The sequence below is a fragment of the Carica papaya genome, chromosome 7 (assembly GCF_054855325.1).
Source record: "Carica papaya isolate Zhongbai chromosome 7, ASM5485532v1, whole genome shotgun sequence".
NCBI lineage: Eukaryota > Viridiplantae > Streptophyta > Magnoliopsida > Brassicales > Caricaceae > Carica > Carica papaya.
The window spans coordinates 12,390,004-12,534,182 of NC_142315.1; the positions used below are offsets into that span (position 1 = coordinate 12,390,004).

Here is a 144,179-nt window from a genome sequence, read left to right on the forward strand (position 1 = left end):
ACTGAATATTATTTAGATTTAGAAAAAACTTATGTTGTATCATCATTTAGACGGAATGTGATTTCTATTTCTGTATTAGACAAATTTGGTTATTCTTATTTTTTTAGAAATAGAATATATGTTTTTATTATAATTCCAATATGGTTTGTACTGATTCTTTATCAATTCATGCTGATCTTTATTTGTTATATACAATTACTTCTTATAATGAATCCTTGTGTGTGGGTACAAGAGCTGTCAAATGTAAATGAACATATGAGAATTCTAACTCATTGCGGCACAAGAGATTAGGTCATATCTCCAAAGGAAGAATAGAGAGACTTGTGTCGAATGAAATTTTTTATCCCCTTGATTTTACATATTTTGATAGATGTGTTAGTTACATCGAGGGAAAATATACAAAACATCAGGAGATTGGGTGCCAATAGGGCTATGGACGTATTAGAGCTAATTCATACAGATATTTGTGGGTCATTCCCTACGGCTTCTTGGTATGGTCAACAATATTTCATAATGTTCATAGATGATTATTCTAGATATCGCTACCTTTATCTCATTCATAAAAAATCACAATCCCTATATATGTTCAAAAGTTTTAAAGTAGAAGTTGAGAAATAATTCAATAAAAGAATTAATGCTGCTAGATCTAACTGTGGTAGTGAATACTATGGTAGATATGATGGATCAGGTGACCAACGTCCACGATCTTTTATTATATTCCTAAAGGAGTATGGTATCATCTCACAATACACCATGCTGGATTTGCCTAGCATGAATGGTATTGCTAAAAGACGAAACAGAACACTTAAGGATATGATGAGTAGTATGATTAGTCATTATACCTTACTTGAATCACTCTGGGGAGAAGTATTAAAGGCCACAACATATTTATTTAACAAAGTTCCAACTAAAGCAACTACAAATTATTAAAATGTACTACACCTATATGAGAGTGTGCACGTGAAAGACCTTAGGTAGTAGTTCCATTGTGAGTGGATCCGTAATCATGGAGTTTGTTCCAATATACTCTATTGATATTTACTTACTCTGAACTCTTTCTTTAACAATATGAAACCTGATATTTATATGTTTTAACTTCATCGAACTCCTATTATATTGAAATACACAACTACAAACTAATTATCATAAAATATCTTTAATGGTCTTTCTATGCCATCAACAATACACAATCCATTGATGCAACCATATTCCATGCTTGGACACTTCATAACAAGGTACAAACTTTACTGCCATAATGGAAGAGGCTATGAGTGTTTGCTTAGCACTTTTTCAGAAAATGGCTCCCCCAGCAAACAAGTTAGTTTCAATTGGAATTTTATACCATAAATGCTTTTACGATATAAATGTGTCACAAGTTTCATATTTTGAATTTGGTTTATGAACTTTATAATTAATTTTAGTCATAATGTTTTTGTTTTTGTTATATTTTATCTTTGAGTTTTCTTGCAGTTGATCTCATAAAAGTTAAGGTATGACCAGTTAGAAATAGACATGCTTGGGTTACACTACATGTAATTTCCATACTACACATCTATGCTTGATCAATGTCATTTATTTATATTTATAATACCCTAAATTTAATCTAAATGAAATTAAAATTTTTTTTATAAATATATTTCTTAATTTTTCAATTTTAAATTTTAATTTAGAGTAAAAAAGGAAGTAAAATTGATGGATGATGAAATTGAAAGCAATTTTGGGGAAATTTGGTAAAAATTTGGGTTCTTGATGTATTTTTTAAAGAAAAATCGAAAATCAGGAGTCAAAATGCAATTTAAAAAAAATTATCACGTAGGATGTCCGGTTAGCAATCTCAACGAACCAGGATGCACCACGTGGCAACAGGCACTAACGCACGAATGACCTGGATGCGCTCCTCCCAAATGCGATCAAAGAGCCAGATTCAAACGCGATCAAATGATCCAGATTAGATCGCGATGGATGGCCCAAATTAGATCGCGATGAACGGTTAAGATTCACTCTCTATTTAATCGCGATCGGACGATCCAGATCAAACGCAATGGACGGTCCAGATCAAAAGCGGACGGATATAAATAACTCTCATTTGCACCAAACCTTAACCCTAGCCGCAGAACCCCTCACCAGAGAAGAAGACCTGGCCGCCGGCAAGGAGCCGCCGCCGCACCGGGACACTTTTCGACCGCCAAAAAAGGTAAAAACTTTTTTTTTCTCGAAATTCAATTTTAAGCTCACCCAAGACTAAATCAAAGCAAAAAGACCGTCCAATAGGCCGAAAAGTGCCAGCAAAGCCCGGCAGTGCCGCCGCTGGAGATTTCACAAAACACCTCCGATGAAGCCCTTTCCGATTTCCGTTCTGTGTAATTTTTTCATCGTTATGATCACTGTGTCCTTTTTTACAGGTTGACCGGAACAAAACACCCAACCGCAATGTGAGTCAGAGGAGCCGCCGCACTAGAGAGACCCGCCGCCGGTGAGTTTCGATTTTTTATATTTTTTCATCCAACTGAGGCCTTTTAACGTCTTTTCTAGCAAAGATCGATGTAAAATCAGCCTAAAACAGCCAACCTAAGGCAAATCACCGTCACCGGAGCACGGCAGAGCCACCGTGCTGGAATTTTAAAATTGGTCAAGTGGGCTCTGGGACTGATTTTGGGTTTGTTTGGGACATTTTTAGGTACTATTAGCGCATTTTAATTTCCGAATAAAATTTTAAGGAACCTGGGAATCGCCCGTAGGCGTAGTCGAACAGTTTAGCTTTTCGGACATCAAATCGAGTAAGGATCCCTCACCCTATTCCCTATCATAGAATTGAAGTCTAAATAAATAATAATATGGTATTTGTGCAAATTAAATAAATGTGCATAATTAATTACGGATTGCTAATGGAGCCCGAACCGAAAACTATTCTCTGTTAATTTCTGTTGATTTATTTTACAGTCTAAAAGCATGATGATATCTGGTTTATCAATTTTATTGTTTGAATGCATGAATTGATACCTTACGTTACTATTGTTTGATTGAAAATTTGATATATAATTGCATTCCCTCATGCATGTTTGTTTGCTTATGTGATCATAGTTGATTTGGAAAATTGAGACTAAAGAAAAACAGAAAAGTTATGTGATTAAATAAACAGATAGAACGGCAGCCTTAGTAGATATCTTAGAAGATGATGGACGGACCGAGCACATAGGGAACCCTACTGTGAACGTTGTCTCATACCGGACGGATGGAGACTTAATAATTTGGTGCTCATACCGGACGTGGTATGGGGGATGGTCCGCTTCACCCTCATACCATACGGGGTATTGAGGTTTAATAATTTGGCGCTCATACCGGACGGGGTATGGGGACGGCCTATAATTGAGATTGTTAAAGGAAAGGGGTCACCTATTTTTGGTAGAAAGGGAGACGGGATGTTGAGGTTATGTATTGATTACAGAAGTCTGAACAGAGTCATAATTAAAAACAAGTATCCCTTCCCCAAAATTGATGACCTATTTAATCAGTTACAGGGTTCTCAAGTTTTCTCCAAAATAGACCTGCGTTAAGGTTACCATCAAGTAAGAATCAGGGCCGAAGATATCCCCAAGACAGCCTTTCGAACCAAGTACGGGCACTATGAGTTCATGCCTTTTAGACTAACCAACACTCAAGCCATCTTCATAGACTTGATGAACAGGGTTTTAAGACAATTCCTAGATTAGTTTGTTATTGTATTCATTGATAACATTTTGGTTTATTCAAAAAGTAGAGAGGAACACGCTCACCATTTGACTCAAGTTTTGCAGGTTCTTAGAGAAAAAAAGTTGTATGCAAAGTTAAGTAAGTGTGGGTTCTGCCTTGAACAGACTACCTTTCTGGGACACATCATATCAAATGATGGAGTGTCAATGAACTCTGAAAATGTTAAAGCAGTGCTCGATTGGAAAAAATTGACAACAGTTAAGGAGATCTGTAGTTTCTTGGGAATGGCGTGTTATTACTGTAGGTTTGTGGAAGAATATTCTAGTCTAGCTGCTCCTCTAACTCAGCTCACGAAGAAGAATGTCAAGTTTGAGTGGAACGAGAACTGTAAAAGAAGTTTTTCAGAACTAAAGAAGCGGCTGACTACCACACCTGTGATGGCCTTGCTGAGCGGATCGGGTGGATATATAGTTTACAGTGATGCCTCCTACTTAGGTATGGGTTGTGTGTTAATGCAGCACGAGAAGGTCATAGCCTATGGGTCCAGACAGTTGAAAAGTCATGAGAAAAACTATCCCACCCACGAGAGCTTGCTGCAATCATACACATTTTGAAAACTTGGCGCCATTATCTATATGGGGAGACCTTTCAAATCTATACCGATCACAAGAGTTTGAAACACATATTCACTCAGAAGGATCTCAACATGCATCAGAGAAAGTTGATAGAACTTCTCAAAAACTATGATTGCAACATCTTGTATCACTCGGGTAACGGCAATGTGGTAGCCGACGCACTCAGTAAGAAAAGTGCGAGTACATTAGCCCAATTGATGGTTTCATAATACAGGCATATAGGAGTTGCACAACAGGTACGACTTCAGAACCTGAGGAGAGTCACATGTTTGGACTATCTAGCTATTCAGCCTTAGTTAATTCAGAGAATAAGGGAATCTCAGTCTGCCGACTCCACTCTAGCAGCCCTCAAGAAAGATGTAGAACAGGGAGCTAACTCAAAATTTTGAATCTCCACCTATGGGTTGCTCATATTCCAAAATAGTATGTATGTTCTAGGTGACAGTGAGTTAAAAAATGATATTATATGGAGGCCCATAGCACAAAGTTTGTCATGCGTCCCGGAAGCACTAAGATGTACCAAAGTATGCGACCCCGATTTTGGTGGAACGAGATGAAAAAAGATATAACTAACTTTGTTTCTAAGTGTTTAGTAAATCAGCAGGTCAAGGCAGAGCACCAATGCCCAAGTGGGCTACTTCAGCCGTTACTAATCCCAGAATGGAAGTGGGAACATATCACCATGGACTTCATAATAAGATTACCTAAGGCACACTCAGGACATGATACCATCTGAGTAATTGTTGACCAGCTTACCAAGTTTTTCCACTACTTGGCCATCAAGATGACCGATCCTTTAGACAAGTCAGCAAGAATGTATATCCGAGAAATAGTCAGACTACATGGCGTGCCAGTGACAGTAGTGTCCGACAAGGACACTAGGTTCGCTTCTCGATTTTGGTTTAGCTTTCATCAAGCCATGGAAACAAAGTTGTCCTTAGTACTGCATTCCGCCCTCAGACCGATGGACAGTCATAAAGGACAATGCACACACTTGAGGATATACTCCGAACTTATGTTCTTGACTCCGCAGGCCATTAGGATGACCATCTACCTCTGATAGACTTTGCCTACAACAACAGCTACCAAGCGAGTATTGGCATGGCTCCGTATGAGGCGTTACATGGGAGCCCATGCAGATCACCGATTTGTTGGGAATAAGTAGGCGATAGAAAACTGTTCGGCCCAGATCTAATAGAGGATACTACATTCAAAATAGTTAAGATCAGGAAGAACATTCAGATGGCTCAGAGCAGGCAAAAGAGCTATACAAACTCCCGGAGGAGGGATTTAGAATTTGAGAAAGGCGATCGGGTGTTCCTCAAGGTCACTCCCTTCAAGGGAATCAATAGGTTCGGCAAGAGGGGAAAACTGAATCCCTAATTTATTGGACCATTTGAAATCTTAGACAGAATTGGTACCGCCACCTATAGACTGACACTGCCTCCAAAACTTTTCAGGGTCCATAATGTGTTTCATGTGTCTATATTACGCAAGTACAACCCGGACCCCTCTCACGTCTTGGTCCACAAGCCTCTTTTGCTTCAGGAGGATCAATCCTACAAAGAAGTACCGGTCGGCATTGTGGACCGAAAGAGCAGATTACTCTGCAATCAGCAAATTTCCTTTGTTAAGGTCTTATGGCAGAATCACATATCGAGAGAGGCCACATGAGAGCTAGAATCAGACTTCAGAGCCAAATATCCCCAGTTGTTTGATTGAGAATAAGAGAGACAAATTTGAGGGACCAAATTTCTTTTAAGAGGGGGAGAGTTGTAATACCCTAAATTTAATTTTAATATAATTTAAGAATTTTTTTATAAATATAATTTCTTAATCTTTTAATTTTTAATTTTAATTTAGATTTAAAAAGGAAGTAAAATTAATGGAGAATGAAATTGAAAGCAATTTTAGGAAAAATGGGTAAAAATTTGGGTTCTTAAGGTATTTTTAAAAGAAAAATCATAAATCAGGGGTCAAAATACAATTTAGAAAAAAAAATTGTTAGATACGATGCCCGGTCAGCAGTCTCGATGAACCAGGACACGCCACGTGAAAAACGAGTGCTGACACGATGCCATGCGGGGAGCCACGCGAGTGATCCGCATGCCCTCGATTGAATGACCCAAGTACGTTCCCGCGTGTACGGACGGCCTGGATGCGCTCCCTCCCAAATGCGATCGAACAGCTGAATTCAAACGCGATCAGACGATCCAGATTAGATCGCAATGGACGACCCAGATTCACTCCCTATATAATCGCGATCGGACAGTTCAGATCAAACGCGATGGACGGTCCAGATCAAACGTGATGGACGGTCCAGATTAAAAGCGGACGGATATAAATAACTCTCATTCACACCAAACCCTAACCCTAACCGCCAGAACCCCTCGCCATAGAAGAAGACCTGGCCACCGAGAAGGAGCCGCAGCCACCCGCCACTGCATTAGAACTCTTTTCGACTGCCAAAAAAGGTAAAAACTTTTTTTTTTGCTCGAAATTCAATTTTAAGCTCATCCATGGCTAAATCGTAAAAAAAAGACTGGCCAGTTGGTTGAAAAATGCCAACAAAGCCTGGCGGCCCCACCGCGAGGTATTTCACAAAATGCCTCTGATAAGGCCCTTCCTGATTCCTGTTATGTGTAAATTTTTTACTGTTCTCATCACCATATCCTTCTCTATAGGTTGACCAGAGCAAAACACCCAACCACAATGTGAGCCGAAGGAGTCGCCGCACCGGATATCCCCGCCGCCGGTGAGTTTTAATTTTTTGTATTTTTTGGGCCAACCGAGACCCTTTAACTTATTTGCTCATAGGGATCGACGCAAAATCAACCGAAAACAGCCGACCCAAGGAGGACCGCTACCGTGCCAAATTTTCAAAATTAGCTAAGTGGGCCTCAAGACTAATTTTGGATTTGTTTGGGATATTTATAAGTACTATTAGCGCGTTTTAATTTTTGAATAAAATTTTAGGGAACCCGAGAATCGCCCGTAGGCGCAGTTGAATAGTTTAGCTTTTCGGGCATCAAATCGAGTAAGAATCTCTCACCATATTTCCTATCATAGAATTGAAGTATAAATAAATAATAATATGGTATTTGTGCAAATTAAATAAATGTGCATAATTAATTACGGATTGCTAATAGAGCCCGAACCAAAAATTGTTCTCTATTAATTTCTGTTAATTTATTTTACAGTCTAAAAGTATGATGGTATCTGGTTTATTAATTTTATGATTTGAATGCATGAATAGCAACCTTACGTGACTACTATTTGATTGAAAAATTGATATATGATTGCATTCTCTAATGCATGTTTGTTTGCTTATGTGATTATAGTTGATTTGAAAAATAGAGACTAAAGGAAAACCAAAAAGTTGTGTGATTAAATAAACATATGGAATGACAGCCTTACTAGATATCCTGAGAGATAGTGGACAGACCGGATATATAAAGAACCGATCGTGAACGTTGTCTCATACTGAACGGGGTATGGAGATGTGAAAATTTGGAGCTCATACCGGACGGGGTATGGGGACGGCCCACTTCACCCTCATATTGGACGGAGTATTGAGATTTAATAATTTGGTGTTCATACCAGACGGGGTATGGGGACGGCCCGTAATTGAGATTGTTAAAGTAAAGGGGTCACGTGTAGCGGGGACATCCCTATGAACCCCCATGGATACTAGTAGGCTGATGAAAAGGTGATAATTATTGTTTGGTTATTTGATGATGTTTATAGATTTATGATATGTGCTATGTTGCTGATCCTATATGAAATTAATATCCGTATGATATTATTATCTGCATAGGTTGTTTTCATAAATTCCACTGCGGTAAGTGAACGGTAAATGATTTTATGATTGATAAATGAATTTACTAAATTTAGTGCTCCATTAGTTATTTTTATTTTTATACCCACCTTTATTTCTATGTCGGCCATATAGTGTGATATCCTTACCGAGCTAGTGTAACTCATTCCTTATTTAACTATTTCAGATCAAGAAGACCAGGTTACAGAGCCCAATCCGCAAGAAGATTATGAGTAGATGCTAGATATTTTCTCTTTTCTGTTTATTTCCTTATTTCTTGTGTTTTTTTCGAAAGGGTGAATTCCGTAATGTTGTTTTGTACTTTTAAGTTATTGTGTAAGGAATGTAAACCTTAACCCTTTTATTTCGCTTCCGCACTTAAGTTATTATCTATTTCCTTTGGGTATTTTTAAGGCCTTTACAATATATATACATGACCATTTATGGGTTTAGTTATGACAGATATAGCGAAGCCCGCTTTGATCCTATGTTAATGTGATCAATGGACCAGATTGTTTAGGGATGTATTCAAGTAATGATAACAAAATTCTGAGTACTCATAAAGTTATTAAATGCACAATTATGAGGTAACACATATAACCCAAGTAGGAGATTGTTGGGTTTTGACTTTACCGTGTGGGAGTTGTGTAAATTATTATGCATCAAAAGCTATCAAATTAATTGGGTCTAGTTAGAAGTGATCCGATATGGTTAAGGGTATATTGAGACTTAATACATCAAATTAAAGTATGAGGTTTATTTTATGTGTATAGACTAAATCTGTAATTCTTAATTTTGTGATGGGACAAATTAGAAATATAAAAAATTAACAGGCAGGCTTTGCCTATAAATAGGCGATTATTGTCACCAAATTACATGTAATATTTTTCTATTCTGATATCACATCAACAGAAATATAGAGAGTGTGAAAACTCAAAAGACTATGTGCTAATTTGAAAGATCTATCACAAGACGTGCAGATTTATTCCACTAAGGATTTAAGTACGCTTCCGTATTTATTCTCTTTGATTCAGTACGAGATTTGTTTACAGTTTTATTTTCAGATCTAGTTTGATTTAATTGTAACACGAATTGGAAAAAGTTTATAGGTGTATATTTTGCATATAAATGATTGCTTAGCCAAGTTTTTTGCATTTATTTATGCGACAACAAACATAAGCTCTACAAGACGTATGAAATCGAACTACTTTTAATTAAAACTTGGATTTAGTTTTGACTTTTAACAAAAAAATAAAACCAAAAATTAAAAGCATGTACTTTTGAAATTTCAAATGTATCATAGATAGATTGCAACGGCCCCAGAAATTCAAAAAGAAATACATATTATAATCTGAGTACGGAAGCGAAATAAAAGATTAAGATTAATATCCCTTACACAATAACTTAAAAGTACCAAACAATATCACAGAATAAGTTCTCTAAAAGAAATACGAGAAATAAGAAAAATAAAGGAAACTATAAGGTATCTAGCATCTACTCGCCGTCTTCTTGTGGATTGGGCTCAGAAACCAGGTCCTCCTGATCTGAAATGGTTAAATAAGGAATGAGCTACACTAGTCCAGTAAGGACATCACACTAATCACGTCACAGAAGCAAAGGTTGGTAGAAAATTAAAACAACCAATGAAGCAGTAGATTTAAACAAATTCATTTATCAATAATCAAACAATTTACCGTCCACTTACCGCAGTGAGATTTATAAAAACAGCCTTTGGAAACAATAACATTATAAATACCATGAATTCATATATAATCTGTAACATGGCACATATCATACTTTTATATTCAAATCATCAAACAACAATTGTCTCTTTTTATCAGCTTACTAATATCCATAGGGATCCATAGAGGTCTCCGCTACATGTGAACCATTCCCCTTAACAAACTTAATTCCAGAGCCGTCGTCCGGTATGAGCACCAAAACAATAAACCTCAATACCCCGTCCAGTATGAGGGTGAAGCTAGCCGTCCCTATACCCCGTCCGGTATGAGGGTGAAGCTAGCCGTCCCCATACCCCGTCCGGTATGAGACAACGTCTATGGTAGGGTTCTCTATGAACCCGGTCCGTCCACCATCTCCCAGGATATCTAATGAGGCTGTCATCTTATCCACTTATCAAATCTCATCCCATTACTATTTGTCCTTAGTCTCCGTTACCAACTCAAACATGAATACATACACAAGTAACGTGCATCCAACAAAGCAAGCATATCTTAGATTCCCAAAATCAAACAGTAGTGAAGTAAGTAGTGAAACATGCATTCAAAATCATAGAATAAATAAACCATAAATTATAATGCATTTAAACTGTAAAATAAATCAAACAAGAATTGACAAAGAAATATATCCGGTTCGAGCTCAATTAGCAACCGTAATTAATTATGCATATCTAATTTAATTTGTACAAAATACAGTATTATCATTTATTCAGACTTCAATTCCATAATAGGAAATAGGGTGAGGGGTCCTTACTTGATTTGACACCGAAAACTAGATTTTCACTGCGCCTACGGGCGGTCCTTGGATTCCCTGATTTTTTTTCTTGGGAACTGAAACGCACTTACGGTACCTATACATGTCCCAAATAACTCAAAAATCAGACCCAGGGCCTACTCAGCCAATTTCAGAATTCTGGCATGGTGGCTCCGCCGTGCTTCGGCAACGACGCCGACACTCGCGGCGGCGATCCACCTTGGGTTGGCTATTTTCGGCCATTTTCGGCCGAATTCAGCCAAACTTGCATAGGTTCTTATGAGAAAACACACTTAGGACCCTCGGTGGGCCGAAAAAATACAAAAAACTAAAACTTACCAGCGGTGGGCCTCTCTAGTGCGGTAGCTCCTCCGGTTTACGTCGCGGTTGGGTATTTTGCTCAGGTCAACCTGTAAAGGAGGAAACGGTGATCACAATGGTGGAAAAATCACATCGAACGGGAATCGAAAAGGGCCTCATCGGAGGCAAAAATCGAGATACCCCGCGACGGCACCGCTGAGTTTCGGCGGCATTTTTCGGGCAGTTGGCCGGTGCTTTCACTCCGATTTGATCATAGGTGGGTTTAGAATCAAATTCTGAGCAAATGGTAGAATTTTTACCTTGTTTGGCGGCTGGAAATTGCTCCAGTACGGCAGTGGGTGGCAGCAATCGGCTCCCCGGCGGCTGGGCTGTCTTCTCTGACGAGGGGCTTTGGCGGTTAGGGTTAGGGTTTGGGTGCGGATAATGTTATTTATACCCATCCGCTTTTGATCTCAGTCGTCCATCACTTTTAATCTGGACCGTCCGATCGCGATTAAATAGGAAATGAATCTGCACCGTTCATCACGATTCAATCTGGGCTGTCCGTGCGCGCTTTCGATCTTGGTCGTCCGTGCGCGCGGGAACGGATCTCAGCTGTTCAATCGAGCGCACGCGGATCGTCCACGTGGCTCCCCTCTGCGTGGCCTTCCGCGTCAGCGTCTCTGCCACCTGGCGTGTCCTGGTTGGCCGAGGCTGCTGACCGAGCAGCTGACGTGGCACAATTTTTTTAAATTGTGTTTTGACCCCCGGTTTCTAATTTTTCTTTCAAAAATACCCTCAGAACCCAAATTTTCACCATTTTTTCCCAAAGTTGTTTTCAATTAAATCTCTAAATAATTTTTATCTATTATTATTATTATTATTATTATTATTTCTATTAAAATAAATTAAACTAAATTAAATTCAATATAAAATTACATAAATAATAATTATATTCATACAATAATAATTAATAAAAAGAAAAAAAAAGGTTGGGTGTTACATAGATGAATAATTTCATGATATATTTACTAATTTTATATTTAGTAATTTATTAATTTTTTGTTTCAAAAATAAGAATATAATAACAAATTTATGAACAAAATACTAATTTACTCTTTAAATTTTGACATTTGTTACAATTTGATTTGTAACTTTTTTTCATTATAATTTGATTTTTAACATTTTCTATTGGTTTTACATGTCTAGTTTCTTTCTATTTCCTAATAGAAAAAACTAAATTGATTACATTAAGTTTGGATGTCTTAAAAAAAAAAAACTCAAAAAAATGAATTTAATTAATATTAAAAATAGACTTAATATTGTTATTAATTTATTAATTTAATTAATTAGTAAAAATCATTATTCTAAATATTTAAACTATTTAAATATAACATAACTATTTTAACATTTTCTGTTAGAAAATGTAAGTACAAAACAAAAAGTTTAAAAGACCAAATTGTAACAAAAAATATATATATATAAGGGACCAAATGGTATTAAGTGTCAAACTTCAGCAGCTAAATTAGTAATTTTTTCTAATTTTATTGTTAAAAATTTTATATTTATTGTAAATTCTGTTAACTAATTTTTATTTCAAAAATTAAAAATAATAATTTAAAATTAATAGTTTTATTGAATAAATTGAAATAACTATTTTACAAATAGTCGACAAGTTTTGAAGAAAAATATTATGATACTATTTAAATAATTTTAGTATGTAATATTTAAAAATTTTTGGTAATTATTTTTGTTTCAATATTGATTGCAAATTTTATAAAATAATTAATCAAATAAAATATCACCGTTTACATTTACATTATTTTTAATTCAATCATTTGTGTAATAATTATTTAATATTTTTTTCTTTTTGTATAAAAATAAAACCATGCAAACATTAAACTAAATATTCAACATAATTGTAACTTATTACAAACGACGTCGCACTTAACATACTGCACTCATCGTGAGCTCAACTACAATTCCTCCACAATAATAACACCAGAAACTAATCAATTATTAGAGAAAAAAAGTGAACGGAAACCAACCATAATCCTAAACCTAAACAATGACCATAACATGAAACTAATAAACTAAGACGAAATTATTAAAGTAGTTCAATTTAATCAACCAGTCCCACCAAGAACAGCCTTGAGTTTCTTGACCTGCGCATCATCAAGGAAAGTGGTTTTTTCAATTAAGTCAGAAGGCAAATCGTTGGCGAACAGTGCAAAGTCCAGGATCTGCAGACCGGGAGTTGAACTACTGAAGGAGACGAAAGCAGTCGCAAAAGACTTTCCTGAATTGACTTGAAAATGCAGTAAGCCTTGAGGGAACACCATGATATCTCCCTTGTATAGGGTTTTAAGATAGACTGTGTTTGCAGATGAAATGAATCCAGCGCATATTACTCCTTCCACGACAACAAGCACTTCTGATCCACCTGGGTGCGTGTGCATTGGCACTACTCCTCCTGCGGCTAAATCTAAACGAGCCATGGAGATCCCAAGCCCGTTCACACCTGGAAACTGAGCCGCGAATGCTGGAGTCACCGCGGCTTTGATAAGGTTTGAGGTGTTTCCGGCCTTTCCGAGGTAGAAAGCAAAGTCATTTTCCGTGACCTTGGCTGGGTTCTTGCAAGAGAAGCCAGCAGGGCTCTGTGGACCTGACAAGTCGGCTACGCAGAAGTCTTGGACGGCACCAAAGGAGGTGGAAATGAGGAGTGAAGAGATGAAGAAGAAGATAGGGAGAATCATCTTCGCCAATCACCACCTCTGGTCGTCACTCTAATTTCTCACTGCATGCTCTTTTAGACCATTTGTATATATAGACCGGGAAGGTGAGGATATTTTTTGGCATATTCACGTGCACCTAATATAATTCAGAAATTCAATTACCTCTCCACAAGTTCAGGAATTTTTTCAGTAAAAATTTATATATATTCATACAGTATATTGTACATAAACTGTAACACAATTTACAGCCTGACTTGGAGTTAATAGATGTCAAGCTGTTATGGATGTCGTCAAGTAATCTTCTTAGATTTTCTCCAGAAAATGACAAGAGTTCTCTTTCGCTTTTTCTTTTTCATTGTCTTTCTTGGTGAATGCGCTCTCTCTCTCTCTTTTGAGTACGGAACGTCTTTCTAGAATCTGGAAAGGTCATTGCTAATCATTTGACTTAATAATAATGTTGTTTTCTGAGTATTCTTTCATTATCATTTTAACGTCTGCAGCTTCAAGTTATATTCTTTGATTGGGTGGAGGAAAATGGCCGTTCATAACTTCTCTGAATCATTAAATAAATATTAATGAAGGAATGATTGTTAGCTAAGGATTTTTCACATGTTGCAATCACATTGATGTCTAGGCCATATTAACTTTTAGAGTCAGCATCAAATTTAAGATGAAGCTCTTGGGACATGCATGCACCTTGTGTGTGTTTTCTTTAGGAGGTGGACTGTGTTATTTACTTAATTAGGTATGAATTTTCACCAAAAAAAATCAACTAATAATTAATAAGGAGGATATTTCTGGATCAATAGGTTAAAGAAAATGAGGAGATGAGTCCAAAAAACAAATACTGTAATGAAAAGAATGAGAGAAGGGGGTCCATGTGCATATGGGCGGTAGAAGACATATTTGACAGCTAGAAGAACCTCTGCAACTCTTCTGAATCACTCCTTATCTCCAATCACGGAAAGAATGAGTGGCCACTGAGAGTTCCCTATCTCCAAAGGTATTTACAATAGGCTCAGAAAGGCCAAAAAGTTCGTCTCCCCTTCAAAATATCTTCGCCGCCCGTGCAACAAATTAAATTCTTCTACAGTAAATTCTTTTATGTACATATGTATATATAAATTTTTAATATGAAATAAGCTAAACTTACCTCATTAATTGAGCTCAACTCAAACTTAGGCTAATAACATGAGTTGTCCAATTCATGGGTTTCCATGTTAGTCTTTGCTAAATGTAGTATATGTTGGAGTTTTTTTTCTTAGTGAAGAAAATTTAAATTTTCATAAACTTTACTAGCTCAAAATTAATAAATAAAAATATTTTTAAATATGTTTATATCAAATTCAAATTTTTTAAAAATAATTTACCATAATCTAGAAGATAAAATATTAATCAAATATTCTAAAAAATAAATTAATATTAATAAAATAATATTTTAAAAAATAAAAATATTCTAAATCTAATTAAAGATAAATCCAATATATATTTAAACCAATAAAGAAAATAATTTATAATTTCTACATTAATCTTCAACACTCTCTCTTAATGTAAAAATTATAATCATCAAATTTGTAACGGCCCCGGAAATTAAAAAGAAATGTATATATTTATTCTCAGTGCGGAAGCGAAATAAAATAGATTATAATTAACATCTCTTACACAATAATCAAAACGTATTAAAAATATGAAAGGATAAACTAACTAAAAAAAATATTATGAATGAATACTATAAGAAAAACAGATAAATCTTTAGGCTTCTACTCGCCGTCTTCCTACGGAACGGACTCGGGAACCAAGTCCTCCTGATCTGAAATGGTTAAGTAAGGAATGAGCTACACTAGCCCAGTAAAGATGTCACACTATCTCACTGTCATAGAAGTAAAGGTTAGTAGAAAACAAAAACGACTAATGGAGCATAATTTATAACAAATTCATTTATCAATAATAAAACCATTTACTGTCCACTTACCTCGGCGAGATTCATAAAAACAACTTATGAAAACAATAACATTATAAACATCATAAGACCATGCACACTCTGTAACATAACACATATCATACTTTTGTATTTCAATTATCAAGCAACAAATTTCCTCTTTTATCAGCCTACTAGTATCCATGGGGATCCATAGGGGTCCCCGCTATACGTGAATCATTCATTTTAACAACTTAATTACAAGTCTGTCCCCATACCCTGTCCGGTATGGGCGTCAAAATGATAAACCTCAATACCCCGTCAGGTATAAGGGTGAAGTGGGTCGTCCCTATACCCCGTCTGGTATTAGTGCCAAAACATTTAAAGTCTCCATACCCCGTCCGGTATGAGAGACAACGTTCTCGGAACCCTATGGACTCGGTCCGTCCACCATCTCCCAGGATATCTAGTGAGGCTGTCGACTTATCCATTTATCAATTCGCATACCTTTTCTATTCTTTTCTTAGTTTTATGTTTCTCACATAATCGTGAATATTTAAACCAGTAACGAGCATCCAACAATGCAAGCATATCATCAGATTCACAAATCAAGATAAAATGAAGTAAATAGTGATTCATACATTCAAAATCATAGGATAAATAAATCAGATACCATAATGCATTTACAACTGTAAAATAACTAAAACAACAACTGACCAAAAATATATCAGATCCGGGCTCCATTAGCAACCTTAATTAATTATACATATCTAGTTATTCACAAAATACTGTTTTATCATTTATTAACCTTTAATGTCGTGATAGAAAATAGGGTGAGTGATCCTTACTTGTTTCGGAGTCTGAAATCGGGTTCTCACTACGCCTATGAGCAGTCCCTAGATTCTCTGAATTTTTTTTTTGAAAACTGAAACACACTTCCAGTACCTGCACATGTCCCCAAAAAATTCTCAAATCAGACCCAAGACCTATTCGGCCAATTTCGAAATTCCAACATAGTGGCTCTGCTGTGCTCCGGCGATGGTGTCGCCGCAAGCGGCGGCAATCTACCTCGGGTTGGTCATTTTCGGCCGTTTTCAGCCGAATTCAGCCAAACTTGCATTGGTTCCTGTGATAAAACCCCCTAGGGCCCTCGGTGAGCAAAAAAATCCAGAAAATTGAGACTTACTGGCGGCGGAGCTCTCGGGTGCGGCGACTCCTCCGGCGCAAGTCGTGGTTTGGTATTTTGCTCCGGTTAACCTGTAGAGAAAAGGACGGTGGTCATAGTGGTGTAAAAATTACATCGAACGGGAATCGGGAAGGGCCTCATCGGAGGCAAAAACTGAGAAAATCTGCGGCAGCGCCGCTGGGCTTCGGTAGTGTTTTTCGGCCAATTGGCCGGTGGTTTGGCTCCGATTCGGCCACAGGTGGGTTCAACATCGAAAACTGAGCCAATAAGAGAAATTTTACCTCGTTTGGCGGCCAGAAGGTGCTCCGGTGCAGCGGCGGGTGGCGACGGTCAGTTTCTCCGGTGGCTGGGTTGTCTTCTCTGGCGAGGGTTCTTGTGGCTAAGGTTAGGGGTTGGGTGTGGTTGAGATTATTTATAACATTTCTCTTTTAATCTGAGCCGTCCATCGCGATTTAATCTGAACCGTCCGATCGCGATTAAATTAGAAATAAATCTGGATCGTCCGTGTGTGATCAAATCCGGGTCGTCCACACGCGTGCAATCTGGGCCGTCCGTGCGCACGTTTGATCTGGGTCGTCCATGCGCACAGGAATGGATCTCAGCCATCCGATCGCGCGCACGCGGATCGCCTAAGTGGCTCGTTCCGCGTGGCCTTCCCGCGTCTGTGATTCTGCCACGTGACGTGTCTTGGTTGGCCGGAGCTGCTGACCGGGCTGCTGACGTGGTGTAATTTTTTTAAATTGTGTTTTGACCCCCGTTTTCGATTTTCTTTTTAAAAATGCCCCCAAAATCTAAATTTTCACCCCTTTTTCTCAAAATCATTTTCAATTAAATCCAAAAAATAATTTTACCCCTTTTTATCATTATTATTATTTTTATCTCTATTTAATTATATTAAATTAAATTAAAACCATATAATTATTAATTAATAAATTAATTATTAAGATAAAATAAAATCAAAATAATTCCAATAATAATAAAAATAAAAAAAATTTGGGGTGTTATAACTCTCCCCCCCCTTAAAGAAATTTAGTCCCCTAAATTTGCCTCTTACTCTTGGTCGAACAAATAGGGATACTGGGCTCTAAAGTCTGATTCTAGCTCCCAGGTAGCCTCCCTTGGCATGTGATTCTGCCGCACAACCTTTACAAATGATATTTTCCGGTTGCAGAGTATTCTGCTCTTTCGGTCCGTGATGAGCCAAGCCATGAGAGGGGTCCAGGTTGTACTTGCGTAACATGGATACATGGAACACATTGTGGACCATGGAGAGCTCTGGTGGCAGTGCCAGTCTGTAGGCGGCAGTACTAATCCTGTCTAAGACTTCAAAATGTCTAATAAATCGGGGGTTCAGTTTCCCCCTCCTGTCGAACCTACTAATTTTCTTAAAAGGAGTGACCTTAAGAAACACCCGGTCGCCCAACTCAAACGCTAAATCTCTCCTCTGGGTGTCCGCATAACTCTTCTGCCTGCTCTGAGCCGTCTGAATGTTCTTTCTGATTTTAACTATTTTAGACGTGGTCTCCTCCACCAACTCCGGGTCGAACAATTTTCTGTCGCCCACTTCTTCCCAACAAATCGGCGATCTGCATGGGCGCCCATATAACGCCTCATACGGAGCCATGCCAATACTCGCTTGGTAGCTATTGTTGTAGGCAAATTCTATCAGAGGTAGATGGTCGTCCCAATGGCCCCCAGAGTCAAGGACACAAGCTCGAAGCATATCCTCAAGTGTACAGATTGTCCTTTCTGATTGTCCATCAATCTGAGGATGGAAGACAGTACTGAGAGACAACTTTGTTCCCATGGCCTGCTGAAAGCTACTCCAAAATCGAGAAGTGAACCTGGGGTCTATGTCGGATATCACTGTCACTGGAACTCCATACAATCTGACTATTTTCTGGATATACATCCTTGCCAGCTTGTCCAAAGGATCGGTCATCTTGATGGCTAGGAAGTGGGAAGACTCGGTAAGCCAATCAACAATTACTCAGATGGCGTCATGTCCCGAACATGCTTTGGGTAATCCCGTTACGAAGTCCATGGTGATATGTTCCCACTTCTACTCTGGGATAGGTAAAGGCTGAAGTAACCCGCCTGGGCGTTGATGCTCTGCCTTGACCTTCTGACATACTAAGTATTTAGATACAAAGTAAGCTATGTCCCTCTTCATCCCATTCCACCAAAACTGGAGTCGCATGCTTTGGTACATTTTGGTGCTTCCGGGATGCATGACAAACTTCGAGCTATAGGACTCTATCATGATGTCTCTCTTTAACTCACTGTTGTCTGGGACACACAACCTGTCCTGGAACCGGAGTAACCCATCGGCAGAGACTCAGAATTCTGAGCTCACTCCCTGTTCTGCATCATTCTTCCGGGCTACTAGGGCGGGGTCGACTGATTGGGTTTTCCTTATTCTCTGTATTAACTCGGGCTGGACGGTCAGACGGCCCAAACATGTGACTCTCTTCAGGTATTGAAGCTGAACCTGTTGTGTGGCCCCAATTTGCCTACGTTCTGAAACCATCAAATGGGCTAAGATACATGCACTTTTCCTGCTGAGAGCATCTGCCACCACGTTACCCTTACTCGAATGATACAAGATCTCACAATCATAGTCTTTAAGGAGTTCCATCCACCTTCTCTGACGCATGTTGAGATCGTTTTAAGTGAATACGTGTTTCAAACTCTTATGATCGATATAGATCAGAAAGGTCTCTCCGTATAAATAATGGCACCAGATTTTCAAGTCGTGTATGATTGCGATAAGTTCCAAGTCATAGGTGGGGTAATTCTTCTCATGATTCTTTAACTGTCTAAAACCATAGGCTATGACCTTTCCATACTGCATCAGGACACAACTTAGGCCTAGATAGGAGGCATCACTATAAACTGTATATCTCCCGATCCACTCGGTAAAGCCAGCACGGTTGCAGTGGTCAGCAACTCCTTTAATTCTGAAAAACTTCTCTCACAGTCCTCATTCTACTCAAACTTGGCATTCTTCTTTGTGAGTCAGGTTAGGGGAGCCGGTAGACTAGAGAATCTTTCGGCGAACCTGCGGTAATAACATGTCATTCCCAAGAAGCTACGGATTTTCTTAACTAATATCAACTTCTCCCAGCCAAGTACTGCTTCAACCTTTTCGGGATTTACTGATACTCCTTTCTTCGATATGATGTGTCCTAGGAAGGCGGTCTGCTCAAGTCAGAATCCACACTTACTCAACTTTGCATATAGCTTCTTTTTTCTGAGGACCTACAAAACTTGGACTAGATGGTGAGCATGCTCTTCTCTGCTTTTTGAGTTGACCAAGATGTCATCGATGAATAGAATAATAAATTGATCCAAGAATTCTCTGAAGACCCTGTTCATCATATCCATAAAGATGGTCGGGGCGTTGGTTAGCCCAAATGGCATGACCAGGAACTCATAGTGTTCGTACCTAGTTCGAAAGGTCGTTTTGGGGATGTCTTCTGTTCTTATTTTCATCTGATGGTAACCTAATCGCAGGTCTATTTTGGAGAAGACCTGCGCACCCTGCAGCTGATCGAAGAGGTCATCAATTCTGAGAATGGGATATTTGTTCTTGATTGTGACCTTATTCAATCATCTGTAATCAATATACAATCTCAACGTTCCATCTCCCTTTTTGACAAAAGTGACTCCAGCACCCCAACGAGACACACTGTGTCTAATAAAACCAATGTCTTGCAATTCAGTAATCTATTTCCTCAGCTCTTCCATCTCAACGCGGCTCATGTGGTAAGGAGCAACTGAAATGGGCTAGGTGTCTGGTTGTAGGTCTATAGTGAACTCAACTTCTCTGTCCACTGGCAGTTCGGGTAGTTTATCCAGAAACACATCTGAAAAGTCTTGGACTACCAGAATCTCTTGGATACAAATTTCCTTCTTGGACTTACCTAGTTAGAGAAAATAACAAGGTTAAAGTACTTGAAAATTAAGGAAACTTGCTATCAAGGAATAAGTACCAAATGATTTTATTAATTTGTAAATGGCTCCTCATTAGGAGGATTAAATACAACCTTCTTGTTAAAGCAATCTATAGTGGCGTGATACGCCGCTAGCCAATCCGTCCCTAAAATTACATCAAAATCCCCTATGTCTAACCATATTAGGTCTACACTCAGTTTTCTATTTGCTATCTCCACAGGACAAGCCCTATAAACAACTTCCCCTAATAGTGTTTCACCCCCAGCAGTAGACACAAATAATATTGAATCAAGTTTATCAGGTGATACATTAAGTTTAGATGCAAAAATATGTGAAACAAATGAATGCGATGCACTAGTGTCAAATAAAATATTAGCAATATGGTTACAGATAGTGCACATACCCTGTACCACGTCCGGGTCGTCATCGGCATTCTGCTGTGTAAGGTTGTAAACCCTGCCCTGAAAAGGAGATCTTCCTTGGTTCTGGTTCCTCGGGCACTCTCTCGCATAGTGCTGCGCACTACCACATATGCGATAGGTGTTGTTGAGGCGATAGCATGGTTGATCCCCGTGATCCCTGTCGCAGTGCTAACAGATCTTGCCACGTGCTGTCCCTGGAGCCTGAGGGGGAGCCTGGATCGCCAGTCTGGGTCTCTTATTTTATTGGACAGGCGCAGTAGGTGCTGGTCTGCAGGGTGGAGCTGAGGGTCTGTGACTCCCTGCTGACTGAGAAAGGGTGTTGAAACTCATCTCCACGATCTGCGCCTTTGCTAGAACAGCTGAATATGTCTTGAGCTCTAGTACCAATAAGTGCTGCTTGATCTCTAGGCGGAGACCCCACTGGAACCTCCTACCCTTCCTGCCTTCATCTATCAATGTCTCAGGGGAGTATCGGCCTAACTCTAGGAACTTACAAGCATATTCCGATACCATCATGTTTTCCTAGACCAGCTGGACAAACTCCATCTCCTTTAGATGTCGGATGTGCTCGGGGAGGTACTCCGCATGAAAAGCTGCTAAGAACTGCTCTCAAGTGACTGGTGTAGGCAGGGTGGTCTGCTTGAGCTCCCACCAACGACTTGCTTCCCCCACCAGTATGTAGGAAACAAGGGTAACCCTCTACTCGGGAACTACTCCTAATGTCTTGAAGGCCTTCTCTATCTCCGCCAACCAGTACTGGACATCTTCGAAAGAGGACTCCCCTGCAAAAGTGAAAGGATTCAGTCTCCTGTACCTCTCTACGTAGCCCGGGTCAATCAGGGAAGGAGCTAGGTCCCGTGGAAGAGGGATTGGGTCGGGCTGAGGATAGACTGGGGGCCCTGTGGTGGCACCTGCTAATATAATGGGGGTACTGGATTGTACTGTGGCGGTGTCGAGCAGTACTGTGGCTGGGGTACCGGATTATACTGCGGAGGTGGTGCCGGGGGGTACTGTGGAGGAGCAGGCTCGTGCCGGGGTGGCTCAGGATCCGCTCGCTATAGCGGTGGCTCAACCTGTGGTAGTGGGAGAGGGTTGGGTAACTCCCTTCTCTCCTCTCGGCCTTGCTGGGCAGCAATGATCCTTTCTGGCATCTCAAATATTCTGTCCACATTTTTTCGAAGCAAATCATTCCAGGCTGCTCGGTTTAGTGGGGGTCTTCCTCTCCTCATCTCCCTGTACCTGCATTTCACAATGAATGGTTGAGTAACGATTAATCGGTTGGTATTTCTCTAAATATTATTGTGTAAGGGACAAGTTCGAGGAACGCGGCTCTGATACCAACTGTAACGGCCCCGGAAATTAAAAGAAAATGTATATATTTATTCTCAGTACGGAAGCGAAATAAAATAGATTATGATTAACATCCCTTACACAATAATCAAAACGTATTGAAGATATGAAAGGATAAACTAACTAAAGAAAATACTATGAATGAATACTATAAGGAAAACAAATAAATGTTTAGGCTTCTACTCACCGTCTTCCTGCAGAACGGGCTCGGGAACCAAGTTCTCCTGATCTAAAATGGTTAAGTAAGGAATGAGCTGCCCAGTAAAAATGTCATACTATCTCACTGTCACAGAAGTAAAGGTTGGTAGAAAATAAAAATGACCAATGGAACATAATTTATAACAAATTCATTTATCAATAATAAAACTCTTTACTGTCCACTTACCTCGGTGAGATTCATGAAAACAACTTATGAAAACAATAACATTATAAACATCATAAGATCATGCACACTCTGTAACATAACACATATTATACTTTTGTATTTCAATCATCAGACAACAAATTTCCTCTTTTATCAGCCTACTAGTATCTATGGGGATCCATATGGGTCCCCGCTACACGTGAACCATTCACTTTAACAACTTAATTTCAGGGCCGTCCCCATACCCCCGTCCAGTATGGGCGCCAAAACGATAAACCTTAATACTCCGTCTGGTATTAGGGTGAAGGGGGCTGTCCCCATACCCCATCCGGTATGAGCGCCAAAATATTTAAAGTCTTCATACCCCGTCCGGTATGAGAGACAACATTCCCGGTAGAGTTTTCTATGGACCCGGTCCGTCCACCATCTCCCAGGATATCTAGTGAGACTGTCGACTTATCCATTTATCAATTCTCATACATTTTCTATTCTTTTCTTAGTTTTCTATTTCTCACATAATCGTGAATATTTAAACTAGTAACAAGCATCCAACAATGCAAGCATATCATCAGATTCACAAAATCAAGCCATAATGAAGTAAACAGTGATTCATGCATTCAAAACCATAGGATAAATAAATCAGATACCATAATGCACTTACAATTGTAAAATTCCTAAAACAGTAACTGACCGAAAATATATCAGATTCAGGCTCCATTAGCAATCTTAATTAATTATACATATCTAGTAATTCATAAAATACCATTTTATCATTTATTAAGCTTTAATGTCGTGATAAGAAATAGGGTGAGTGATCCTTATTTGTTTCGGAGTCTGAAATCAGATTCTCACTACGCCTACGGGCAGTCCCTAAATTTACTGAATTTTTCTCCGGAAACTGAAACACACTTCCGGTACCTGCACATGTCCCCAAAAAACCCCCAAATCATACCCAGGGCCTATTCGGCCAATTTTGAAATTCCGGCACGGTGGCTCCGCCATGCTCGAGTGACAGTGCCGCCGTTTGCAGTGGCGATACGCCTCGAGTTGTCCGTTTTCGGCCGTTTTCGGCTGAATTCGGCCAAATTTGCATTGGTTCCTGTGATAAAACACCCCTAAGGCCCTCGGTGGGCCAAAAAAATCCAGAAAACCGAGACTTACCGGCGGTGAAGCTCTCGGGTACGACGGCTCTTCCAGCGCAAGTCGCGGTTTAGTATTTTATTCCGGTCAACCTGTAGAGAAAAGGAAGGTGATCATAGTGGTCTAAAAATTACATCGAACAAAAATCGGGAAGGGCCTCATCGGAGATAAAAATCGACGAAACCCGCGGCGGCGCCGCTGGGCTTCGGCGGTGTTTATCAGCCAATTGACTGGTGGTTTGGCTCCGATTTGGCCACAGATGGGTTCAACATCGAAAACCGAGCTAAGGGAAGAAATTTTACCTCGTTTGGCGGCCGGAAGGTGCTCCGGTGCGGCGATGGGTGGCGGTGGTCGGTTCCTCCGGTGGCTAGGTTGTCTTCTCCGGCGAGGGTTCTGACAGCTAAGGTTTGGGGTTGGGTGTGGATAAGATTATTTATAATCTTCCCCTTTTAACCTAAGCCGTCCATCACGATTTAATCTAGACCGTCCGATCGCGATTAAATTAGAAATAAATCTGGACCGTCCATCGCGGTGCAATATGGGCCGTCCGTGCGTGATCAAATCTGGGCCGTCTGTGCGCACGGGAATGGATCTCAGCCGTCCAATCGCGCGCACGCGGATCACCCACGTGGCTCGTTCCGCGTGGCCTTCCTGCATCAACGTTTCTACTACGTGGCGTGTCCTAGTTGGCCGGAGCTGCTGACTGGGCTGCTGACGTGGCACAATTTTTTTAAATTGTATTTTGACCCCCGGTTTTCGATTTTCTTTTCAAAAATACCCTCAAAATCCAAATTTTCACCATTTTTTTCCAAAATCATTTTTAATTAAATCTAAAAAATAATTTTACCCCTTTTATCATTATTATTATTTTTATCTCTATTTAATTAAATTAAATTAAATTAAAACCATATAATTATTAATTAATAAATTAATTATTAAGATAAAATAAAATCAAAATAATTCCAATAATAATAAAAATAAAAAAAAAAATTGGGGTGTTACAAAATTTGTCTCCTTAGAAAACCTCTCTCAAATATGTATTGTTTTATATTTTGAAACATTTCTTTTCAATTGTTGATACATTTATCACTAATCTCCGATTATTAATGCACTTCTCATCAATATTCAATTATTTGATGCACTTTTTATCAAAATCTTTTAAAGCACTTCTCATCAAAATCTTTTAAAGTACTTGTACTCAATTTTCAAAAAAAAAAATATTCTTCTTCTTCAAAGCAACATTTACTTGCTCAATTTTCAACCTACATTTTTTTTTGTATATATCTAATTTTTTTACAATAAAAATATTTTGATTTATTTAAGCCAACAGTTTTTTTCATTATAATTATTTTTCTTGCATATTCTGCATGATGGAAATTTTTTTTTTTAATATTGATGAAGATTGTTTGATGTTTGGACAATGAAGACTTCCTCAATTATTTTTTTATTTATCATTGCTCTTTTTTTCTCTACAGCTTATAAAATATTAATTAATTCTACAACAGTAATTTTTAAGAGATCTTTAGAATTTTCAAGTTATGAAATCTTTTATTCAAACTTTTCTAATAAGTTCACAAGAATTTTTTCAACAATTCTACTATCGGAAAACTCTTCACCAAATAATCTAATTTTGCTAACAATTGTCATAAACTTGTTAACATACTCTTTGATTCCTTCTAATTTCTTCTTCAATTGATTTTTAAATTCTCTCTTAAGATTCAAAACTTGCATAAACTTGGTTTGGTCATTGCATCAATACTCAGTTTTAAGCAAATTTTATATCTCTTTTGAAATTTTATAAATCATGATATTAGTAAAAATCACTTCATAAACTGAAAAATACAAGCAAGTTTTTACTTTGTACTTCTTGAATTTTTCTTCATTATGACTATTTAATTGAATTGTAGTTAAATGAGATGGCAATAGTGGGAGTTCACATCATTTTCAACTACATATCACAAATCAAAGGATTGTATATATATTTATATTTTAACAGTTCATAATTGATCAATTTTTTCCTGTGAAAATGAGAGGTGAAATCAAAGAAAAAAATGTTTAACATCATATTTGATGTATGGAACTCATTTATTTTTTTATATATATATTTTTCTCACATATTCATGACCAAAAAAGCTCTTATATCACTTGTTGAGATTTTTCTTGGTGAAAAAAACTTAAATTTTTATTGACTTCAATTACTTGAAATTAACAATTAAAAGTATTTTTAAATATGCTTACATCGAATTTAAATTTTCTAAAAATAATCTATTACAATTTAAAAGATAAAATATTAATTAAATTTTCTAAAAGATAAATTCTCATTAATGGCATAATATTTAAAAAATAAACATGTTCTAAATCTAATTAAAATTAAATCGAATTTGAATTTAAACTAATAAATAAAATAAATTACAATTTTACATTAATTTTCAATAGTATATGTAGTTAGAATAAATAAATTATTCACTAGAAATTAATAATATGGTAGTAAAGTTGCAATTAACTAACTATCTTCTAATTATATAGTTATTATTTGAATATGTTCTGATTAAAAGGTTGTGATATTACTAATATATATTATTAGTTATATTATTATTAATATGCGTGTGTCACTTATAATTTATCAAATATTTATTTTTTAAAATTTGAATGTATACTAATACTCATGATATCGTCTGATAATCATCTAAATTACTTAAAGAATTTTTAGCTTTTCCTAATTGAATATACATAAAAATTTATAAAATAATGTAAATATTTATGAGGTGTTTAGCATAATTAACATGAAACAATTTAATTATGTGTAAAATTAATTACAATATAGTATGTGTAATTTTAGTAATTAAAATAATAATAAGAAATTTTATCAATCAATCACGTAATAATATATATTTCAAATTAATATATAGATAAACAAATTTAATAAATAAGGCTGTTACAATTATTACTAACCTATTTTACAGTTTTTTTAAAAAACTAATAATACAACTACTGCTGCTGATTCAAAGCCAAATATTGTTATGTAAAGTTAATCAGATTGCACATGTATGCCAATAATAACACATGCATACATGTTAAGCAATTCATTCTGTGTCCCCCCCCCCCCCCCCCCCCCCCCAATAATTTTGATTATTTGCATATTCAAGCAATAGTCTGTGTCATGCCAGATTCTTATGCATACTTGTCCGAGAAAAGAAGTGTGGGGGTGACTACCAGCAGTTAAAAAAGTTCTGTAACTGGTAAAGATAATTTTAATTTGTAATGTTGATGGGACTTTGTCTTGTTTCTACAGATGAGTGTGTTGGAAAAATTTAAAAGATAAACTAACTCCAAGTAATACTTTGTTGGATATAGAAGGAGAGACTAATAGAAAACTCATATTTTTTTGTTCATGGTTAGTGCAAAAAAAAAAAATCTTCAAATGTATGAATATATATAGAAATTATATAATTCTTAAAATTCTAAATGTATGTTTAAGTCTAATTCGTGGTATTCAGTTCATCCTTTTACCATTTTCAATTGATTATAACCCAAACAAATACCCGCCATTCACAATCTTATGGTCTCTCTCTTATGTATATGCATATACACAAATGAAAAAATGATATTTTCTGTTGGTATACATCTCTATGATGTTTTCACTGCTTTTCTGCAGATTTTGGTGAACATTGCCAGTGAAATATTAATGGATAAATCTTGAAGATGACCATTTACGATGTTCAGAGTCCTATATAAACTTTTCCTTAAATTGTAATGCAGAATGCTGTTAGAAATTCATAAAAATGAAAATGTATGTATTTATGTGTGTATACATGTTTATAGATGTCTGAAAGTGAAATGCATGTATACACGGGTTTTCCTCGACGCCTCTGCTACCAGTAGATGTGCGACTGTCTTGATGTCTGCAGCGGAATAGACCCGAACTGAAAGCCCAAAAATCCAAAGCGAATTCCCATATTTCTTATAGTGACTAATTATATGTTCACGATTGTGAGTAAAAGTGCAATGGCCTTACAAGTGAAATTAGTTAGTACAAGCAAAATTGTGATCTTGATCCGTAACCCTTAGCTATGAAACTTCCTAGTAGTTATAATTATACTATAATAATGATTTGTCAACTAAATATTAAAATAAGTCTCCGTCACTTACTGAACGCGAGAGTAAACAGGGGTGGATCATCGCTCAAGGAAAAAGATTCAAGAGTGACAACCAAAGGCAACAAAATAGTTATCGTGTTTATAGATAACATTAGTACACTCATTGCTAAGAAGAACAAATGGCTAATGAAGAGGTTTGGGGATGGATATGGCAAGTTGACTTCTGGTAGTGGGTGGAAGAGGAACGGAGAGAAGGGTCGACAAGGAATCTTCAATGGAGTAATGGGTGTTTGATAGGGAAAATACAATGGGTTTGCCTCTGGAGATGTACTATGAAATGGTGAGTTTAGATCAGAAATTCAAATCTACAGGGTTTCTTAATGTAAAGAGGAAATGTTGGGCTTGAATCTTGTGGCCATGCAATGAAAACAAGATACGAATACAGGAAAGCTCAAGTGATATGAAAAGTATGGCTCATAGAGCTGTTGAAAAGGAGTGTGGAGGAAGGATATGAAACTGAAGAATAGAGAAAAGGAGGAGGGTAGTTGAAGGGGAAGAGGGAGCTGATAATTTATGAAGAAGAAAGAGCATCCTCTCTCCTGAAACCTCGGTTAGACTCGGAACCAACACATTCTGAAATGATCTACCAGAGGTTGAATCTCTAAAATTTGAAGTACCCTTCTTTTTAAAATTATTAAAAAGCTTCCATAAAATGACCACTTAAATCTATTTGCCAAAAAAATTGTGTTTTTCGAAGGCAAATCCATAGTTTTAAGTTTTAATTAGCTATGTTTCAATAAATTAATCATCTTTTATGAAATTCATTTGAAAATATTGTAACTTTTTTTTTTTTTTTTTGGGTTTGACTAAGAACATGGTATTTCAGTTTTGCAATAATAAATAAAAATAAAATAGTTTATCAACAAGTTTTTTATTAAATGATTTACTACTCTTCTCTAGAAAAATTCTGTGGATTTAAATAGAACTGTACATATTTATATATCATCTATATTATAATAAAATATATATATTATTTAATTAATAATATATAAAATTATGGCTATAAGATAACTTATAAGAGGTATAATTATATATTTTTTTTTCTAGTAAATTTTAACTAGATTAAAAACAGAAAACTGGAATTAAATCAAAATAAAAAATGGGTTATAATGGTTCAACAGAGAAATTCTATTGATTTGTCTACTTCTTCTCTTCAAAGGTACTCTAATCTTTTATAAAATATATTTATTTATCCTAACATGCCTTTAGTTCTCATTTAATTTTCATTTAGTCTTACTATGTATATATATATATATATATATTTATATTTAAATTACTTCAACTCTCTCCTTGATTCTAGGAATTGAATTTCTAGCGTCATGAAATTCAAGAACCAAGTGATAGTAATTAGGACATTCAATACTATAATGAAAAATCTTAAAATAAAAATCAACTATGAAATGAAAATTGAACCTAAAGAACCATTACTATAATTTGTTTGATGACATTGAGGAAGCTTTCCTCCGAGGAATGTATGATGGGATGAACCTGGACGGGAATATAATAACTTTGCCATATGCGTTAAGAATCTAGAACTTCAGAGACTTGAAGCAACATTTTGGACTTTGCAATATAAAGATGCAACCTGTTTAATCCTCTCAGTTAATAATTTTTACATTTGACAATTTGGACAATGCGGCAAAACACAAAATTTAATGACACGGGTGAATCAAACTCTCAACTATAGCATAGCAGTAACAGCGACTCAGAACACTTCATTCTTCTATAGTAGGATTCTCAACAATTGGTTACATTCAAATAATCAACTTCTATGGCAAAATTTTATATATAGATAACATTCAAAATTTCAAATCACAGGCGGGATTGGGGTACCTGATTCCTTCTCTCTTTTCCTAGAAAAGGATAGTCTGTGTAGCCAAGGACAGGATCTTGGGTGTAAAATGTCTTCCTGTCATACTTAGTTAAAGGTGCATTCACCTTAAATCTGAAGACCAAGTCAGGGTTTGATATAAAAAGGCGACCAAATGATACAAGATCAGCATCACCTTCTGCCACAGCTTGGATTCCTAGTTCCCTAGTGAACCCACCGCTAGACATAAAAGTTCCCTGGTAAGCTCTTCTCAAGGCCCTCACTAGCTGAGCCTCTTCTTCTTCACTTCCATGTACACCAGCTTCTGTTTGGCCATAAGCATGGTAACGAGGCTGAGTCACATGGAGATAACAAAGTTTTGAGCCCAGTTCTTGCTGTATTTTGTTAAGTCTATCAACCACAGCCAAGCCTAGGTGGAGTGGATCAGAGGCTGTGGCATCAAGGTGATCAATTGCAGGTGAAATTCTTACAGCAACTCGATCAGTCCCGATGGCTGCTGCAACAGCTTGAACAACCTCCACTAAAAATCTGCACCTATTTGAAATTGGTCCACCATACTTGTCTGTCCGGTCATTGATCCCATCCTTTAAGAATTGGTCAATAAGATAGCCATGCGCCGCATGGATCTCAATTCCATCAAAGCCTAGAAATCATACGAAAGTCATTGGCTAATTTAGTACGATGGCACACATGAAATGTTCACAAATCAGGTTAGTAAAAACTTATTTCTGGGTCTAAAGTATGATAAGTGCGTGCATTAACTTGCAACAGAATTCACTATTTAAGTTTATACGGTTTATTTAGGTTGTTATTGACTTATAAACTATTCCACTGTATCAGAAGGTTTAACCAATCAGTAGCATAATTTGGACCAGACTACAAACAAGACAAGACAAGACAAGAGATTTACAAAAGTAACATAACAGTACAGAAACACAATTTCATTTGGAAAACAAGCTCTCATTTGGATAATATTAATTTCAAAAAGCTGCCAAGAAAATCCTATTGAAACTCTAAACACTTCTCAAGTCTATGGTTTCCTCTTTTAACCCACTGGATCTTTCAACAACTTTACACAAATATACGTAGTTATTCTAATAGGTACATCTCCTGCCAACTCCAAGTCAGACTCATCTTTCTCCCAAGTCCCAATTACATGCGATGGATGGCTCAAGTCCATTAGTACATGCACTGGCATGACAGATTGAGATTCATATCTTGCACTGTCATGACTATCATAACCTTCAATACCTTTATACCATGAAGATATTACCTAGGAAATAGCTGCAAAGAGGCATAATCATTGTCACTAATGTTTTGCCATGTCACTATGAGCCAAAAGACAATCCCAGGTGCAGATAGCAGCTATGGTTTCATCTCTATAGACCATTTTTGCAACTAGTTTTCTGATGCATATAATAGCCAGTCTCCTTTGAATGGAAATTCAAGCAGACAATCCTTGACAATAGACTCAGCTTTAGTTAATATATAACTTAATCTACATGAGAAATACACGCCAATGCTAATTAAGAAACTAACTGAAGCCGAGATAGTTGATCTAACCTGCTCGAATGGCATTGATGGCTGCCTGGCGATAATGCTGGACCACCTCTGAGACTTCAGAGGTTTCCAAAGCTCGAGGATTTGGATACTTGCCATGGGATCCATCTGGCAACAGAATTCTCCACCTTCCTGATATTGGTTTATTGGTGGATGATATAGGCGCTCCTCCATCCGGTTGATAAACTATTTCATTCATCAGATTAACCCATTAAAATAACATCAATATTTATTAAACTTAGAATTGTAAATTTTATTAACCATATCAGCATAATAAACTACAAATAGTATTTTCTGTTTCTGAGCGAGGCATTACCTGGGTGAGATGCGCGGCCAACGTGCCACAGTTGACAGAAAAAGATGCTTCCTTTGGCGTGGACGGCATTCACCACTTTCTTCCATGCCTCTAATTGTTCCTCGGTGTAAATACCAGGCACATGAGGGAACCTATTCCAACCAGTAACAACATCAGAAACAATTTGTCACGATGTGCCACTCCAGCCAAAACTACCAACAAAGTTCCAAAGTGATACATAGTATCAAAAGTATGTAAAATAATATTATCTTTTATGACTAGAAGTATGGGATCTTTCATAATTTTTTTAATGTCGAATTAACACATTAGCCCATGCCAATTCAGGAAGATCCAGATCCAAAATCTGGAGTAACAAAGCAAACAACCAATCGGCAGCTTTCTAGGCGTAAAGAGATGAGGCGGCCAGCCGAACCCAAAAATAGCCACCTATTTTTATTTTTCTCAACTAGGAAACCAATATACAGTATAAGGATAACTATTCAAAGCCCTTGAAAATAATTGAAATAACAAAATTACCCGGCGGCTGTTGAGGAGATTTTAGTGCCCTCGCTGATGAGGAAGCCACCAGGAGTTGACCTCTGTGTATAGTACTCCGCAAGAGCTGGCCCTGGAATTCCATTCAACGCTCTGCATCTCGTCATTGGCGCCAACACCACCCTGCCACAAACACCCCTCCAAACTATAATTAGCTAGGAAAACGGGGCCAAATTCATCGAAAGTGCAAACACAAATCATATAATTTCCGCAGTTACAAACTGATACTTTTTAAAATTAAAAAAAAAAAAAAAAAATCGATCGACTCGCAGGGATTTCTCACGGGCTTTTCAAAATCCGAGGAACTCGCAGCAAAACATGAAGAAAAAGGGATCATGGAATCCGATACCAAAAAGCAAAGCACTGAAACACGGGCAAGTTAATAATCTATTGACTGACCTGTGTGAGAGGTGGAACTTGCCCATCTCGTAAGGGGAAAGTAGGGTGGTAGATTCACGCGATGTAGAAGCTTCCGCCATCGCTGCTGCTGACTGTTCGGGTGTTAAAGATTTGGTATCGGGAGAAAGGAGAAGAATACGGAGAGAAACTTTAAGATCGTAATGGAGGGTGATGCAGGGAGTACGTGTTAATAATATTGGTGGGATTCCGGCACTTTACATTGGTGGTGGTCCCAGTGGACGGTCGAGATGTGATCAGGTACAATCTGGTACCTGCACACTGCAATGACTGAGCAGTCAACAGTCCGGTTAAGATTGGTGGCCGGTGAAATGGACTGATTGGTCCGGCATGGGTTTCACGTGCGCATATTCGTTTGAAACGTTTTTCAGCCGCATTGGTTGTTGTGTTGGGGTTGGATTGGTATAATCTTGGTCATAGTCCTTATTTAATTTTGAATCTTTTTTTTATATAAATAAATAAAAATATTTAAGAAAATTGATGTGAATCATTAATTGCTAAATAATTGTGTGGTTGGTTATCCTTTTTTTTAAAATTAATTAATTAATTAGCGATAATGACTGAACTTTGTTTTCTAAATCATAAAATCCACCGTTTGGTGCGTGTCCATTCAAGGTGGATGGATATGAAATTCGCTTTCCTACATATCAATGCATTTCCTAAACACACAACAAAATATGTTTTCTCATTATAACTGGAGGGAAAAGAATCACCCTTAATTATAAGAAAGATTTTTAATCTTTTTTTACTTTTATTTCAATTTCCAAAAAACTTCCACAACCAAGACAATAAATTTTGCTGGCTATTCCAAATTCAAATTTTAGTGACTGTTTCAAAATTTGTATTTAATTATTTAAAAAAATATATATTATAGTAGATTTATATTACAACATTTATTGCATTTATTAAACTTTTTAATTATTAAATCACAATATTTAAGACAAACTTTCCATCAAGCCACACTCACACGGATTATTATTATTTTAATCACTTTCATTTACCTTAATTAATTAATTACTTAACCCATTCTCTCTCTCTCTTCCTTGGAATAGACGCACGTCTCTTCTTCCTTCTTTTTCCTTCAACACACCTTCTTCCTTCGTCAAACTTACGGCCAAAATTAGGTGAAAGGAACCAAAGAGAGTTTTACAAGGTTTTAGATTTTAGAATTTTTGTACAAGTTTTTGAGAAAGAGGTAGAAGAAAAGAATGAATCTTCAGGGAATGTGAAGTTTTTTTGACAGAGAAAGATCTTTTCTCATTGTTTTTTTACAGGAAGCAGAGAGCGGTTTGGAGCAGTAAGCGTAGAATTCAAAGAAGAAGAGCACAAGGAAGGAAGCTCTGGCTCGAATCCAGGTTAGATAAGTGTCATTTTTAAGCTTATTCTGTTTGGGTTCTTGTTATTTTGCGTATTGTACAAAGCTTATTCATAAGTATCAATCCCACTCACAGTTTGCAACCGTAGTTAGTCTCGTGAAAATGCTTCTTATGGGGGACGTTGTTTGAGGAAAGTGAGACTCTTAATGCTGATATAGCTTATAGGCTCTCCGCTGATTCCATACTTTAATAATATAATATTATGCAAGATTATGTCTTGCTGGAATCATGGTTTTTCTTTAATGGGGAAATGGGTTTTGGACGTATACTACAAAATTGAAGGATGACAGCATGCTGTCTATTAAGCATTACTTATTTCAATTTAAGAGATAACATAAGATATGTTTAAACATAATGATAACTTAATGGTTTAAATCATAAAATTTAGGCTCTTTACAGCTTTTCTTATTAGTTTGTAGCTTGTCCTAGTTTGTTCATAAAATATTTTTGACTTTATACAAATATGGATACAATAAGAATTTAACACATGCGAACTATTTAAAGAATAAAGAAGTCAAAAAAGACCATTAATGTCGTCCAAGTGTGTGGTCATAATTTAGAATGAATGTATAGGATTATTTTGGTCATCTTTTATATAATTATATTATGTTCACATTTTTTTAGATTATTTAATACTATATTTACTTAGGTCATTTAATAGTATATTCCGCTGAGTCATTTAATACAATATTTTCCTATATCATTTAATACTATATTTGTTTTCCTAGATCATTTAGTACCATGTTCCACTATGTCATTTAATATTATGTTTTCCTATATCATTTAAATTATATTCATATTTCTGTAGGTCATTTAATTATGATCATTTTGCAGAATCTAGGTGTTTCAACTTATAAATATCTCATTTACAATATAATATGATACACTTCGATTATTAAAAAAATTCCATTGTCCTCGTTAGAACTTTGACAAGTGAGAATTCTTATTCTTTTTGTTGCATCAAGAATCGAATTAACTTATCAAGTTATCTTGTTGTATTTATTCATTCTTGTTTTTTTTTTATCTCAATCACCCAAGTTCTCAATTACAGGTTAGTTGTGGATTTGGTATAGAGGATTTATTTAAAGTTCTAAGTTATCTATGCTAAATATATATGTGGGATTCTGGATGTAATCTTTGATCCTCGAGTTCCGCATTAGAGTGGAAACCTTTTAAGATATGAAATTATTGATACATTAGTAAGTCAAAATGAAATTCTCTGGAGATGCAAATGGATAGAAACTAAAGTTTGGTAAGAAGTACAAAAATATATTATTATTTCATATGAGTGAGCAAGATTGACAAAAGAATCATTTATATGCCAAAAGATTACTTATCTGTAGATCAACAAAATGCTTACCTAGATATTAAATCAAATTTAAAAAGCCTAATTGAATGTTGATATAGCCTAATTCACATTTATCATGAGTTTATTACTTGCCTCATTCTTAATTTTATTATTATTTTCTCATGTAAAGATTCGCTAAAATTGTTATTACTTTGATTGTTTTTTATAGCTCTCAAAGTTTGAGATATTCTTTAATGTAATATTGTATTGCCTTTAATATTATATAATACTTATATTTCAAGTTTCTCATATTAATCAATGGATAAAAGTTGGATATATCTCCTCTCAAGAATAAGTAAGGAAGATATATTAGGAATTGCCAGTTTTCTTAATTTTACTTTTGACAAAAGCATCTAAAGTAACAAAATTAGATACTAAAATATAGTTTATATCAACTGACTTTGCACACAAAGGAATAAGCTTCAATTATGTAATATGCAAAGTCCTTTCTAGAAGTTACACTCAATGGAGATTTCACATGGAGATTTTAAATGAATCTACCTCAGGTGATGGAACCATTGAGTTCCACAAGAGTTTGACCCATGATATCCATGGGTTATTACATGATAGTTTTTCGATGCACATAGTAGAAGATGATGAAAAATTTAATAGCAATGATGTTAATACATAATTTAAAGATGAACTTCAAGACAACATGCAAGAGATGAGAATGGTAAACAATATAGAGATGGAATTACTTACACCTTGTATCATCTCATGAAAGATTTCTAACAAAAATTATGTCCAAATTGTAAAAAATGTACTAAGTTATCTTTTATTGTGCATTTATATTATTTAAAAATATATCAACGGATGGAGTAATAAATTATTTTTTTTTTATGTTATTAGAGTTAGAAGAAGACACATTACTTGAGAAAAACTTGTTAGTAGAAGCATACTATGAAGTGAAGAAGCTCATGAGAGGGCTAGATTTATCGCAGGAAAATATCCATGTATGTTCCAATGATAGTATATTATTTTAGAAAGAAAGTAAAAAAATTATGGTAATTGTTTTGCGTGTCATGCATTTAGGTTAAGAAAATGTGGAAATGAGAATGATGAACACTATTTCTCTAACTTTTAACAAAGAGAAACAAAAACCTATAAAGGTCTTGGATTGATTTCCTTTAAACTCGAGGATTCAAAAATTATTTTTTTCGTTAAGGACAACTTATTTTATGAAATGACACAAAGAAAGTTGTATAAAGGATGGATTTTTAAGGTACCTTGCATATTCTAAGGCTCGAAAAAAAATTTCATATTAAATATTATGGTTTCTTTCTTTACCCTCGTAGTATTTGCTTAGGGTTAGCTACTGATGGATTTAATCGATTCAAGACTATGAATGTCATTCATAACAAATGATTTGTGATACTAATATCAAATAATTTACCTCCATGGCTATGTATGAATACTTAATTTTATATTATCATTACTTATTCTTAACTTAAAAAGGTTCAGGTAATAAGTTAAATGTATATATACAACCTTTAATTGATGAATTAGATATGATATTGTAGGAGAAATAGATTTAAAAATACTTGAATGAGGATAATAATGCTTGAAAAAGGGTGACAAAGGCTAGGTAGGGGTTATTGGGGAGGGGGGGTGATGACTAGGGAGTTAGGGAGATCATTTAGGTTAGGGTTATTGAAGAGTATTTAGGCGAGAAGTTAGTTTCTTCATTAGTGTATCACTTGGAAGGTGGGTGAAGGGAATAAGATTCTCCTTTGGCATGATACTTGGTTGGGAGACAGTAGCTTGAAAGATCAATTCCAACATGTTTCTGCCATTGCCCAAGCAAAGAACATGATGATTATGGATGCTTATGAGGGTGATGACACTAGAAGGGAGTAGATGGTTAATGAGAGTAAAAATCTCAATAATTAGGAGCTAGAGGAATATGAAGCCTTTTTAAAACTCCTAACTACTGTTCAATTGAACCAGGAAGGGGGTAAGCTTGTTTGGAAACTTAATAAAAATGGCTCCTTCACGGCGAAATCTTTGTACAATCACTTAATGAATATAGGTGTGATGGAGGGGCTACTTTTTTCTACCAATCAGGTGTGTAAAACACCACTCTAGAATAATAATAATAATTATTATTTGCTTAGTAAGTAGGCATAGAATCTATTATGGGTATCGATAAGTTGATGAGCTTGAGTAAAAGAGGAAAAGTAGGTGTGGTGGAGGGGCTAGTCTTGATGGTATTAGAAAAGACAACTATGAAGGAGGGAAGGTATCTTGAGTGAAGAGGAAAGTGTGCATTCGTGGATGATAGACACGTGTTCAACAAACAAGCAAACAACTTTACCTTTATGATGAGGCCAATATTGGTCTTGGTGGGTTTAGAGAAGATAATTGTGAAGGAGGGAAGTTAGCTTGAGTGAAGGAAGGAAGTGCTCATTCATGATGACAAGCACGTGCGTTCAACAAGCCAAGTTTGACTTTTGGTATTAAGGTTACTTGGAGAAAAGGAAATAGGTTCAGTTATGAAAAAGATGATGTTTGTGCAAATAATAGTTATTAGTAAAGAGAAGAATATTAAAACAAATTCGTTGACCTGGATGATGATATGTTTCTGATGTTGCATTCATATCAATAAATTTAAATAAGATGATACATTACTTGACACATAATTGACACATCAGCGGTTCTCCCAAGTGGCATTAGCTCGATTTAATAGAGAGAGAGAACTTTAATTGGTTTTTACAAAAGTACAAGGAAAACTTAGAATAAAAAATAGTTTATAAAAAATTTTAAATATTTTTGAATTGTACATGAATAATTTTGTTTATTCAATGGGTCCATTTATTAAATTAGTTATATATTTTTTAGATGTATATATAAGAAACAATCTACATATATTTAAATTAATAAAAAAAATTACATGTATATAATTAATTAATTAATAATTAATAATGTGAGCATACAAAAGATGTACCTACTTTCAATTTGACCCCCTACCTCTCTCCTTCTCACTCTCTAATAATGATGCACGTGGAAGGATTCAGATAAAAATCACTAATTAGAATATTGTTATTCGATGAATTAATAATAATAAAATAATTTATTAAAGTGTATACGTCTAATCTCAAAAATCCAATAAATTATTAGAATAAAAATAATAATAATAATGATCAGGTCATCTTTTAATCTTCAATTAATTCTTTAATACTAATCATTAATAATTTAATGCTAAGTTAATCCCAAAAGACTGCATTATTCTTATGCTTTCATATATTTTATAGTTACTTGATGCTTTGAATTAATACAAAAAATACGAAGTGACGATTCCTTTTTTCTCCATATTGATGTATACGTCAACTTACCAGAGTAATTCATATTCCATACATACATACATATATATATATATATTTATATATATTAGAGAGAGAGAGAGCCACACACACACTATCGTATTTGCCATACTACACTAGAATTATTGGAGAGCTTTTCAATTTTAATGGTCTTTCATCTTTTTGATTTATACACCGTATCAACATAAAAATATATTTTGTACCATAAATTTATACTTTAACTTATATTTAAATCACTCACTATGATTTTAAAAAATTTATTTAAAAATTTTAATATTAAAAAGTTAATATTTACTTCAAATAATTTTATGGAAGGAAATCAAATTTAAAAATCAAATTTCATGAAATTTACCAACAATCTCACTAAACCTTCCGTCCATGACCAAGCTTTAAAACTCATAAAAATTTCAAATAAATTTTATAAACATAATTAATTTATGCCAAATGCACAGTTGGTTAAAAAAATTCTTTTATTGGACATCCTCACAACGTACATGCCTCTTGTGTAACACTCAAAACTTTTTATTTTATTTTATTTTAATTTTTATTGAATTTTTATTTAATTTTAATAATTAATTTATAAAGTTTTAATTTCATTTAATAGAAATAAAAATAATAATAATAATAAAATGTAGTAAAATTATTTTTAAGATTTAATTAAAATTAATTTTGAAAAAAAATAGTGAAAATTTATATTCTGTGGGTGTTTTTGAAAAGAAAATAAAAAATCAGAAATCAAAACGCAATTTAGCAAAATAGCGTACGGACAGCCTAAATTCGATCACGCACGGATGGCTCAGATCGCATCGCGATGGAGTGTCTAGATTTATTTTCAATTTAATCGCGATTGGACGACCCAAATTAAATCGTGATGGACGGCTCATATTAAAAAGGAGAAGTTATAAATAATCGTATCCACACCCAACCCCAAACCCTATCCGCTAGAACCCTCGCCGGAGAAGACGACCCAGCCACCGGAGGAACTGGCTGCCACCACCCGCAGCCGCACCGGAGGATTTTTCGGCTGCCAAACAAGGTAAAATTTCTCCATTTTGCTCGTTTTTCGATGCTGAACCTCCCTGTGGCCAAATTGGAGCCAAAACACCGGCCAATTGGCCGAAAAACACCGTCGAAGTCCAGCGGCGCCGCTGTGGGTTTCCTCAGTTTTTGCCTCCGATGAGGTCCTTTCCGGTTTTCGTTCGATGTAATTTTTATACCACTGTGACCACCGTCCTTTTCTCTACAGGTTGACCGGAGTAAAATACCAAATCGCGACTCGCGCAGGAGGAGCCACTGCACTCGAGAGCTCTACCGCTAGTAAGTCTCAGTTTTCTGTAATTTTTTGGGCCCACAGAGGGCCCTAAGGGTGTTTTATCTCAAGAACCAATGCAAATTTGACCAAATTCGGCAAAAAACAGCCGAAAATGGCCAACCCGAGGCGGATTGCCGCCATGGGTGGCGGTGCTATTGCCAGAGCACGACGGAGCCGCCGTGCCGGAATTCTGAAATGGCCGAAAAGGCCCTGGGTTTGATTTGGAGTTTTTTGGGGACATGTACAGGTACCGAAAGTGTGTTTCAGTTTTCGAAAAAAAAATACAGGGAATCTAGGGACTGCCCGTATGCACAGTGAGAACCCGATTTCAGACTCCGAAACAAGTAATGATCCCTCATCCTATTTCCTATCACGACATTAAAGCTTAATAAATGATAAAACGGTATTTTATGAATTAATAGATATGTATAATTAATTAAGACTGCTAATGGAGCCCAAATATGATGTATTTTTTGGTCAGGTGTTGTTTGATTTATTTTACAGTTTTGAATGCAGTATGGTGCATGATGTGTTTATTCTATAGTTTCGTATGCATGAATCACGGTTTCATTTATTATGGTTTGAATTATTGTGAAGCCGATGTTGTGTTGCCTTATTTGGTGTCCATTACTGGTTTACGTATTTATGTTTGATTGGATAATTAAGATTAAGAAAATTAGAAAAATATATGTGAACTGATAAATGGATAATGTCGAAAGCCTAACTAGATATCCTGGGAGATGGTGGACGGACCGAGTCCATAGGGAACCCTACCAGGAACGTGGTCTCTCATATTGGACGGGATATGGAGACTTTATGTGTTTTGGCGCTCATACCGGACGGGGTATGGGGACGACCCATTTCACCTTGATACCGGATGGGGTATTGAGGTTTATGGTTCTGGTATCCATACCGGACGGGGTATGGGGACGGCCCTGGAATTAAGTTATTAATGTGAATGGTTCACGTGTAGCGGGGACCCCCTATGGATCCCCATGGATACTAGTAGGCTGATAAAAGAGAAAATTTGTTGTTTGATGATTGAAATACAAAAGCATGATATGTGTTATATTATAGAGTGTGCATGATCTTATGATGTTTATGATGTTATTGTTTCTCATAAGTTATTTTCATAAATCTCACCGAGATAAGTGGACAGTAAAGGTTTTTATTATTGATAAATGAGTTTGTTATAAATTATGTTCCATTGGTCGTTTTTGTTTTCTACCAACATTTACTTTTTGTGACAGTGAGATAGTGTGATGTCTCTACTGGTCTAGTGTAACTCATTCCTTACTTAACCATTTCAGATCAGGAAGACTTGGTTCCCGAGCCCGTCCCGCAGGAAGACAGCGAGTAGATGTCTAAAGATTTCATAGTTTTATTTATAACATTCATCTCTAGTATTTACTTTATTTAGTTTATTCTTTCATACGTTTAGTACGTTTGGATTACTGTGTAAGGGTTATTAATCAAAATTTTTATTCCACTTCCGCACTCAGAATTTTTCTTATATATACATTTTCCTTTAAAATTCCGGAGTCGTTACATCTTGAGTTCTTTATAGTCTTGTTTAAAAATATTATCAATTTACCTCAATGCAACAATAAATTAATTACATACTCCAAGCAACACAACTCATCTCAACAATTATCTTAAACGTTTCTAAACGTGTAGGCACTTTAACATGCAACTTAACTAAAGTTTTATTTTCGGCATCTTTCGAATTTGATTTTTATATTTTAAAATTATTTTTGTAGTTAATAAAAGAAAAAATTAATGTTGAAATTTACTTTTAGTATGTTTAAATATAAAAACTATAATTTATAGTTTTTAAAAAATAATTTTATATATAAAAACTATAATTTATAGTTTTTAAAAAATAATTTTATCTTTTAATAAAAATTTTGTGTTTGAAATCTTAAAAGTTGTTTTCACAAACAAACAACTTCTACTTCCTTAAAATAACAATAATTTTTACAATTATTTCTAACATAGACCAAATAAAATTTGGCTAAAAATATTTGTAATGAATAACTATTTTAATAGCATTTTTAGATTATATAGAACAAGATACAATATAATTAAAAATGATCATTAAGTGTCTGTTTATACATATTTCTAATTTATTTTCTATTGTTAAAAAAAACCATAAATATGATCAAGAAATAAAAAATAAATAAATATTTTTCACGTAAAATTATAAGTTACTATTGACTTATGATAAATATGAAATAAAAAATTAAAAATATAAATTTTTGACAAATGCATGTGAATTGTATTTTCTTATATTTATTATATTTCTTTAATAAATAAATTTAATATCTTTATTAAATTAGTCTCTCATCCTAAACTAATGTTATTGTCCAAATGTAGTTAAAATCCAATTAATGAAAATAAGAACACATGAGTTGAGACTCTTTTACTCTCTCTCTCTCTCTCTCTCTCTCTCTCTCTCTCTCTCTCTCTCTCTCTCTCTCTTTCTTTGAAGTGTGGAACCCATGTTAAACCTTTGAGAGTATATGTGAACTAGATAAAGTTTGAGAGTACTTGTAATACCTGGGGCCGGAATTTAGTTCAGGATTAATTTTAAAATTTTTTAAAAAATGTACGAAAATATAATTTTAAAATTAATAAATTTTTATTTAATGTAAAATTAAAAAAAAAATAGGTTGAGGATGAAATTGAAAATAATTTTAGAAAAATGGGTGAAAATTTTAGTTCGGATGGTGTTTTTGAAAGAAAAATCAGAAATTGGAGTTCAAAACGCAATTAAAGAAATTGTGCCACGTAGGACCGCCTAATCAGCAGCCCCGACGAATGGGAGCGTGCTGTGTGGTAAGGCACGTTGACTCGGTGCCACGTGGGAGGTCATGCTGGCGATCCACGTGCCCCGCGATCGGATAACCCAGAAGCGTTCCCGCGTGCATGGACTGTCCGGATTCATTCCCTCATCAGGCGTGATCAGACGGTCGTGATTAGACGTGATGAACGGTCTAATTCGTTCTCTTTTTAAACGCAATCGTACAGTCGAGATCAAATCGTGATGAATGGTCCATATTTATTTCATTTTTAAATGCGATCGGATGGTCGAGATCAAACGCGATGAATGACCCAAATTAAAGCGAAGCGGGTATAAATATCTCATATCACACTGAACTAAAATTCTATCCGCCAGTCTCTCGCTGGAGAAGAAGAACTAGTCATCAGAAAAAGGAGCCGATGGCCACCTGCTGTTGTGCCTCCGACTGCCCAAAAAGGTAAAAATTCTCTTATCCGCTTGAAATTTGATTCTGAACACTTCTATGGCCAAATCAGAGTAAAAAGAACGGTGGATTAGCCAAAAATCGTGCAAAGCCTCGCGGTACTGCCGCGGGTAAAATTCGAAACTGCCTCAAATGAGCCCCTTTCTGTTTCCCGTTTTGTGCGATTTTTCCACCATTGTGTTCATCATTTTGTTTTCTACAGGTTGATCGAAGCAAAACGCCCAGCCGCTAAGGTGAGCCAGCGGAGCCGCCATACTGAAAAATTTCGTCGCCGTTAGGTTTTCATTTTTTGACTTTTTTCAACCAAACGAGGCCCCCTAACGTGTTTTCTCGCAGAAATGAGTATAAAATTGGCTAAAAACAGTCAGGCTGAGGCAAACCGCTACCGCAGACGGTAGTGCTGTCACTAGAGCATGGTAGTGCTGTCGTGCTAGAATTCTAAAATTGATCGAAAAAGGTTTTTAACACCGATTTTGAGTTTTTTGGGGTATTTTTAGGTATGTAAAACGTGTTTTAATCTCCGTAGAAAAATTCAGGAAATCTGGAGACCGCTAGTAGCCGCAGTAGAAAGTTCGATATTTTGAACATTATTCATGTAAGAATCCCTCACCTTATTCTCTGTTATAGAATTGAACCTTAATAATTAATAATATAGTATTTTGTGTAATTTAGAAAACTTTGAGAATAATTACAGTTTACTAATGGAGTTGAAACTGGTTAGTCATTTATTTATTGTCTTATGTAACTGATTATTGAATTTATAACTTTAAATATATGATGATATACTGGAATGGTTGAATGATTCAGTTGTGCTTCCTTGATATATATATTGTTTGTCTTGCGTAATTTACGGTTGATTTGTGAAATTAGAAATTAATATGCAAACAGAAAATTGATTGATCACGTGAATTAATGAATAGTAGTCTTACTAGATATTTTAGGAGATGGTGGACGAATCATTTACATAGGGAACCATACTGTGAATATTGTCTCATACCGGATGAAGTATCGAGAAATAGTATTTTTGGCACTCATACCAGACGGGGTATGGAAACGACCCGATTCACCTACATACTGGACTAGGTATTGAGGGATGATATTTTTTACGCTCATACTGGACAGGGTATGAGGACGATCAATTAGTTGACAATGTTGAATATTGGTTCACGTGTAGTGATACATACTTATAGATCCCTAAGGATACTAGTAGGTAAATAAAAACAGAAAGTGGTTGTTATTGCTCACTTGAAAATGAAATTGGAATATTATTTGAATTATTGTATCTCTATCAATCGATTTTAGAAATCTCGCAACAGTAAATATATGCAATAAATGATTTTTTCCTTATAATAAATGAATTTACTTAAATCAAGAGTTTCATTAGTTGTTTTTATGATTTTTGCTAACTTTTAATTTCTGTGTTAGTGAGTAGTATGATATTCTTATTAGGATAGTGTAGCTCACCATTTCATTGACTATTTCATATCAAGAGGAACAAGATCCAAATTCCGATCAACAAAAGGGTTGTGAATAAGTTTACCACCCGGACTTCCTTCAAAAGTTAGTGAAGGTCGTCGTATAATGCTCAGCATATTGTCTTTTATTTATTTTTTTTTATCTTTGTTTGTTCTTTTAGATTGGTCATTCTCGTAACCCTATTAGGCATTCTAAATTATTGTATAAGGAATATAAACCCTAAACTCTATTATTTCGCTTTTGCACTTAATTTATGACTTTATTTCCTTTTAAGTTTCTGCTCTTTACAGTACTACTTGTTTTATAATAATTTCTGATGTTATTTGTGGTAGTCATTAAAAGTTTTTTTGTTTGAATAAAAACCTATTTTAAATATAATCTTAGTAACCTGGTAAATAAATATACTTTAAGCACCTTGGTACAAGATCTTTTCTAGTATATAACTTGCATACCCTTATGAGTCTCTTGCATCTTCATTATTAATATCCTAGGTAACTTTCTAATGAATTTTAATTATATTTACATGTGGTTTTGTTCATAAGTACTATAATAAATAAATTAGTTAAAAATTTATTTTATAAAATTTTAGTATTAAATGATATATTCAATGTCTATTATATGAAATGTATGATTATGATAAGATAGTATTTTTAATAAAAGCCAATTAATTGGTACTAGTTGTTAATAAAAGGTTGATATCTAGGTTAGGTAAGTTACGACATAAAACACATTTCCTAGACATTACCCATTTTAAGTACTCTTTAAATCTCATCTAAAATTGTGATGTTTACTCATGAATTAGTTTATAGTGGTGAATTTTATTAAAAATAAATTCTTTTAGATGATATGTTATTTCTTCACATTTGAAGAGTATTATATCTTTTTTCAACATGATATGAAATAAAATAATAACAAAAGAATAGTTTTAAACTAATGTAATAGTTCATAAAAATACATGAATTTTTATTTAAGATCCTGTTTGTTTGGTAGTAAATGATAGTCTATTAATATATGGTATTCCACATACGTGATCAAATCATATTTGTTTCAACTTCTAACCTGATAAAATGGTAGCAAATAGTAACCGACTGATATATTTGGGATGAATTTTAAAAAATATTGAATTGATATATAATTTTTTTTTTTCCGTTATACCTTCATAAAATATGCTTAATTCCTCGTTATACCTTTCTAAACAAACACCCTTATAAATATATGTTTAATAAATTAACTCATGATAAATGATTATTTCAAACACATTTTAATTTTTTAATTCTTAAAATAATTTTAGATTTAATATAATAATATATAATTACAACCACTTGTTTCTAATAGATAAATAATTTTATTTTTATTAAAATTAAATTAATATGATAATATAAATAATAATTATTTATTTTATCAAATATAAAATTTTAATTTAATTATGTGTAATAATTATTTAGTTAAATATAATATTAATTATATTTTTATATAATTTATTTTTTTCATTATATACTTCTTACATACTACTATTACATATAATAAGGTAATGATAAATTAGTAATTTGATTGAAAATACAATTATATCATTCCATCATTTAAATAAAACAACTGGCATTAACATACATCGATATACAATTATGCAAACATAAAAATATTTTGTAATTCTCATCCTATGTTATTATCATCAAATCACTATCATTATCATATATTAATTATTTATCACTAAAGTTTATTTAAACAGAGCCTAGAAGATATAATTATTGATTAGAACAAATTTTAAATTTTATATTAAACTTTAGTTTTTCTCATTTCGGAACGTTACCCATTTTTTCGGATACACAAATAATAGAGAAATTATTGAGAAAATATTAAATTTTGATTGTTAATTTAAGTGATGTTATAGTATTTGAAAGGTAATTTATCATGATTTATTCCTTAAGGAAAATATTGAATTAGCCTTTACATCTATAAATTTACTTCCATTACTATATTTTTATGTCATCATATTATCAATTTGTCCACACGGAACATATGATTTCTTTCTCCCCTTTTTGTTTTTTTTTTATTTTTAATTAAACGGGAGACAGAGTGGTCAAATTCCATTTGTTGGTTGGGGGAGGGGGGGTTAAACAGAAAAAAAGAAAATTGCTGACTAGCAGGAGGATGCAACGACGTCGCATCACAACAACTAAATGTTTGAAGAGTCAAAACGTCAAACTACATATATAGGGAGTCAAATCATTGTAATGACACAATGAACGTTGGTTCATCAACTCATGGTGGACATTGGGTCCCACCTCTGTTAGCACGAGTAGAAAAAGAAACACTCTTTCTCCAATCTCATCATGCCGCATTATTTCATTTCCATACTAATTTTTACTATTAAACATCAATTATTATATATATAAATTTATTTCATTGAAGCAATCTTTGACTGACACGTGGCACATCTTCACAACACGTGTATTGATCTTAACCAAAAAGCACACGTGTACGCGGTGCTAACATTTTCAACTAAAAAACTACTCCTCGTACTCCGTTCGCTGGTGAGCGGCGCAATGCGCGCCGTTTCAGCACATGGAAAAGCATGCCGTTTTGCTTACTATGAAATTAATTAACTTAATTTGGTAAAAATAAACAACAACATTTATTTCCTCAATCAAATGATTAAATTAAATTAAAAAAAAAAAAGGGAGTTGAAGGACATTGGATGCTTTGTTGAAATTTTAGTGCGAGGCTGTCTTAATTCCGTGAGCCGTCAACACAGGCGATAATCTCAACACCAGAAGAAGAAGAGGAAAGGAGGAGGAGGAGCAACTGACAATCCCTCCCTCCTCGTTTTTTTTTTTTTTCTCTCTTGCAGCATTTTCATTAAGACCGTCCCTTGACGAAGCGAACGAGGAGGGTTGTATTCTATTTTTTTTCTTCTTCTTCTTCTTCTTCTTTTATTTAATTTCTCCTTCTACCGTTAACTCAATTAATTAATTACTCTTAATTAATTAATTAATCTTAATTAATTAATTTAAGACGACAATCCCTTTTCCCTTCCTTTGCTCCTCTTTTGGGGCTTACTCAACATGAAGAAGCAGACTTTCTTCTTTATGGCCGCCAGCTCTCTTGCTCTTTAGAACCTAATCTTTCGCTCACTTTCTTCAATTATCAATTTATATAGGTCAGTTTTTCTTTTATTTGTGTTGCGAATTTTAACAGTTTATCGTTAATTGGGTCATCGTACCAACTTTTCTTCTCCTTTTCATCCTATTACAATCTTGTTAATTTTCCCTTCGTTGCTGGTTTTGCGTTCTTATTTTAACATGTGGAGTCCTGCTTTTTTATTTCATTATTTTGGGTGAATCACTTTTTTGGGTCATCTACCTCTTGTTTTGATTGGTGATATCTGTGTTTTTTTTTTCCTTGGAGACGGTTACTTATTGGAAATTTTATTTTTCAATTCTTTTCTAAGTGAACAAGTTCAATAGAGGCCAACTGAATGATGTAGCAGCTTAGAAAAGGAAAGAGGAAACGGTAATCTTCGAGTTGTTTGCCCAAAACTTAATTTTACTAGTTCATGAATTTTTTGTGGTTGTTGTCAGATCTTATTGTAGAAAGAAGATCAAATTCTCTGCTTTTTGAGTGATCGAAATTAATCAGACTCTTGTATTTTCTGCTTTCAAACCCAGAAATCATTGCCTCAGGCAAACGGGGATTATTGAATAATCACGTTGCTGATTACTTTGTGAAGGTTGGTCATGCTTATGGTTTTGCACAAGCTTGATGATGCCCGATTTCTAGAACATGTGAGCTATTACTCGCATAAAAAGGTTGCAGGCCAAGTAGAAAGAGAGTAGGAAGTATCTTTTGGTACGTTGGTCGCTTAAGACCAATTGAGGTTTTTTATATTCGATGGTTTTCTTTCTGATAGGTCTAAGGTGTATGTTGCGTGTGGTTTTCAGTTTTATTTTTAATCCTAAACAACTGATTGTCTATTTGGGTTTCTGCTTTTATTTCAGTGTTTACATATTAACTTTTTATCTGGAGCTGGCTCATTGCTTATCCTGCATGATTTTGCAGTAGAAGAAAGTATTACTAAGATGGCTATGAATGAAGACACTGGTAGCCCAGGTTGGGGTGCTTCATTTTTTATGCAGACTACAGATGTTGCGCGGGCAGTTGCTGCCGCTGCCACCGCTGTTCGTTCCCCACGACCATCAGTAGTCTTTTCCTCTAAGGATGAAAATGGTGGTGGCCAACTCCAAAGACTCCAACGCCAGGTTTCAAAAATGATTAAAGGCTTCACACAACCTCCTGAAGTGAGACTAGGCACTTACAATCCAGAAGTTTTAACTAGCCAAAAGCGTCAATGGGCAAATTTTCAGTTGCAGTACTTGGTACGCTTTTCTTTCAAGTGTACTTTCCCTCTTCTGGCTTCTTCTTTGCTAGGAAATAAGCACTTATTGTATCTTTTAACATTTTTGTTCCCACCTGGCATTTTGTGCTTCTCTTACAATGTAAGAAGATTGATTGCCAGAAAAACGTTGGTGTTATAAATGATTGAAGTGTGACGTTTTCTTCTTTTTAAATGGTTAATAAAAAGTCATATTGAAACTCGATGCTTGTTTTGGTACTGTCTATGTTGGTATATAAACTAAACAAATTGAAATTTCCTGTCATAGTGTTCCTGTGACATTTCTGTTTTTTAAGTATGCAGGACCACAGGTCTTTGAAAGAGCCATCAAGACTTTTCGAGAGCATGGTAGTGGTTGGACTTCATCCGAATTGTGATATCCCGGCACTTCAAAGGCAGTATATGGCTAGGAAGACTGAAGGTTCTGGTAAATTACGAAATGCACTTTGTTATCAGAATCATTCTCGTGTAGAGCCCAATCTTGAACCTCAGGTGGAGATTCTTGTAACAAAATGTTAAAATCATTTATTTAAGTTTCTGCATTATATGACTTCTTTTTTTCCTTTTTTTTTCTGTTACTGTTCAGGTCTTATTTGTGTACCCTCCCGAAAAGCAGCTACCCCTTAAGTACAAGGATCTTCTTTCGTTTTGCTTCCCTGGAGGCCTGGAGGTTGAGCTAATGCCTGATTATTTTTTTACTTACCATAGTTTAGTATTTGTAGTATGAACCTCTTCGTGGGTATTATAGTTTCAGTCTTGTGGCTTTTAAAGATAGGATGTTTAGAAAATGTGGTGGTGTTTATGTTGCTAATTACTGGTTTGTGTAGCATTATTTTCAAGTTTGATCCTTGAATGGAGCTGTGGTATAGTTTTTACTGTTGAAGCCTATATACCTCTTTTGATGAAAAAGCTAGAACTTAAACCAACAAGAAAAGGGATTCATGTAAATCGCGGTGTGATAAGTTCTAAGAATGGGAAGTTCTATGAAGAATATCTGGCAAAGTATATACTAATTCTACTATTTGGCTTGCAAGCTGGCCTCAACTAGGATTCAGATAGTTTCATTTTGTATCTGATTCACTTACATATTTACTAGTGCAAATCTTCTTTAAGGAAACCAAAATTATTCCATAAAATTTGGAAAATTCTATTGAAAGGCTTTTTTGAATCACTTGCTCAATAGCCCTTTCTGGTTTGTCCTACATATGAATATTGAACATTGCAATTGACCTAGATATTCACACTTTTCAGTTAGAATTACATTCTACTGTTAAAAAGGGGGTTAAATCTATATGATAAGTTCATTTGTGCAATATATGCCTTTTATTCTGTCTCTATGTCTTATATTTCTCCTTCGTAAAATGTTGTAACTGTGGTCTCAGGTCCATGCAGTTGAGAGAACTCCTTCCATGAGTGAGTTGAATGAAATTCTTTTAAGTGAGGTATCTTTTCTCTACCATGTCATATTAAAATTCTCATTCACTGTGGAGAGAAAGATGCGGCTGCTTTCTTCATGTTTTTATGTTCAAGATTAGTTCTATTGAGGTAGTTTCCATAGATAAGGTACTGACAACATCTTTGATGATTCAGGAACACCTAAAGCCAAGTGATCTTTCATTTGTATTCCGGTTACAGGTGAACAGTGCCTCTAGACCTTCTATATATCTAACCTTCTTCATGGTTCTTATTGTTTTTGGTGTTTTGCCTGTTTGTTTAACCAGAGTCTCATAATGGTGTTATTTAAGACCTTTCTTTTATTTATTTTTTGTTTTTTGATTAACACAAAAGCAAGAGTACTTTTGATCTTTTTTAGTTAAAAATCTTCTCGCATTTCTTTTTCTATTTTCCAGATAGCGACGCGCACCCCTAGTTCCTGATTGAACAGGGAGGAAACAGGATCAAATTTGTGGGATGGGCTAGTCTGCTTTTGGTTCCTTTCGTGTGATAATATGCTAGTTTTTGGAATGTCTAAGACCGTGTTGGTCATTCAATGAGAAGGAATAGCGTAGAACTTGTGGGATGTGCTAGTTTGTTTTACAGTTCCACGAATGATGATAATAAGAAAGAAGTTGGGCTGGATTACTTTCCTCATATGAACTGGACAGCCTTTCATTTAGTGGAAGCATGTATTATTTACTTGTAGGATTCACTTTAATGCTTAAAAATAATCTGCTTTGCTTTAATTTGCATTGGCCATTTCAGCAGTAATTTTCTTTATTTTTTGGGGAAGGACCTAGGAAGTACTGTATCATTTTGTTCTTTTGCTGAAACTACATCTTAGGATCTTCCTCACTTCTTTGATGACTAATTTTATATTAAGTGGTTTCCTTAGGTTGCTGATAACTCAACCTTGTACGGGTGCTGTGTCTTAGTTGAAGAAATACTACAAAGACCATCCGGGTTGCTTTCTATGATTTCAAATAAACAACCTACCTGCCCATCTTTGAGCCGTCATATTCTGACCACTCGCAGATGTTATTGCATTCTTTCGAGGCTTCCATTTTTTGAACTGCACTTTGGTATATTAAATAGGTGCGTACATATTTGCTTTGAATGATCGAAGCTGTGCTCGCAGCAATTATAAAATGTTCTCTGGTTGCCTTTCATATGATGCTGTCTAAATTATAAGCTAGAAGTTGGGGTGAATTCTGATCCAGAATGAGAAGAGGTTGAAGTGGAATGTTTTAATATTATGAAATATTTATGTAATAAATATGTTAATTTAGTATATTCTTTGTTTTTGGGTTATTTAGGTTATCTATGTAATATTAGTTAGATTTGGGAGATCTTGAGTTTGTTTATGATATATAAGCTTTTCTTTTCCTTATTATTTTGATTTTACTGCTATGTGATTGTGGCTAGCCCCTACTTTCTAAGGGTAGGTCTAGTTGAGTATTATTCAGTAGTCATATTGTTCTTATTCTTTCTCTGGTTCTTTCCTATTTTATTTATCCCCTTTTCTCTTGATTTCTGTGCTTCTACCTCTTATATTCCTTCTCGATCGCCCCCTTGAGCTTATTACTTCGTGTGTGTTCCTACCCTGTTCTTCTCTTTCCCCAACTCGACAATCCTCTTCTGTCCTGTACTGTATCAATTCATATCATATGTAGCTTGCCCTACATCAAAATTGCATGTTTATTCTGTTTCACTTAACTATTTTTACTTTGTTTCTGTAAATGGTTATTGCAAACAGATGCATGAATTGATATATTGGTTCTAAACAAAGCTTGAATCAGCTTAAAAAGGCGGCTGTTACAGGTGGCTATTGGCATCCTTGGTTTTCTATGTTTAGTAGGGAGAAAAAATAGGGAAACTTCAAGCTGTATGAAAACTTTAGATAATTGTAATGAGACACAGTATACTGGTTGTAGGATATGATCTTTGGTTTTTGTGCCAATAAAATATGGATGCTTTTTGTTATGTCCACAAAAGAGAAGAATGGAATGGTAAATGATACAGCTTGGTACTTTTGTTTTCCAAATTTCTATACTATTAAATTCATATGAAGTTCGCATGTTTCATGGTTATGAAATATCTTCGTTAGGCTTTTTATGTTGATCAAAGACTGTAATTTAGGCTTTTTATGTTGATCAAAGACTGTAATTTTAAGTTGTGAATCTCCTATTATTCAAGGTTAACTTTGATATTCTAGGCCCTACATGGCTATATTGGTTTTGTTGGAGAGGATTCCGCGATATATTTAAGCTGTTCATGTCAACTCATCCTGACACTTCACTGTTTTCATGTAGCATTTTCACGGAAGAAAGATTGGACCGGTTGATGAAAGGCATTGGTGATTTAGATTTAGAAACCTTTGAGGGTTACATCAACGAAGAGCATTCGGATGCTTCATCACGGGACCATGGAGATTCAGGGGACACAATAACTGGAACTGCAGAAAGAAGTTTAGAAGACTCTACAACTCAAAGAGTAATCAATGATGGGAGTAATATAGAGGATCAAAAGTTTGAAGCAGAGTTTCATTTGTCGAAAAAGGGTTGTAAAGATAGGGCTGTTGCTCCTATTGATCATGAACCTGAGATGGTTGCAGCCAGAAGAGAATCCTCTGGCACAAACCTTGAAGATGATATTGACGATTTTTCAACAAACAAGCAAGGGATAGAAAGACGTCTACCAAATGCTGTTCTGCCACTCTTGCGCTATTATCAGTATGAAAGCTCTGAATCTTGCTCTAGGTATGCAACTGAAATTCTTTGATCTCTTTTATATAGTTTTGATATCTTCCATAAATGGAATCTTCTCTTTGGTTAATAAGCTTCATTATCAAGGCAGTATCATGCTCAGTGTAATAGCCACAAATGTAGAAACGATATGTACAAAGGTGCATTTCTCATGACCTATTCTCTCTGAAGGTTGATTATATGATATTCTTTTGGTGAATGGGAGATATTTAAAGGCCTTTTTGTGAGTTGTCAGTTTCTTTTATTGCAAACATTGGTTGATGAGTTTGTTTTGGCCTGTATTTGTGCCTGTATCATTTTTGCGTCCATTCTTTACTACATTATTAATGCATCATTAGTGCACAGTTGAATTTATTACATAACCTACATATTCTGTAAAGAATCATTTTTTTTTTTTGAAAGAACTGTAAAGAATCATTACTTGAGAGAAACTAGTAGTAAAGGCAATATTTAAAGGGACTAGGTTATGCAGAGTACTCGGATGAAAAATTTGTTTGAAAGCAGGTTGAATTGTTAATAATTAAAATATGTGTTGACACTTGGAAACAGAAAACGACAGTTGCTGGAATATTTTTAACCTGATATTGGAACTAAGCCCTCCAAATGGTACCCCTTGGGGGAAGAGTTGATGTAGGATCCTGTTATCAAAAACTACTGGTCACAAGCTTTAATAGCTTTACTACATTTTTGTTGTTATATCTATTCTTTGTGCGGATCTAATTTCTAACTCAGATCTTTGTGTCTAATTCGGATCTTTATTATTGCAATATTTTTGTAATTGCTGGCACTATCATGAATCATATGATGTTTATCCATTATAAAATCATTGAAACATGTCTAAGAGTGCAATGGTTCTTGGTAAGAGCCTCTAATATTTTGGCAGTGTTGATTTGACATATGGAATTCACATATCTTATTAGTTGACATGATATGTAATATGTATTTGTCTATTAGTGTTATGAACATGTAATGTAGTTGTCTTCTAGCTCCCCATCCCAAAAAAGGCATTTACTAGGTAGATTATTTGATTATAGGTTGTTGTGAGTGAGTATGCATGCTATAATGAACTGCTTTTCACAGTTTTCAGGGTTCTCCCATTGAAGATAGGAATTTTAGGAGTGATGTTGATGATACAGAGACAGAAGAATCATCTTTTTCCGGCCAGGAAGATTCAAGTGATCACATTGATATTCTCGAATGGGCCAAGGTTTGATTGCATCTTGTTTTAAGCATCTTTATCTGTTCTAAGTTGTCTGCAGTGAGGACCAAGGCCTTTAAGTAAGCCCAAATTGTCACTACCGAACTTCCTCGTAAAGGAGGCTTGGGTTCAAGCCCTCTGATGGCATACTTACTGTAACAAAAAAGACTCTCTGCAGCGAGATTTTTTGCTTTCTTATTGTTAGGTAATAATTATGAATTATTTTTCTTTTAAGACTGATTTATTTTCCCAATTTCACAGGCAAACAACTATGGATCATTACAGATACTATGCGAGTATTACCGGTTACAATGCCCTGCAAGGGGCTCAACACTTAAGTTTCATCCTTTGGAGCACCTTCATTCCCTGGAATATGCTAGACCTGATGAAACAGTTCTTAATATTGCTGGCTCAACTATTGATTTCAGATCATGTCGTTCAAGTCTAGAATTCGCAGAGGTAATTGTTACGATAGCTTTCAAAACTAGATAAACTTCCTCTTTTCTGCATGGTTGCCACCCCTTGGTGCCTTGTTTACAATTCCTTTTTCCTAAGAAACAACAGATAAACTGCCTGGTGATTCTGTATGGGGCTGTAGTTTTACATCTCATTCATGCACAGCAGGTCATTTTCATCTCACTGCTGTTTGCTTGCATCAGGCACACAGTGCACTTTTGGCTGAGGAAGAAGCAACAGCACTGTCAACGTGGGCTGTTGCATGCTTATGTGGATCATTGCGACTTGAAAATGTAACTTCATACTCTATTTTTGGAAGTATAATATTTTAGCGTTCAGATGACAAAATTCTGTTTCGCATTTCTTTTCTAGTTTTTGTTGTTTCTTTAACTTGCCTGGGGTTGAAGGAATTTGTAGGCTTTCGTTTTTGTTAGTGGTAGATTTTTAGGCTTTCTGAGGAGGCATATTTGTTTGATAATGTTATTCTTTCATCTGAAAGTTTCCTCTGTCATTTTGGTATCATATTTATCTACATATACCATGGGTTTCATATTTGTTGCTATACTGTATATGTGCACTAGTGTAAAAGTGTGATCAATTATCAAAATGTTAAAACAACATCATACTTATAGGTCTGATCTTGTGTTATAGAATTGGCATTTTTCTTCTTGGAAAAAGAAATTGCAACTTCATCACCATCTTGTACTTGTCACATGGTTGTTTTCTCCTGTTTTCGGTGTTGAGTGTACTATATACTTTGAATGTGTTATAATTTTTATGTCAAAACAGTTTACATGGTAATGAATAGTACTTTATTTCGTTTTGCAGCTGTTGGCAATGTTTGCAGGAGCATTACTAGAGAAGCAGATTGTGGTTGTTTGTTCTAATTTGGTATGTGTTGCTGCAAAGTTGATTATTGTATCATGCACATTTTGGTTACTTGAAGAGTTTTTACTTATCTTCAGAACTCTTTTTATAAGTGAGTTACTTTTTAGTCAAGACTTGAAGAAAATTATAGCTGGAGGATCCCTGCACCAATCAGCCCCTCAGACTAGTCACTGTTTAATAGAGAAGTTGGTTGCTTTTTTATAGATAGGTCTCAGGAGCATTAGGGTTTCTCTTCAGGTGCAGTTAATTGAAAAGAAAGGATTACCTTAATCAAAATGGTTAAATATGAATTTTTGATAGGGTTAGAGATAAATGGTTCCAGACTTAGTTATGGGTCATCCTCTTTATACAATGGAGGATTTTGGATCTCATTGATACTCTAATTGACATGTAAATATTTTTTTGTACATGGATTGTCACCCCATTTGTTCTTGTGAATTAATGAATCATACATACTTTTTATTTTTTTTTTTAAAAAGAATCCGATGCCTTATGTTGCAAAGTGTCCATGTTCTACTTGAGTGACATAGATTTTGTAGTTCAGCAGTCATGAATGTTATAAGATTGAGTATTTGAATTTGTGTTAGTAAATTTGTTTTTCACCCCCTTTTGTTCTAACTTGTAGGGAATCTTGTCTGCTTCAGTTTTATCAATCATCTCTCTGATTCGTCCTTATCAATGGCAAAGCCTGCTAATGCCAGTATGAAGTTCTTTTACCTATGAGATTTACTAATTCTTAACTATTACTTTGGTGACTAATATCATGAATAAACATCCAGGTTTTGCCGGATGACATGCTGGATTTTTTGGATGCACCAGTTCCTTACATAGTGAGTGCTTAAACTTTTCAGTTTTTTGTCTTAATTATGTTGCTTCTGCATTTCTTCAAGATATATTGAGTTTGGACCCATTTCATTTTTCAAGCTACGCAATTTGGGAAACTAGATGGTATATAATTGTTTGTGGGTGCGAGTTATAGACTTCGATCAATGTCTTCTGTATCTTATATATAACTTAATATGTTTGTTTTTACATATAAGTAAACTAATATATTGTTTTTTGTGTATAAAAAAGGAATATAAATGAGAAAAATTGGACCATTTCTTATCAACTTAAAACTTTTGGAATAATAATTCCTTAAAAAACTTTTTAGATGATAATTCAACCCAACTCAACTTCTCATGCAATATGGTACCGATTCCAGTTAAAATTTCGAGTCTTGAGCATTTATTTTCCATTAAAGTTAAATTTTAGCACGTCATGTTCATCAGTATTTCCATTCTTCCAACCTTGTAGTTGTGTGTGAGGTGGTGAATTATACGATATCTCAAAGGGTACCGGTACCTCACAACATAGGGTTAACGATAGTTACCATTAATGACAACAATTAACTATTTTTTATACATTTTGTATCATTTGATACCATTTTTTGCTACTATTGATAATATCATTTTTTGCTTCAAGTTGATGTTGTATTTGGCTATATTTTGTAATAAATTGATATCGTTTTTTGCAAAAAGTTATTATATTTGAAGATTTATGGTTAATATCATCACTTGTTGAATGTTGATTACCATTTGTCAGACATTGATTATGAAAACGAAAATAATAAGAAAAAATGATATAATTTTAATTCATAGTCAAAGATGATAACAAATATCAGCCTAATGGTAATGGGGAAATGATAATTATTGATAGCTCCATGCTCTATGGTATCAGTAACCTAAGTATAGGTGGGGATATAATAGAATTTTTCTAAATAATAAGATTGGTTCTCTGGAAAATCTGTTGTGCAACTTATTTAATTCCCAAAAAGGCATCATTTTTACATCTTTTTAGGCCTATGTAATCATCTATGTTTTATAGTGTGGTTTCCTTTCCTTGTTTGCTTTTTTTTTAATTAAAAAAGTGATACCAGTAGAAGAGGGAAGAACAAGGTATATTAGCAGAGCGTAAGAAATCCTCCTAAAATAAAAATAAAAAAATAAATAAAGATAAACAACAATGTAATGAAGCACTAGATGGTAGTCCCTTTGCAGAATGATAGCCAAGAAACATCTCTGAAATATCCATGAACCTTACCCTAAGAGAAGCCCGAAAGGTATATTTTGTCCCCAAATCTGGTCCCCTTTCTTTACTGTCTTTTTGTAGTTATCAGTGTCCTTGACATCACACGGGCTGCTAAAGATATGTTTATCTGCAGGTTGGTGTTAAGAATAAAACCAGTGAAGTACAGTCTAAGTTAACCAATGTCTTGGTGGTTGATGCTAACAGGAACCAGGTTTGTATATTATGACTCATTTTACTTTAGTAGTTAACAAGTGCCTTTTTTTTTTTAATGTTGGATGGTTGTGGGAACATGACAAAATGTTGCGCATGTAAACAAATCTTCCAAGGTCACTCACTAAACGGGAAAGAAGCTTTCAGTAAAATGCTTTCAACATTAATGTCCAGTAGATTTTTTTTCCCATCATCAATTATCATCTTTATATAGCATGTTTTTGGGCCATTAAGACCTACTAAATGTGTTTAAGTTTGATTATCGAGTTTCAGTTGATCATCTGTTAGTTTGTTCCACAGTATTTTTCCTCCTTCAAAGAAAAAAAAAAAGAAAAAGAAAAACAGTATCTTTCCTGATGTGGCTGATGTTTTTCTTCATTTTTGCATGAGATTGTTTATGGTGCAGTATGCCATGCGAAAAAATATTTCTGTAAGATGGTGGAAAAGAAGTTTTTGTATTTTCAAGCTGTTAACTAATCTGAACCGGTCTAGTAATGAATGCTCTTGCAGAGGCAGGTTAGCATGTTCATTTAACCCATTATTTTCTCTTTTTGCCTGAGATCACAGGTTAAGTCAGCATCAATACCTCAACTACCCAAACAGAAGGAGTTATTTTCATCCTTAAGTCCGTATCACGCCAAACTTGTGGGAGAAAGTTATTTGGCAAGGAAAAGACCAGTCTATGAATGCACAGATGTGCAGGTTTCTCTCATTTTTATCTTGACTTTTCCTTTTACTTCTCAGTTATGGTGTATATTGCTGCAGCTTTATTTTGCTACTCTGTATTCAAAGTTTTGACTGAAAATTGCAACTAGATAATATGAGAAGTAGTTTGTGTTATACTGTGATTGATTTTTGTGTAGGAACTTTGTGTTGCCAATCTTAATCTTTGTTTGTACGTTCCGATCATGTGTAGGTGGAGGCAGCAAAGGGTTTCCTGACTGTGGTAAGATCCTACTTGGATTCTCTTTGCTCTAACCTGCGTTCACATACAATAACAAATGTGCAATCTAATAATGACAAGGTTAGTGTCTTTTGCCCATTGCAATGTCATTCTATTGGTGATAGTTATTGTTTACATCTGCTGCACATAATTGGTTCTCTTGCCTTTTCTTTTTTAAATCGGATTTTATGAGAAATGATTTCAATTCAATGCGTGGAGAAAAAGATACATCCCCAAACAAAATAAAAAGATTTGAGTATTTTATAGCCTGTAGAGATGCGGTTTGCAATATGGTTCTTTTATATGGCAGATGCATAAGTGATATACAAATAGACAAGGACAGTTATCTTTAAGGATCAATGTGCTCAGATACAAATTAAAAATTTCAAAAGTCTGAACTGTCGTGGATGTTACTGAATGGTTCTGAAGGTATAATTGGTTTGTTCAAAAGGAAATACAAATTAATTGTTATCTATATTATTTTTATTCATATCAAACTTTTGTGGAGAGTTGTCTCAATTTGTTTGATTTGCATGCTCTGTCGAGAGAGAACTCTGACACATACCAAACAAACATCACCTTGAGAATCTGCATCAAGCTGTCTTGGAGAGTAATCTCAATATGGCCTGAATGTGCAATACAGAGAAAATAATAACCCATGCCAAAATAGTATCACCTTGAGTCTCTGGAAACCCCTTAACTTTTCCACTGTATATTATCTATTTCCTCCTTGTGAAAATTATGTACTTCTCCTACTTTTCCTTTATTAACAGAAAATAAGTTAGAAAAAAGAAATATTATTAGATTGATATAGAGAAGAAGCAACGGTTGACTATCCACCCAAAAAAAGGAAAACTGGCTCGTGCAATTGATGATCGCCAGCTAATCTCTATGCAACATAGACAGAATATTCTTTAAAATGCCTATGTTGGATATCAAAAATCTTCAAAATGCCTATGCTTAGCCCAAAAGAACACCAAAAAGACAATCTATTGATAATGATAATCGGAGTAGGAGCTTTAATTCATGACTTATCTTTGAGGGATTTTCTTTCTACTGGAATTATCTTCTACTAGCAAGGAATTATCCTTCTATCTTCTACAGGATTTCTTTCTAGGATTTAGAGAACTGAAAATCTCTCTAAAATTCTACTTAATCTTTTGATTCTAAAGAAACAAGAATACAACTAATTGCAAGTAAATAAAACTACCTACTAAACTGGCAAGAAAAACTACTACCGCTCGACCAGTGATCACCCATAGGAAAACCGTAAACCACCTCTTTACACAAACAATAACCATCTACAGTGCATGGACGATTACTAAGAACTATTACTAGCACATTCATTCTGGACAACAATGATAAATTGACAGAAAACTAAAAATAAATTAACTAATCATCACTTTTCGATTTGGACTGGTTGAGAATTCATAACATCTGTCCCTCCCTCAACAGGGGTGCGTATCCTCAACCACAAAAGTGGAGAAGAATTTTGTGTGGAATAAGCAGTTCAAAAAATCTGCAAGTGACAGAACTATTTCAAATTTGAGATTGCCCTTTGTAGATGGAGTGAAAGCTATAATGAACTCTACGATGATGGAATCTCTCAAACGAATTCCTGGCTGGCGCCAGAGCAACCAGAAAATGCAGAAATTCTGTTCCCTTTTCTGGGATCTGAATGATTTTTGCAATATCTGCTACCAGTTGTTCACCTAGTGCCAAATTGATTTACTATACTGCATCAAGACTCTTGCAGTTTGGATGTTCTGCAGGTCTACCAAGTTGTGTGGTAACTCTAGTTAATGATTATTGGGAGTTGAAAGTCCCACTTAGTATCAACCAATGCTGTTGTGAAGTGCTTGACAGCCTGCTTGGTAATTGTTGAATATTTGGGTACCACTGGACTAGCATCAGTCTAATTGTTTTTCCCATACCAGCTCCTGGCTGCTGTTCACGTCTTCCGCTATTAACTTTACTTTCTCCTCCAGCAGTGATGCTTGGATCTGCTCTAAAAAATTCCCTAGAAACCTTTTCCAACGCTGCTGTTAATTCCTGCTGTAGTTGCCTTCTTTTGGTCCCATTCAAGTTGATCCTGTGCATGGTACTCTAGCTATATCTTCCAGAATGCCTCAAATTGCTGTTATAAGGTTCTGAAATCTATCATAACGCCTGCTTTTGTATCAAAATTGTGTACCTACCTTACATATGGAGTTTTAGGTCTAGATGGGAAATTTAAATGATGGGTTAGAGTATTTAAGGAGTTGCCTTCTCTTATGACTTATCTTGGACAGTGATAGGAGCTTGTTCAGAGAATCCTTCTATTTCTGGAGTCTGGGAAACTCAAAAAATCTTTCTGAAAATTTTCTTAAATCTTTAGTTCCTGAAACAACCAACAAAAACACTTAATTAGAAGTAAATAAAACAACTGACTATACCAAATAATAAAATTACTCCTACGCCAATAATTACCCACGAGAAATAGAAACTAGTCCATCACACAAAATAACTATCTACTAAATGCAAGGACTAACTACTACAAAAAACAATAAATAGAGCATTGATTCTGAACAATTAAAAATGGGTAGGTAGATAACTAAAATAAAGTAACTAATTATAACTTGCTTGCTGAGTTGCTGATTTGGACTGGCCGAGAAATATCAACATTCAACTTGTCTAAGGTATCAAAAAAGGTGGGGTAGTTAATTTCTTTTGATTTTGGAAATAACGAAGGCCCTTGACCGGTTCAAAGTGAAATGAAACTTGTGTGATCCTTGTGGATGGCTGCTTCCAAATCTATCTAGATTAGGCCTCCCCAGGTTCTTGATAACCCAACTTATGTTCTCAAGGATTTTGTGTTTTGGTCATGAAACTCCCTGCTTTCCAAAAAAAAATTGCTTTTCTTAGCAGACAGATTAAACATTGAATAGCTTAACGGTTGTATATTTTGGACTGGAACACGATGTTTCTTCACGGATCTACCTGTATCTAGCTGGCATTGGAGGTCCTTTTATGTTGACTTCTCCCCCTTTTTTTTTCAGTTTCTTTCTTGTTTTCCTTTTGGTTTCTTTTGTTTAGAATAATGGATGACCAAAAGTAACAACCACCAGATACGCGTAGTGTTTCAATATTTTGATTGCTCACTTCATACAACACTTTTTTTTTTGGGGGCCTCCACCTAACACAAAAGATTGGATCATGGGTCTTACATACTGTCTTATGACTGTACCATTTCGATAATAAGAGTCCTGTGTTGTGTTCTGCCTTTATCTTAATATAATCTCGTTTCTTTCTTACCAGAGAATGTTATATTTTTTAATGGAAAATGACTAAGATTTATTGCTTGTAGGTATCTCTGCTTTTGAAAGAGAGTTTCATAGACTCATTCCCTAGTCGTGATCGACCATTTATGAAGGTTTACTTCTTGAATATTAGACGAAAGATTTCTTTTAATTTCTTTTGGCATATATGTTTCATCTTCTTGGGTAACCCTAATCTAATGCAACAATCATAGACATAGGAACTGCATTTTATGTTTCTCGATGTGTTTTTTCTGGTGCAACTATATGATTTTTTCGGATGTACCTTCCTCTTATACGAAAAACATTGGGAGGTTTCTTCAAGACAAAATATCATTAGAAAGGAGGGAAAAGATAACAAAAGTATTACTAAAGGAGGATAACCTATCTTCTGAAAGGAAAAGATCAAGATAGAGAAGTTTAACCTTAAGAAAACATGGCTCTAGCCCAAAGAGAGGCACAAAAACACCATCCTCTCCTGAATGTATATGATGTTCATGCACCAAAATTGAACTATTATTACTTAATGTGGGAGTATTATTGACAATGGATAGCATTGCTGGCTGTCTTATTTTATTTTATTTTTGCACGGGAACTTACAATTCTTTTATTTCTCTTGCTGGGCAGCTTTTTGTAGACACGCAACTCTTCTCTGTACATACAGATCTTGTTCTCTCTTTTTTCCAGAAGCAGTAATGCTGCTGCCATACGAAGAATGATGTGAAATATATTTTGTTGTAACTTGTATCTAAAGTGCAGCCATGTATAATATTAGAAGATAAAAGTTGTTCATATATTAGCATCAGTGTGATTTTCTTGGTGGGTGAGGTTGCTCCATTTTTCCCTCCCTGTCCTGTCCTTTGATCCTTTTACTGTAAGATAGAATCAAATGAAATCCACCACTATATTGTTATATGGTATCATGGTTGCTTAATTATTAAGTAAAAGTTTAGATTTGTAGAAAGAAGTTAATTCCAATGTAAATAATCTTCTTATCAGCTTCGCACATTATGACTGATGGCATCCTTGCAATTGCATTGAGAACGCTATCGGACAAAAGAAAGCATGCAGTTTGTCTATTTCTTTGTTTCCCTGGATCTGTTGGGGTGCCTACATGTGACCACCATGATGACAGTCACGAGTTTGAGGTGTGATGTACCAACCAACCATGGGTAGATACCTTGAACCAGGTTTTAAGATGTAGGATTTGGGAGCAATTGGGAGTTGTTAGCTAGTTGTAATGCATGGGTTTCTAGTAAGTATATACATCCTGTTTTGTTCGGTAGTGGTATTATCTCGCATTTGGTTGGTAGTGGTATTATCTCGCATTTGGTTGGTAGTGTGTTGATATAATACAGTAAAAGTGGAAGAAATCTCTTGGACCCTTGTTGCTTGCTGCACGGGATGGTTCATGTCTACATTTTGCTGACACAAGGTGAAGGCTGAAGAGGGTCAGGCGGAGGATGCATGTATTTTGTCTTTGTTTGCAGGGGTAACATGATGTTGGAAGAAGAGGACATCAGGTGTTTGGGACGGGGTCAGATTTCAGAGCTTCAGAGTTCAGACAAATGACTCACCCATTTTACTACTGACTTTGTTGGTATTGTAGGTAAAAGCCATGTGGATTTGTACCAACAAAACGGAGTATTGGGACAAATTAGGATATTCAACCAAAAAGGGAAACAACGGAAGCGGCAGCCTGAATTTTAGATTAATAATGGAGGCTGAAATGTAATCTGATCAGCCATGTCGTGATTCTAAGGAAAGAAATGACAACTGGGTTATTTTTTATTTGTATTATATTTCGAGTCCTCAAGAATAAGACACAACATTGTCAAAAGTTTGAACACAGGAACCAAGATAAAGATTTTGTGAACGCTGAGGGTGATCACATCTTTAATTAGTTTGGAAGTAGGGTTAGCGAGGAATCTTGTGATGTGTAATAAAACCAGAAGCCAAATGTTGGGTGGGAATGACATGAATCTCTCTCTTATTTGATTAATTGTTTCGGGGGTTAAAATATTGCTAATTACTTTTTGTAGTTTTTTATTTTTTATTTTTTTTAAAAAAAATAATATTTATTAAAGAAACGCAACGCACCTGGGGGACTGTTATGGTTTTGGTGGAGTTATTGTACAAAAAAATGGTGGATAGCATGTGTTAGAGGGTTGCAGGAGTAGAGATAAGAAGAGTGGAAATAGAGGGCACTGCTTGTACAACTTTCTGCCGAACTTGCAAATACAAGAATAGTTCCAGAGAATTAAATGCACACAAACCAACCTACTCTCTCTTATCTTTCCTGCTTCCCCCCAAAAACAACCCTTTTAACCTCGTTGCCTCTACTCAACCCTATTTTCTTTAATTCTTCTCACCATATATTCCAAAGATCATTTGTGTTTTTCTTTCCCTTTTTGTCATGCAGACAGACCTTGGGTATTTGTCTAAGCGCGGAACTCGGATTTGAAACATACATATACAAAAGCTAATGAGGGGATGTATTTTCTTTCCTGCAAGCAAATGAACTCTAACTTGTTGAAAACAAGAACGTTTAAATTTTATTTCCACTGTAACAAAACGCAGACCTCAGAGCACACAGTGTTTACAGAGTGTAAAAAATTGTGAAGTAAAATAAAAATAAAAAGGAGGGCGAAAAAGGGTGGGGTGGGTTGTAGTCTTATCAGAAACCCAAAAAGAAGACAGACCTAGGGCTGCATAGCTCCTATTTCTCAATTTCCCAAATTGAAAAAAAGGTCAAATGGTAAGTGGGGGATGCTCATGCTGCTGGGGTTCTGAGGTAAAGGAACAGAAAAAGTAAAAGAGTTAGTAGCAGTGAAAGCTCCAAACCGTACAAGCTTCTCAGGAGGGGGCCAGACACCCAACTCTTTTAACAAGTCTTGAATATTCATTACTGGAAACGTATATATATGTACATATATGTATTAAATAATAATTCCTTATTTTGTTTTTACAGTTCTGTTTAATTTTTAATCCACCCTCCCCACAACAGCACTCCCTTAAGTTTATGGATTTCCGTAGAGTTGTCAGAGACAAGAGCTGCTACAGAGGCAGCTCAGCTGCAGGACCAGAAGCAGCAGAGAGGTGCAGTCATAATACGTGCAGCTCTCTCTCTCTCTTCTCTCTCTCTCTCTCTCTCTCTCTCTCTCTCTCTCTCTCTCTCTCTCTTTTCCAGCACTGTAATCAGAACCATTAGTTTTATCCGTGTACAGAAGATTCTGCAGGCCAATGGTCCCTGAAATAAATATACCTACTCTACTCCTTCCACCCATACTCTCCTTTCACTGCTTTCTCATTTTGTGTTAATTGTCTTTTCAACTTTCTATTTTCTTTTCCTCTCGAGTGATGAGCGCAAGAAACAGATTTCCCTTCACTGCATCTCAATGGCAAGAGCTTGAGCACCAAGCTCTAATCTTCAAGTACATGGTCTCCGGTATCCCCATCCCTCCTGATCTCCTTTTCGCCATCAAAAGAAGCTGCATCGACTCTCCTCTCTCCTCTCGCCACAGTGAGACTCACTCCTTACTCTTGTTTGATTTCCTCTTTTAAGTTTTTACCTTTGGGGTTTTTTCTCTTCTTTCGTGTTGTTTTCTTTCTTTTTTTTTTTCTTTTTTTTTACTATTTGGGCCTCTTTTGAAAATTGGGTTTTCACCCTCTTCTCATGGGTGCAGTTGGGTGGAACTGTTTTCCAATGGGTTTGGGTAGGAAAATTGACCCAGAACCAGGAAGATGCAGGAGAACAGATGGGAAGAAATGGAGATGCTCCAAAGAGGCCTACCCAGATTCTAAGTACTGTGAAAGACACATGCACAGAGGCAAAAATCGTTCAAGAAAGCCTGTGGAAGTAACTACTACAACGACAACATCGACACAAACCATCTCTTCCATCGCCAAAACTCCATCATCATTCGCTCCATCTTCTCATTCGCTCTCTTCCATTTCCTCCTCCGAAACAACCCACCACCACCATCTTCAATATCCTTATAACCACCATCCTTTCTTATATTCACATACATCTTCTTCAAGGTCTGCTGGGATTGCTTTGCCACCTCAAGATAACACGGCCCATTTGTTTTTGGAGTCTGCTTCTTATTCACAGGCTGACACTGATTACAGGTTTGTGATTGTGCACAAATGGACTCGGCTTTTATCCGTTCCTCGGAAGTTGGATTTTCGTGTCTGATTCTCGGTTTTATTTTGTTGTGTTGTTTGGAAGAAGAAGCAGGTATGGTTATGGGGGTAAGGAGGATGAGCATGCTTTCTTCTCACAGCCTTCTGGGACAATGAGGAGCTTTTCTGGTTCATCAACTGATGATTCATGGCAACTTACCCCGCTGACAATGAGCTCCACTTCTTGTTCCAAGCAAAGGAGCTACTCTGGTTTACAGAATGACTATACGTACTTGCAGCTGGCAGATCACACCCCAAAACAACACAAGCATTGCTATGTCTTGGGTGCTGATATCAAATGTGAAATGCCCGTCAAGTTTGAGAAACAAGAAGAGGAGGAAGAAGAAGTGCAAGAACCCCACAAGACGGTTCACAGGTTCTTCGATGAATGGCCGCCAAATAATAGAGAGTCATGGGGTGATTTGGATGACAAATCATCAAACGCTGCATCTATTTCAACAACCCAGCTGTCCATTTCCATCCCCTCCTCTCTATATGAATTCCCCATTTTCAGTTCTAGACCCCAAAATGGTAAAACTGAAAATCTCAAATACTATCGTTCAATTCCTCAAAAGTTTGATAATAATCCAGTTTGAATTTCGTTTTGTATTATAACTTGCAGATGGGTGAGTCTCACTTGCCACACTCTGGTGGGTTGCTGTACTTATTGCCAAACATGTACTTGCATGGTGGGGTTAATGCTGTGGCATGCCAAGTCTTGAATGACTGTTATCAATGTCTTGTTTCTTTTTCTCTTTTGTTGTCTTTTGGCTTTCATAGCAAAATGTGCTCATATTGCATTAGCAGTACTGATGAATGAAGGATCCAATGCCTTTTACTTCAAGACTAGCTGGATTTTCTGATTCATGAAAGAGAACCCGGATTCAATTCATTCCCACCACCAATATATTATATAATACAATGATATTAGTAGGAGTGATGCTGTTGTGGGTTTTTTTTATGGTTTTTTTGCTTTGAATTTGCAGATTGTAAAAGTATTATGGCTGAGTTGAGGGACCCAGTGTTTCCTAGATTTGCTAATTTGTCATTTATTCACTCCACAAAATTTTAGTTGCTACAATACTTTGCATTCGGTCCAAGTCCAACTAACAGAGACAAAAATGTTACTGTTGCTGATAAAAATATTTTTACTTTATATATATGTGTGTGTGTGTGTTTAATTGAAAGCATAGCAGCTTGTAAAAGAAAAATGAAAAGTGTATTACTGTTGAGTTGAAGAAATGCAATAACAAATAGTGTTGAATGATGAAATGGCCAAGTTGTTAGAATAGTGATTTTGATTGAACTTAAAAAAACGGTGAAATGTGGCGGGCATATGGGTCAATAACAATTATGTATAATAAGCAGAAGCAGAAGCAGTTGCAGAGACTGAGAGGGAGACAGTGGTGAGGTTAAGCTTTGGCCAAAAAAGCTACTGTACATAGGTGTGGAGCTTCTGGGTGGGGTTAAGTTTCGTTTGGTCCAAAACCAAGAAAATAGAAAGTGAGAGAGAGAGAGAGAGAGAAATGTGAGTGATGACTGATAAGTAAATCAGTAAGAGAGTTTCCAGTGAAGAAGGCAGAAACTGTAAGCTACACTTTTAATCCCTACCACCTCTGACTCTGACTCTTTCTCTGTCAGTCACTACCACCCCCATCAATTTCTGACACATTTTCAACTCTCTCCTCTGCAAACGCTGTCGTTTTCAATTCATGTCATTGACCTCCAAGCCCATTAAAACATTTTTTTCATGGGAGTTTGGATCCTAATCTTATGGCCCATTAAAACATTTGTTTTGCCTCACTTCCCAATGCTTTACTCTTTTCATCAACAAAACTTCTTTACTCCCCCTTTAACAGCCCACTTGTACACACATAAAATCTATTTCCTTTCCTATACCTTAGTCCTTTTAAATTACAGGTTTCCTATTACAATTCTCTAATTATAATCAGACTAAGATTTTAAGTTAAAATATTGCACATATCTAGGAGAAATATTTGCTTAGCAAAACTATTTTGAAGGCCTACACGTCAAATACAAAGTAGTATGTCAATGAGAAAAGGGATTCAGGTATACATAACGACCAGAAGAGTTAAAAAGACAACTTATACGTTGAAACAACAGATATAGAGAGAATGATTATGCCCTTGGATAGTGATGATTTACTTCATAATGGATGAGCGGACACCTCTCTAGATGTACCTTTAACAGCTGCTGAAGTGGGGAGAAAGATGATGGCCTCAATACTATTACATTTAACTTCCTCGTTATTTCTGGAAATTTGTTTCCGAAGGGTAGAGTTGTATGAATAATGGTAGACAGCACAACTATAAGTAAAGATGAAAATTTATATAAATAAATAAATAAATAATAGCAAGTACCGGTCACAGTAAAATGAGCATTAATTTACAACATTAACAGATGAAACTTTCTCAGGTATTCAGTAAAAATACAGACAGAAAAACAGCAGCTTTTATAAACAATTTATCCTCCGGATCGACGTTTTCCATTAATTCTCCTAAGTAATATATAGAAAACCCTCGCAGAAACTCAAGACGCTTGATCTCAGTCCTCATCATCATCTACATTATTATCTCTAACTCCTGCATCATTATCCTGAAGTTCAGTAGAATTGTCCCTGGCAGGGCTGGAATCAGGCTGCCTATCTATTGGCTCATCCTCATCTGATTCTTCCCATGCCCGTCTCCGCCGACCCATGGCTGATGAAGGTGCAGCCTTCACCAAGGAAAGATAAAAATTATTAATGATAAAAATTAATTACATGTGATAAAGCAAATTAGAGAAGCTTTGTAGAATGCACCAACTACTATTGTTAAATATAATACAGAACTAAATTGGAGACAAAAAATAAACTTTTATCACCTCATCCTCAGCATCGGAATCTTCAAGCCCAGCAGCTGCAAGAAGATCCTGAGCATTCTCTGCTGGTTCATCGTCCTGATCATTCATTTGATTTGCAGTCTCCTGATAATTAATGTTGGCATCTTCATCTTCCACTTCTTCATGATCATCCATCATCCCAGCTTCCCCTTCCTCTGTCTCATAACGAGACCTTGAGCTCTTTTCTTTCTTGCTCCTCTTTCCTCCTTTTCTTCTCCTCCTCTCACTATGTCCGCCGTCATCATCCATTTCAGGTCTCTCCTTCCGCTTACTAGTTGCAGGGGTGCTACTCTTCCATTGCTCCTGGAGAGATCAGAGAGATCTTTTTGTTCTTAAAAAGTAGTGTGCAGATATATTATACAATATATCTATATATATATATGTAACATTGGCACGGGGGAGATACCAAAGAATGGACAAACGGGAAACTTGAACATTTTATACAACCAGTCAACCTAGATGTTATCCTAAATATTGTCTTCATTAGCTCCACATGAATTACAGAATGTAGCTGCTTATAATTTATGTTTATAAAACCAAATCTCTTTTTCCTTCTGACAGAAAAGTCCTTCTGGACCACAATAATCTATGTAGTCTCTTTTTTTTGGAAATAAATATATGTTATCTTATCTTACCACCTCATAAAAGAAAATGCAACCAAAAGAAATTAGGAAAAGGTCCCTTTCTACACAGGTATTTCCACCTGACTTGACATTCAAACAAGTGTGAATCGCACTATAGCTAACAAAAATGGAAGTTTGATGCATTTGTCACGGTAACAATTACCTTGATACGCTGAAAATGTTCTTCCTCTTGCTTAAGCCGTTTCTGCTCATCCTCTTGTTTTCTTCTCTCCATCTGTGACAAAAATAAGTCAGCAAGGAATATTTTTGTGCCTGAATTTGTATGATAATCCACATAAATTCAATTTAGAAGGCATAAATCAAATTTAGAGCTTCAAACCTGAAATTTCCTCTGTTCTTCAGCCTTACGACGAGCTTCTTCAGCCAAAGCAACTTGACGAGCAACTTCTAGTCTCTGACGATTCTGTTGCTCTTCACGCTCAGCTGCTTCACGATGAACTTTTGCAGCCTCTAGCAAGTGCTTGCAGTAATCAACATGGGTATTAATTTTCTTCTCATCAAACCCATGAATGTGAAGGTTGGAAGCAGCAGACAATTGACTAAAGACACGAACTGCATTCTCTAGCTCTGCAACTGTTGAACGTACCTGTTGCATTATAAAAAGATACTGCCAGTGAGATAAGATGCAAATTGAAGAGAAAAAGAGGTATGTTAAATGTAAAAAACCAGTCAAATATTCAATGATGGTTGAAGATGCAATGTAAGGGCTAAACTTTAAACAAACAATCATTAAATTAACATAATAACATCAATGGTAATTGTTCAAGCATACTGATTTTGAAGCCATTAAGATAATATGAGAGAGTTAAGTAAAAAGTAAGAAGTAAAAAACTTGAAGGAAAGAAAAACAACATAAAAAAATTTGTCAAACCTCATCTGCAGTCCTCTTCTTCTTCTGCAGTGTTGATGCTGAGAACTTCTGCATTGCAACGCCTGCATCAAACCTAAGGGTGTAATTTGATGGGGCCAAGTGAATGGCCCTCAGTAAGGTTCTCTTGCAGTCTTGCCATTGCTCAGCTTCATACTGAGTTCGAGCCAAGTAGAGAAGAATCTGAGAGTCTGTGTTGTGATAAAACTTCCGCAAGCAGTTCTGATACTGCAAGATAACAAGTGTTTTAAACAGCATACATAAAGTAGTAAAAGAAATTCAAAGGGGAAAAACAAATCCATTATATAAGAAAAAGATGACTAACCATTTTCACCGCCAAGGCGAAATTTCCCTGAGCAAAGTAAACATGTGCCAAATTTATCCACACATCTGGCATCTGGACAAAAACACTCCCACTTGCAGCTTCTTGAACCTAAAAGTACCAACAAAATTCTAGAAATCTTAATTTTCTTTACCAGCATAACCAATAAGATGAAAACAATTCAGCTGACCTGCGTAAAAAGATCCTTTGAAACATCAAAGTGACCTTTTTCTGCCATGACAACTCCAGCACCATTGGCAGCATAAAGGTTGGATGGATGCTGTACCAAGACCTGTAAGTACAGTAAAAGACTCCAAAAAAATTAGTAACATATCCATGGTTTTGATATACTAGTGCAGTAGCAAAGCACATACATCCATTTTTCTTCTAAAAGAAATGCATTAACAGAACACATAACCAAAAACAAGAACAGTGGAAGTGGAACCAGAATGAACTTTATTTAAAGCATTTAATTAAAATTTAAAATAATCAAGATAGTCATTATAGGTAAACTTTAAGAAAATAGGTTCAATACGACAAAGATAATAATTTCCAAAGTTTTTCATCCAAGAAAAGATTGCTGTCTTGTTTCCACCGCTTTTCCTGTTCCTCTAATGCTCTATTTGGATATAAATAACAACTTCTAGGCTTTTCTGTACTAACTTTACGCTAGAATAGAGATTCTCTGTAGGCTAATGTAAGTTCTCTATTTGAATTAAAAACCTTCACTAAACCAAAATGCAAAAACACATATAGAGCAGCATTTTACCACCACAGATAAGTTCCCAAAAAATGTTAAGATGCTTTAGCAGGAAATCTGCAGAACATACTTCAGAATAAGCCACTTAAGAGAAGAGAAAAAAAATAATCATACTCGTGTATAGAGTTCCTTGGCCTTTTCCAAATGGGTAGCTTCCAACTTAGGATTTCTTTTCTCATTGCGAACAGCAGCAAAGTAATTCCAGTTCCCCTTATCAATAAAAAAAATAAGCACATGAAACAGATACATAATTTTGACAATAACGACGAACATATATGTGAAATATATGTGCCAGCAACAAGAGTCAGAGTAATGGGATGCATCATTGCATCAACTTATTACAGAAATTAATATCTATATATGATTGACGCCTCTGGGGAAAAGTCTTACATGATTTAAGCCTCAGCGTGGGTTGAAATCCATCTTAAAGAGCTCCCAAGATACCAATAGATAATTTTTTTGGATAAATTGATATATTGAGGTTTAGGTATAATTAAAAGTGGATTCTCTAGTTTCTAAAAATAGTACTAGCATGACAAACATATCTGTTAACTAGGCCCATTCTTTTAATGGTGCTAAATAATTATCAAACATATTTTACAAGACAATCACATAACTTGTAAGATGACAAGATGTAGCAATCTTTTTTTGAAATAAGATATAGCAATTTAACAAGCGATTTTTCTTGAAAAAACACACAAAAAAGTTCTGCTGGCAAATTTCACATAACACGATTATCGGACCGGTAAATAGGCAAGTTTGCTTGTGCAGAAATGGATATGGGTCATAAATAGATCAAAACCTGTCCAGGCATGACAACAAACTCTTTTCATAGTTTTAAAGTTACATGGTTCTAAACCTTAGTTTTGTTAAGGGGGCAACTACTACATTCTAACTAGGATTTTGGGAACTTTATTGATATTTTGTTAACCACATAAATATCTTTGTATAGGAGACATACACCCTTGTGTGATTTTCTTCATATATGATTATTATTTTTCTTCTAAAAGAATAATTAATTATATCAATATTCCATTAATTTATTTAATATTAATGATAGCATTATTTTAAATAAATAAGATATTGAACATATCAGTTAAGATTTGAAATGATAAAAATATATTCATTACTTTTCAAATAGTTAAATATATTAAATTAATTTCGAGTCAATTAGTATATAATCTAACTTATAGAGACAAACAGGTTTAAATAGGTCAACCCTTTCATAAGCAAGCTGGGTTTGGGTTGCGAATGATGTCACAATTATTAAACAAGTCGGGTTTAGTTTTAGGGATAAAGTCACACTGGGACAATCCATTTTGACTAGAATGGCACGAATTGCTACCCCTAACTCAAGCGGCAAAAAAGAAACAGTGGTCAGAATATAAAAAGAACTGGGTGTCTACAAAAAAATAGTGTAAGAGGATCACCGGAAATGAAAGTATTAGCCTTTACATAATTCTGTAACAGTGAGATGATGATTAAACTAAATTGTTATTTTTTAAACATAATAGACTTGGTTATAGTTATACCCCTATCTTAACTATCCCTATAATTCACTCTTTCATTTTTTATAAAAAATAATTTAAAAAAAAAAACAACCATGATAAAGAATAAATACCAGAGACAGAGTAGAATAAGAATCCTTCCCCTCAGTCGCATCACTTGCAGCACGGAATGTTTCTTTTGCCTTAACCCAATCATCATTTTTCAGCTCCAAGTCACCAAGCATAGACAACGCATTTGGGTACTTATCATCCAGCTTCAAAGCCTCATGAACCTAGTAGAGAGAAAAAAGAGGGAAAAAAGGGTGAAAAAGGAGATGATATTGTATATCATAATTTACACACCAAGAACTACGCAAATGGACATGTATTTATGCACAAGCACACACATATACGCAATCAAAAAAGAAATAAATATCTGCACATTTATCAGAAATTACAACCAGCTCAATACTCAGTTGAACGTTATTTCGAGCTTTTGCAATCGCAGCAAGTCTCAGATATGCATCTATGTAGTCTGGATACTGCAAAAAAGCATAAGTAGGTTAATCAGAATCTAGAAATATACATGGTTTATCTTATCTTAGTATAAAGCAGTCTAGATGCTCCGAAGAAAGAACAAATAAAGTTGGATAATATATATATATAGCAGCCCCTACACGAGATACCAATTAAACCATGTAATATCAAGAAACTTAAGTAGGTGAAAAATAGGAAAAGAAGATTACAAAAACAACATACACGGAAAGTGAGTGATTTTGAAGCAAGGTTCACAAGGCTAATACCATCTACTAAAACTAAAGTGTTGGTATGGGTGGTCTCATAGAACACAGCTTCTCAAAAATATTAAATCTGACAGAAACATCACAACCAGGTCCAACATCAAACACTGAGAACTACATACATTGTGATCCTTATGTTCATTCGCTTGCTTTGAGAAGCCAAACACACTTATACACACCTTAAATAATATTAGTCGGTACAATAAGCTTGCTGTGTTTCCATTATGCATCTGCTCAAGTAGTCTTGCTAGGTTAAACAAAACTGTAACCTTATTCCAAGGTAGCTGCACAGGAAGACCATCTTCTTCAAGACGATGAAATAATCGCATGTCCTTATATTCTAGAATCGATGACCCAGCTTCAAAAGACTTTCCACTTTCATCAAGTAAAAAAAGCCATATCCCATCACCTAGAGCCTCCTTGAAAACTTGCAGAGCAAGCTGAAAACAAAGTCATGAAGCTATTTGGTCAAACAGTAATATAAATTTGCAGTAAAGAAAATCAAGTTAAAAAGGATATACAACAATCTAAAAATAAGAAAATATTAGAAAAGAGTTCCATCTGAAAGGTTCCACTGCATCGAACAAATTCCGAGCACTACAATTGAACGAACCTCAAACTCTTCCTTCTCAAAGTGTAGAACTCCAATGTTGTTGAGCACTTCGATAGGTACATCTTGACCTGCCTTTTTCATAAGACTACGTGCCTGTAACAATATTTTATAGTCTTATATCATCAAAAGGAGACAAAATAAAACTTAAACATGAGCATTGATACGAAACAAGAAAAATAAGTGTACTAGAACTTAAACAGAGAATTTCCTTTCGTATTATGAACATCATATTGATAATTTTGACAGAATAGCAATTAGCAAAACGGAAGCACTTACAGTTTTGAAGGCATCAAGAGCAGCACCAGTATCAGATGAAATCAACACTTCACCAAGATCAAGAAATGCCTGGATAATAGATGGCATATTTACGTAAAGAAACAAAATCACATGACAATGGAAACATGTAACTACTCTTGCAGCTTTTGATTTCTGACAGATTATGCTAAACTCATGTTAAAATTGACCAATAATGTTATAGGGAATCAAATATCTTGATAGCATACAAGGTAAAACTGAGTATTATAGAACATTTGGAATAAAAGAATTGGCATTAAGGTGCATCGCCTTATGGCCTTCAGAACTATTGCCCATGATTAAGGTTGTAAAAAGAAACTACCTCGTTCTTTTTGCTAACAAACACAGCGTAATCTTTTATTTTTCTCTTACCTGTAAGAAGGCATCAGGTCATTCTAATGCTTCAATCAGTTCCACAAATTAAGAATGCCCCCAACAACACCATTATTAACATGGACTTACCCATCCTCATCAATTTTTCAATGATTTCATCCCACTATGAAGGATGGACACTGATCTCTTTTTTAGATACTAATGGAGGACAAATTGATGTTAATTTGCAAACTTAACGATTTGGAAACAAAATCTAGATACCACATCTAGGTTTCCTAGACATCACATCTAAGAGTTTGTGGTATCATATTTAAGGGTTTGATTGAATCATACATTAAGAAAGTCTCAAGATATTTTACTGAATCATTGAATGATTGTCTCAAAGAGATCACAAATGAATGTACAGTGTCAAGTAAGTCTTACACAAATAGAACATAAAACATTGATCTTGTTCTTAGATGCTGACGTAGAACAAAGTAGTTCCACTTTGCATACTTAATGATTTGAGAATAAAAATCTAGATAGCAAATTTAGGTTTCCTAGATATTACATCTAGGAGTCTTTAGTATCACATTTAAGGGTTTGATTAAATCATATAACCAGATTGATAAACTCTCAAAATATTTTACTGAATCATTGAATGATGATCTCAAAGAGTTTAGAAATGTATTTATAGTCAAGTAAGTTTTATGCAAATAGAATTAGATTAAGAAATACTGAGACGAATTTATCTCAAAAAAAAAAATTAAGATGAATAATATTAGAATTACTAATCCTAATAAGATTAAAATTAATACTACCAATACAAAGAAAAATGTTAAATACTAAAAAGAATAAAATGCTAAAATTACTAAAACTTTAATAAAAGACTCCTATAGAGTAAAGTAATTTTTGTTCATAGGATCATAATCTCTACTCTATTTAAGCAACCTAGAGCTTAGCTATTTTGCATCAGATGCAATACAAGATCGATCATGCTTCATGACACCTTAGTACTACGCTGCTCCAATCAGATACCTCAAATCATGCTTGACTCTAAGACAAAAGGCCATTTTAGACTGGAAATCAAGTCATGAACTTGAGTAAAACTTCCTTGTAAATCTTTAAAGAAATAAGGTTGGAGCAAATTGTAGCTTAAAAAATGCAACTCTCATAAATCAACTTGCCTGGGTATCACGTGGGTCTACTTTTGTAGCCTTCCTCATGAATTCTAGGGCCTTCTCAGTCTGTCCAAGTTGAGCATATATGTGCCCAAGAGACTATATAAAAACAGAAAATCAATTCAAATTGAAGTTTGAACGGTAGAATATGAAAAGCAAAAAAAATTATAATGTTCAAATGCTAGCGCTCTTGATTTCACTCACTTTCAATGTCTCACTGTTGTCAGGATGAACTTCCAAAACTTTTTCAAAATTCGAAAGAGCACCTCTAAATTCTCCCAACTTCAGTTGAACTTGTCCCAGACCTGGCATAGTACAAAAATACAATCAGAGAAGAGTATATTCAACAGCATATGACCTCCTCCACAATCTACCCGAACAAGATCATTTTGTTCCAAAATATTTAATTGGATTACAAACTGCTAATAGGGGTAACGACAATATGGATGTTAATTAGCCATTAATTTACCTAATACATATGTGTGCATAAAACAAGAAAATCTAGAATAATCTAAAGCGAGGAATTTATCTTCATTTCTCTTTGAAAATAAGAGATTTATCTTTCAGAAATCAAAAGAACCCCGAAAAAGGAGAGAATAAAAAAAGGTCCCTGAAGAATAGTATACATAATATTTTAGTATTTTTTGTTACAAAAAAAAAAATTATTTCTATTAGAAGTTTTAAGTGAGCAAGAAGAAAACACAAGCTACAACATGACATAATTTAAAAATAGTTCAGATATTCAAATATCTCTATAACGGGCAATAATTTTCAAGTGCAAATTACAATTCTATACTAAGTGGTTTGGGATTTATTTTTCTGAAAAGAAAAAATTAATAAATTCAAAAATTACTAAGGAGTGCAAACTCGATATAAAGATATTTACATGTCAATCAAAATATGTATAAGGTCTCATAAGTCTTCACAAGAATAATCCTTAATCCAAAAGCCTAGAGTGTGGAACAATATATCCTTGAAACTATCAAAGTTTGCCTAAGAACTCTCATAAGCTCTCCTATTTCTTTCCTTCAAAACTATCCAAAATATAGCCAAAGGGATAAGCCTTAAGGAGTGGTTGTCCCTGTGAATTCGTCTCCAAGCCTGAATCTCATCTCTCACCCTGCCATCATCCAGATTACCCTCTAAAGACCACATGCGAGAGGCCAAAGCTGATATACGAACAGGCATCATTGCAGAATATGATTACAGGGTTGTGCATCTCTCTTACACAATAACACTTGTTTACCAAGACTATTCACCTTCTTATCAGTTTATCTAGGGTTAAGATGCATTCCCTCACTACTTCCCATGCAAAAAAAAGGCTATCATTGGCAATGCATATTTATCTTCCGAATCTGTCTTGATGAGATCTCCTTGTATGCTCCTACACCCCCTCACCAAGAAAAAGTAGAAAGACTTTACTGAGAATGTCCTCCTCGAGTTTAAAGTCAAAAGGTTTGATCTTCAGCCTCGTTAAGAATGCACTTGGATAGAGATTGGAAAGCGTCTCATACTCATTAATCTCTTAATCCCAATGATTCCTAGTCAAATCAACTATCCACACACCATTTACCGGAGATCTCAAAAAGAATCCTTGACAATGACCTCCTTATTATATTCAATGCATGTTGTTCAAACACGTGGTAGTCTAGATTTTAAAAAAGTTTCGATACACGGACGCCTCATATTAGCTAATTCAAATTTTCTTTTAAAGAAAAATGAACTAAATTTCTCAAAACTACTTTTATCTGAGTTTTTTAATTTTTTGTTTTTTATAAAATAAAAAGTATAATATATATCATTAATTACAGGTACCAAGGGAATGTCAATGCATGTATATAATTATATTATTTTTCGTATTATAAGTTATATTATTTAGTTTTATTTTAATTTTTTAATTCTAAAAAGTTCAATATGATTTGTCACATATCTAACTTTACAAAATTCAAACCATCCACGTTTTCAAACTAATGATATAATATTACCTTATTAACACTGAAACTACAAATACTAAACCTGAAAAAAATAAACTATATGTATTGAATCTAAAACCACAAAGCATAGGGTACCAAACTGTAAATTGCCCTAATGTTAGTGTCTACAATATCAATCACTGTTGCTTAACTAAAATATGATGTGATCTTTTTACATTCAATCAGTCTTAAGACAACTTGATCAAAAATTGTTCACAAATTTAGCTATAGACAATAAACTATATGTATTGAATCTAAACCCCAAATCTAAACCCCAAACTGTAAATTGCCCTAATTTTATTGTCTACAATATCAATCACTGTTGCTTAACTAAAAAATGATGTGAACTTTTTACATTCTATCAGTCTTAAGACAACTTGATCAAAAATTGTTCACAAATTTACCTATAGACAAGGAATTTAATTCTCTGTTGAATTAGACATTTGTTTCTTGAAAACTTTAACAGAGTTGTACATTCATGGCCAGAGCTATGAGAATGCTATATTTGCATTAAATAAGGATAAAATTATGTACCAGCAAAATATTTTTAGCAGCAAAGAAACAGAACTGAAGCCACATAAAGAACCCACACAAAATATACTTGTAACTTTTTCTGAAATTGAGACTTTTTTTCTGTAAAAAGCAGGACTAAGTGTCTTTTATACTAACTCTATGGGATTATTTCATTTAATCTCCCTGTAAAAAGATGAAAATAATAACAGAAAAAGGAATTCAATGACCTAAAACGCACCAAGTTTATTAAAGAGACAGTAGCTTACAGAAATAAATTGTGAGAGAAAAGCCAACCTCTTGTATAAAGGAACAATTCAATTTGCCAACAACGTGATATTTTTAAATGAAAGATAGTACGTATCATTAATTACGAGTACCAAGGAGGTGGCGACCAATGATATTGATATTGATTTCTTACAAATAGCACTGAACAAGAAAAGAAACCAGGAAAACTACTGACCATAATAAGGAAATGCAAATTCCCAAGGCTTATTATTGATTTCTTTGATGGATGCCATATAGTACATGCCAGCTTTTTCATAGTCCCCCTACAGAGAATAAAAGACAGCATCACCACTATTAGCAGCAGAGGGGACCAAAACCAGCCATGAAAAAGTTCTCACAAGCTATAAACCACGAGATTCAACTACCCTTGCTCCCAAAGTAATTGGTTTAGCAACAATAAATCCCCGTTGTAAACTCTATTAAATATATAGTTTTGACTAAAAGAAGATAACTTATTAAAAAGGGAGAGAAATGCATTACAAATTAGGGGGATACATATTCTTCAAATAAAGTACTAAAGAAAAAAAAAAGCAACAAGGAATATGCTTCAACACACGAGAGAAACCCAATTATTTGCAAGCATCAAAGAACCCCGAAAGTACAATGAAGCTCAGTCCATTAAGACACAAAAAACACCAATCTTTCTCAAAGATGCTATGGTGGTTGGGAACAACAATTGAAAACTCTAGATTCTACTTCAATCGCAAATTTCTTACAGTGGCAACTATAGTCCCAAAATATCATCTTTTGCTCCTTATCCTCCGAAAAATGGGCAAGCTAGAAGAGATAATCATCTCCACTGTTAGTCATATTTTTTCATTGGATTCTTTCACAATAGATCTTTTTCACATAATTCTGCCATGTGATTTTGGCTTCCTCTAAACCTTTCCATATCTTCCATTTAGATTATCTAAACTCTTCTGTATTGCATCCAATATCTGCAGTATCCATGGCAAGACTAGGTCACCTAGAACAGTCTTCCTCAGTTTATCTTCCATGGTGCTAGTTTAGTTTGTTAAAAAATATATATAATTATTAGATCTTCTGATGAAGCACATAGAAATAGGGTTTAAAGAGATGAAAAAAATTGAAGAAAAGAAAGGATAAGTCCAGTATGCAATCTCATGGATTGCCAACAACCAGAGTCACAGGGTTGTCACAATGACCGTCACTAGGTTGTCAGATGCTCCAACTTAATGAAAGAAAATTTGAAGTTTTCATTTATTAACAGTCTCTTAAATAATGATGAAACACTCCTGTACTTATCGGGTTTCTATAGAACCTAATATGACTAGAATACCTAACTAGGAAAATAAATAATAAAATTAGAATTCTAGTTATATAAGAAATAAATTTAATAGTTCGTAAATAAGCTAAACATCAATAACAAATACATAAAAACTGTAACTACATAAGTATCCATAACATTAAAATATATCAATTCTAGGGTCTTCTTGTTCCACATCATCTTCCAGGGTAATTATCAATGGATGATTTGGGCCATAAGGGGTTGTCTATATAAATATAGTTCCTCAAATCAAATTTAGACACAACATTTTTTTAAAATAAAAATTTGGACACAAAACATTAGCACTGAATTAGTCTGAAATGACCAAAAAAGGAACAGAAGTGCAATGGAATCATCACATCAGCTTGCATTAGTTTTGCACTTCTTTTACCTATTTCAATTAAGAACGGAAATAAATTGGGAGGAAGAGTATCTTTAACAGTAACCAAATAGTTAAGGACAAGTCCTTGCACCACACCAAAGTTCACTGATAATAATTCCATCTACAACAGCAAACTCAAGCAGAATTTATATGGAGAGGAAGATAATATTACAGACCTTGCTATGGTAAGATCGTGCTAGATTGTAGAAAGAATGTGACTTTGTTGGTCCATGATTGCTCACAGCAAGAGCTGTTTCAGTCAGCTGCTCAACAAGAAAATGCTGACCAGTGAAGAAGAAGTGGTTTGCTAAATAATTAAGCGCCATTGCACAGTAGGGGTATATCTCAAAAGCTTTCTTCATTTTTTCCATTCCTTTCCTCATGCCAAAAGCTGTGCATATATAATATAGCATCAATCAACCACTCAAATGAGAATAATATTGTGACTAAACAATTCCTGAACCTTTTGAAGCATGTTTCACTTAAAGAATAGTAAATATGGGCATGCTCACTTTCATTTACTTGCAAATCCATAATTCCAAGTGCTACAAGAGCTTCGACGTTATCCGGATTTAACTGCAAATATTAAATTGTGAAATGTATAGATAATAACATCAATACAACTTTACAGCATTTGCAGTAATTATTGTTTTGATGCGCAAAACTGACAAACAAATGAAGTAAGTGGAAACAGAGAACTGGAAAATACTTAATATCACTTGCCTGCAAAACCCGCTGGAATGCTTGGCGAGCCTTTTCAAATTGACCCATTTTATATCGACACAAACCAATACCAAGTCGTACAGCCCCTGGACAATCAGGATAGACTTGCAGAGCCCTCTACCAAAGGCATATATAATGTATCAATGAAATTATCAATTTTGAGTTCATAATTTGAAACATTCTGTTAGAGGAAGCCATGATTGTCATCAACAGATACTCTTCAAATATCGCAGGTTCACGAAGTAGTGAAAATCATATACGATAAGATAACAAAATCATACCTTATACAACTGCAAAGAATCAGAGTAGCGTCCACGATTAAACTCAACACATGCCTGCAGATTTATCATTAGGAGTAAGAAGGGAAGTGCAAGAAAAATTAGCACACAAACATGAACATGAAGACACTAAGTTGGTCTCTCATGGCCTCTGAAATCTAGTTTATCTCGCAAGTCTAACCTAAGAACAAAAAAAAACATCATGATCCTCTTCTCTGAAGCTGCTATCAGTTAGTGAGGTAACCAACCCAAGAACCCTTTTTAGTGTCTAACCATGTATCAGTTCTGGGATAACCTACAAAGAGAGGAAGCATGTAGACTAAATTATTGTTATAATTCTTTTTAGATTTTGGAATAATATTTCCATGGATCATGTAAAGTCAAAAAAATAAATATTGGGCTATGCATTGCCAACCAATTCAAGACTCTCCTAACCAAAAACAGCATATCATGACCAAAAAGGTTACGTATCCAAGTATGCGATTTTGAAGAGCAAGCTTCTCCAAATTCAGCAGTGCAGTCAAGTGCAATGCAATTTGCAATATCTAACTACTAACATAATAATAAACATTAAAGAAAAACATAATACTAAATATACCTGACCAAGAAGAGCAGGAACGTTATCACGATCTCCTTCCAACACAATTTTAAATGCAGCAAATGCCTGCTCTATTTCACCCTTCGCCAGTAAAAGTTGACCTATAAGCAACACATACGGATTAAAGATTTTAGTATTCATGCAATGCAGAAATGTTTGAGAGAAAGTATTCCTTTGCCAGTAAAAGTATTCCTTCCAACATGACTCTCCATGAAAATAGGAAATTGTTTCCCATCCACTGAGAAAGATTTGAGCAAATATAGAATAATCTGGATTCTCAAGTCAAGATAAATATCAACATGAACCACCTTTCAATGAGTTAAGGACTGGCAAACTAGAAATTTCCAGTTCCAAAATCTACATTCAGAGTTAAAGCAACAGATAGTACCAGAACAGATATATATACATATATATATATATACATATATCTAAGTAAACCACTTCCTTAGTGCCATAAACAAGCACTGAAAGACAAATGGAGATACACAGCAAACCTCAAAAGCTTATGACCAAACGAAGGACTATAAACAAGAGCAAGATTACAAGTACTAAAAAACAATTTTAGGAAAGAAAGTAACAACACTTCTGTTTGAGAATTCAAAGAATACAAATGCAATTTTAACAATACCATCTTGGCATCCGCTCAAATAAAAATATATATATGCAAACTTTTCAGCATATAGTAAGAAACACAAGCAGGTGCAATCACAAAGCACTAAGCTTACAGAGTTTCTTGGATTAATGTACAGGAACTACATAGACTAGTCTCAGTAGATGGTGGAGAAAACTTCTCTGAATTCAAAATCTAGTCCAGCAAGATATAGGATTTGTCAGCAAGAGTTACTCTGAGTTTGAGACAGCCACCTTATTACATTATTAATTGGGTGTATGACAACAAAAAGATCCCAATCATTATCACCTTTCCCAACCCAAGTAGAAGGCTCATGCATGTCAATTCTTGATGCTCTGTTGTAGTATTGTGTGGCAGCAATGAAATGCTCCTCCTTTTCTCGTTGTTTTGTCTCAATTTTTCCAAGGTAGCTGTAATAGGCCCCTAAAGCATTCAAGATAGCTATCCTTTCATATCTAACATCAGCATAATATTCATCAATCTCTGCCAAAAAGAAAAATCACCATCAGACCAAAAAGGCCATTTTTAAAATCTAAAAAGATAGTGAGAATAGCACATCAATTGAATGACAACAAGAAAAGCAAAGATATACCATGACCGGATCCTTCTTCCAAAATTTGGCGGAACTGATCAATTTTGCCCTGTTTGAAGTACTCCCTCTGCATCATAAAAAAAGCCAGATAAAACATAAAAGTAAGCACACAAGTTAGTACTGTTTACCTAGACATCTACCAGCATATTTTTTATCTCTAAAGAAGGACTGTGGCTATCAACAGTTTCTTCAACTCAAAAATATGACATTGAATTTCTGCATGCAGGAAGTTCACCCGGATATAGACAAAACATCATAACCAAGTATTTTACTTAAATGAAGGTTATGCATAAATTGTCTGTCCCTATGCTTCTTGAGCTGTGCTTGCCAGCTGACCTAGCTCTTCTTACGAACTACAGGACGCACTCAACCATTGCAGTCGAAAGCAAAGAATACAAACTCCAACATCCATGAAAACATCAAAGAGTCTAATCTCTTATGTAGACTCATAAGACTCGCTAGGCTAAATCACCATTCCATTTTTCCCCTGACTCTCAACTCCCCCAATTAAAGACACTGTAAGTTGACCTCCCTGGCAGTACTTAACAATCTGTTTTCACCAAACCGTGCCTCAAAATATTTGAATTCTTCGCGCACAACTAAAATGGGCAAATACATGCGCAAAAATATAAATATATCAAATTCAGACGGGAATTTTCTGAGTAACCCTAATAACGACACCAATAATCTTAATTTGATGAAACTGATAACGAGCAATAGCTATACAAAAGGAGGCCAACATTGAAAAAAGAAAATAAAAGAAAACAGAACAAACCGCAATGATGAGCCAGAGATCAAGAGGGGCTTGCTCGGCCTTGAGGATGTCGAGGATATCAGAGGCATCTCTTGGGAGCTGATCCAGAGACACTCTCACCTCCTCCTCCGAGTTCTGCACCGGAATGTATACACACGCCATTTGATTAGGCAGTGTATAATCAAATTGTTGTCAGATAATCAAGAAGAAACCCTAAGTAGAGAGCTAGTTCCGTTTGGCTATGATGGTATCCGTGTGTGTTTTTTCCTTTTTGTTAGCTTTATGTCGGGGAAGAGAGTGTGTCAAATTGCAAGTGGCTGCGACTGTTTTGCCAGCCGGAATCGCGAGTCCAAAGAAGTTCGAACACTATTTATATCTTGCAGGGGGGCCATATGAAGTAACAAACTGCTTCTGTCCGTTTTTTCTTGTTTCCATTTTCACTCTTCCAAACACTTGCACTTTGTTGGAAGGCTGTACAAAAGTATATTTTAAAAACTATCTATTTAAATTATGTATATAAATGATATAAATTAATGTTAATTACAGTTAAAGAGAATAATTAATAAGTTTTTGTCATGGAGTTAACAGTACTAAAAAGAAATCTTTGTAGCTAATCCATTAAAGTTTTTATTTATCAATAATCATTTTAAAAATTTTAAAATTTCTCAATAATTTTTTATTAAAAATTTATATTATATATTAGAACTTCTTCGTTACTTGAGAGTTGTCTCATAGTTGTAGTTAGAGTGATGTGAATCATGCCTTATTTTCTAAGAATAAATATTCATAGATAACTTTCACATCTAAAAATATTTTTAATATTATAAAACGCAGAAGCACGCCAACTTACATAAAATTCTTATAAGTTTTGTAGTTTTTCTTTTAACTTCTAACATATTTTTGTTCTCTCGATAACATATTGTATTCTTCATCATAATATCTACTCATTTAAGTCATATGTGTTTTATGTCCCTTAATAGTGAGAAGGTGTCAAGATACTCATGAAGCCATATGCATATAGTTGAAATACAACACCATAATTCAAACTTCTCCTTAGTTCTTAGAGCATTTAGGCTTCTAGATATTTCTTATTTTTAGAGTAAGTTGTTAACATTTAAATTGCCCAATATCTATCAAATCTCTTCCTTTTTGAAAAAAAAAAATCACCTTAAATATTGACAATGTTATCATATTGCATGTTTGGATTTGATTAAGGCAACCCCTCTTATATTTTTGCAATTGATTCGAGTATATTGATTTTATATTACTAAAAATAAAAAAAAAAAGTCTTATTTTATGATATTTGCTGTTAGAGATCTTATTGTTATTCTTAAAATCTAATTATTCATGTAATATATTAAATATATTTTTATTTTATAATTTATTTTAATATATAGTAATAATATTTTTATTATCATATTTAATATCCTATTATTTAATTTATATGATAAAGTTCTTAATTAAATTTAAAGATTTTACATCAAGATGACAATCTTGATAAAGAGAGTAAAGTCTTTTATAATTTAATGTAAAATATTTTTGGTCGTTGGATTATCAAAATAGGATATTAATGATCCGGTAAGATTAATATATATGTGATGGTCTCTATAAGATAAAAATTATTTGATCCCATTAACTAAATCACATATATAAATGATGCATATGGAGATATGATCATTAAACCGACGCAACTGAAAATTTTTAGTAGTTAATATTACCTTAAATTGTCAATAGAATAATCTCTTAAAATAATGAGATATAAAAAAAAATTTTGACTTGAAATCATCATAATAATTAACAAATCATTTATCATACTTTTATTCTGAATATATGTAGTCATAGAACTATAATTGAAAAGATATTGAGTGTGATTAAATATTTGTACAATTAGTGATTGATCAAAATAGAATCTATCAACTTTCGTAATAAGTTTAAGTTCTATATTGTCATTTATTATAACGATTATATTAGAATCTTGATCAATACAATTGAATGAAAGAATAAAAAAGTTTCTTATATTATTTATTAATCAGTTATAATTGACGTGAAATATAATTGGTTACCTAATAAGATTTGACAGTTAAATCATATTTTAGAATTAACCGCAAATAATAATGATATAAAAAAATATTACATTATTCTTTAACAAATACTTATAAGTAATTATACAATTCATGATATTCGGTCATTAAGAAATATTGTTAGACGTCAATCTTGATTAGTAAATTAGTTTGACCAATTTACTCTTGGTTTAATGTTGAACCTATAGGGTCGCACACTAACGAGTGTTCTAATTTTTTCTAAATAGATTAATTATCTTAATTATTTGATAATTAGATTAAAAAAAATTAATTTAATCAAATAAAAAAAATTTAATTTAAATAAAATATTATAATATTTTTTACTAGTACTGAGAATATAATTAATATTAAAAATAAATTAAAATTTTTTATTTTATAAATAAAAAATTAATATTTATATTTTTTTGTTTTTATATTTTAACGTAAAAATATAATATATGTTGCTATTATAATAATAAAATTATTATAAAATTTAATTTAAAATTAAATTAATTTATAAAATTATTTTATTAAATAATAATAATAATAAAAGACAGCATATATATGCGATATATATATATATAATTGAGTGTTGAAAAAAAAAAGCTCAAATTGGTCAGGACTTATTCGGGAAGAAGTTGGAATTTATATGTAGCAGCTCCGGAAATTCATAATGGAATTTATATTATAAATATCAAATGCGGAAGCGAAGTCAAAATTTGAATAACATCCCTTACACTGAAACCAAAACGTGCTCACAAAATATAAAAGATTAAACTACCTAAAGGAGAAACTTGAAAGTAAAAACTACGAATGTGACTATGGAGTCTTTAGGCGTCCCCTTCGTCGTCCTCCTGCGGAACCGGCTCGGGAACGATGTACTCTTGATCTGAAATGATTAAATAAGGAATGAGCTACACTAGCCCAGTAAAGACATCATGATATCTCACCGTCACGGAGGTAAAGGTGGGTAGAAAACACAAAAAGAACAATGGAGTATAATTTACAACAAATCCTTTATCGATAATAAAACCTTTACCATTTACTTACCTCGGTGAAATTCATAAAACAATATACGAAAGCAATAACATCATCATCATCATGGAAACATATATATGAACTGTATAACATAATACCTATCACACTTTTCGTAATTCAATCGTTACACAACATATTTTCCTAATTCACCAGCCCACTAGTATCCATGGGGATCCATAGGGGTCCCGCTACCCGTTAATCCTTAACACTTGAAATCAAATTCCAGGGCCGTCCCCATACCCCGTCCGGTATGGGCGCCAAACCATAGACCTCATTACCCCGTTCGGCATGAGAGTGAAACGGGCCGTCCCCATACCCCGTCCGGTATGGGCGCCAAAACACATAAGATCTCCATACCCCGTCCGGTATGGGAGACCACAATCCCGGTAGGGTTCCCTACGGACTCGGTCTGTCCACCATCTCCCAGGATATCTAGTCAGGCTGAACACATTATACAATTTCCATTCACATAATCTTTCATTCTCCTTTTCCCTCAGTCAGCATTATCAATCACATACAAACAAGCAAAACGATAATTTATGCCAAACAGACAACATATAGCATCAATATCCCGGTCATTCAATCCATAATCAATAAAACAGTAAAATATGCACACGAAACTATAAAATGAAAACATCGAACCTCATGCTGTATTTAAAACTGTAAAACAGGCCAAATAACAGTTAACCGACAAACACACTAGACTCGGGCTCCATTAGCGACCTTAAGCAATTTCACACATTCGTTGATTCATGAAATACCGTTTTATCATTTATTGGACTTTAAAACCGTGATAGGAAATAGGGTGAGGGGTCCTTACTCGTTTCGGGGTCCGAACACGGCTTCACAGTGCGCTTGCAGGCTGTCCCTAATTTTCCCTCAATTTTCCTCGGGGAACTGAAACGCACTACTGGTACCTGCACGTGTTCCAAAAAATCTCAAATTAGGCCCAGGGCCCCTTTCGGCCCAAATCGCAACTCCGGCACGGCGGCTCCGCCGTGCTCTAGCGACGGCGCCGCCGCTGGCGGTGGCGATTCCCCTCGGGTTGGCTGTTTTCGGTCGTTTCCGGCCGAATTCGGCCACACTCGCATCGGTCCCTGCGAGAAAACAACCCTAGGGCCCTCGGGGGGCCAAAAAATCACGGAAAAACGGAGCTTACCGGCGGCGGCGCTCTCGGGTGCGGCGGCTCTCCGGCGAGGTTCGTGTTTTGGTGATTCGGCTCCAGTCAACCTGTAGAGAAAAGAATGGTGATCACGGTGATATAAAAATTGCATCAAACGGAGGCCGGGAAGGGCCTCATCGGAGGTAAAAACCGAGAAGGGGCACGGCGGCACCGCTAGGCTTCGGCCGTGTATTCCGGCCGTTTGGCCGAGATTTTGGCTCCGATTTGGCCACAGGAGGAATTAGCGTGGAAAAACGAGTCGGGGTACGAAATTTACCTCGATCGGTGGTCGGAAATTCCTCCGGTGCGGCGGCGGGTGGCGGCGGCCGGCTTCTGGTTCGTCTTCTCCGGCGAGCGGCAGGCGGCTAGGGTTTGTGGTCTGGTGTGGGGGTTCTATTTATAACCCTTTGCCTTTTGATCTCAGCCGTCCATTTTGTTTTAATCTGGGCCGTCCGTTTTTGATTAAATCTGGGCCGTCCGTGCTTTTAAATCTGGGTCGTCCGATCACACGCTTGATCTGGGCCGTCCGATCGCCAACGTGGCCCTTTTTGGAACGACGTGGTCTTGCCACGTGGTAGGTCCCGGTTGGCCGGGACTGCTGACCGGGACTGCTGACCGGGCCTGCTGACCGGGCCTGCTGACGTGGCTGCCGACGTGGCTTTTTTTTTTTCGGCCCTTTTCTGGGCGCTACAACTCTCCCCCCATAAAGAAATTTGCTGACCGAACTTATATTCTCGATAGACCAATTGCGGAGTGCCAACATATGGGATGTGCATATGATAGTTAATTAAACTTTAAGCAAATATAAAATACACGAATTAATGATTGTCTGAGGAAATTAAAGATTTGACTTTTAGGATTGAATGTCAACTATTGATAATTGCTTTCTGTCCCCAAATTTGCCTCATTACTCTTGATCAAACAGATGAGGATATTGGGCCCTAAATTCTGATTCCAGTTCCCAAGTCGCCTCCCTGGGCGTGTGGTTCTGCCACATGACTTTTACAAATGATATTTCCTGGTTGCGGAGTATTCTGCTTTCTCGGTCCGTGATACTGACCGGTACTTCTTCATAAGACAAGTCCTCTCGGAGTGGAAGCGGTTCATGAGCCAAGACATGAGAAGGGTCCGGATTGTACTTACGTAGCATAGATACATGAAACATATTATGAACCCGGGAGAGCTCAGGAGGCAGTGCAAGTCTGTAGGCAGTGGTACCAATCTTGTCTAAGATTTCAAAGGGTCCAATATATCTGGGGTTTAATTTTTCCCTCCTGCCGAACCTACTAATTCCCTTGAAGGGGGTGACTTTAAGAAACACCCGGTCGCCTTTCTCAAAGGCCAGGTCTCTCCTCCGGGTATCAGCATAACTCTTCTACCTGCTCTGAGCTGTCTGGATGTTCTTCTTGATCTTAACTATCTTGGACGTGGTTTCTTCTACCAAATCCGGGCCAAACAATCTTCTATCGCCCACTTCTTCCCAACAGATCGGCGACCTGCACGGACGCCCGTATAGCGCCTCGTATGGGGTCATGCTGATGCTTGCTTGGTAACTGTTGTTGTAAGCAAACTCTATCAGGGGTAGGTGGTCGTCCCAATGGCCCCCGGAGTCAAGGACACAAGCTCGGAGCATATCCTCCAGCGTACGAATTGTCATCTCTGATTGTCCATCGGTTTGGGGGTGGAAAGCAGTACTAAGAGACAGCTTTGTTCCCATAGCTTGCTGGAAACTATTCCAAAATCGAGAAGTGAATCTGGGATCCCTGTCGGATACCACTGTTACTGGAACTCCATGCAGTCTGACTACCTCCCGGATATACATTCTTGCCAACTTGTCCAAAGGATCAGTCATTCTGATGGCCAGGAAATGGGAAGACTTAGTGAGTCGGTCAACAATTACCCATATAGCATCATGTCCCGATCGTGCATTGGGTAGTCCCGATACGAAGTCCATGGTGATATGTTCCCACTTCCACTCTAGAATCGGTAAAGGCTGAAGTAACCCGCCCGGGCGTTGATGTTCTGCTTTGACCTGCTGACATACCAAGCACTTAGATACAAAGTCGGCTATATCTCTCTTCATCCCATTCCACCAGAACTGAGGTCGCATAGTTTGGTACATTTTTGTACTTCCTGGATGCATGGCGAACCTTGAACTATGGGACTCTGTTATGATGTCTCTTCTTAACTCACTGTCGTCTGGGACACACACTCTGTCCTTGAAACGAATCAATCCGTCGGCGGAGATCTGAAATTCTGAGCTCACTCCCTGTTCTGCACTCTTCTTGCGGGTTACTAGGGCGGGGTCGACTGACTGGGCTTCCTTTATTCTTTGGATTAACTCGGGTTGGACTACTAGGTGGCCCAAACATGTGACTCTCTTCAGGTCTCGCAGGCGAACCTGCTGTGTAGCACCAATGGACCTACATTTTGAAACCATCATATGGGCTAGGGTGCCTGCACTTTTCCTGCTAAGGGCATCGGCCACTACGTTGCCCTTACCTGGATGGTATAGGATGTCACAATCATAGTCCTTGAGGAGTTCCATCCACCTTCTCTGACGCATGTTGAGATCCTTCTGGGTGAAGATATGCTTCAAACTCTTATGATCGGTGTAGATCTGAAAGGTCTCTCCATACAAATAATGACGCCAGGTTTTCAAGGCGTGTATGATAGCGGCAAGCTCCAAGTCATGGGTAGGATAGTTCTTCTCATGATTCTTTAGCTGTCTAGACCCATATGCTATAACCTTTCCATGCTGCATTAGGACACAACCCAGGCCCAGATAGGAGGCATCACTATAAACTGTGTACCCTCCTGATCCACTCGGTAGAGCCAGCACTGGTGCAGTAGTCAGTCGCTTCTTCAACTCTGAAAAAATCCTCTCGCAGTTCTCATTCCATTCAAACCTTGCATTCTTCTTTATGAGTCGGGTTAGAGGAGCTGCTAGACTAGAGAACCCTTCGACAAACCGGCGGTAATAACCTGCCATCCCTAGGAAACTGCGAATTTCCTTAATTGTTGTCAGCCTTTCCCAACCAAGTACCGCTTCAACCTTTTCGGGGTTCACCGACACCCCTTCATTCGATATAACATGTCCTAGGAAGGTGGTTTGTTCGAGCCAAAATCCACACTTGCTCAACTTCGCATACAACTTCTTTTCTCTGAGTACCTGTAGGACTTGGGCAAGATGATGAGCATGTTCTTCCCTACTTTTTGAGTAGACTAAGATATCATCGATGAACACGATGACAAATTGGTCCAAGAATTCTCTAAAGATTCTGTTCATTAGATCCATAAAGATGGTCAAGGCGTTGGTTAGGCCAAACGGCATAACCAGGAACTCATAGTGTCCGTACCTGGTTCGGAATGCCGTCTTGGGGATGTCTTCTGCTCTCACTTTTACCTGATGGTAACCTGATCGTAGATCTATTTTAGAAAAGACATGTGCACCCTGCAACTGATCGAAAAGGTCATCAATCCTGGGAAGAGGGTACTTGTTCTTAATTGTTACCTTGTTTATCCTTCTATAATCAATGCACAGTCTCAACGTTCCATCCCCTTTCTTTGCAAAAGTAACCCCGGCACCCCATGGGGAAATGTTGTGTCTAATGAAGCCACTGTTTTGTAGCTCAGTGATTTGTTTCCTTAGCTCTTCCATCTCGATGCGGCTCATTCGGTAAGGAGCTACCGAGATGGGCTGGGTTCCTGGCTGTAAGTCTATGGTGAACTCGACCTCTCTGTCCCCTGGTAGACCGAGCAGTTCATCCGGAAATACGTCTGGAAAGTCTCGGACTACTGGAATCTCTTGGATACAAACTTCTTTCTTGGGTTTACCTAGTTAGGGAAAATACAATATTAAGGCATTGGGAATTAAGAAGAAAAGAATTTGTCATTAGGGAAAATCAGTACCGAATAATTTTATTAACTTGTAAATGGCTCCTCGTTGGGAGGATTAAATACAATCTTTTTATTAAAGCAGTCTATGGTGGCGTGATACGCCGCTAGCCAATCCATTCCTAGGATTACATCAAAATCCCCTGTGTCTAACCCTATCAGGTCAACCCTCAATTTTCTATCTGTTATCTCCACGGCACATGCCCTGTAGATAACCTCTCCTAGTAATGTCTCCCCCCCAACGGTAGATACAAGCAATAATGAATCAAGTCTATCAAGTGATACACAAATTTTGGAAGTAAGAACATGTGAAATAAAAGAATGTGATGCACCAGTATCAAACAAAATATGAGCAATGTGGCCAGAGATAGTATACATACCATGTACCACGTCCGGGTCTGCGTCGGCATCCTTCTAGGTAAGGTTGTAAACTCTGCCCTAGATTGGAAGCCTCCCTTGATTCTGGTTCCTAGGGCACTCCCTCGCATAGTGCTGGGCACTGCTGCATATGCAACAGGTGTTGTTGAGGCGGTAGTAGGGTCGGTCCCCATGATCCCTGCCGCAGTACTGGCAGATCTTCCCACGTGCTGCCCCCACAGCCTGAGGAGGGGCCTGGACGGCAGGTCTGGGCCTCTTACTGGGTTGGACAGGCATGGTAGGCGCTGGCCTGCGGAGCGGGGCTGAGGGTCGGGAACTTCCCGCTAGCTGAGGGCGGGTGTCGAAGCTCATTTCTATGATCTGCGCCTTTGCCAGGACTGCCGAATATGTCTCGAGCTCCATCACCAATAAGTGTTGTCTGATCGCCGGGCGGAGGCCCCACTGGAATTTCCTGGCCTTTCGGCCCTCATCCAACAATGTCTCCGGGGCATGTCGGCCCAGCTCCAGGAACTTGCGGGCATACTCCGACACTGTCATATTACCCTGGACCAATTGAGCAAATTCCATTTCCTTTAAATGTTGGATGTGTTTAGGGAGATACTCCGCATGGAAGGCCGCTAGGAACTGCTCCCAAGTAACTGGTACAGGCAGGGTGGCCCCCTTGAGCTCCCACCAGCGTACTGCTTCCCCTACCAGCATGTAGGAGGCAATGGCAGCCCTCTGCTCAGGAACTACTCCCAAGGTCTCAAAAGCTCTCTCAGTCTCTGCCAGCCAGTATTAGGCCTCTTCGAAAGAGGATCCCCCTGAAAAAGTAGAAGGGTTCAGTCTCTTGTACCTCTCTATGAAGCCGGGGTCGATCAAGGAGGGAGCGGGGTCCCGAGGTAGAGGGACTAGGGCCAGGTGAGGGTGAACTGGGGGACCCTGTGGTGGCGCCTGCTGATGTGGTGGGGGCACTGGAATGTGCTGTGGCGGCACCTGTTGGTACTGTGGCTGTGGTACCGGATCGTACCGCGGTTGTGGTGCCGGGTGGTATCGTGGAGGAACAGGCTCCTGCCGGGGTGGCTCGGGATCAGCCTGCTGTAGCGGGGGCTCAACCTGCGCTAGCGGAGGAGGTCCCGGTAACTCCCTTCTCTCCTCTTGTCTTCGCTGGGCAGCTGCGAGAGCCTCCACCATCTCGAATAGTCTATCTAAATCCTCCCGAATTGAATTATCTGGGGCCGCTCGGTTTAGTGGGGGCCTTCCTCTCCTCATTCCTGTGTACCTGCATTCACAAGGAATGATTGAGTAACAATATATCAGTGAGTATTTCTCTAAGGCACATTAGTGTAAGGGATGGGTCCGAGGAAATGCGGCTCTGATACCAACTGTAGCAGCCCCGGAAATTCATAATGGAATTTATATTATAAATATCAAATGCGGAAGCGAAGTCAAAATTTGAATAACATCCCTTACACTGAAACCAAAACGTGCTCACAAAATATAAAAGATTAAACTACCTAAAGGAGAAACTTGAAAGTAAAAACTACGAATGTGACTATGGAGTCTTTAGGCGTCCCCTTCGTCGTCCTCCTGCGGAACCAGCTCGGGAACGATGTCCTCTTGATCTGAAATGATTAAATAAGGAATGAGCTACACTAGCCCAGTAAAGACATCACGATATCTCACCGTCACGGAGGTAAAGATGGGTAGAAAACACAAAAAGACCAATGGAGCATAATTTACAACAAATCCTTTTATCGATAATAAAACCTTTACTATTTACTTACCTCGGTGAAATTCATAAAATAATATACGAAAGCAATAACATCATCATCATCATGGAAACATATATATGAACTGTATAACATAATACCTATCACACTTTTCGTAATTCAATCGTTACACAACATATTTTCCTAATTCACCAGCCCACTAGTATCCATGGGGATCCATAGGGGTCCCGCTACCCGTTAATCCTTAACACTTGAAATCAAATTCCAGGGCCGTCCCCATACCCCGTCCGGTATGGGCGCCAAACCATAGACCTCATTACCCCGTCCGGTATGAGAGTGAAACGGGCCGTCCCCATACCCCGTCCGGTATGGGCACCAAAACACATAAGATTTCCATACTCCGTCCGGTATGGGAGACCACAATTCCGGTAGGGTTCCCTACGGACCCGGTCCGTCCACCATCTCCCAAGATATCTAGTCAGGCTGAACACATTATACAATTTCTATTCACATAATCTTTCATTCTCCTTTTCCCTTAGTCAGCATTATCAATCACATACAAACAAGCAAAACGATAATTTATCCCAAACAGACAATGTATAGCATCAATATCCCGGTCATTCAATCCATAATCAATAAAACAGTAAAATATGCACACGAAACTATAAAATGAAAACATCGAACCTCATGCTGTATTTAAAACTGTAAAACAGGCCAAATAACAGTTAACCGACAAACACACTAGACTCGGGCTCCATTAGCGACCTTAAGCAATTTCACACATTTGTTGATTCATGAAATACCGTTTTATCATTTATTGGACTTTAAAACCGTGATAGGAAATAGGGTGAGGGGTCCTTACTCGTTTCGGGGTCCGAACACGGCTTCACAGTGCGCTTGCAGGCTGTCCCTAATTTTTCCTGAATTTTCCTCGGAGAACTGAAACGCACTACTGGTACCTGCACGTGTTCCAAAAAATCCCAAATTAGGCCCAGGGCCCATTTCGGCCCAAATCGCAACTCCGGCACGGCGGCTCCGCCGTGCTCCAGCGACGGCGCCGCCGCTGGCGGCGGCGATTCGCCTCGGGTTGGCTGTTTTCGGCCGTTTCCGGCCGAATTCGGCCACACTCGCATCGGTCCCTGCGAGAAAACAACCCTAGGGCCCTCGGGGGGCCAAAAAATCACGGAAAAACGGAGCTTACCGGCGGCGGCGCTCTCGTGTGCGGCGGCTCTCCGGCGAGGTTCGTGTTTTAGTGATTCGGCTCCGGTCAACCTGTAGAGAAAAGAATGGTGATCACGGTGATATAAAAATTGCATCAAACGGAGGCCGGGAAGGGCCTCATCGGAGGCAAAAATCGAGAAGGGGCGCGGCGGCGCCGCTGGGCTTCGGCCGTGTATTCCGGCCGGCTTCTGGTTCGTCTTCTCCGGCGAGCGGCAGGCGGCTAGGGTTTGTGGTCTGGTGTGGGGGTTATATTTATAACCCTTTGCCTTTTGATCTCAGCCGTCCATTTTGTTTTAATCTGGGCTGTCCGTTTTTGATTAAATCTGGGCCGTCCGTACGTTTAAATCTGGACCGTCCGATCACACGCTTGATTTGGGCCGTCCGATCGCGCCTACGCGGATCGCCAACGTGGCCCTTTTTGGAACGACGTGGTCTTGCCACGTGGCAGGTCCCGGTTGGCCGGGACTGCTGACTGGGCCTGCTGATGTGGCTGCCGATGTGACTTTTTTTTTTTTTTTTTTTTTCGGCCCCTTTCGGGCGCTACATTATATATATATATAATTGTGTGAAAAAAAGGGACAAGTCCAAATTAATTTGGACATATACAGGAAGAATTCCAAAAGGATTTAATAATTACCCATACCACCTATATATATGTGATATATATATATATATATATATATATATTAGAGTGGGATTGCAAAAAAAATAAAAAGAGAAAAAGAAAACCAATTAGTCACACGCACACCAAAAGTAAAAGAAAAAATTGATGAAATTTCTCTTTCAATTTTGTTAAAATTTCGTGAAAGAATTTTAACACAAATACTATTTAATTTATTCACGTATTCTATTGATCAAAAAGTTGATTAATAAAATTTAATTTCGGTGTAGATATGCATAAAATTTTTATATTTTTTTAAAAAATTAATTTAAAAATCTACTATTAAATATGTTTTAAATTTAATTTTTAATTTATAATATAATTTTTAAAGTACAAATAAATTATATTAAATTATTTTATATCTTTTACTACATATTGTGAATAAATTACAATCCTCCAGATTTCATCTCATAATTCTGGTTGTAAAGTTTTTCAGACAAGTTCTTAAAAATTTAAAAAATTCTACATTCTTCTTCGAAATAATTTAGATAAATTTTCTGAATGCAACTTTCATCAAGCTCCAATCTAAGTCTATACTTAATAGGAAATTGATTTAGCTAAATCTTGAAGTGAAGTCTTTGATGTTCATCAGGTTTTACATGATTCCAAGAGTTTTTAAGATCCCCCATGCTTCATTATGGGATAGATTAGTGACGATTACATTACTATACGTATAAAAAGATTTATAGAGAATAAATATCAATGGACATTCCTCCTCAATGTCCAAACTATCACGTTATGAGGGAACATGCTTGAAGGATTGTAACATGTTCACAAGGCACAATGAAAAATATAAAATAATCTATTCTGATTTGTTTATGTTTTAAAAATTATATTGTAAGTTAAATATCAAATTTAAAATATACGTAATAAAAATTTTTCAAATTAAAATTTTTTAAAAATACAAAAATTTTATATGTATCTACACTAAAACTAATATTTACTAATTAATTTTTTAATCAATAAAATACATGAATAAATTGAATAACATTTATGTTAAACTTTTCTCACAAAATTTTAACAAAATTGAAAGAAAAAATTCCATCAATTTTTTCTTTTTCTTTTCGTGTGCAGCTACAAGTTTTTTCTTTTTTTTTTTCTCTTTGCAATGGCATACTTCTCTATATATATCTCACATACATATGTGTGGCATGACTAATTGTCAAGTCTTTTTACCTGTACACGTCCAAACGAATTCAGACTCTTCCTCTTTTTTTTTTCAGCACCCAATTATATATATATATATATATATATCTCATATATATATATAAATATATATAACCCAATCATATACATATATGTATCTCATACATATATATATATATATGTTGTCTTTTATTATTATTATTATTATTTAATAAAATAATTTTATAAATAAATTCAATTTCAAATTAAATTTTACAATAATCTCTATTATTATAATAATAACATGTGTTATATTATTACACTGGGAATATAATAACTAAGAAATATAAATATTAATTTTTTATTTTTAAAATAAAAAAAATTCAATTTAGCAAAAGCCAAATATTCATACGACTTCATAAATTTAATATTAAACCGGTAACAAATTGGTCAAACTAATTTATTAATCAAGATTAACATTTAACAATACTTTTTAATAATTATATAGCATAAAGCATACAATTAATTGTAAGTACCTATTAAAAAATAATGTAATATTTCTTTCTATTATTATTGTTTCGGATTAACCCTAAGTATGATTTAACTGTCAAATCCCATTAGATAACTAACTATGTTTTATATCAATTATAACTGACTAATAAATGATATAAGAAATTCTTTTCTTTTTTTATTCAACTGTCATAGTTAAGATTTTAATGTCGTTATAATAAAAGATAACATAGAACTTAAACTTATTACTAAAGTTAATAGATTATGTCTTGATCATCAGTAATTCTACAAATATTTAATCACACATAATATTCTTTCAACTATAGTTCTATGACTATAGGTATCCAAAATTAAAGTATAATAAATGGCTTATTAATTATTATGATGATTTCAAGTAAAAAAAATTCTTACATCTCATAATTTTAAGAGTTCTATTGATAATTTAAAATAATATTAACAATTAGAAATTCTCGATTGGGTTAGTTCAATTATCATATCTCCACATGAATCATCTATACATCTGATTTATTTGATGAGATTAACTAATCTTTATCTTATAGAAACTATTACATATATATTGACCTTACTGAATCATTAATATTCTATTTTGATGATTTAATAATTAAAAATATTTTACATTAAATCATAAAAATCTTTACTCTCATTATCAAGATCTTCATCTTGATATAAAGTTTTTAAGTTTAATTAAAAACTTTATCATATAAATTAAACAATAAAATAATAAATATAACAATAAAGATATTATTGTTATATATTAAAATAAATTATTAGACAAAAATAAATTCAATAAATTACACGAATAATTAGATATTGTGCATAATAATTATATCCCTAACAATGCTCAAAGTCAAAACTCTGTTCTTTTCAATTAATAAATTATTTCTTTCCTCTAATTTCTTCCTTCTCTCTCCTCAAAACCTCCAAAAAAAACCACCCCGTTCCACATTCCTCTCCTCCTCCGCTTAAACAGAAATAACATTTTGGTTAAACAAAGAAAAAAAACCACAATAGACTAAACTCTCCCTTGCGTGCTTATTCTCTCTCTTCTACGTGTTTACTTCTTTCTCTCTCTTCTCTATGATCAATCATACAAAACTCTACTTTTTTTTCTCTCTCTCCTATTCTGGATAACGTGGAAGTCTGCTTCTTTGTCATTCATGTTCAAGTGTCCAAAGCTTCTGCTAATATGTTTTCTTCTCTGGTTCTCTCTTTGTGAATAAGCTTTAGGGTTGTGGGGCTTCATAAATGCTTGCAGGAAGCTTAGTGTATATATTAAGCTTCTTTAATAATGTCTCTTAAGAAAATGTTTATTTGAAATTTTTTGAAGTACAATAAATTTTTTAAATGATAGGAATTTAAACAGAAAAATGAGAATAATATAAAATAAGCTTGAATTGATTTTTTCTTTTTTTATTTTAATTCTTTTAAGTTAGTGGTAAAGATTTTAAAATCCATATACTATTTGCATTATAGTAATATTTCTTATAATAAAACACAAATGTGAAATATAATTCACGTAATGAAATTTACAAATAACGGAAAAAAATATTTGATATACCATTCAATTTCATATCACTACAACTTTTGGTAGGAGACGTTTTATACCATTTAGTGTATCATCCATGAAATTGTATGATGGTTTAGTATCATATATTTTTGAAGCTTAAGACATTTGTTGATATAAGAAACATAAGGTCTCCATGTAAGAAAATTTGATCTAGAAGTCATGTTTTGTTAAATTCAACATATCTTAAGAAAATGAAAAACATAAAAAAGTTAGAGTTACGTACCATTCAAAGACAATGCAGCTATAACATGATTGAGAGATCCCTTAATAAAATTTTTAATTCTCTGATTCACTTCTTCTCTCTATCTATCTATTATATACAAGAATTTTAAAATTTTAGTTGATGGAAAACACATATAAAATGGGAATTTCTACTCCCTTTATAAACGAGAGAAGAGGCCAAAATACATTCATGATAATTGAATGTGTTGATAATAGTTTTTATTATTATACTTTAATTATCAAAAAATGTATAATTCTATAATTTATTTTAAGGTTACTTGTTCTGTCAATGTACATTTTTTTTTATAATGGTTATCTATTATTTTGAGTGTTATTTTAGTTGGCTATAATAGTTATGAGTGCATGATAAAAATAAAATATCAGGTTAGTGGGTCATTTACTAAATTACTAAAATTAACATTTTTCCACTTGACCCAATAAACCGATTATGAAAACTATAAAAATATATATACATTTTTATATTAAAAATATATATTTATTGATAAATTAATTTGATACGTGATCCTGATAAAATCAGGTAACAAATCCAAAATTACTATATCATAATACTGAAATAACTTAGATTATAAATGTAAATCATAGCAGTCACATGACTTTAATGTTAATTTAACCCATAATGCTAAAACAATCTCTATAATTTACATTGTCAAGACATTATCCTTTAATTAAATACTAAATTGTGCACCTATAACTGAGGACAAGAAATAACATAAACAAATTTTTATGTGAAAAATATCAATTATTTAATAACTGAAACATCTATCGTCATATTATGGATTACTCAAAATAACCAACTTTACAACATGGTCTGCATATGTCTTTAGAGGTAATCATTTAGTTAATAGATCAGCAATCATAAGTGTGATACTAATATTTTCAATAAACACTTGTTGTTTTTGAACTCTTTCTCTAACAGTTAAATACTTCATTTTCATGTGTTTGGATCCACTAGAATATTTATCATTTTTAGAGAAGAAAACAACTGCAGTATTATCACAAAATATTCTTAATGGCTTGACAATAGTGTCAATAACACCAAGCCCTAAGATGAAATTCCATAATCACAAAGCATGACTTGAGGTTTTAAAGCATGCTATAAACTCTGTCTCCATTGTGGATGGGGTAGTAATGGACTGTTTTGCACTCTTCTGCAAAATTGCACCATTTACTAGCATAAACACAAAACCTAAAGTACACTTTAAGCTATCTCGACAATTACCATAATATGAGTCTGAATACCTAATCACCTTTAACTCTTTTGATCTTTTATATGAGAGTATATAATCTTTTGTCCATTGAAGATACCTCATAACCTTTTTTGCAGCTTTCTAATGTTTAATTCCTAAATCACTTTGATATCTTCCTTACATACCAACATCATAGCTGATATATAATATAGTACAGGTTTGAATGTACATCAAACTTCCCACAGTAGATGCATAAGAAATTTTCTTCATCTATTGTCTTTCTAAGTCATTCCTTAAGCACTAAGTTTTACTTAATTTGTCACTCTTCAAAATGGGTGTAATACTAACTGAACGTAACTGTATATTGAATCTCTCTAAAACTCGGCTAAGATATCATTTCTAAGACAAACCTAATAACCCTCAAGATCGATGTATAAAGATTTTTATTTTAATAACATAGGTTGTCGGAATCGCTAGTAATCGTTGGTCAGCCATACAACAATGAATTCATTCTTGGGCCTTGTACACACCGCCCATCACATTATGGGAGGTCATGCCTAAAGTCATTACCTTAACCACAAGGAGGAGGATACCGAAGGCAGGGCTAGTGATTGGAGTGAATACGTAATAAGTTAGCCGTACTAGAAAGTGCGACTGGATCATCTTCTTTTCAGGGAGAGCTAATGCTTGTTGTGTATTTTGGTTTGACCTTATGCTCTTGAGCTTATTATCTTAGGTTGGAATAAGTTTATAAGATCCCTTTTTACCTCCCTTCCCCCATACTGCCATACAGAAGGGCATGGGGGCATAAAAAAAAAAGATGGATGGTGTTTCTCTCACTTTTGGCTTGGCATAACAGGCCCCCAGTAGGTGGCCCACATGACGGGCTATTAACTTAATGGTAGAGTGCATTCTTGATAATTACAATATTATGCCTAGGCTATGAGGGCTCTCAGTCACATGGATAGTTCAATGTGTTCATCAGTGCCTGAGCCTGAGATGTGGATCATCCAAGGAACATTAGCATGGTGTACTTCTCCTGTTCAAACTGGGGTTTGAAACCAAACTTCTCCTCATGAGGATAGATTGGGTGATTCACCACCTATATCAATCATTTAAAAGTTTTTAGAGACATAATTCTTGGTTTTGTATAACAAACTAAGATCATTATTAGCTAGCAAACTATCATCCACATATAACATCATAAATATAAATTTTCTCCTACTAATTTTCATATATATGCACTTATCAAACAACATTTTCCTTGATTTTAAAAGATATAATGGTATTATTGAACTTTATATACCATTATCTAGAAGCTTGTTTAAGACCATAAGTGGATTTCTTTAATTTACAAAATAGGTTTTCTTTTTCTTTCTTTGTGAACCCTTCATGTTTTTCTATATAGGTATCTTCATCTAAATTCCCATTCAAAAAAGTAGTTTTCACGTTCATTTGATGTAACTCTAAGTCAAAATGTACTATAAGTACCATAATAATTCTAAAGGAGTCCTTTTTTAAAAATTTGAGAGAAAGTATTTCTATAATCTATATCTTCCTTTTGAGTAAAACCTTTGACCACTAGTCTGACTTTAAATTGTTCGATATTGCCTTTAGTATCACGTTTGTTCTTGAAGACCCATTTACAATCGACACGTTTACAATTATCAGACAATTCGACAAGATCCCATACACCATTATGGTCCATAGATTTCAACTCTTCTGTCATAGTTTTTATCCATTTATTAGAATCATAACTTTTCATGGCTTGTGAAAATGTAATCAGATATGTTTTTATCGCAATATCAAAATCAAATTTTTATAGATATACCACATAATCATATGATATAGCAAATTTCTTTTTCCTTTTAAATCTTCTCAAAGGCATTGATTGAGGTTGTTCTACAACATTTTTAATGACAACATCTTCTTGTGATAATAAACCAATTCCATTATGTAGCTCATTTTCTATAATTTGCTGAGAAGGCTAAGCAACAATTGTTTTTTGAGGCAAAAAGGGTGGTAAGATATCCACTCTTATTTTCCTCAAGGTTTATTTTTTTTGGTTCTTCACTCTTACTAATTTCATCATTCTCTAAAAATATGACATTACCGATTTAAACTATTCTCGTACCATGGTTAGGACATAAAATCCATACCACATTTGGACTTATTTGGATAACCAATAAAATATCTAGATATTATGCTTGAAGCTAGCTTTTTATCATGTGGATTAAAGATTCTTGACCCCGCTAGATAACCCCATATATGTACATATCTTAAACTTAATTATTTACTAGTCCACAACTCAAAAAGAGTTATAGGTATTACCATACTAGGAACTCTATTCAAGATATACATTGCAGTCTTTAAGGCTTCACCTCATAAAGAAATAAGTACATAAGAGTAACTCATCATACTCCTAACCATTTTTATTAAAGTGTTACTGAATTCTTTTTTGACCTCCATATTTCATGATGGTATAATGGTCAATTTAGCCATCAATGTGTCAGCAAAAAACTTATCGGTACTTTTAAAACACTCCTCCACAGATTTCAGAAATTTTGATACTATCTCAATTTGAAGGAGAGAAGTTTTGATGTTAGTGGCAATGATCATTCTCATAAACATAAGACTGAGTTTGTTTGACCCTATCCAATCTTTCAATTATTCCATCTGCTTTAGAGTACTATCGTCGGTAGCTTTAGGAGATTTTTCAATTATTAAAGCCAATCAAGATCCAATAAACCTAATGAGAATTGGACCATTTCATGTCACATTTGACCCATAAAACAATTGTCATTCCAAATGCAAGAGAATACAGTGATGTGAAAACTATTAAAAGTAAAATAATGCTCACAGTAAGGCCTCGAGTATATTTATTGTGATAGCTTGAAAATATTTTTGAGTTAATTTCTTATATTTGATATATTTAATTTAGTTTTGCATGTGTTTGAAAATATATAATTAGGGTAAGGATATAGTGTAGAGTCAAACGGAGAAATGATGGATAAGAATGAATGAGCTAGAATAAGCATGAAAATGCGTGAGAAAATGTGGGAATATTTTAAATAAAGTGGTTTAATAAAAAACGACAACTATTAAAAAAATAACATAACGAAAAATGACAAGATTTACATGAAGTGACATGTAAAAAGTGGTAACATTTTAGATGAAGTGACATGTAAAAAGGTCTTTTAGATGAAACGACATGTAAAAAGTGATAACATTTTAGATAAAATGATATGTGAAAAGGTATTTTAGATAAAACAACATGTGAAAAGTTGTAACCTTTTAGATGAAGTGGCATGTGAAAAGGCTTTTTAGGTAAAACATGTGAAGAGTGGTAACCTTTTAAGTAAAGTAATATGATGAAATGTGACAACTTTTAAATGAAATAGTAAGACGGAATGGTGGTAACTTTTTCCTCATGGCTCCTCACTCCTATATATAGAGGATAGGAGAAAGGAGGAAGAGACATTCTGAATGAGAGAAAAATAGTAAAAAACATAGAGGTGAAAGAAGAAGGGGAAGTACGAAGTGTGTGATATTTGAGAGTATTTTGAGGTTTTAAATAAAAAACATTGGGAAAACTTTGCTAAATTTGTGAGACCAGAGAAAGAAGAAGATAAGAAGAATAAGACTCATGATCAAAAGGAAGCTACAAACTATTAGAAAGTTAAGCTTTTTCCTAAGTTTTGAAGTTCGATTTCTCTTTAATTTTTGGGATTAGTTTTTTAGTATTGTGTTGGATATTTTTTAGTCAAGAAAGTAACAAAAAATTATCCCAAAACTCTACCAAATATTTTAGAGAAAAAAGTCATAAATAAAGCCAGAACTCTGCTGGAATTAAGACTACGACTGCTAAGGACCTAAGTTAAGTGAATATTATGAATTCATATCCTACATAATTTTGAATTATTTTACGTATTTTCAGTATAAAAATGTGCACATGTTTAATTTGTCTTCCGTATTTGTTAAGTAAGTATTTGTTAAAGTTTTATTTCGTTATAAATGTTATTTCACTTTGTGTCTTCGAAATGTGATTTTGATATGTTTGCATCACTCATTATAAAAAGAAGTTATCTGAAAGTACCTGCATTATACTAGGCTTTAATAAGGTTATACATAACCGTTCTGTGTTTGGGTGTATTGGCAAAGTGATAAGTGTGCACCTATACATAACCACTCCATGTTCAGGTGTATGGGAAAACAGTCTGATCTGCATGCCTTAACCATTCCGTATTTGGGGGGTAGAAGTGCTTCAAGGTACTCATGTATGTCATTCCGTATTCGAGCACATGGAAAACCGATGATAAGTATCTATGCCTATACATAATGTATGGTAATTGATTGATCCTCCATAATAATAATGAAGTATACAACATGCATCTGTTTTATGATTTGTGCTTTTGTCTTCTGATTCGTATCTATTTTGAAAATATTATACGATATATGTTTGTGTAAAAAAACTATATATTGCATGTACTATATTGTAATTTCATAATATTTTTTATTGAAATATTTTATCTCACCCCTCTTATCACCCTATAGATACAGAAGATATCGCTGAAGAGTGAGCGGTGATACAGAGGAAATCTCTGAAGTTAAACTCTGATATTAAGATTACTATTTCATATTTTTGTTTAGTAATGTAAGTAATAAAATTTAAAATTTCGTACATATGTTTATGTTTTATATTTAAGGGATGTAATACTTCTACGACTCTTTTATTATTAATAAAGTTATGTTATTTTATTTAACTTGAGTCTATATGATTTAAAAAAATATGCTCCAATCATTACCCTATAAGACGAGGTATGGTATGTGACAAGTAGTATCAGAGCCAGCTTCTAGGACATCCATTGAATATGACGCTTAGGGTTATATAAAACTTAGATAGAGTTGAAAAATATAGGGAAATATCTCTAAATTTGAATATCATGAATATAGAAAATGGCAAGGATACCGACAGAGAAGGCACATCGGATTCTGAAAGATCGGATCGAGCGGAGTCTAGATAGACTCATGCATATAATCGAAGGCTTGACCACGGTGGTAACTCAACATGTAGTCCATAACCAAAGTGCTACAAACGGTAATAATCCTAGTACTAGTAACACCTAGTCGATGGAGGAAAATAATGGAAAACTCATTGAAAGATTTAAAAGAATGAACCCACCATCATTTGTCGGAGCAACCGACCCGATATTAGCTAAATAGTGGATCATGGAGTTAGAGAAGATATTTGATGTTCTCAGCACCACTTCAGAACAAAAGGTACAATTAGCCACATTCATGTTTAAGGGAGCTGCAGAACACTGGTGGCGCCTGAAGAAGGGATCGTTGAGGACATCGGTTCTTTTTAAAAGTATTTAGAGCAGCATTCTACGAGAAGTATTTTCCTAATTTTATTTAGGAACAAAAGCAAATAGAGTTCCTAGAATTAAAGTAAAGGAATATGAGGGTGGCAGAATATGCAGAAAAGTTTATAGAGCTAGCTCAGTTTGCACCCAACTTGGTAGCAGATGGAAGCCTAAGAGCCAAGAAGTTTCAAAAAAGCCTGCGTAAACATATCTGGGATAAAATTTTCGTTTTGAAAATTAATGACTATCAAGAACCATTGGAACGAGCCAAAATTATAGAAGTGGCTAAAGTCCAGTCCCATAATAGATCCAACGGGTTCGATCATTCATACCAAATAATAAGAGGAAGGTCTATGAGCCACAACAAATTGATAAAAGGCAGAAAATGAATCTCTTAGTTCCAACACAATGGCCAAAACATATATGTCCCCATTGTAGAAAGAACCATGGTACCAGACCTTGCTACAAGTTGACAAATGGATGTTTCAGATGTGGTAGCACTCAATATCGGATTAAAGAGTATCCTATAAATAAAGAGCATATCAGGCCAACAATGCAAGGAAGAATATATGCCATTACAGAGGGAGATGTTCAATTCTCTTAAGAAGTAATCCAAGGTATGCTCACTATCTCTAGTACCTTGGCTAACATTTTAATAGACCCAGGATCTACACACTCTTTTATATCACATGAGTTTACTTAGCATCTGAACATTAAACAATCACCTTTAGAATATGTATTAGTAGTCACTACTCCAACTAATAAAGACTGGATCACTAGTACAGTCTGTCAAGCATGTATTATAGAGATTGCCAACAGAGAGTTACCGATAGATCTTATACTCCTAAACATGCATGATTTTGATGTCATACTAGGAATGGATTGGTTGGTAGCGTACCATGCCAATATAGATGGTCATGGAAAGACCATTTACTTTTAATTTTCCCAATGACAAGGCCCTCAAATTCAAAGGGGTTAAGAGGCCCTAATCCATGTCTCATATCTTGCATTCAAGCTCAACTATTTCTTGAGAAGGAATGTGCAGGGTATTTGGCTTACGTAGCGGAGAATAAAAGTAGAGAAGTCAATCTACAACAGATACCAGTAGTGAAGGAATTTTCTGATGTTTTTTCAGAAGATCTTCTAGGTTTACCTGCAGACCAGGAGATCGAGTTCTTCGTTGACTTAATTCTTGGTACGAGTCATATCTCTAAGGTTCTATATCGAATGGCAAAAGCTGAATTAGAGGAACTCAAGAAACAATTATAGGAATTATTGGATAAGGGTTTCATCAGACCAAGTGTATCACCGTGAGGAGGTTTCATCATAACAAGTGTATCACTATGGGGAGCTCCAATACTATTTGTGAAGAAGAATGATGGTACCATGCGACTCTGTATCGACTATAGGCAACTAAACCAAATTACCATAAAGAATAAATATATGTTGCCTCATATCGATGATTTATTCAACCAACTTCAAGGAGCCCAAGTATTTTCAAAGATTGATCTACGTTCTGGATACCATCAACTAAAAATTAAGAAAGAGGATATTTCCAATACTGCCTTCAGAACCAGGTATGGCTGTTATGAATTCTTAGTCATGCCTTTTGGTTTAACAAATGCTCCTACATCATTTATAGATTTGATGAACATAGTCTTCCAGCCATTTTTAGATAAGTCTGTCATCGTCTTCATTGATGATGTACTGATTTATTCGCGGAGTAAGGCTGAACATGCGGAGCATTTGACAATAGTGCTTGGGATACTTAGGAAATAGAAGTTGTATGCCAAGTTTAAGAAGTGTGAGTTTTGGTTAAATGACGTTACCTTTCTTGGACATATAGTTTCAAGGATGGGATATCAGTAGATCTAGTTAAAGTAAAAGCAGTAGTAAATTGAAAAAAGCCTATAACGGTAACTGAAGTCCGAAATTTCCTCGATCTAGCTGGATACTACAGAAAGTTTATTGAAAATTTTTCAAAGATTGCCACTCCACTAACTCAGTTCACTAGAAAGGATACAAAGTTCGAGTGCAATGATATGTGTGAACAAAGGTTTCAAGAACTAAAGAAACAATTGACAACAGCTCCAATATTGATTATTCCTAATGGTTCTAGGGGATTCTCTATCTACAGTGATGCTTTAAAGTAAGAGTTGTGATGCGTGCTAATTCAATACAAAAAAGTGATAGTTTATGGTTCCAGATAATTAAAGAATCATGAGCAAAACTATTCTACTTACAACTTAGAACTAGCCATCACAATTTTTACTTTAAAGATCCGACACCATTTATCTATATGGTGAAAGTTTCAATATTCACACAGACCATAAGAGTTTGAAGTATTTATTATCGCAGAAAGAACTTAATATGCACCAAAGGAGATGGATGGAATTACTTAAGGATTATGATTGCAAGATCCTATACCATATGAGAAAAGACTAGTTGCAGATGCACTTAGTAGGAAGAGTACTTGCACTCTTGCCTATATAATGGCCTCAGAGCGGAGACTCATAGAGGAGTTCTAGAAATTGAATATGAATGTTCGACATAAGAGATTAGGAAGATACCTAGCTAATATAGAAGTACAACCCATTTTGATACAGAAAATTAGAAAAGCTCAGCAGTCTGATCTTACCATGAAGTCGATTGTAGAAGATTTCAGTAAAGGATTTAGACTAGAATTCAGACTGTTAGAAGATAATGTATTGAGGTTTGGAAATAGAGCATGTGTAACACCCAAATTTATTATTTATTATTTTTTAATTTATTTTAATTTATATTAGAATTTTAGTTTAATTTTTCAAGATTTAATTTATAAGGTTTTAATTTAATTTAATTTAATTTAATCAAAATAAAAACAATAATAATAATAAAATAGGATAAAATTATTTTTGGGATTTAATTGAAATTGATTTTGGGAAAAAGGGGTGAAAATTTGGATTCTGGGGGTGTTTTTGAAAAGAAAATTAGAAATTAGGGGTCAAACGCAATTTAAGAAAGTTGTGCCACGTTAGCAGCCACGTCAGCAGCCCCGGCCAACCAGAACACGCCGCTTGGCAAGGAAGCTGACGCGGGAGGCCACGAGGGACGAAGCCACGTGAGCGATCTGCGTGCACGTGATGCCCAGATCTCACGCGTGCGGACGGCCTAGATTGAATCACGCACGGACGGCCCAGATCGTATCGCGATGGACGGCCCAGATTTATTCCTATTTTAATCGCGATCGGATGATCCATATTAAATCGTGATGGACGGCTGAGATTAAAAGGGGAAGGTTATAAATAACCTCACCCAAACCTGACCCCAAACCCTAGCTGCCAGTACCCTCGCCGGAGAAGAAGAACCAGTTGCCGGAGGAGCTGGCCGCCGCCACCTGCCGCCGCACCGGAGGGTTTTTCGACTGCCAAACGAGGTAAATTTTCTCCCTTTGGCTCGTTTTTTTTATGCTGAATCTGCCTATGGCCAAATCGGAGCCAAACCACCAGCCAATCAGCCGAAAAACACCACCGAAGTCCAGCATCGCCGCCGCAGCTTCCCTCAATTTTTGCCTCCAATGAGGCTCTTTCCAATTCCCGTTCTTTTCTCTATAGGTTGACCAGAGCAAAACATCAAACTGCGACTCGCACCGGAGAAGTCGCCGCACCCGAGAGCTCCGCTGCCAGTAAGTCTCGATTTTTCGTGATTTTTTGGCCCACCGAGGGCCCTAGGGTTGTTTTATCGCAGGAACCAATGCAAGTTTGGCTGAATTCGGCCAAAAACGGCCAACCCGAGGTGGATTGCCGCCGTGGGCGGCGGTGCCGTCGCCGGAACACGGCGGAGCCGCCGTGCCAGAATTCTGATATTGGCCAAAAAGGGGCCCTGGGTCTGATTTGAGGTTTTTTGGGACACGTGCAGGTACCGGTAGTGCGTTTTAGTTTTTCGGAGAAAATTCAAGAAATTTAGGGAAAGCCCGTAGGCGCATTGTAAAGCTAATTTCAGACCCGGAAACAAGTAAGGATCTCTCACCCTATTTCCTATCACGGTATTAAAGTTTAATAAATGATAAACGGTATTTTATGAATTAATAGATAAGTATAATTAATTAAGATCGCTAATGGAGCCCGAATCTGATGTATTTTTCGGTCAGTTGTTGTTTAATCTATTTTTCAGCTTTAAATACAGTATAATATTTGATGTGTTTATTTTATGGTTTCGTATGCATGAATCATGATTTCTTTTATTATGGTTTGAATTGTGGTGAACCCGATGTTGTGTTGTTTTGTTCGGTATTCATTATTGGTTTACGTGTTTGTGTATGATTTGATAATTGAGACCAAGGAAAATGGGAAAAAGATTATGTGAATTGATAAATGGATAATGTGGACAGCCTAACTAGATATCCTGGGAAATGGTGGACGGACCGAATCCGTAGGGAACCCTACTGGGAACATAGTCTCTCATATCAGACGAGATATGGAGACCTTATGTGTTTTGGCGCTCATACCGGACGGGGTATGGGGACGGCCCATTTTACCCTCATACTGAACGGGGTATTGAGGTTCATGGTTTTGGCGCCCATACCGGACGGGGTATGGGGACGGCCTTGGAATCCGATTATTAATATTAATGGTTCACGTATAGCGGGGACCTCCTATGGATCCCCACGGATACTAGTAGGCTGGTAAAAGAGGAAATCTGTTGTCTGATTATTGAAGTGCAAATGTATAACATGTGTTATGTTACAAAGCGTATATGATTTTATGATGGTTATAATGTTATTGTTTCCATATATTATTTTTACGATCTCACCGAGATAAGTGGACAGTAAAGGTTTTTATCATTAATAAATGAGTTTGTTATAAATTATGCTCAATTGGTCGTTTTTGTTTTCTACCAACCTTTACTCCTGTGGCAGTTAGATAGTGTGATGTCTTTACTAGGCTAGTGTAGCTCATTCCTTACTTAACCATTTCAGATCAGGAAGACGTGGTTCCCAATCACGTTCTGTAGGAAGACGGTGAGTTAGACGCTTAAAGATTTTATAGTTCTATTTATAGTTTTTATTTCGAGTATTTCTTTTAATTAGTTTATTCTTTCATATGTTGAATACGTTTATGGTTATTGTGTAAGGGATGTTAATCAGAATTTTTATTTCACTTCCGCATTTAAAACTTTTAATACATACATCTTCATTTAAATTTCCGGGGCCGTTACAACATGTATGCTGAATAATAATAGTATGAAAAATGAGATATTGGAAGAAGCGCACTACTCTAGATTTAATATGCACCTTGACAACATGAAGATGTATCGGAACTTGAGGACCAAATATCGATGGAATGAGATGAAGAAGGATATATCAGAGTTTGTTTCTAAATGTCTAATATGCCAACAAGTGAAGGTCGAATGTTAGAGACCAACAAGACTACTTCAACCCTTGCTAGTAGCAGAGTGGAAATGAGAACATATTACTATAGATTTCATGGTGGATCTACCTAAAATAGGATCCTAACATGATGCTATATGGATTATCATTGATAGATTAACCAAGTTTGCTCATTTTTTGGCTATCAAAGTAAATGACCTACTGGACAAGATTGCATGGGATTTCAATCACAATTGTCTCTGATCGAGATCCTTGCTTTACTTCAAAATTTTGGATCGGTCTACAAAATGCTATCGGGACCAAGCTATCCTTTAGTACGGTTTTCCATCCTCAAACAGATGGTCAATTAGAACAGATAATTCAAACTCTAGAAGATATGCTATGAACCTGTGTCATTGAGTTGTTAGGTAATTGAGACGATCATATACCTCTGATTGAGTTTGCATATAACGATAATTATCAGTCCAACATTCAAATGGCACCCTATGAGGCTTTGTACGGAAGACCCTGCAGATCACCTATTAGTTGGGAAGAAGTTGGAGAACGAAAACTGGTTGGACCAGAATTAGTGGAAGAAACTACAGAGAAAGTGAAATTGATCTGAAAACATCTTCTGACAGCTTAGAATAGGTAAAAAAGTTATGTCGACAATTGAAGAAGCGATTTAGAATTCAAAATAGGGGACCATGTATTTCTAAAAATCTCACCAATTAAAGGGATTATGAGATTTGGGAAGAAAAAAAATCTTAGTCCTCGATTTATTGGACCTTTTTAGATATTAGATAGAGTGGGAGCTGTTGCCTACTGTTTATCATTACCATCTGAGTTAGCCAACATACACAATGTCTTCCATGTGTCAATATTGAAGAAATATTACCTAAATCCATCGCAAGTACTTCGATATGAACCCCTTGCACTTCAAGATAACCTATCATACATTGTGCTTCCTGTGTAGATAGTGGATCACAAAGAAAGGATATTACAGTCCAAGGTAATCTCCTTCGTAAAGGTATTATGGCAGCACAATTCGACTGAAGAAGCCACATGGGAGTCAAAAGAGGAAATGAAAGCCAAATATACGCATATGTTTATGACTGTGCTGGTAAGTCCAATTTGGAGGACTAATTTTTTTTTTAAGGGGTAGAGGATGTGATAACTTGAAAATACTTCTGAGTTAACTTCTTATATTTGATATATTTAATTCAGCTTTGCATTTGTTTAAAAAAATATAATTAGGGTAAGGATATAATGTAGAGTCAAATAGTAAAAGGATGGATAAGAATGAATAAGCTAGAATAAGCATGAAGAGGCATGAAAAAATGTGAGAATATTTTAAATGAAGTGGTATAATAAAAATTGATAACTATTAGACAAAATAAAATAACGAAAAATGATAACTTTTAGATGAAGTGACATATGAAAAGTGGTAACTTTTTAAATAAAGTGACATGTGAAAAAGTCTTTTAGATAAAACAAAATGTGAAAAGTTGTAACTTTTTAGATGAAGTGATATGTGAAAAGGTCTTTTAAATAAAACGACATGTGAAAAACGGTAATCTTTTAGATGAAGTGGTATGTAAAAAGGCCTTTTAGGCAAAACGACATGTAAAGAGTGGTAACCTTTTAAATGAAGTGACATGATGAAATGTGACAACTTTGAGATAAAATAGTAGGATGAAATGGTGTCAACTTTTTCCTTGTGGCTCCTCACTCCTATAAATAGGGGATAAGAGAAGGGAGGAAAAGACATTCTGAATGAGAGAAAACTAGTAAGAAGCACAGAGGTAAAGAAGAAGAGGGAGTACGAAGTGTGTGATATTTGATAGTATTTTGAGATTTTAGATAAAAACCTTGGAAAAACTCTACTAAATTTGTGAGACTAGAGAAAGAGGAAGAGAAGAAGAATAAGGCTCACGATCAAAAGAAATCTATAAACCGTTAGAAAGGTAAGCTTTTTCTTAAGTTTTGAAGTTCGATTTCTCTTTGATATTTGAAATTAGTTTTTGAGTATTGTGTTGTATATTTTTTATTTAAGAAAGTGACCAAAAATCATCCCGAAACTCTGCTGAATTTTTTAGAGAAAAAAGTCATAAATAAAGCTGGAACTCTGCCAGAATTAAGACTATGACTGCTATGAACCTAAAGTAAGTGAATATTATGAATTATGGCTTACGTAGTTTTGAAGTATTTTACGTATTTTCAGTATAAAAATGTGCACATATTTAATTTATCTTCCATATTTGTTAAGTAAGTATTTGTTAAAATTTTACTTCGTTATAAATGTTATGTCGCTTTGTATTTTCGAAATGTGATTTTGATATGTGTGCATCACACATTATGAAAAGAAGTTATCTGAAAGCACCTGCATTATGCTAGACTTCAATATGGTTGTGTATAGCCATTCCGTGTTCGAATGTATTAGTGAAGTGATAAGTGTACACCCATATATAACCGTTCTATGTTCGGATATATGGAAAAACAATATGATCTGTGTGCCCTAACTATTATGTAGTCGGGGGGTAGCAGTGTTTCAAGATACTCATGTATGTCATTATGTGTTCAAGTACATGGAAAATCAGTGATAAGTACCTGTGCTTATGCATAATGTATGGTAACTAATTAATCCTTCATAATAGTGATGAAGTATACAACATGCATCTGTTTTATGATTTGTGCTTTCATCTTTTGATTCGTATATGCTTGGGAAAGATTACATGATATATGTTCTATTGTGTATAAAGAAACTATATATTGCATGTACTATGTTGTGATTTTATAATACTGCTTATTAAGATATTTTATCTCACCCCTCCTATCACCTTTCAAATACAGAAGATACCGCTGCAGAGTGCGCGGTGATATGGAGAAAATCTTTGAAGTATAGATTCTAATATTAAAGTTACTATTTCGTATTTTTGTTTAGTAATCTAAGTAAGGAAATTTAGAATCTCATACATATGTTTATATTTTATATTTAAGGGATGTAATGCTTTAAAGAAATATGCTCCGATCATTACCCTATAAGACGGGGTGTGGTCCGTGACATTTATAATATAGAATTAAAATTTATAAACGATGAACTATTGATATCACTGTAGTTTTTCCTTTGAGCAAAATGTTAACATATTTAATATTCGCTCAAATGGCTAAAAATAGTTAATATTTTGTGTCATTTACATGTTTCCTTTGGGTATCCATCTAAATAATACAAAATAAACTATCAATTCATAATTAGTAAAAAGTGACTCTATTTTGGGTTAGTCTTAATCTCATAATTATAAAAATATATATGTTATTCATTTATAAGTCTCTCTTAATTCTTTAATGTAGTTTAACTAATGTAATACTCATCAACATGAGTTACTTTAATAACTCGCAATGTTAATAAATTTTTAGTCACAAAACTATGAAACTATAATTTGTGTAAGATATACACATATATTTACATTATGAAATTAACTGTTAATTTAAAATATGTACCTATTAGTGTAATAATATATACAAATATAAACTGTTAGTACAACAATATATACATATATATAAACTGTTAGTATAATAATATATATATATATAAATTGTTAGCGTAATATCTATAAAGTAATAATATATACATATATATAAACTATTAGTGTAAAAAAATATATATATATATAAACTGTTAGTATAATAATATCTACATATATATAAATTGTTAGTGTAATAATATATATAAGCTATTAGTATAATAATATGTACATATATATATAAATTATTAGTGTAATAATATATACATATATATCAACTATTAGTATAAAATTATATACATATATATAAACTTTTAGTGAATTAATATATATATATATATAAATTGTTAGTGTAAAATTATATATATATATATAATCTGTTAGTGAATTAATATATATATATATAAATTATTAAAATAAAATTATATAAATATATATAAATTATTAGTGTAATAATATATATAAACTGTTATAATAAAATTATATACATATATATAAATTGTTAGTGAATTAATATATATATAAACTGTTAGTATAATTCTAAAATGTGTGAATTCAACATCGCAATTTGATGCAAAAGTTTTTTTTATTGAATTTAACACATCTTAAGAAAAAAATATATCAGAAAGTTAGAGTTACATACCATTTGAAGACGATACAATCATAACGTGATTGAGATATATCTTGATAAAATTCACTTTTTTTCTCTAACTATTATACACAAGAATTTTAGAACTTTAGTTGATAGAAGACTCATATGAAAGAAGAATTTATGTTCTTTTTATAGATGAGAGAAGAGACCAAAGATATTCATGATAATTGAATGTGTTGATAATCGTTTTTATTATTATAATTTAATTATCATAAAATATAATAATTGTATAATTTATTTTAAGGTTATTCATTCCATCAAGGTATTTTTTTTTATAATAATTATATATTATTTTGAGTTTTTTTTTAGTTGCTTTCAACTATTACGAGTGAATAAGAAAAATAAAATATCAAATTAGTGAGTCATCCACTTAATTAATGGAATTAAAACTCTATTTTTAAATCAGAATTATGTTAATATTTGTAATTGTTTTATATATATATATATATATATATAAAGAGTTTATTGGATAAGTTGTAGCAACAATTTGTATGGCTGAATATGATTATGTTAAGATGCAATATTTAATCTCTTAATGTAATACCCGATCCCGAAATTTGGTTCGAAATTAATTTTAAAATTAAAAAAAATACATTAAAATATAATTTTTAAATTTTATTTAATATAAAATTAGAAAACAAATAGGTGGAGGATGAAATTGAAAATAATTTTAAAAAAAAGGGTGAAAATTTGGGTTTGAGGGATATTTTTGAAAGAAAAATCGAAATCTGGGCGTTAAAACACAATTAAAGAAAATTGTGTCACGTAGGACTGCTTAGTCAGCAGCCCTGACGAACTAGAGCGCACCGCGTGGCAAGGCACGCTGACTCGGTGCCACGTGGGAGGTCATGCTGGCAATCCGTCTGCCCGCGATCTGAAGGTCCAGATGCGTTCTTGCGCGCGTGGACAATCCAGATCCGTTTCCTCTTTAAACGTGATTGTACAGTTGAGATCAAGTTGCGATGTACGGTCCAAATTTATTTTCTCTTTAAACGTGATCGGACGGTCGAGATCAAACGCGATGAATAGTCCAGATTTAAGAAAAACAGGTATAAATATCTCGTATTACACCGAATCCAAACCCTAGCCGCCAGTCCCCGCTGGAGAAGAAGAACCAGTCGCTGAAGAAGGGAGTCGACTGCCGCCAGAGAAGAACAACCAATCGCCGGAGAAGGGAGCCGACCACTGCCGCGTCAGAGCCATATTCAACCACCAAAAAAGGTAAAAATTCTCATGTCCGCTCGAAATTTGATTTCGAAATGCATGATAATATACTGGAATTAGTAAAATGATTCAGTTGTGTTTTCTTGATGCATGTATTGTTTGCCTTTCGTTGATTTACGATTAAATTGTAAAACTAAAAATTAAATATAAAAGAAAGTTGATTGGTTAAGTGAATGAATGAATGACAGCCTTACTGGATATCTTGGGAGATGGTGGACGGATCGCGTACATAGGAAACCTTATCGTGAACGTTCGTCTCATACCGGACGGGGTATTGAGGATTGATATTTTTGACGCTCATATCGAACGGGTATGAGGACGGTCCGTTTTACCCTCATACCAGATGAGGTATTGAAGGATGGTATTCTTGACGCGCATACCGGACGGGGTATGGGGATGGCCGGTTAGTTGACAATATTGAATAATGGTTCATGCGTAGTAGGACATGCCTATAGATCCCCAGTGATATCAATAGAAGAGTAAAAGATATTGTTCTTACTCACTTGAATATGAGATTGGAATGTTATTTGAGTTATTGTCTCTATAGGTCAGTTTTGAAAATCTCGCAACAATAAGTATGCAATAAATAGTTTTACTTATGATAAATGAATTTACTTAAATGAAGAGCTCTATTGGTTGTGTTTATGATTTTTACTAACTTTCAGTTTTTGTATCAGTGAGTAGTGTGATATTCTTACTAAGGTAGTGTAACTTATCAATTCATTAATTATTTTACATCAAGAAGATCCAGATGTATATCTCGATCGACAAGAGAATTGTGAATAGTTTACTATCCGGACTCTTTTAAAAGTTAGTGAAAGTTGTTTTAGGATGCTCAGTTGTTTACTTTTCGTTTATTTCTTTAATTTTTGTTTATTCGTTTAAAGGGACACTCTCATATCCATATTGGATATTTTAAACTATTGTGTAAGGAATGTAAACCCTAATTCTATTATTCCGCTTCTGTATTCAATTTATAATTTTATTTATTTTTAAGTTCGGGGCAGTTACAACACTTAAGTATTATATAAAATGCGCAAATAATTTTTTTTCATATTGAATTGAAGTGATTAATTTATCATTATCTATATTAAAATAATAAAATAACAACTAATGTAAAAATATTGTTAAGAGAGAATAAATTTACTAGCTGCGGCTTTTATAGTTTTAATTTTTAGAAAATAATTTTTTGCCACCAACAAACAATTTATTTTCAAAATTAATTTAAAATTTCTAAATTGTAGATTAGAGAATAGTTTTTATAGGAAATAAAGTCCAAAGTTCTTCATATTTTCTATTCTTAAACCATCACGGATCTTCATATCTTACTTTTAGCAATTTCTTATAATTTTATAATTTAAATCTAATTTTGAGTTTTACATTTTTTTTTTATAAAAAAGAAATAATTAAAAAATAATAAATGCAAAAAGAGAGAAAACCGAAGAAAAGAGAGTTTCTTTTCAAAAATAAAAAAAGAAAAGAGAACAAAACAGGAAAGAAGAAATAATAAAAGAATAATTTTCTTCCCTTTTTCCTCAAACCCTTGCATATTTATATTTGAGCTCTCTTCTTCACTGATCACAGGCAGCGGTTGCTCCTCTCTCTGCTTCCCTTCCCTTCCCTTCCCTTCTCCCTTCCCCCTTCCCCCTTCCCCCTAACTCTGCATCGCTCCCTCACTCTCTCCAACCGTGTCATCTGTTTGATTTGAAGAAAGAGAGGCCGAAGCAGACAGGTCTCACAGCGGTTCACTTTCTTAGGACCTCACGCTCTAGACCTCCACACGCAATATCTCTCGTTTACTTCTAGCAGGTGTTTTTTCAATCCCTAACTCTCGTTTTCCTCTTTTTCAAATATGTTCTTGCTCTTTTATGCCATTCTCCATTCATATGTCCTCTGGGGATAATCTTGTTCCATTTAAATTTTAGTTCGAACTTTGAAAATCGTGTAAACTTTGTATTGCTTGTGGTTTAGATTAAGCATAGAAATGGACTCGGGGTTTGAGGATTTGGGTTACTTAATATGGCATTGTTCTTGCCAGTTAAAGCTAAAGGCATGTTATCATCTACGTTCAGATTCTATTCATTTTTTAGTATTGATCTCATGATTTGTTTTGTACATTACCGTACACTCGAAGTTGATATTTGAATCGTGAGTAAAATGAATGTGGCTATTATATGTATATATGTAGTTTGTATATTGTGTATTTGCTTCATTTTACTTCAGGGGGAAATAAACATAAGTGATTCTTTTTACCTCGTGTTCCTTTTGATTTTTTCTTCCCCTCCTTTTGTTGTTCGCACTTGCATGCATTTGTTTTTGAGAATAAGTTGAGATCAACTAGAGCCTAATAACGAACATTGGCATTGAAATGAAGACTCCCCATCGTTCAGGACTCAGTCGAGAAAAGTTCTTTTGGGAGAAAGGAAAAGACTTTCTATAGTTCAGGACCTCTCCCATATTCATATTCCCCAATTACGTGATCTAGGAGTTTTTTGAAATTTTTTACCTTTTTTGGAAATTTGATCTTGTGGATTTCACATGCACGTAAAAACCTAGCTAATGCACTTTACTTTAGGCCCTAATCAAGAATTAACCCGATGATATAGGTGCCTGGTTCCTTCCTATATTGTGCTTGATTTTTCTTATTCATTTTGTCTATTTAGACCATTTCTAATTTTGCATTCTAAGCCTGCTGTGACCAGGGTTAGGGCAACTCCATATTGTAATCATCTTCTACTCATTTGTATGAATTTTTGTTTCATTCTAGATTTGCTTGGATCTGTATGTGTTGAAATAGAAAAGTAGGCATGCTACAAGGATTCAATGAATAACTACTTAGTAACTCTGCTTTCTTTTGTCATTTGAAGATCTATATTGAGAAGGATGGATCCAGGATCGCTTAACAATAAAACTAATGCACCCAGGAAGGTCTGTTTTCATGCTTCCTCTTCAGTTGATTGAATATAGTGTCTTTTCCTGCTTGATATTCTGATAGATTGGTTTAATCTGCTGCAGATGAGATTTGCACCCAAAGCTCCCCCGTGTCGAGCGCCGAAGCCTGAAGTTAAGACGTACGTTCTGTTTTTTTATATGCTAACACAAAGGTAGTTTATTTGACCAACTCCACTTTAACTTCTGTATCACCATTTTGTTTTTGTTACAGTGAGGCTACTGGAAACGATAATACTGCCCAGGCCATGGATTTGCTGCGCAGAATAAATGTAGTTTGTTCTTATTAGTGTGCATTGATAAGTTTTCTATTGCTTGTTCTCATGTTTTATCTTCTTCCACAGGAATGTTCCATGAATGCAAGGCCTAAAGTTGAAAAAAAGGGTTAGTTCCTTACTGTTATCTTATGCATCTTTCAATAATATTTGTATTATTTGATCTTTTTTTTTTTAATATTTTTTGTCTCATATTCAGGTTACCTAGCTGACATTTCAGTCTTCCTCCTATAGCTTTAAATATCAATGAACTTCATTTTCTTTTTATTGAAGCTAGTAATATGAACCAATATTTAGAAGTTATTCTTCATCCCCAACATTGGTGTCAATATATGAAAGAAATGCAGCTTTGCATTTGATGGACAAGTCTGATTGTCGCTTGAGCTCTGGCTCCTAGATAATAAGTTGAAGACTGGAGGGGAAAAGCATGAATGACATCAAACTGCTACTGCTACTTGTAGAATAATGCTTTTGACTGACAAAAACTCGTACTATGACGAACCTAGGAGCAGAACGAGTGGGATATAGTTTCTTTCTCTTGCCCTAAAATGATGGCTGTAAATTATTCTATGCCCTATGCCAAAGACCTATAGAACAGAGCTATATGGTTGTAATACTCTTGTCACTTTTCCAATATGGTTGTATGAATGATCGTATTTTTTTTTGTGATAATATTTCCAAGAGCTATATGTCTATGTGTAAGAGTATTAAATGCATCCATTTTGTGAAATGGATTTCATAATTTTTTAACTCAAAAAGTGCACACATCCCTGGATCCCAAACTTGCAAAATAGCTGAAAATATGCATTGGTGTGATGATTGATGGTGTATGGCATTTTATGCACAACTACAGGAACTCTAGTATGTTTATCCATTTTGTCCTTAAATATGCAGTTGCAGCTTCACAAATAGCTTTTGGGTTTGGAGGGGCAGCAACTTCCATGAAACATGGCGTTCCCAAGGGTGGGAGTAGTAGCAATTATTCAGGTTCATATTGTAAGCTATAGTTGGAAATAATGTTATCTGATTTCCAGTTGGTAGCTGAGTATATGTATAGGTGCCTGACACTAGCTATGCTTATGCCTTAGGTGCAAGCCAGATGAAAGAATACAAAGAACCGTGGGTATGTAAAGCCTATACTCCGACCAAATCCAGCAAGCTGACTGACTCTACTAACTCTGACTTCCTTTTCTGTGTTTTTGGCTATTACTGTAGGACTATTACAGTTATTATCCTGTAACTCTTCCTTTAAGGAGACCTTATTCAGGAAATCCAGGTATCTTCTCTACTCCTTTTGTCTACTTTATGATTTTCAAAGTAATATCTTTCTGAACTTGGCATCTATGTTATCAGTTATATTAGTTATTTTAGTTTCAAAATTGGATTTAGTTTGAAATTAGATATAGTTATAATATATAGTTTTATTATTTAGAGATATAGCAGGATTACACTAACCAGTAAACCACATTATTACAACATGACTGTATCTATCCCTAGACCCATATCTTTCCATACCATGAGCCACTTATTGCTATAGAAGGCAATGCAATACAATTTGATAACACTAATTTTTTTTGCCTGCAGCATATGCATATGTCAATACTGCATTCATTTAGTTATATACAGACTGAAGTTTTATTCTATGCTATAATATTATGATTAGACCTTGTGATCTACTATGCTATACAGTTTTATTTGAATAGTATGTTTAATTGCATGTGTTATTTGTAGAAATTCTTGATGAGGAGGAATTTGGGGAAGTGACAGAGACTGCAGTTTATAATGAAAGTTCAGTAAATCCAGCCTTGGAGCTTGGTCTAATGGTTAGTGGCCTTACCAGTAAAGCTTAAATAATGAGCATTTATAGAACTTAGTTAACACCTTTTTGAGGGTCCTTGGCAGGAGGATAATGCAGAACCAAAAATGTTATTTCTTCAGTTACCACCAACTCTCCCCTTGTTGAAACGGCCTGCAAAGGCTAACGGGCATGAGGTGGGTGATAGCTCAAGGCCATCTGGTGGGGCACGCACAACAGAGAAGACATGCGGGTTAGATGATTTGCCAGCAGGATTAATGGGTAAAATGTTGGTGTATAAAAGTGGGGCTGTCAAGTTGAAGCTTGGTGACACCCTTTATGATGTGAGTGGACCTTGTACTGAAACTAGTCTAATGATGCATATGGAAACATATGAGACATTAGTGCATAAACTTTTGTATATCTTCATGAATAGATAAGGTTAAACACTAAAAACCATATTGAATTCCTTTAGCTTTTAGCAGATAATTGGATCATTTACCCATAGTAGAAGACCACATCATTATTTGCACCAAAATTTGGAATTTGCATTTTGGTGCCAATTCTTATTACTATTAAAATTATGTGATGGATGCAGGTAAACCCAGGTTTGAATTGCGTCTTTGCACAGGATGTAGCGACCATTAATACCACAGAGAAGCACTGCTGCGTTGTTGGGGAGCTCAACAACCGTGCCATAGTGACCCCAGATATTGACTCTGTTTTGAATAGTACGGAAGATTTCTGATAGCTTTTGCCCTACATTACTCTGGATTATTTGTTGGATTTCATACTTTCTAAAAAGAGGCTAGCAATCAGCCTTTATTTGATTAACACATTCTTTATTAGTAAAAAATAATTATACTCATACAAAGAAATGATTATGTTGACCTTTCTGTCTGCTATTATCTTCAGAAAATTTTGATTTAATCTTTGTTTTGTTTGAGATACTTAAACCTGGAAACAGGTTTGCTTCACGAGGGAAGAATTGAATTGAGATTTACTCACATCTTTAGGGTTTAGAATCACTGAACAGCCATTTCGATTCTATTTTTATATCAAATTTTAGCTTTTCTAGTCTTTGATATAGACTTAAACTATGATTTAATATAGACATGGCAATTTTTTGAAAACTAGTTTAGGTGACAGAAATTGTATATTAACATTATCTTAATTTAATTGACATGATGATAACACAAAAATATTTGTTTAGAAGGAATTTGCATTTTGAATTTTTAAATAGTTTGCAGAAAACGCAGAATTGAATGGTTAAGACTTTTTTGTTTATCAACCCCTATTTATATGTGTAATCTTAACTTTACCCTTTTTCTTTAGGGATGTAAAGAAGGGAAAATTAAATGAATACAATCTATAAGTCCAGTTAAGGCATTATCATGTTGAATGTTGACTTAAATACTCAAGAAAAAAAATTTCAATTGTTTTAAAATTTCTACTGAAATTGTTTCGGAGAATAATTAAACTCCAAAATATACTTTGAAAATTACATTTTTATATTTTGTTAAAATTTAAAAGTATCTAATGTATTTTTTGTTGGGATAAAAAAGCAGTTAAAAATATTTGAAATAAATAAATAAACAATAGTAGTGTCTAATACGAAAATACATGGAATGTATATATATTTTATAATGCTTCAAACAATGTTCATATACAGATACTCCTATAATTCTCATATTATTTTATATTGGATGTTCTATCTTGAAAGTCAACTTAAATGGTTTTTAATAAATAACATTTTAAAATAAAAATTACTACATAGATAGAGTCATTCAAATAGTAATTTGTGATATCTTATTGAATTATCTACTATTAAATGATATCATGTATGAACTACTTACTAATCATAATAAATTTGTATGCATGCTCTTGTTTATAAATAAGTAAATATTATGTAAGTTAAGAAAATTATTAATTGTAATTACTAAATATTTTAGTACATATAGATTAATGGTTATGAGTTTAAATAAGTATTATTTAAATAGCTTTAAAAATATCAATTAAAATTTATTAATTCATTGATAACAAAAAATACATAGGTATATTCATAGATATATAAGCCCCGGTCTAATCTTCCCTACATTAAGTTACATTATTAAAAAAAAAAATTATTTTCATAATTAATTTAATGCATGCATAGTTTTATCGAGAGAAATTAACGAGAAAAAAGAGAGAAGCTCTAGAAGAGGGAGAGAGCGTTCAAGTTTCTTCAAATCTCAAACGAGGTCAAGTGTGTCATAAGGTTAGGAATAAGTACTCTAAATTCAGTTGTTCTAGTTATTTTGCTCATAGAGGATTCGACAACAAGAAACTATCTTTAGTATTGACAAAAAAATTCACGGTTCTATTTCATATGATCAATTATAGCAATTTTTTAAGAATTATAAAAATTTTTGAAGTGTTTTTCTGTCAAATAAGAAAAGGCTGAAAAGAATCACCTTATTTAGATTAATCTGTTATGGGAAACAAAAACAAAGAAAGAGCTATCTTGAAAGCTAATGATATCTTATCAGACAGAGAAAGAGTCCTAGTGCATCCTACTGGGGGAATGGAGAAGCCAAAAAATACCAAAGGGACTTCAGGCCAAATAACAAAGAATTTCAATGAGTTAGTAGCTATTTAGTTTGGGCCTAATTTAAATATGGTGAAAAGGAGGTGTATAAAAGTTTTAGCTTGTGGGAATAATCAAACCAAGGTATTACTAGGGAAAAAGAAGGCCTTTAAGTGACATTATAGCTTATCTTCAAAATAATGAGCTTTAATTCATGTTTAAGATAATGTACTTAGCTTAACTCTTGTGTTGTTAGATCATTGAAGAAGAACCTAGATTTGAATGTTTCAAGAAAATAAATTTGTAGCCAGATTAAAGAAGTGTAGGGACTTATCAAGTTATATGATGACATCTTGTTGATTTTTGATTCTGAAATATAAGATGATAAACTATTTGGTTGAAAATGCTTAGAAAGATGGTTTTCTAAATTTGAAATGTTGGGGTTGTGAAGATGAAGAAACATACGAGGTTGTTTGGGTTAAAGTTGATAGAACCCCTCTAAAGGCTTGGATGTTAAGATTCTTTAGGATGCTTAGTGAATTTTTAGAAGATTTTTTTCAATTAAACTAAGATAATATTAACAATATTTGACCTCATCTAGCTATTTTGAGAATTAAGGTTCAATCAGAAATAAAATCCCAAAATCTCTCTATCCTTATCGATCCAAAGCCCACATGGACAAGCCTTAAACTAATAGTAGTAATGGAAGACGGTGTTGATTTTGTATTGTTGGAAGAGAGTCTTTGAAGGGAAGATGAACAAACAAAGTTTGATATGGTTAAAGCTACTAAAAAGTCAATTAAATTAATAAATTAGGAGAAATTTGAGCATCCAAATTTAATGTAGAAAATAGGGAATAAAAGTAAAAAATAAGGAAAAAGGCTTTTGAAATCGATGAAAATTAAATCCTGGAAAAGCAAAAAGAAGAAGGAATTAAGGAAAAATTAGGGTTTTGTGTCTATGTCCAATGAAGAAGGTATTTAAATACTTAGTTGAAATAGAAAAAAGAGACTGAATAAAGGAGTTGTCTTGCACGATTAAATATAAGTCTTATGAGTTTTAAGTTTGTTGTACTAGTTTGATGTGTGGGTTGTGTAGTGGTGTAGCTTGGGTGTAAGTGCATCCATCTAAATGGGGTATATAAACCCCTCTTTCACTTATCGAAGCCTTAGTTTTTTCTTGCAGGATGATGACAACTGGAGTTCTAGCGGAGCTAAAGGTATATGCTTGTTTCAATATCATTTTATTGCAAATTTAGACACAAACAGTTACTTCATTATTAGAATCAGGAAAAAATTAAGGTTTGTGTATATGACCAACAAAAAAGATATTTGAATCTTAGTTGAAATACAAATGAGAGACCAAGTAAAAGAGTTGTCTTGCATGGGTAAGTAGAAGTCTTATGAGTTTTAATTTTGTTGTAGTAGTTTGCATACGTGGGCTGTGCTATAGCACAAAATAGGTGTAAGTGCATCTATCTAATCAGGGTATATAAACCCCTCTTCCACCCATCAAAACCTTAATTTTTTTTTTTCAGCCGACATGTGAAAAACCCTAAAAGGGTTTCCTCTTAAGGGACACAGTGGCAATTGGAGTTCTGGCAGAGCTGAAGGTATATTCTTGCTTTAATATCATTTTATTGCAAACTTAGGCACTAAAAGTTGGATTTATTAAACCTTAACTATATGTATGTAATATATATATTATGTAGATTATATATATTGTAGACACAATACAGTTGTATATATATATATTTATAATACACTTTGTAGTTTTCCATGGCTATATATTATATTTTATATATCGATTGACAGCTTCTACATGATAGTCATTTGTGGCTGATGAGTAGAGACATATGGATCTCAATCCATGGAAGCGAAATTGTTTTTTTCAAAATTTATTAATAAAAACTGAGTACCAATCACATAATATTGTATTTGGTTCTTCGTGGAGGTTGAAATTATTTTAAGAATGATAAGTCCACTATTCTATTGTAAAAGGATTATCAAGACCTATGAAATATGCATATTTCTAGCTAGTCTACCATTATAAAGATAATATATTTCTTTTAAGCTGCAGAAAGGTCTTCAATGAAATGCTTATATATGTGAGTAAAAACACCCAAAAATAATGATAATAATTGCAGTAAGCCATAATAAGCTTGAAAAATGTGTTTTTCCTTTAAGACAATTAGAGTAAGATCTAATAAAGTTCTTAAACTCCTCTATAATCCCTTTTAATAGAGTGTGAATGAGACTTTTTTGACAGTAGTTTACACATTTTCTCATATAGGACTAGTATGATATTGATGCAACATTTCTTACTTGAGGGTGGTGTCATTATCTTAACTAATTTGTCTTTGCACTAAGTAATCCTTGTATAAAAGAGTATCTGGGATGATTGACATGGTCTTGCAAATATGAAATTAGTGGCTATAAATGAAATTAACTTAATAACTTACACGTATCTTTTCTACCTAGTCTGTTTGGTGGGAACATCAAGAATGTGTTTTAACAATTTTGCCTATAATATTCATAAGAGTATATTTGCAATAATTTTAACATTTCTTAACTATCTTAGTGGTTTGACTAGTTTTAGACACTTTTTTGCTCCAAAAGATATTCTAGACTTTGTTGATCAATCTTATTAATGAATTTTTAACTGAAAACAGAATAACAAATATTATCTTATACAATTACAAAGTGATTTAGGAGCCAGTGCCCTACTTATATATGCCACAGAAATCTTGTTGCATAAGGATTGACCCAATTGTTGCTCATGAGGCATCTCTATAAGCTATAGAGGATTTATTGAAGTTAGGTACTTACAAGACAAGGGTTATAATCATGGTCTGTTTAAATCGTTCAAATGCCCTTTATACTTCCATAACCATTTAAATGAGTCTTTTTCATTAATTAAACAAGATGATGCTTTATAGAGTTATAATTATGAATAACTCGTTAGTAGTAATTCGTAAGACCTATCAATCTGTAGTTTATAACTCGGGGTCAGTACTGAATAACTTCAATCTTTTTTATATCTAGTTTCTAATTTGGGGTCAGTACTGGATAACTTCAATCTTTTTTATATGTTGCTACCATTCCCTTGAAGACATAATGAAAGGTCCCCAATTGGAATTTGTTCATAACAAATAATAGTTTAAGTACCTTACCAAGATGGTCGAGATGCTATTCATTGTTACTATTGCAAATTAAAATATTAGTAGAACAAATAAACACAAACTATATTCAATAGGACTTGAACAAATAATTCGTACGACTTTGAAAAGATGAGGAGTATTGATAAGTCCGTGTGCATTGCCACAAGTTAATAGTGGGCCTTCAATGTATCATATCCTAATTAAAATTAAAATGGAAATCAAAGGAAAATATCCTAATTTTGCAATCTTTTATTCATTTTATTTTATTTTATTCTATAATTAATAAAAATATACAAAATGAAAGAAGAGCATAAAATGAAGAGGGAAAAAAAGAAAGAATGAAAGAAAAAATTAAAAAACGAAATCAAAACAAAAAACTATTTAAATTAGTTAAATATCGTATTATATATATGTATGTAAAAGCATTGGCGGAAAGTTTTCCCCTCCTAATTTTAATTTTATTTAAACCCAGTAGGCCGAACAACACACCCAGCCCATTTGTTTTCTTCATTCTTCCACCTCTTCTTTTCTTCTCGCGCGGCCGGGCCTGAAAGTAGCGTAGCCCGAGCCTCTTTTCCTCGTCCTCTTCTTCAGCTTAGCCCACACGACATTCCAGACAATGCTTTCCCAAACGGTGAGGTTCTAACTTCCTTCTTCGGTTCTTCCTTCATCAACAGGAAGCTTGGGTTTTGTTTTCCATTTTTAGGGTAAAGCAGGGAGTAGGTGAAATTCACTAGCTGAAGAGCCGAGTGGAAGAAACGTGAAAGATCGATGAAGCAGGCGTGATGATAATAGATTGACGCTTCTAGGAGATATCAAGTCAGACGCAATAGAGCATGGCGATGAAGAAGGAATGCAGGCGATGGCGTGAGAGAGTAAAGGACCAGCACGAAGGGAGGGGAGCAGTCGATCTGGAGCGCGGTTGCTGATGAACTTGGCTATAAAAGGAGCCGAGGCAAGAGCTAAGGGGGACGGATTTTAGGAAAAAGAAAACAGAGAAGAAGACAGGTTTTGGGAGAGTGTTTTAAGGGCTTTTTGTGAACGTTTTGAGAGTTAGAAGAGGGGTTTTTCTGTGAAGGAAAAAAATAGAGGCGAAGAGTGCAAATGAGGAGATAGAGGAAGAGAAACAGAGGAGAAGAAAAAAAAAAGAAACAGAAGAAGAAAGAGTAATTGATTCTGGAAATATAGGGTAGTTTCGGGTTCCTTTTGGGTTGACATTAGAGAGGAAACAGTGGTAGAATGAATTGAAAGGAAGGGTTAAGGACTGGATAAGGCTGTGAGTTTGCTCAAAACGGTATAGTTTGATTCTACTCTTTCTTTTCCTTTCTTCTAATGTTACCTCGAGATTATATTATGTGCTGAAACCTTTAAAGATGAATGGAGAATGTTGATTCTAAACTCTCGTCCTCATCAGCTCTGTTAAGGTTTAAGAAAAGTCCCTCTGGTCCTGTTTCTTTGGTTCTGTTCTGATTTTATTCTGTTTTAAGTTTCTGGACGAAAGTTATGGATTTATTCCTTGTAAACCTGTTCTATCCATCTGTATATACTGATTCTCGGTTTGATCTGACATAAATGGCCTGCTTAATTAAAATTTAATTCGGCGCCTGTTGAATATTGATTATCCATCTTCACGTTTTGTTTGATTGAAAATAGGGGTGTTTGTTGGTAAATGCTGGTTGACCATTTGAAATTGGGGTAAGCCAGATTCTGCACATAGGTCACTTTAGTGGCATCCTCAAGTCTCATTCGCTATTATAATCAAATCATTGAGAGTGAATTTTCAGTTCAAACTAGGGTAATTTGACAGTTAAATGAGCCAATGGTTTTTGTTTGTTTAAAGCTTATGCATTTACTGATATTCACAAATTATGTGATTATGAATTAAGCATGAGTAACATTTTCCAATTGGATGCTCATTTTCTGAATGCAGTACAATGTGTTTTGTTTATGTTAAATTCCTCAAAAAGAAAAAATATGTTAAGATTTGACTGTTATGTATGCACGCATTTTAATTTGTAATTTAGGAAAATATGTTAAGATTCAATGGCAATTTGTACTTGGAATTTTCATGAGAAATTGAAAGCGAGCAATGAAAGAAAGGAGAGACAAAAGGAAGACCAACTTTTGCCCTCTTTTGTTTGATTTTTGCTAGCATGCATTTTCATTCCCCTCTCCCTAATATAGTTTGTAAAGTATGTAACATAATTGGATTTATGAATATCATCCTTACACACTTGCACCTGTGTATGATACCGATAAATCTTTGCAACTTATCCGAAGTCAAGTAAATGAAAATGTATTTTGACCTAGGTAGTTGATTTGAACCAGTGCAAGTTTTTAGTGTCTGATCTTGCTTCCAATAAGATTAGTGTTCGACTCCTTTATTTTTAAAATCCCAAAGGTTTTGAAAATAAAAATTTTCCTTTTCTTTTGGTGTTTTTTGCCTGGTGCCGTTGATGATTATAGCATTTAATCCTTTTTTCTTGACAAGGACCACGGTGATGCATAAGGGTTCTCTTCAATGATCGGTTAGTAGCATCTCAGTTATTAGTTGTTCAGTAATTAGCTTTTGGTCGCTGTCATATCTGTAAGGCAGATGTAAACTGGTTGAGAGCCTTCTTTGAGGATTATTTTGTGGTCATGGAAGCAATGAGTGGTAGGACTGGTCCTTGAAAGATCATGGCAAAGACATTAAGAGCATTTGTAATCCTTGGGGCTGAAGTTGATGGATACTGAGCCATCCTTGATGGGGATATTGTGAGTGGGAGTTGACAATAAGGGGGTTGCTGTTGGAGGGTGTTTATAGGTAACCGATAGTTTTGGTGGTGACTAGGTTCTCTTAACAGACTGGGTTTTACATTGAGCTTAAAATGCAAGGAAAGGTTGTCAAAAGTCCAAGTTATGTCCCCTAGGATTTAGACGTAACCAGTGTATCAGCAGTAAATGGCTCACTTCGCCTTATAGGATACCTCTAATCAACTTAATTGGCTCCTACTTCCATGAGTTTTTTTTTTGAAAAGTTTTCATAACAACTCGGGGTGTTGCAATAATCTACAATTCTTCTTGTGAGGTCTTGGAACTTTTCGATTTCGAGAAGCAATATGCTTGCTGTTTGAATGATTTGAGTATGGAACTGAATTTATTCTGCCAATTGCTGAGGATGATGAGGAATTAGAATAACTGTTGATAGCTGGAATCTTGTTTATCACATTATTTAGAGGGGAATTGATATTACTGCATCTTGCTTCATCATTTTGCTTTTGTGAAGCTGTATTAAATTTGTCTTGATGCAGGTCATGCAATTTGTTCATAAGTTACTGGAATTATTCTCACTGTTTGTTATTGGTATTGCCATATTGATTTGAGGACTTTGTTTTCTTTTATTTCTATTCACTGAAGCTCTAAGTCCAGGCACAATGGTTCGATATTACTGTTATTCTGTTCAGAATACCGTAGTTAGCTTGTCACAAGTCTATTAAGAGGTCATTCATTTAGTTCTGTTCTGACTTTTATCCTGTCTTGTTTTAAGCATTGGATTTAGCATGGCACTTTTAATTTCGGAATGTGGGTTCTGGTGGTACTCTAGCTCTTGGCTTTTGAATATTGGTATCAAGATTACATAGTCTGGGTTATCATTTTGGCTTGCCTTTAATTGTCAGTTTCTGCTTTTAATTTTGGTTCTATACTTGATTATACACTACCTTCCATGTTATCATTATACCGCTATTTGTGTTTATGATGAAACTCCAAAGTCCAACCTATAACATTGTCTCAAAAAAGATACACACATTATGTATACATCTTTTGTTTGTTTCTAAAATTTTTTATGCATGTGATATTGGGAATGATCCACTATACCTATGCCCGCCGTTTTAGTAAAAAGTTATTTATCTACCACTTGCCCCACGTGTAGATCTTTCTACCTCTCATTGCTATATTTATTTTATTTTTAATTTTAGAAAATCTTATAAGATATATAAATAAATAATTAGAACTTAAATAAAAGATTGTGTTGATCGAAACAAGAGATAACTTAAAATAATATTTAAACATAATCCATTCAATAATAAATATAAAATAACATTATAAGTATACTTGTTTATTTCCCAAAAAAAATTATAAGTGCACAATGTTATATATTTATTATTCAAAATTTGAATTTTTGAGTAGAATTAAAGATAAAAATAAAAATAACGTCTTGTTAACCATATATGTGGTAAGGCAAGATGGGCGGGTTTGGGGCAGGTATATCATTAAATCTATATATGCTCTACATTCATTGTGGATTTGTAACTTTACCATAACCTCTCCATACCCCATCCATTTCAGATTTTTACTTGCCTGGATGGAGTGGGTTAGGGGGATAATCCATGCTTATGATTATCCCTATTTATAGTCCTTTAGCTTTGGGGATAAGTGTGTTCTCTCTAATAGTCCCAAATCCTAGTTTCGACATATGACATTCCATGACCAGATCCTGGGACCATAATAGCAAAACACTTTTGTATCCTGTTTATTGTTCAGAACCTACTTTCGTGAAAGAGTAGCTTAAAATCAAATAAATTCATGGGTGACTAATCCCAATATGGAATTAGATTATTGGCAGACAACTCTGTAATTTTTCTGAGAGTCTCTGAAGTCACATTGTGATGTGTTACAATGACAGAATTGGATTCTCAAAAGTCTTTTTTTTTCCTGCTGAAATTCTTGAAAGTTTATTGTAGAATTATTTTTCCTATATTTTTTTTTTTTTTACAACCTGTCAATATAACAAAATGGTTTCTGTCAGGTTGTGCTGTTTTTCCCCTTCCACTAAGGAAGTTTGTTAGTTTTTGTCTTTTCTTCCTTCCTTTGCTTATAAAATGTTGCTGATTATCGATGAATAAAAAGTAGAGTGAGAAGGAAAGAGAAATTTTTTCTTATTCTCAAGTTCTTCATGGTATCAGAGCAAATCTGATCCAAATTCTTCAGCATCCCTCTTGCATTCAATAGGCAATGGATGAGCAGATCCCTTCTTCGCCCGAAGTTCTTTTTCTGGTGCCTGACCGCCATGCTCTGGCTGATCAGGCTCCATATTTCATTATTGGCCATCGACTAAATGGCAGTAACTATCTTCAGTGGTCGTTCTCGGTGTTGATGTTTATCTGAGGGAGAGGCCGAGATGAATATCTCACTGGAGAGCTCTCACCTCCTCCCACGAACGATCCAAATGCTCGGATATGGAAAGTTGAGAACAATCTTGTTATGTCTTGGTTGGTGAACTCAATGACCACTGAGATTGGCGAAAATTTCCTCCTTTATGAGACTGCGCACGATATCTGGGTCGCAGCTTGTGAGTTATACTCCACTCGCGATAACACTTCTGCCATCTTCGAACTCGAAGCAAACCTTCACGACCTACGCTAAAAAGAAAAAACAGTAACTCAATATTACAATTTTCTTACTCGAAAATGGCAGCAACTTGATGTTTTTGAGGAACATGCTTGGAGCTGCCCAAAGGATGCCAGGAGATTCCGAATCATCGTGGAACAGAGACGAATCTTCAAGTTTCTTTTCGAATTGAACAAAAACCTCAACGAGGTAAGAGGACGCATCTTTGGAACCAAACCTCTCCCGAACATCAGAGAGGTGTTCTTGGAGGTGCGACTCGAAGAAAGCAGGAAGAAAGTGATTATGGGTGACTCACAACTCAACCCTAACCTTGTTGAAAGCATATCTCTCTCACTCGAAACTGGTACTGTTCTCACAAGTCGGGTGACTGAGCGAAAGGGACGGCTATGGTGTGAATACTGTAAGAAGCCGAGACACGTTCGTGGAAGATGTTGGAAACTTTACGGGAAACTAGTTGAGAAGGAATCGGTTGAGAAGAAGAAAACACGAAAGCAGGAAATGGAGGAAATTCATTGGGGCAATTTTATCTCAACAGAGGAGGGATCCATTGCAGCTGTTTCTATTGGAAGCCCCTTATTTAGTCCTGAACAAATCAGCCTCCTCCAAAAATTGTTTTCACCCAATATGGTTTTCAGTAATGCTTCTACAGCTCACAAAGGTAATTTTTCTAGTTTCTCAACTTATTCCACAAAAAGGGGAATATGGATTATTGACTCAGGTGCTTCCGATCATATGATCGGGGATATCTCATTATTCAAGGAATATAATAAGTGCAGAAATAAATTCTCAGTTAAAATTGCTGATGACTCTAGCTCCCAAGTCGAAGGAACAAGAATAATTGCACTGACATGCAAGTTAATTTTGTACTCTGTGCTATATGTTCCAAATTTGGATTGCAATCTCCTGTCAGTAAGTAAATTATCACATGACTTGAATTGTGTGGCTACATTTAACTTTGAACTGTGTGAATTTCAGGACTTGGACTCGGGAAAGACGATTAGCAATGTTAGTATGGATTCGAGTTTTTATCTACTACAAGTTGACAACTCTTCTCTTAGTAGACAAACTCATCATGTAGTATGTACTAATCCTAAATCTGTAAACAACTTAAATAAGGAATGCCCTATCATGTTATGACATTACTGTTTAGGACATCTTAACTTCGTGTACTTGAAAAAATTATTTCCTATTTTGTTTCGAAATGAAAATCCAACTTTCTTTCAATGTGAAGTATGTCAGCTGTCCAAACATATTCAAAATTTATTTTCTAGTTCTGTTTACAAATCCACAAAACATTTTTCATTAATTCATAGTGATGTATGGGGTCCCTCTCGGGTCAATAATATTACCGGGACAAAATGGTTTGTATCTTTTGTTGATGATCACACTAGAATTATTTGGATTTTTCTCATGAAAGAAAAATTTGAAGTTGGCCAGATTTTTAAAAAATTTCACATTATGATTCAAAATCAATTTCACATCAACATTCAAGTAGTGAGGTCAGACAATGGGTGTGAATACTTTGAAACTACTTTGAGTCAATATTTTTTTGACTATGGCATTATCCATCAAAGTTCCTGTGTCAATACTCTACAATAAAATAGCATAATTGAACGAAAAAATAGACACATTCTTAAAGTAGCCCGATCAATCATGTTCGCTACCTACCTTCCAAAATTTCTTTGCGGAGAGGCTGTTCTCACCACTGCATACCTGATAAACCGTATGCCCTGCTGAACTCTCTCATTTCGAATACCCTATGATACTCTCCTCAGGACCTTTTCGTAATCTTATATTCTTCATACTCTTCCCTATAAAGTTTTTAGTTATTCCGCATATGTTCATATTCATACTCACCTCACTTGACCCACGGGTCATTAAATGTGTTTTTGTTGGATATTCATCAAGTCAAAAAGAATACAAATGTTTTTGTCCCAAGACCCGTCATTTTTACAACACTATGGATGTCACTTTTTTTGAAAACCAATCCTTCTATACCACTACTGATATTCAGGGGGAGAGTTCTAATCAGGAATATCAAGTATGAGATATAAGTACACAACCTCTCACTTTTTCTCCCTTCACTATTCCCGAGTACTCACCAAATTTTCTTGAAACCAGTATCAAAGAATCTGAAACTGAACCTATACTTACTACTATCAACAAAGAGTTACGTGTTTATATTAGGAGACACAAAACTCCCGTTAATAAAGATTCGGAACCAATTACACATTGTCATGAGTCTATTCCAGTTCCAAACAGTAAGAACACATCAGGTAATGAGTTTTCAGACACAATTTCTAATACGGTTACTATTATTGATCATGATACTGAGTTACCTATTGCTTTGCGGAAAGGAACTTGATCTTGTACTAAACACTCTATACAGGATTACATTTCTTCAGCAATTTGTCCTCAAAATATCATGCATATATAAGCAAACTTGATGGCAGCCCCACTGAACCTAAAACCATTCATGAAGCCTTTGCATTGCCAATGTGGAGAGGTGCTATGCAAGAATAGATTAGGGCTCTTGAAAAGAATAAGACTTGGGAACTGACAGAACTTCCACCAGGAAAACATAAAGTTGGGTGCAAATGAGTATTTACTGTAAAACACAATCCTGATAGAAGTGTGAATCGGTACAAAGCTCGTCTAGTAGCTAAAGGTTTTACTCAATCCTATGGGATAGATTATCAAGAGACATTCGCCCCAGTGGCTAAGCACTACACTATTCGAATATTACTCTCTCTTGCCTCTAATCTTAATTGGCATCTCTGTCAACTTGATGTAAAAAATGCATTTCTCAATGGAGAGTTAGAAGAAGAGGTATATATATAAGTTCCTCCAGGCCTTGAGACCACATATAAAACTCACAAGGTATGCAAACTCAAAAAGGCACTCTATGGTTTAAAACAATATCTGAGAGATTGGTTTGACAGATTTACCAAAATAGTTAAACATATGGGTTATGAGCAATGTCAGTCTGATCATACTTTGTTTGTCAAGAACAGTGCCTCTGATAAGAAAGCTATCATAATTGTTTATGTTGATGATATTATTTTAATAGGTGATAACATAGAGGAAATTCAAAAACTCAAAAGTTTTCTTGCTACGGAGTTTGAGATAAAAGATCTTGGAGCACTCAGGTATTTTCTGGGAATGGAATTTGGTCGTTCTAAAAAAAGGATATCTGTGTCACAAAGGAAATGTGTTCTTGACCTGCTAAAAGAAATAGGGATGCTCGGGTGTAAACCAGCAGAAACTTCCATGGAAACAACTACAAAAGTTAGATTTAAAAAGGGTAAGCCGGTTGATAAAGAAAGATATCAGAGACTTGTGGGCAAACTTATATATCTTACTCATACTAGACCTGACATCAGTTTTGCTGTAAGTACTGCAAGTCAATTCATGAATCAACCTACTGATATTCATATGAATATGGTATATCGGATCTTAAGATACCTTAAGAAAACTCTAGGATAAGGACTATTTTTCCAAAAAACAATGAATAGGAATATTGAAATCTACACAGATGCTAATTGGGCGGGTTCTATAACTGACAAAAGATCTACATCTGAGTACTGTACTTATGTTTGGGGAAACTTAGTCACTTGGTGGAGTAAGAAACAATATGTTGTGTCACGAAGTAGTGCAGAAGCTGAATTTCGGTCACTTGCTCATAGAATATGTGAGGGAATTTGGTTAAAAGGTAGAGTGAGAAGGAAAGAGAAGTTTTTTCTTATTCTCAAGTTCTTTATTTATTGTCTACCTGTTATTTGTTCTATTTTGGCGGAGATTGAAGTAGCTATGATTACATTTTGTAGGACTCCTTGTATTGCTTTTGAAAGCCATGGATATATCTGGTGAAGGTAGCAAGTGTATTGAAGTTGCATGACCATACTGTTTCCCTGTTTGTTTACATGCATAGAAGTCAGTGTAGAGAGATTTACTTGAGTTGCTTTTATTTCAACTGCTTGCAATCATTTTGTGCTGGTTGGTGATATTTCCTTTGTGACATCAGCTTATGGAATTTTCCTGTAAATGAATACACTATTTGTAATTTTTTTTTGAAATAAGATTTGGATTTTTTTAACTGTAAGTATATAACCTGTATTTGTTAATAACTCACAGATTTATTCAGTTGCTTGGTCCTTTCTTGTATTGTATGTCTTCGTTATGTATTTTTCATGAATAGCATGAATGACTTGTAAAACATGTCTGTATAAATACGTACCTTGGATTTGTAAAGCTTTAGTTAGTTTGCATATTATGTTTTTGAGTTTGTAGTATAGAGGTTTCCATTCACAAAATATATTTCTATTAATGTTGTTCTCATCAATGTGCCGAATGATTTCTGTAGAAGGGTTTACCAACATCGTTAGGAAGTCCCTGGGATTAGCTACTGCAGCAAAGATGCCAGTGAAATGGTAAATTTAACCCAAAATAATAAGATAAGGCTATGTTTTGAATAAATGAATTTTGTTTGTGAAATTTATTTGAGAATTACACTTATTTAACTATTATGAATAATGCAAATTCTTTGCGAAATAATAAAAAAAAGTTTCCTAGAAAATTCTGATTGGAATTGAGGCAATAAAATTTAAATTCTCCTAAGGTTGGTAGAATATAAAATTTATTCTCATTCCATTTGAAATTATCTAGGTAGTTTTTTTTATCACTCTGTAAGAAATTTATATTCTTTTGTAGTTAAAATAAGTGGGAATTTTCAAATGAATTACAAAAATGAATTTCATATATTCCAAACATAGACTGAAAGTAATTTCAATTCTCATTAGAAAGAATTTTTTTTTTTAAATTTACTGAGTTGAGTATTTTGTTTGCTCTTTTTTTTTTTCAATCTAGGGTTTTGCATTGGCAACCCAACCAAGGATCAACTGTGAACAGCCAAATCCTCAATGAAGTATCACAATCAGTTGAGAGCATTAATGGGGTTAAAGAAGGAAGATGGAAAGCTACTCTGACATTTTACAAACCCATGTTAAAAGGTTACTAAAATTTTATATTTTTCATTTCACATTAGTTTTTCCTCCTTTTTGGAGTTTGCCATGTTTAAACATTTATTCTGATATGTATACTAGACCAGTCAATGGCATCTGAGTTCCCACGAGATTTTCTGGGAATATCTTTACAAGAGCAGCCAAACAAGTATTACTTCATGATCAGAGCCCAGAGGATAGTTCTGGAGGCAGATTCCTCAATTCAGATGATAATGGAGAAGTTGCAATCTTACAAATCAAGAGTGGCACTTATTTTTGAGGTTTGATTATGGGGTTATTTTTTACTTTATTTTTCAAATTCAATAGTTAGTGTTTCTAAATTGAGTCCTGCTAAACTTGTGGCTGTAAGGTTTGTCTTATGGAAATGCACAGGGGTTTCAGTATCAGCTTGGTGACTTTCAACTAAGAGTAGGAAAAGTAGCGCCTACTCATTCTGAGAATTTGAGGGGAATAGTTATGGAGGTATTGAAATTAAATTAATTTGTTGATCTAATTGATTAAAAATATTTGTTTCTTTTTAAACTTTCACATAGTATCGTCTTGAATGGAAAATCTGATTGGTTTATGTAATATGTTAGTGTGATGGGCGCAGACTATTTTATAGGCGGTGATTATAATTCATTTTCTTTGGTACCGATGTTTGTGTCTTTCACTATGAACCCGAGTACATAATGCCACATGTTACTTTTGTTAGACGATACTGTAAATGTAGCGGTTCTGACTGAAGTTGCCTCTGTTAGATGGAGATTTGGGGATATGCATATAGCACTTCTTATAGGCTATTAATAATTTGTTCTCTGTCTAAGCTCCCTGTATCATTAAGATTGCAAAATGTCCTGGCTAGTGAAGTAAATCCATAAGAGTAACGGTAACAGAAGTGATTGGTTGTTTTATTTTATATTTCAGGTGGAGTATCTTCCAATTTCTTCAATGGAAAAAGCCAGGCCAATCATGGATGAGTTCCTTGAAATATGGCTAGAAGCTTTGTCAAAAAGATCATTGCCAGGTCAGTTTATGCATATGGTACCAAACTTCTCGGAGTATGGTCTCTCAGACCATTATACTTCTCAACATACAGCTGTTCAGTATGCAAATGTTATTGCTCAACTAATTGCAACAGTTCAAGCATCGCAAGTGGTGAGAAATTAGAAAATATTGTAGGTTTGTTCTCATATAAATTTGTAAGGTCTGGTTTCTCTCTCTCTCTCTCTCTCTATATATATATATATATAAAACTGACGAATCTAGTTTTTAATGGTAAAATTCAGGCGTTGTTGGAATTATGCCTGTTCTATTTAATCTAAAATCTGAATTTCCCTTTTGACACGGAGAAGCTTGTAAAAGATAAATAGCATGAAGGGGATGGAGCTGGGCAGCATCAAAGAGCTCGTAAGTATAATGTTAGGAGCTTGTCATTTTATTTAATTCTCTCATTCCGCAACTAGTTACATGTGTACACACGCACACGCATATTATTATGCCTCTGGACATTATTGAGGATTGGAAATAATCCAAGCAATAACATACAAATCATATTGTATTTTTATATCTTAAAAATTAACAAAAGTTAATTCACCCTTCCGGTTTCCCCATAATATTTTCATCTTTCTATTCTGAAAAGATCTTTATGTTTTTGCAAACAAAGTACGTTTTCTGTTGTGTTTTCATTTTCTTTAAAAATAAAAATAATGATTGTTGTCAACAAGCTGTTTTTTATTTTATTTATTTTTAATATTATAGTGTTCATTTAATTAATTAAATATAAATAAATCATAATTAAATACTAATTATATCTAACATAGTTATTTAATTTTCCTAATTTAAATTTCTTAAAAATTTATAAATCCTCAAAGATGTAGAATCACCAAATGGTTTTTCTGCCTCTTATCTTAAAATAATTAAGTGGCCAAAAAAAAAAAAAAAAAAAAAAAGAAGAGAAAATAAACAAATTTAAAAGATTAATTTAAGGCCAGCAAAAATAAAACGCCAATCATTTATGTCTCTTTGATTTTTTTCCAAGAAATAGAAGAGATTCTGGAACAGCTTTGTTTCTCCGTTTTCTATTTTGATATTTCTTGTGTGATCGATTTGTAGCATTTTGACCTGGATCCAAGTTTTAAACTAGTGTGTATGCTTTCAGGCTCAATTCAGCGATAATTTTCTATTATTTTGAGAAAAATGATGTATTTTATCAAAAAAAAAAAAAAAGAAAGAAAGGAAAAAAGAGGTAGTAGGCCCAGATTGATTAGAGACATTAGTTTTTAATTTTATTGGATAGAAATAAGACATGAACATAAATTATTCAATAAGAAACAAAAAGATGTAACACTATTTATAAGTAATTAAATTATTGTGATTTAAATTGAAACTAAAATGTATAAAAATAGTAAATTTCAAATTTTGAAAATTTTTGAAAGATAAAACATAAATATCTAAATTTATTTAATGAGAAAAAAAAATATAACATTGTTCAGAATAGCAAAAATATTGTGAATTATAAAAATTCAAACTGAAATTTATAAAAGTAATGAATTTGAAGATTAAAAAATCAAACTTCAAGAAGATAAAAGAAAATGTCAGAGAAGCAAGAATAAAACAAAAAAATAAAAAATAAAAAGACATAAAAAATTGAAAAAATGTAAAATAAATATATGCATATATTAGTTGTGAAAAAAAAGGTAAATAAAGTAGAATGGTATATTGCCATGTAGGAATGACATTTTAGAGCCAAACATGCTTAATCCAACCGACTCAAACTCGATCAGATACAACTTTTTAGTTAAACTGCAGGTTTGGTCAGTTCACCTTCAAATTTGACCTTCTAAAACCAATGCCCAATTGTACTTGTGGGGTTTCTGAAAATTGTAGTGGAATATCACCATAGAGATTATATAGCAAAGTTTTTTTTATGGACTTAGATGATTCCTATAAAGGAATGATAGGTTGAATACTGATAATGAGACATTTTTCTAGCATGAACGATGTTTTTTCTATTATCCAACAAGAAGAGAGTTAATTATCTGTAGAATTTACAGCCAATAAGGGAAACTGGTAAGCCTGCCAAAACCACAAACCCTTAAGAAAAAGTACTTCTGTATACTACAGAATTATTGGGTACTCACTAGAGGGGTGCTACAAGGCGAACCCAAACATACATGTTTGTCCCAATTGTAATAAACTGGGCACATAATTAAAACTTGTTATGAGTTAAGGGGTCAACCCAAGAGGTAGAAGCCGCGAGTAAAAGCCAAACAAACTAGTGTTAACCAAATGTCCACCAATGAACCAATTGAGCAACCTGGCAGTGATGAACATCACTTGCTGAACAAGGAGTAGTAGAATCAGTTGATGTCTCTCATACAATAGAAAAAGCCCACTGTCAGTATGGTGGTATAATCCACTTGCGAGTCTTCGTGGGACCCAAAGAAAATATGCTTTGGACTTGTTGAAAGATATAAAGATGCTTGGAAGAAGAGCTTTAACCTTGTCGTTGGATCAAAACACAAAATTCTCCAAGGATCAAGGAGAGCCAATTCCAAAACCAAAAGTCTACAGAAGGCTAATAGGGAGGCTCATGTATCTCACACTAACAAGGCCAGATTTGGCCTACTCAATTTAGATACTAAGCTAGTTTGTGGAGGATCCTAGAGTTGTACACTTGAAGGCAGCCTATAAACTTCTGAGATATCTCAAGGCAACTCCAGGGCAAGGATTCCATCACATCCAGTTTAAAATAAGGACTTATTATAGTGACTGTGTTGGCTGTCTGGATACCAAAAGATCCATGGCTGGGTAATGTGTTATGCTTAGATATTCTTTAATTTCCTGAAAATCCAAGAAATAACACACTGTATCACGATCATTGGCTAAGGCTAAGTAAAGAGCAATGAATAGTGTTTGCTGTGAACTTACATGGCTTAAACTTGTTGAGTGATTTGGAAATAAAGCATGAAAAGGGGACATAATTGTACTGTGACAATAAAGGCGCCGTACACATAGCTGCAAATATTGTGTTCCACGAAAGAACGAAGCACATCAAGCTTGATTGTCATATCATTAGAGAGAAGGTTCAAGAAAGGAGAATAGTGACCAAACACATTGCTAGTAGATGGCAACTTGTAGATATTTTTACAAAAGTTGTATAGAGTTGGTTGTTTAAAGAACATATGATCAAGATGGGAGCAGAAAACATCTGCTCACCATCTTGATGGGGGATGTTGACGGATTAGACTGTCTCCGTGGGCTGTGAGACCAGATCTATTGCTCTCTGGCCCGAAATATTGTGTTAAATGGGCGTTCCTTGCTGTTGTGTGCATATGTCTACGTGCAACCATTTTACCCAGGTATAAATTGATCGTTTCCAGCTGCATCAACCATTCTGGAATGTCACATTCAAAACCCTAATAGGGTTTCTCTTCATCGGTGGTCCTAGGGTTTCACGTCTCCAAAGGAGTCAATGTATTTTTTTCACTTCCTTTCTTCATAAAGATTGCATAGTTGTTCTAGATAGGCAGATTAATCGGTGAAATAGGAAGATTAATCGGTAAAATCATTGTTTTTCTTACAATACTGAAAACCAGGAAGGTAGATTAATCTCATTGCTTCCATAGCAAGTTCCATTAGCTCCCTTTGAAGCTCACAGATCTTCCCTTCTTTATAGTTGCTCCCGAGTGTTGCTTAAGAAGTGACATCTGAAGTGAATTTTTGAAATTCAGGCCATATCTCTATTTCACATTTTTCTTGAAGACCCAGCAACTCATTCCATTCTCCAATTATCTTGTTACAGCTGGTCGAGAATATCGGTATCATTTCCTATCCCCAAAAAAATATATCCCATGATAGTCATCCAACAGGATTGTGTTAAAAGTGTTATATCTATTGGCTACTGGTTTTTATGTGTGTGTGTTTATATAGACAGACACTTGTGAAACAAAATGGCACAGAGAAGCTGGAGAATCAGAGAAACGCAGAGCAGAGAGAAGAGTAGCAGAGAAGAAAGATAAAATGATAACAAGTATTTAATAATATATATATATATATATATATGGGTTGCTGTTGTAATTCTTTTATATTAAATATGTTATAATAGAACATAGCAGTATAGGAATATCGGGTTTAAATATTGGAATCTTGTGGTTCTAGTAGATTTGATCAACCTTCCATTCTAATC

The 144,179-nt window shown here is 34.9% G+C and overlaps 7 protein-coding genes and 1 long non-coding RNA gene across 21 annotated transcripts; 5 read left to right on the top strand and 3 right to left on the bottom strand.

Annotated features, from left to right (window-relative positions):
- Window positions 1-12,828: 12,828 nt before the first annotated feature.
- Window positions 12,829-13,744, bottom strand: GER3 (germin 3). Its single transcript, XM_022046257.2, has one exon. It carries the CDS (start codon window positions 13,689-13,691, stop codon window positions 13,062-13,064), a length of 630 nt encoding a protein of 209 aa, XP_021901949.1. The 5' UTR covers window positions 13,692-13,744; the 3' UTR covers window positions 12,829-13,061.
- A 16,085-nt stretch (window positions 13,745-29,829) lies between these two features.
- On the bottom strand, window positions 29,830-33,011 carry OPR3 (oxophytodienoate-reductase 3). Its single transcript, XM_022046337.2, has 5 exons — window positions 32,805-33,011; window positions 32,388-32,528; window positions 31,872-32,002; window positions 31,559-31,741; window positions 29,830-30,638 (listed from the first exon to the last, which is right to left on the bottom strand). Exons 1-5 carry the CDS (start codon window positions 32,882-32,884, stop codon window positions 29,977-29,979), a joined length of 1,197 nt encoding a protein of 398 aa, XP_021902029.1. The 5' UTR covers window positions 32,885-33,011; the 3' UTR covers window positions 29,830-29,976.
- Window positions 33,012-33,432: 421 nt separating this feature from the next.
- LOC148252970 (uncharacterized) lies at window positions 33,433-34,594 on the top strand. Its single transcript, XR_015813554.1, has 2 exons — window positions 33,433-33,975; window positions 34,097-34,594. It is a non-coding gene; the product is annotated as an uncharacterized LOC148252970 (long non-coding RNA).
- Window positions 34,595-47,616: 13,022 nt separating this feature from the next.
- LOC110817642 (DENN (AEX-3) domain-containing protein) lies at window positions 47,617-63,493 on the top strand. Of its 10 annotated transcripts, none has more exons than XM_088208439.1 (21): window positions 47,617-48,077; window positions 48,369-48,430; window positions 48,586-48,766; window positions 48,977-49,293; window positions 49,614-49,802; window positions 49,897-49,980; window positions 50,693-50,752; window positions 50,901-50,945; window positions 51,643-51,842; window positions 53,060-53,506; window positions 54,593-54,719; window positions 54,972-55,169; window positions 55,370-55,459; window positions 55,995-56,057; window positions 56,680-56,754; window positions 56,834-56,884; window positions 58,258-58,335; window positions 58,902-59,036; window positions 59,251-59,358; window positions 62,624-62,689; window positions 63,201-63,493. In XM_088208439.1, the coding sequence occupies exons 4-21, from the start codon at window positions 48,997-48,999 to the stop codon at window positions 63,267-63,269; spliced, it is 2,382 nt and encodes a 793-aa protein (XP_088064565.1). In that variant the 5' UTR covers window positions 47,617-48,077; window positions 48,369-48,430; window positions 48,586-48,766; window positions 48,977-48,996; the 3' UTR covers window positions 63,270-63,493. The 10 variants fall into 10 exon arrangements, with proteins under 10 accessions (XP_088064565.1, XP_088064568.1, XP_088064571.1 ...); XM_088208442.1 differs by having other exon boundaries at window positions 48,648-48,766; XM_088208445.1 differs by lacking the exon at window positions 48,586-48,766.
- A 2,033-nt stretch (window positions 63,494-65,526) lies between these two features.
- On the top strand, window positions 65,527-67,841 carry GRF6 (growth-regulating factor 6). 3 transcript variants are annotated; one of them, XM_022046262.2, is made up of 4 exons: window positions 65,527-66,096; window positions 66,260-66,704; window positions 66,805-67,289; window positions 67,381-67,841. In XM_022046262.2, the coding sequence occupies exons 1-4, from the start codon at window positions 65,934-65,936 to the stop codon at window positions 67,386-67,388; spliced, it is 1,101 nt and encodes a 366-aa protein (XP_021901954.1). In that variant the 5' UTR covers window positions 65,527-65,933; the 3' UTR covers window positions 67,389-67,841. The 3 variants fall into 3 exon arrangements, with proteins under 3 accessions (XP_021901954.1, XP_021901953.2, XP_021901952.2); XM_022046261.2 differs by having other exon boundaries at window positions 65,532-66,096; window positions 66,814-67,289; XM_022046260.2 differs by having other exon boundaries at window positions 65,538-66,096; window positions 66,808-67,289.
- A 1,245-nt stretch (window positions 67,842-69,086) lies between these two features.
- ELF8 (binding protein) lies at window positions 69,087-85,409 on the bottom strand. The gene is given in 24 exon segments (XM_088207349.1): window positions 69,087-69,494; window positions 69,642-69,962; window positions 70,446-70,517; window positions 70,623-70,889; window positions 71,175-71,399; window positions 71,497-71,604; window positions 71,684-71,785; window positions 72,368-72,463; window positions 73,875-74,033; window positions 74,202-74,282; window positions 74,720-74,980; window positions 75,154-75,246; window positions 75,430-75,498; window positions 76,947-77,039; window positions 77,145-77,245; window positions 79,887-79,974; window positions 81,558-81,772; window positions 81,894-81,957; window positions 82,105-82,221; window positions 82,386-82,439; window positions 82,981-83,081; window positions 83,900-84,094; window positions 84,204-84,270; window positions 84,979-85,409. Coding segments are annotated over 24 exon segments (3,276 nt in total). The 5' UTR covers window positions 85,120-85,409; the 3' UTR covers window positions 69,087-69,308.
- A 33,960-nt stretch (window positions 85,410-119,369) lies between these two features.
- Window positions 119,370-123,774, top strand: LOC110826110 (RNA polymerase III RPC4). Of its 3 annotated transcripts, none has more exons than XM_088208177.1 (11): window positions 119,370-119,661; window positions 120,720-120,780; window positions 120,868-120,923; window positions 121,016-121,073; window positions 121,146-121,185; window positions 121,971-122,072; window positions 122,165-122,199; window positions 122,292-122,352; window positions 122,808-122,899; window positions 123,015-123,215; window positions 123,470-123,774. In XM_088208177.1, exons 2-11 carry the CDS (start codon window positions 120,736-120,738, stop codon window positions 123,617-123,619), a joined length of 840 nt encoding a protein of 279 aa, XP_088064303.1. In that variant the 5' UTR covers window positions 119,370-119,661; window positions 120,720-120,735; the 3' UTR covers window positions 123,620-123,774. The 3 variants fall into 3 exon arrangements, with proteins under 3 accessions (XP_088064303.1, XP_088064301.1, XP_088064302.1); XM_088208175.1 differs by having other exon boundaries at window positions 119,375-119,661; window positions 122,979-123,215; XM_088208176.1 differs by having other exon boundaries at window positions 119,376-119,661; window positions 121,971-122,063; window positions 122,979-123,215.
- Window positions 123,775-129,193: 5,419 nt separating this feature from the next.
- Window positions 129,194-140,289, top strand: LOC110826108 (mediator of RNA polymerase II transcription subunit 20a). Its single transcript, XM_022056701.2, has 6 exons — window positions 129,194-129,891; window positions 138,352-138,418; window positions 138,855-138,997; window positions 139,091-139,269; window positions 139,382-139,471; window positions 139,916-140,289. Exons 2-6 carry the CDS (start codon window positions 138,405-138,407, stop codon window positions 140,156-140,158), a joined length of 669 nt encoding a protein of 222 aa, XP_021912393.1. The 5' UTR covers window positions 129,194-129,891; window positions 138,352-138,404; the 3' UTR covers window positions 140,159-140,289.
- Window positions 140,290-144,179: the final 3,890 nt, after the last annotated feature.

Excerpts from the sequence above, each read along its gene's own strand:
- GRF6 (XM_022046262.2), top strand. The coding sequence starts at position 65,934 with ATGAGCGCAAGAAACAGATTTCCCTTCACTGCATCTCAATGGCAAGAG. Across the intron at positions 66,097-66,259 it reads TCCTCTCTCCTCTCGCCACA|TTGGGTGGAACTGTTTTCCA; the intron begins GTGAGACTCACT and ends TCATGGGTGCAG. Across the intron at positions 66,705-66,804 it reads CAGGCTGACACTGATTACAG|AAGAAGCAGGTATGGTTATG; the intron begins GTTTGTGATTGT and ends GTTGTTTGGAAG.
- LOC110826110 (XM_088208175.1), top strand. The coding sequence starts at position 120,736 with ATGGATCCAGGATCGCTTAACAATAAAACTAATGCACCCAGGAAG. Across the intron at positions 122,900-122,978 it reads CCTTGGAGCTTGGTCTAATG|GAGGATAATGCAGAACCAAA; the intron begins GTTAGTGGCCTT and ends GGTCCTTGGCAG. Across the intron at positions 123,216-123,469 it reads TTGGTGACACCCTTTATGAT|GTAAACCCAGGTTTGAATTG; the intron begins GTGAGTGGACCT and ends TGATGGATGCAG.
- LOC110826108 (XM_022056701.2), top strand. Across the intron at positions 138,998-139,090 it reads TTACAAACCCATGTTAAAAG|ACCAGTCAATGGCATCTGAG; the intron begins GTTACTAAAATT and ends TATGTATACTAG. Across the intron at positions 139,270-139,381 it reads GAGTGGCACTTATTTTTGAG|GGGTTTCAGTATCAGCTTGG; the intron begins GTTTGATTATGG and ends GGAAATGCACAG.
- LOC110817642 (XM_088208439.1), top strand. The coding sequence starts at position 48,997 with ATGGCTATGAATGAAGACACTGGTAGCCCAGGTTGGGGTGCTTCATTT. Across the intron at positions 55,170-55,369 it reads CAAGTCTAGAATTCGCAGAG|GCACACAGTGCACTTTTGGC; the intron begins GTAATTGTTACG and ends TGCTTGCATCAG. Across the intron at positions 62,690-63,200 it reads GTGATCGACCATTTATGAAG|CTTTTTGTAGACACGCAACT; the intron begins GTTTACTTCTTG and ends CTTGCTGGGCAG.
- OPR3 (XM_022046337.2), bottom strand. The coding sequence starts at position 32,884 with ATGGCGGAAGCTTCTACATCGCGTGAATCTACCACCCTACTTTCCCCT. Across the intron at positions 32,529-32,804 it reads AAGTTCCACCTCTCACACAG|GGTGGTGTTGGCGCCAATGA; the intron begins GTCAGTCAATAG and ends TGTTTGTGGCAG. Across the intron at positions 31,742-31,871 it reads TGGCCGCGCATCTCACCCAG|TTTATCAACCGGATGGAGGA; the intron begins GTAATGCCTCGC and ends TGAATGAAATAG.
- GER3 (XM_022046257.2), bottom strand. The coding sequence starts at position 13,691 with ATGATTCTCCCTATCTTCTTCTTCATCTCTTCACTCCTCATTTCCACC.